At 44.3% G+C, this 123,118-nt stretch overlaps 1 protein-coding gene across 1 annotated transcript; it reads right to left on the bottom strand.

The window, feature by feature from the left end:
* Positions 1-33,537: 33,537 nt before the first annotated feature.
* Positions 33,538-117,317, bottom strand: SUCLG1 (succinate-CoA ligase GDP/ADP-forming subunit alpha). The gene is made up of 9 exons (XM_077478020.1): positions 117,128-117,317; positions 97,320-97,423; positions 93,171-93,287; positions 91,209-91,421; positions 83,864-83,921; positions 65,819-65,902; positions 61,692-61,843; positions 42,196-42,384; positions 33,538-33,780 (listed from the first exon to the last, which is right to left on the bottom strand). Exons 1-9 carry the CDS (start codon positions 117,159-117,161, stop codon positions 33,754-33,756), a joined length of 978 nt encoding a protein of 325 aa, XP_077334146.1. The 5' UTR covers positions 117,162-117,317; the 3' UTR covers positions 33,538-33,753.
* Positions 117,318-123,118: the final 5,801 nt, after the last annotated feature.

Genomic DNA, 123,118 nt, shown 5'->3' on the forward strand with positions numbered 1-123,118 from the left:
AAAGATGGCCTAGACTATAAGAAGATTGCCAAGACCCTGAATCTGAGATGCAGCATGGTGACCAAGACCATACAGCGGTTTAACAGGACAGGTTCCACTCAGAACAGGCCTCGCAATGGTCGACCAAAGGAGATGAGTACACGTGCTCAGCGTCATATCCAGAGGTTGTCTTTAGGAAATTGAACGTAAGAGTGCTGCCAGCATTGCTGCAGAGGTTGAAGGGGTGGGGGTTCAGCCTGTCAGTGCTCAGACCATACTCCACACACTGCATCAAATTTGTCGGCATGGCTGTCATCCCAGAAGGAAGCCTCTTCTAAAGATGATGCACAAGAAATCCCACAAACAGTTTGCTGAAGACAAGCAGACTAAGGACATGGATTACCGGAACCATGTTCTGTGGTCTAATGAGACCAAGATAAACTTATTTGGTTCAGATGGTGTCAAGCGTGTGTGGGGACCACCAGGTGAGGAGTACAAAGACAGGTGTGTCTTGCCTACAGTCAAGCATGGTGGTGGGAGTGTCATGGTCTGGGGCTTCATGAGTGCTGCCGGCACTGGGGAGCTACAGTTCATTGAGGGAACCATGAATGCCAACATGTACTGTGACATACTGAAGCAGAGCATGATCCCCTCTCTTCGGAGACTGGGCCGCGGGGCAGTATTCCAACATGATAACGACCCCAAACACACCTCCAAAATGACCACTGCCTTGCTAAAGAAGCTGAGGGTAAAGATGATGGACTTATTGAGCATCTGTGGGGCATCCTAAAACGAAAGGTGGAGGAGCGCAAGGTCTCTAACATCCACCAGCTCCGTGATGTCATCATGGAGGAGTGGAAGAGGACTCCAGTGGCAAACTGTGAATCTCAGGTGAACTCCATGCCCAAGAGGGTTAAGGCAGTGCTTGAAAATAATGGTGGGCACACAAAATATTGATGCTTTGGCCCCCAACGCGAGGGGTTTACTCACTTTTGTTGCCAGCAGTTTAGGCATTAACCACTTAGGGACTGGGCCTGTTTTTCAGACTCAGTGTTTACAAGTTAAAATCTTTTTTTTTTGCTTTAAATTACTTAGAACCCTCAAACATTATATATTTTTTCCTAACACTCTAGAGAATAAAATGGTGGTTGTTGCAATACTTTATTTCACACCGTATTTGCACAGCGGTCTTACAAGCACACTTTTTTTGTAAACATTTTTTTCTTTATTTTGTAAAAGATAATGTTAAGCTGAGTAAATTGATACCCAACATGTCACGCTTCAAAATTGCGCCCGCTCATGGAATGGCGACAAACTTTTGCCCTTAAAAATCTCCATAGACGACATTTAAAAATTTCTACAGGTTACATGTTTAGAGTTACAGAGGGGGTCTGGGGCTAGAATTATTCCTCTCGCTCTAACCAATACCTCACATGTGTGGTTTGAACACCATTTTTAGATGCGGGCGTGACTCACGTATACGTTCCCTTCTGCATGTGGACTGGGGCGCTTTAATTTTTTTTTTTCTTTTCTTATTTATTTAACTTTTTATTTTTACACAGTCCTTTTAAAAGAAAAATGTTTGGGTCACTTTTATTCCTATTAGAAGAAATGTAAACATCCCTTGTAATAGAAAAAAAGCATGACAGGACCTCCTAAATATGAGATGTGAGGTCAAAAATACCTCAGATCTCATATTTACACAAAAGTGCAATTAAAAAAATAAATAAAAGTAATTTGAAGAAAAAAAAAAATGTCCCCTTTAAGAGCATTGGGCGGAAGTGACGTTTGAGGTTGCTTCCGCCCTCCAATGCTATGGAGACGGGAAGGCTACATTAGGGGAGGGTATATGGTTGCTAGCTGCAGGAGGGGCTATTGATGCTGGCTTCTGGGGGATCTATTGTTGTTAGATGAGATGTATTGTTGATGAGGGTGGGTCTATTGTTGCTGGGGGGTCTGTTGTTGTTGATATTTTTTTGCTAAGGGTGTATATTATTGTTGCAGGGTATATTGTTTCTGGGGAGATCTACTGTTAAGGAAGGTCTATTGTTGCTTGCTGCAGGAAGTGGGGGGGCTATCAATGTTGGCTGCTGGGGGATCTGTTGTCGTTGGTTGGTGTGTATTGTAATGGATGGGTTTGTTTTTGCTGAGGGATCTATTGTTGCTGGATGTCTATTTTTGCTATTGTTAATGGGTTGGTCTATTGTTGCTGAGGGATATATTGTTGCTGGTCGGTCTACTGTTACTGGTGGGGGGTCTATTGTTGCTGGGGATCTAAACTTTCTGATGGGATCTACTGTTTCTAGGGTGTCTATTGTTGCTTGAGAGATCTATTGTTGCTGGGAGGGGTCTATTATTGCGGTTGAGTTTATTGTTTCTAGGGGGATCTGTTGTTACTGAGGTGTTTATTATTTTTGTGAGGATCTATTGTTGCTGGGCGGGGCCATAAATCTGACACTAACTGACACTTTGTGGGAACAGACTAACTGCCACTGACATCTCCAGTGCCACTAATAGTGATCATTGATAATACTAGACTAGACAGGAAAGAGGTTAACGTCTGGGGTGGGGTGCAATGCAGAGGAATTACTTGTAAAGTTGGAGCTGTAGTAGGAAGCGAGAGCCCCATAAGCCGACGACTCCTCTGTAGTGCCGTTTCCGGTCCCATACAGAGTGATACCAACTAGACATGTGTGGTTCATCCCATTCCGAATTTCAGAATTACAATACCCTGTTTTCACGAAAATAAGACCTAGTGTGATGGCTGCAATATAAGCCCTACCTCCCAAATAAGCCCTAGTTAAAGTCTGTGTAGGTCTTATTTTCAGGGTAGGGCTTATATTGCAGCCATCAACAACAATCACGTTAAAGAAGAGGGTGGTCTGAATACTATCTCTTAATATGAAACAACTCCATCCCTATAATACATATAATACAAAACAAGTTAGCCCATGGGACTTTAAATGAGTTGTTCATAGAAGTCGAAACAAATAAGTATAATAAATTAATGAAGATTTCATTTGAGTTTCACAGACATAGTCATGAATAAATATATATAAAAACCATCATGAACCATAACTTGACCATAAACATGTTTGTTATAATACTAAAAGTACATAGTATACATATACAGCTTATATACTCGATGCGTTTCGGCAATCGCGCTTATTTTTGGGGAAACGGTAGTAACGAATTTAAGGAATCCAAAATGACAAATAAAAATTTGGGACAAAACTTGAATTTCAATAGTTATCAAATTCAGTTTGCAAATCAAATTTTAATAGTTTTCTAATCGAATTCGAATTTCTGAAGATAATAAAATAGAATAGAAAATAAAGGAATAGAAAATAGAATAGAATAGGAAAGAAGAGAATAGAAAATAAAAGAATAGAAAGAAATAGAATAGAAAAAAAGGGTAGGATTGAAACTAAAAGAATAAAGTAAAACAGAACAAAATAAAATATAAAATAAAACAGAATAAAATAGAATAGAAAATAAAGGAATAGAATAAAGAATAGAAATAATAAAATAAAAAGAATATAACCATCCTCTGAAATTAAAATTTCAAATAGAATACATTTAAATTTGAATTTGAATAGAAAATAAAAGAATAGAATTAAAAACAATAGAATAGAATAGAAAGAATATAACCATTTCCCAAAATTTGAATAGAAAAGAATAGATTAGAATAGAATAAAAACTAAAAGAATTGAATTAACTAGAATAGAAAAGAAAAAAAAATAGAATAGAAAAAACGATAGAATAGAAAGAATATAATCATCTTCTGAAATTCGAATTTCAAATAGAATAAATTTGAATTTGAATAGATTTCAAAAAGAATAGAGTAGAATAGACAATAGAAAGGAAAAGAATAGAATAGAAAGAATATAACACTATAAGGCCTCATGTACCTTGCTGCTGCTAAACGGATGTTCAGAGGCAGTTAGACACTTTTTTCAGCTGCCCCTGAACTCATCCAATGTTATCCTATGTGCACAGGTTCCTTTACTGACGTTTTTAGGCAGTTGCGTTTATAGGCCTTTTTCTGAAGGCAACAAAAATTAGTTCAGATGCCGAAGTTTCCAACGTTTCAGACGCCAAACGCAGCTAAACGCGGTAACCCGCGTTTAAAATGTTTTGTTTATAGGAGTTTTTCGGTTTTTGCCCATTTAAAAAAAAAAGTATTTAATTTTTATTTTTTTTTTAGAAATGCTTCTAAATGCAAACACGGCAAAACGCCGCTAAATGCGGCATGTGAATGCAGCAAAACTGATGTTGTAAACGTGGGTTACTATCTGTCAAGTTAAATCATTCAGGAGAGGTTGTAAATAGATTGGGGGTTCCGAATTCTTTTTTTTTTCTTTCATAAATTTTTATTAAGTATTTCACAGTATCTCACATCATGACATCAATACAGCATGCATTAACAGACTGCTAATTGAAACACATAAACTTTAGTAGGATTACAAATAGCATATAATAGAGAATATTCGTTTACAAATCAGAGCAGCTCCATGTAATATTATCTTGATAAAAATGACCATAGATGGTATTTGGTTAGTTAGTTCCGATATATAATCATAAAATGTCAATTTTCAGAGATAGCCGTTGGCTGTAGAAAATTGTGTGCTTATTTTATTTTATATTATTATAATTATTATTATAAGGAGATTAGGAAGAAGTAGAAAGGTAAGGGAAAAAAAGGAGAAAAAAGTAGGAGGTGAAGAAGGGGGAAGAGGGATGGTGGAGTGGGGTTCCAGATATCCCTATATCTCCTCGGCTAATTGAGAGCATAATGGAGTTAATCATTTATTACAAGGTGAGATGGAAGGTCTGTTAAAGTCTGGTGTTAGGGACTGGAAGAAGAGACAACATGCAAAGTATTTGTATGTATCAAATTCAGTAGAATGGATGTAACAAGAAGGAATCATCACATATTCATTGAATATGCAGATTTGTTTTAAAGTGTTGCCAACTGTACCAGGTTGATGTGAATTTAGATATCTTTTCATGCGAGATACTGATGAGTTCTTCAATTTTTACTATATTGTTAAGTCTGCAATACCACTCCTCCCTCGTCAGAGCGGCACAGAATTTTTTATTTTGTGTGTAGATGGTAGGTGAAGGCTATTTTGGTATTGAGGCATCTTCCTTTAATACAGAGAGCCATTGCCTTCCCCTCCTTTACGTTGCATTTTCTCATACGAGTCTAATGGATCGGTTATCCCGTCCAAATAAACCGCTGAAGGTTTTTTCCGACGGAATTCCGCTGAAGCTGTCAGTGCTCAGTCTCTATCACGGTGCTGGTGTCAGTGCTCTCTATCACGATGCTGGTGTCAGTGCTCTCTATCTCGGTGCTGGTGTCAGTGCTCTCTATCTCGGTGCTGGTGTCAGTGCTCTCTATCACAGTGCTGGTGTCAGTGCTCAGTCTCTATCACGGTGCTGGTTTCAGACAGTGAGGGAGATAGCAGCAGAGAAGCCAATCAGCAGGCAGTGCCAGCACCATGGCTGAGGATCAGCACTGGACTGGCACCTCCGGACTAGGGATGAGCCGAACACCCCCCGGTTCGGTTCGCACCAGAACTTGCGAACGACCCCCGCGTTCGGTACGAACGTTAGAACCCCATTGAAGTCTATGGGACTCGAACGTTCGAAATGGAAAGTGCTAATTTTAACGGCTAATATGGAAGGTAGTGTCCTAAAAAGGGTTTGGGGACCTGCCTCCTGCCTCAGGGGACATGGGTCACTGCAAAAAAAAGTTTTAAAAACGGCCGTTTTGGCGGGAGCACTGATTTTAATGACGATTAAAGTGAAAAAAAAAAAGTGAAATATTCCTTTAAATATGGTGCCTGGGGGGTGTCTGTAGTATGCCTGTGAAGTGCCACGTGTTTCCCGTGTTTAGAACAGTCCCTGCACAAAATGACATTAAACGGAAATAACACCATTAAAACTGCTTGCGGTTTTAATGTTATATCTGGTTCCTGTAATATGGTTGAAAATCATTCAGAAAAATGGCATGGGTAGCCCTCCCTGCCCATTACCAGCCTATTTGGGTCTTGTACGCATATTAAGGGGAACCCCGTACCCATATTACAAAAAGGAAATGCGTGTGGCCCCCAGGCCCTATATACTCAGAACAGCAGTATACAGGCGGTGCAAACAAGACAGGGACTGTGTAGGTTTGTTGTGTTAAGTTGAATCTGTTTGTAATTTTCAACTGGTACATTTTTAAAGTGTAGCTCCAGTCAAAAAAACTATTTTAAAGCTTTTTGGAAAACATAGGGAAGGGTTATCACCCCTGTATAATTTGTTTTGTCGTCCATCTTTTTTCATCTCACTTGCTGCTGTCTCCTTGCGTTTGAAAGTAGGAGATGTTTGTAAGTTGGATGTTTGAAAGTAGGGGCCTGCCCTATATTATAGCGGTATGTACTGGGTACAGAGCACGCAGACAGCACGCACTATCTCCTAACACTACTGACTGCAAGCTCTATTATTAACCACTTGACCACTGGGCACTTAAACACCCTTAATAACCAGACCAATTTTCAGCTTTCGGTGCCCTCACATTTTGAATGACAATTACTCAGTCATGCAACACTGGACCTATAGGAAATGTTTGTCCTTTTTTTCACACAAATAGAGCTTTCTTTTGGTGGTATTTAATCACCTCTCAGTTTTTTATTTTTTGTGCTATAAAAGAAAAAAGACCGAAAATTCTGCGAAAAAATGAATTTTTCTTTGTTTCTGTTATAAAATTTAGCAGATTAGTCATTTTTTCTTCATAAATTTTGGCCAAAATTCATACTACTACATATCTTTGGTAAAAATAAGTACAAATTGGTGGATATTATTTGGTCTTTGTGAAAGTTATAGAGTCCACAAGCTATGGTGCCAATATCTGAAAATTGATCACACCTGAAGTACTGACGGCCTATTTCCTTTTTTTTTTTTTTTTCACAAAATTGTCATATTATCAGGTTATTTCACACACACAGCATATGCATACCACAAATTACACCCCAAAACACATTCTGCTATTACTCCCGAGTACGGCGATACCACATGTGTGAGACTTTTACACAGCGTGGCCACATACAGAGGCCCAACATGCAGGGAGCGTCATCAGGCGTTCTGGAGCACCCAGGACAATTCTGACATTTCTCTCCTACATGTAAAAATCATCATTTATTTGCTAGAAAATTACAGAGAACCCCAAAACATTATATATATATTTTTTTTTAGCAAAGACCCTGGAGAATACAATGGTGGTCGTTGCAAATTTTTATCTCACACGGTATTTGCACAGCAATTTTTCAAACGCGTTTTTTGGGGGGAAAAAACAGTTTTGTGCTTAAAAAACAAACAAAAAAAACAGTAAAGTTAGCCCAATGTTTGCATAAAGTGAAAGATGAAGTTATGCTGAGTAAATAGATATCAAACATGTCACTCTTCAAAATTGCACATGCCCGTGGAATGGCGCCAAACGTCGCTACTTAAAAAATCCCCATAGGCGACGCTTTAATTTTTTTTTTACTGATTACATGTTTTGAGTTGCAGAGGAGGTCTAGGACTAGAATTATTGCTCTCGCTCTAACGTTCTCGGCGATACCTCACATGTGTGGTTTGAACACCGTTTTCATATGTGGGCGGGGCTTACGCATGCGTTCACTTCTGCATGCGAGCACATGGGGACATGGGCGCTTTAATTTTTTTTTTTTTTTTTTATTGTTCATTTTACTTTATTTATTTTAGTTTGAAATTTTTTTCCCCAAAAATATATTTTTGATCACTTTTATTCCTATTACAAGGAATGTAAACATCCCTTGTAATAGGAATATGGGGTGACAGGTCCTCTTTACAGTGAAATCTGGGGGTCAATATGACCCCACATCTCACCTCTAGGCTGGGAAGCCTGAAATAAAAAATAAAAAAAAGATTCTGGCTTTGATCGTACTGGCGAGTTGGTAGAAGCACCGGAGGGCGGTGAGGGGTGGGGGGCGTCTATGGCTGGGTATTTCAGGGTATCACCGAGTATGGCTGGGTATCTCCGAGTATGGCTGGGTATGGCAATTTATGGCAGGGTATTGCAGAGTATTGGCGGGGTATTGGCGGGGTACTACAGAGTAATAGCAGGGTACTGCAGAGTATTGGGGGGTACTCCAGGGTACTGCAGAGTAATGGGGGTTACTGCAGAGTAATGGGGGGTACTGCAGAGTAATGGCAGGGTACTGCACTGCAGAGTAATGGCGGGGTACTGCAGAGTAATGGCGGGTACTGCAGAGTAATGGCAGGGTACTGCACTGCAGAGTAATGGCGGGGTACTGCAGAGTAATGGCGGGGTACTGCAGAGTAATGGCAGGGTACTGCAGAGTATTGGCAGGGAATTGAGGGGTTAAATTCGGTGAGCAGCGATGTGGGCACTGCAGATGCAGCCCACATCGCTGCTGACACCGATCTCTTTCCCCTCCGCTGTACCGATCGGTACAGAGAGGGGAGGGAGGAACCGGTGTCATAACATGTCGTCGGTTTGTTTACAAGTGATCACTCCGTCATTTGACGGAGCGATCACGTGGTAAACAGCCGCTATGAGCGGCCGTTTACTGTGATCCGTGATGCGCCAGGTCCTGTGGACCCGGCGGTCACGGATGCTCTCGAGTGCGGTCACGGATGCTCTCGAGTGCGCGCCCCAGAGCAGAATTCTGGGAGGCCGTTAATTAACGGCCTCTCAGAGTTAAACAACCGCCCTGAAGCCGTTAATCGGCAATGGGCAGTTGTTAAGTGGTTAAAGCTAGATCACTAGCTATATAGGTGAGGTGAATATAGTGGTGTATACTGCGGTCAGGGCACAGACAACAACCACTACACAGCAGCAAGATAGGAAATCAGCCAAAAACGATTGGTGTGTAACTGTGTTGAAGGTACACAGAACACCCACTGCTTCAGATGCTAACACACTACACGAGGCCGCCTCAAAGGCGGCCTTATATAGTGTGGGGCGTGCACTACACAGCCTGAGCTATGATTGGCCACAGGCAGGATGCCTGTGGCCAATCATGGCTCTCCTCGCTGCTGGCGCTGCGATTGGCCAAGCATGCGGGGTCACAGTGCATGCTTGGCCAATCATGAGGCAGCAATGCACTGCGCCACTGCAGTGCATTGTGGTCCGCGCGCGCGCCACTCGAATTTTGACGCGAACGGCCAAAACTTTCGGAATTCGCCGAACGCCCGAACAGCCAATGTTCGAGTCGAACGTACGTTCAACTCGAACACGAAGCTCATCCCTACTCCGGACCACCGCAGTGGAGCCCTGCATAGGTGGGGGTAAGGGCCGGGCAGAGGGAGGGGCTCAAGCACAGGTTGGCACACTAGGACACTGGCACAGGACTGCGCTGCCCTGATTGTGGCACTGATCATCTCCTGCACCCCCTTCATAGCCTGGCCTGACCTTGCTATCTCTTCTATGGCCTTCATGCGCTCCTGAATTGTCAAAATTTCACAGATAAAAAAAGAATGCTTGTCGTTGTCGATCCCAGATTCACTTAATACTTTTGTTATGTCGGTGTCCATGTGGTGGGACTATGTTTGCACAGCTAGTAAGTATTTTGTGGCTGAAAATATGACCTGGAGGTTTTTAAGATTCGCCTGCCATTAAAGTCAAAGAGGGCTGCCGCAAACTTTGCGGTTTGCGAACTTTTGGCGAAACGTCCCGTCGGAAGTTCGTCCATCACTACTCCAGGGCCTTCAAAAGTGTGATAGGTCGTTAGGAAATTTTAATTTATGCTCCTAGAACGCCTGATGATGCTCTCTACATGTTGGACCTCTCTATGTTGCCAGGCTACGAAAAAGTCCCACACATGGGGTATCGCTATACTCAGGAGGAGTAACTGAATGTATTTTGGGGTGTACTTGAAAGTATGCATATGCTGTGTGTGAGAAATAACTTGTTATTATGAAAATATTGTGTAAAAACAAAAATAATAATTTCTTAATTTTCCCAAGAATTGTGGGAAAAAACTTCAAAAAACTTGCCATGCCTCTTACTAAATACCTTGGAATGTCTACTTTCCAAAAAGGGCTCATTTGGGGGGTATTTGTACTTTCCTGACATGTCAGGGCCGCAAGAGATGAGATAGGCCATCAGTGCATCAGGTGTGATCAGTTTTCAATAATTTGCACCATAGCTTGTAGAGTCTTTAACTTTCACACAGGTCAAATAATATCCACCTTTTTGGGTTATTTTTACCAAAGATATGTAGCAGTATAAATGTTGGTCCAACTTTATGAACAAAAATTACCTATTTGGAAAATTTTATTATAGAAACTAAAAAAAGTGTTTTTTTTTTTTTCAAAATATCTTCACTTATATTTTCACCTATGTCGCAAAAAACAGTGGTGATTAAATACCACCAAAAGAAAGCTCTATTTATATGAAAAAAAATGGTAAAAATGTTGTTTTGGTACAGTGTTGCATGACTGAGTAATTGGCATTCAAAGTGCGAGAGGGGCGCCTATGCATGAAAACGCTGATGGCAATACATATGTTGCATATCGCTGTGCACGTCGGAGTGAGAACAATCATTCTAGCACCAGACCTCCTCTGTAACACTAAACTGATGACTTATAGGGGGCTTTTAAAGTTTTGCCTATGGAAAATATAGGGTACTGAAGTCTGTCACCATTTCAAGGGCAAATGAAAATTTAAGGTTTGACATGTTGGACATCTATTTACTCGATGCGACCTCACCTTTTATATTGTATGAAAAAATCGGGTCAATTATTGTATTTGTGTGCCATAAAATTTACTTTAATGAATGTTTTACCAACATTTTGTGCTTCCTAGACCTTTATAGTAGACATAAAAACAGACAAAAAACAGTTTTCGTTTAATTTGTTTTTTGATTTTTTGGGGTTTTTCTTTTCATTTTTCGGGCCATTCTTTATGATCGCAATATGTAAATTAGAAAGATCATAAATTAGAAAATCCCAAAATAAGAACGAAAATCCGAAAATTTGAAAGAATACCTAAATAACTAACTAATAATAACGAACTATTACATTATGGGTAGTGTAATTTCCTTTCAAATTTGGCTGTTAGTGAATGTAACGAATACAATTTACCTGAAGTTACAAATTATCCGAAATAACAAATGCCGTATCTAAACAAATGGAACTGAACAAATTAATAATAAATAATAATAATAATAAAAAGTTTTTATTATTATTATTGTTATTTATTATTATTAGTAGACATGTGCAGGATGAAAAAATTTGTTTCGTTTCGATTCATTATCTAACTAAATTTGTTTAGTTAAATTCATTGCAATTCGTTTTCGGGATCATCTTCTGAAATTAGAATTTCGTACAGAATTAAATCGAATTCCAATAGAAAAGATTAGAATAGAATAAAAAATAATAGAAAAGAACAGAATTAAAAAAAATAATATATTCTATTCTAATCTTTTATTCTAATTCGATTTCGAATTAATTCTGTACCAAATTCGAATTTCAGAAGATGGTTTTATATATATATATATATATATTCTATCTATCTATCTATCTATCTATCTATCTATCTATCTATCTATCTATCTATCTATCTATCTATCTATCTATATATATATATATATATATATATATATATATATAAATAAATAACCATTTTCCCAAATAAAAATTTTGTATTGAATGAATTAGAATAGAAAATAAAAGAGTTCAAATTTGTTTTTGAATTCAATTCAAATTTGGTTTGCTTTTTTCGCTTTGAATCGTTTAAATTCAAACTTTTGTAAATTGGAAATTCGGATGTATACGAATTTCCGAATAATGAAAAATGTATCCGAATTTTGATTTGTAACGAAAAACAAAATGCACATCTCTAATTATTAGTTAGCTATGTTCCATTCGTTTAGATACGGCATTCGTTATTTCAGATAATTCGTAGCTTCAGATAAATTCATATTTGTATTAACAGCCAAATTTGAAAGGGAATTCCAATACCTATAATTTAATGGCTAGTAATAGTTAAGTTATTACTAGTTAGTTATTTAAGATTTTAGAATTTTTGTGTTTTTTGTATTTTCAAATTTCCGAATTTTAGAATTTTTTAATTTATGAATATTTAGAAAACATTTGTTAAACAGCTTTTCGTTAATTCGCATATTTCTAAATTACCAAATTTATCGAGATTGGTTAAACGAATTTGGAAAGAAACTACAGGGGGTCCCCTACTTACAAACATCCGACTTACAAACGACTCCTACTTACAAACGGAGGGAGATAACAGGAAGTGAGAGGAAATCTACCTCTAGGAAGGGAAATTCTCTCCTGTAAACCCTTGTACACACGGTCAGAGATTCCGACAACCAAATCTGTCGGATTTTGTCCGATGGATTTTGTCCGACGGATTTTGTCCGAAACTGTTGCATACACGCGGTCGGACAAAGTTGTCGGAAAATCCGACGTGATGACGTTATCTCGTTACGATGGGACTACGTTCACGCTAGTAGCCAATAGCTTTGGTGTAGGAATTTGATCTGAGCATGCGTGGCACTTTGTCCGATCGGAATTCTCTACACATGATCGGAGTATGTCCGATCGGAGCATTTTGTCGGAAAATTTTACCAACAAGTTGGAAAACTTGGTCCGTCGGATACTCCGACGGAAACAGTCCGATGTAGACCACACACAGTTGGAATATCCGACATTCTGTCGGACTCTCCGACCGTGTGTACAAGGGCTAAGAGTTAATATGGGAAAAAGGTGTCTCCACTGATGCTTTATCACCAATCCTTCTTTCCCTAACAGCCCAAAATTTTCAAAATCCAATTATCATTGGGACAGAAAGTGAGGTGAAATCTTCTGTACAGGGGCACAGACAGCTAAACAAATGTTACAGGGGTGATAACCCTTCCCTATGTTATCCAAAAAGCTTAAAAATATATTTTTTGGCTGGAGCTACACTTTAAAAATGTACCAGTTCCGACTTACAAACAGATTCAACTTAAGAACAAACCTACTGACTCTACCTTGTTTGTAACCCGGGGACCCCCTGTAATCGCACATGTCCATTTTATGGGAATATTGTGTGGCATAAAAAATTGAAATTGCCACGGTTTCATAATCTCTAGGGCAGGGGTAGGCAACCTGGGGCCCTCCAGCTGTTGTGGAACTACATTTCCCATGAGGCATTGCATGGCTGCCAGTTACAATTACTCCCAGAGGCATGATGGGATTTGTAGTTCTGCAACAGCTAGAGGTCCCCAGGTTGCCTATCCCTGCTCTAGGGTGTCTGCTTTCAGAAAATATATAATGTTTTGGGGGGGTTATGTAATCTTCAGGCCTAAAATGATTTTTTAATCATGTGTTCAAAAAAAAACAAAAAAAAACGGCTTTGCCAGCGAAAGAGTTAAACGTCATCTTTGCCATTCCAGGCTGGAAGAGGTATTGCTGGTGGTTCTGATCCGGGAATGTTCCGCTGCCGAGCTGACATTTTACCTTTTTTTCCTGACAATTCTGACATATTAAGTAACTCGATTTCAGCCACTTAATCAGAATATTCCATACAGCTGCAGTTTTTTGTTTTTTTTTGCGCACTGGCTAATAATTTGGAGTAATTTGCGGTGGCAGACGGTCCCCACGGGCTCGGCAGCTGCATATTGTGCTGACTGCGATGAGCCGGAGAAAACACATTAGCATATCTACTTAGCTGACAGCGGGGTGGGATCTGGTCCTGTAATTCATCGGGGTGATGTGTGTCTTGTATTATATATCAGTCTGATCTCCTCTGATAGTATACTGGAAATCTGCAGCGCTGGGAAGAAATAGGGGAGACTATAAAGAAATGCTCTGCTGCTTTAACCTCTGGCTGCCCACCAAGAAGATGGCCATAAGATCACATCTCAGCCGGTTCAGCAGGGACCAGCTGGGATTCGATCCATCTATGGGCAGGCTGGTTGTACTGAAACGGATCCATCAATCCACTTCAGTACAACCAGCCTGTCATATTTGTTTCATTGGATCACTGCCAGCGGCCATAGCCGACAGCAGTGATCATTGTGTTCATCCGGCAGAGAAGGCTCCCAACCGGCGAAGGAATTCCACCATCCACACTGACCCGTGGTGGAAGGAAAGAAAATTGCTTCATCTATAGGCTGCTTAACGCCCATATATTACAGACTGCAGTTTCTCTTTAACACCCATGCGTCACACATACATTATATTACCAAAAGTATTGGGACACCTGCCTGTACCTGCACATGAACTTTAAAGCAGAATTCCGCTTAAAAAAATAAAATAAAAGTCAGCAGCTACAAATACTGCAGCTGCTGACTTTTAATAATCGGACACTTAACTGTCTCAGGGTCCAGCGAGGTGGGGGATCGAAGCCCCGCTCTTCTCCCCCTCTGGTCAGCAGCGCCGACATTGTAACTGTGAAGCCACAGTCGCGCACCCACTGTGCAGGCGCGAGCCGCGCACCCTGACTGCCCGAGCAATCATCTGGGACCTGTCACGTGTCCCAGATGATTGCCAAGAGGGAGGGGGCAGAGCTGATCTCCCTTCCTGCACCGAGGGAAGTGACGTCAGGAGCCCAGGCGCTGAAGGAGGCAGATTATGAGGGACCCCCTAGCAATGGGCATTAAGAGGTGAGTAAAAAAAATAAAAAATTCTCCAAATGTTTTATTTTTTATTTTTTATGCACATTTTATTTATGCACATTAACAAAAATTTTTTTTTTTTTGGGTGGAACTCCACTTTAATGGCATCCCAGTCTTAGTCCGTAGGGTTCAATATTGAGTTGGCCCACCCTTTGCAGCTATAATCTAGGGTCTAGGAGTGTGTCTATGGGAATGTTTGACCATTCTTCCAGAAGTGCATTTGTAAGGTCAGGCAATGATGTTGGACGAGAAGGCCTGGCTCGCAGTCTCCACTCTAATTCATCCCAAAGGTGTTCTATGGGGTTGAGGTCAGGACTCTGTGCAAGCCAGTCAAGTTCCTCCACCCCAAACTCACTCATCCAAGACATTTTGAGCAATTTCATGCTCCCAACTTTGTGGGAACAGTTTGGGGGTGGCTCCTGCCTGTTCCAACATGACTGCGCACCAGTGCACAAAGCAAGGTCCATAAAGACATGGATGAGCGAGTTTGGGGTGAACTGATGATTTATCGGTTGTTAAGGATGCAGTGGCCGGCTTCCCGGCCCCCTCCTTAGCATCCAGCTATATATAGTATTTGAAGTTCAGTTCAGTCACTTTTGTTTTGTAAAAAATGGATGTAACAATTGACTTCCGTATCCATTTTCTTTTTTTACAAAACTGACTGAACAAAAAAACGGAAAGTCAGCGTGAAACCAGAAGGTGCTACGTCTGAAGGCCTGTAGTAGTTGGACTGAAGGAAACTTGCTGAACGACACTACCTTGTGAGAAATGTTTCATCCCTAGTCATATGTGGTAACCTTATATAGCACACGTGACTAAGGATTATTTGTTCAACTACTGCTGCTGTATCTCCTTCTGGGAATGAAGGGGATAAGTCTATGCAGTAGGCGAAGAAGGTAGGGGGATCTGCTAACTACTGTGCATCCATTGTCATGTCTGAGTCAAAGATGACTCAGAGGCTTTTGGCTTTAATGCTGGGGGTGATGGGTTGTCCGAGGATGGTGAGTGGTGTGGACAACGTGCCAGGGTTTTTGTTTTTGGTTTGCCTTGAGAAAGAGTTCTGTTTTGGATCCGTTGAGTTTGAGGGAGCTCTCCGTCATCCAATGAGAGACAATTTTCCAATGCATGGTATTGGTCTTTTTTTTGTGTCAGAAAATACTGCATTTGGCCACTTCCTTAGGGTGCTTCAGCTTAGGACACAGAGATGGCAATACAATGTACTCATTGAAATGAAAAGCCAAGACCACCTTTGGCAGAAAAGACGGTTGCGGGCGCAACACCACCTTATCCTTGTGGATAACCAGATAGGGCGACTTGCAGGACAAGGCCGCCAGTTCCGAAACCGTCCTGGCGTATGTGATGGCCACTAGAAAGATCACTTTCTGGGAAAGAGTCAACAGGGGAATCTCCCTGATATATTATCAAATGGTGGATTTTGAAGTGCCGACAACACCAGGTTCAAATCACGGTGGACGCACCGGAGGGACTACATGTCGTACCCCCTGAACAAAGGTACTCACTAAGGAGTGCGATGCCAAGGGTTGTTAAAAAATAAATAAAAAAATAACAGCTAAGGCTGAAATTTTCCCTTTGATGGTGCTTAATGCCAATCTCTGGTCAACTCCTTGCTGTAAAAACAGCAGGATCCTGGATATGGGAAAGGAGCTCGGATGCCATCCTTTCTCCTCACACATGGAGATGTAGGCCTTCCAGGTATGATGGCATATCTTCAGAGAAGAAGATTTCCGTGCTCTCAACATAGTTGGAATCACCGAGTCCGACAGACCCTGGTTCCTCAACACCTGGCTTTCAATAGCCATGCTGTTAAAGCCAGCGATGGTAAAGCAGGAAGGAGAATCGGACCTTGAGACAGAAGGTCCTCTCGCAACGGCAGTCGCCAGGGAGCGTCTGCCTCCAGACGCACCAGGTCTGCGTACCAAGGATGCTGAGGCCAATCTGGGGCAACCAATATTACTGGGATCCCCTCGGCTTCCACTCTGCGAAGCAAATGTGGTAAGTTTCAGTGGAGGAAAAGCGTAGATCAGCTGGTACTGATCCCACGGAGCCACCAGCGTATCTGACACGTCGGCCAACGGATCTCTTGTCCTGGATACAAATCTTGGCACCTTCCGATTGATACGGGAGGCCAGAAGATCCACGTCTGGTGTGCCTCAACTTAGGCACAGTAACCTGAATGTCTCTGGATGCAATGCCCATTCTCCTGGGTCCAGCATCTGTCGGCTCAAATAGTCCGCCTGCCAATTCTCAACTCCCGGGATGTAAACGGCCGACAGGGCAGGTACGTGTCGCTCTGCCCACCAATGTATGTGGGCAGAGCGACACACGTACCGGCCCTGTTCCTTTTAAAAAAAAGAAAAGAAAACATGTTATAGTTATCTGCTCTGTGTAAAGGTTTTGCACAGAGCAGCTCTGATCCTCTTCTTCTTCTTGGGCCCCCGCCCGCGCTCCTGGCCCCTTCCCTCTGCTGAGTCCCCCCCCCATAGCAAGGTTCTCGCTCTGGAGGCACGTGTGTGATCTTGCCCCTGAGACACACAGATCGGGGCTCGGCCCATCTCACTCGAGGGCTTTCACACTGGAGCGGTGCACTAGCAGGACGGTAAAAATCTTTGGAGCGCTGTAGGAGCAGTGTATTTACTGCTCCTAAAGCGCCCCTTCCCAAAGAAAACAATGGGACGGTTTTAACCCTTTTTTGGCCGCTAGCGGGGGTTAAAATTGTCCCGCTAGCGGCCGAATAGCACCGCTGAAACATTGATAAAGTGCCGCTAAATATAGTGCCGCTTTACCGCCAGCGCCCGCAACGCCCCAGTGTGAAAGTAACCTTAAGGTAAAAAATCTTCAGCCTTTAGAACCACTTTAAAGCAAATCTTAACCAAATACAGCAACTATTTTCTCCCCCCCCCCTTTTTTTTTGTACACAAATTGGACATTTTTTATTTTCTATTGTCGCAGCACTTTCTACTTTCCAGCCTATGTTGTGCTTAATTGCCTCCTGAGCTGACCACTTCCCACCTAACCCAGGAGGCAGTGTATGTACGTCAAAAGATTCAGTGCATGTGCAGATGTGCTGCAATTTTGCAGAGCCTCTGCACGAGTCGGGGGGGGGGGGGGAGGCGGGGGTTGGGATTTATGTGCTTTTGTGCACATGCTGCGGCTACTAAAGTGCACAGTTATATTAGATACCAGTAACGTTATTCATTTGTGTGCATGCACATAAATCAGCATGTGCACTGATGCTGCATTGGGCTCTGCCGGGTCTGGAATACCTGCCATAGACCAGTGGCACATCTGCACGTGCACAGGGAATTTCTGAAGATGGCTGCATGGAAGAGGAGCAGAGGAAGGAACTGATTGGGTGGTAAAGTACTGCTTTATATGTAATGTAATGTATGTTCACCTTGAGCCTAGGTTCACAGTCTGGCTGCTGTGTTCTGTATGAATTGTAGATGTAAAGATCAGTGGTTCTCAACTCTTGTCCTCAGGACCCTCTAACAGGCCAGGTTTTATGTATTCCCTTGGGGAGATGCAGACTAGAATACTGCAATCACTGAGCAGCAAATGATCTCACCTGTGATGTATTTCTGTTCTTGCAAATCTGGAATGTTAGCGGGTCTTGGGGACAGGCGTTGAGAACCACTGTCCTAGATAGAGGGAATTTGCGCAGTCGAGTCGGGAATTGATGATTGTTCCAACTACTGCTGCTGTATCTCCTTCCGGGAATGAAGGGGATAAGTCTATGCAGTAGGCGAAGAAGGTAGGGGGATCCGCTAACTACTGTGCATCCATTGTCATGTCTGAGTCAAAGATGACTCCGAGGCTTTTGGCTTTAATGCTGAGGGTGATGGGTTGTCCGAGGATGGTGAGTGGTGTGGACATCGTGCCAGGGTTTTGTTTTGGTTTTCCTGGAGAAAGAGGAGTTCTGTTTTGGATCCGCTGAGTTTGAGGGAGCTCTCCGTCATCCAATGGGAGACAATTTTCCAATGCATGGTACTGGTCTTTTTTTTGGTGGTCATGCTTAAAGTGGAAGTAAACCCATGGATTTAAACAGTTAAAAAAAAAAAAGGCATGCCGGGAATGCTAACTGCACATTGGCTGTGCTCTCAGCCAAACTATCAAACCATCCAATGGCTGGTGTCATAACGAATCACATGTGCAGCACCATAGCAGTTGAAGATTAAACAGAGGCAAAGATGGCGGCTTCCTTGTCTGAAAACGATAGGGGAGTTTACTTCCACTTTAAGTAGAGTTTAAAGCGGGAGTAAACCCGCAGATGTTTTTTTTTCTACCTGCAAAGGAAAAGGCATAATGAGCTAGTATGCACCGCATACCTCATTATGAAATACTTACCTTAGAACGAGGCCCCGACATCTGGTCCGATCCACGCCGAGGGAACTGACGTTTCTTCCGGGTATCGCGGCTCCGGCGCTGTGAGTGGCTGGAGCCGCGATATCGTCACTCCCGCGCATGCGCGTGGGAGATTACATCCCGGCCGGGTCCGGCCACTGCCGGGCTTTCAGCCAAGAATCCCCTTGTGCGCATGCGCCGCTGCAGTCAGCGGCGCATACCGAGGGGAATATCTCCTAAACCGTACAGGTTTAGGAGATATTTTTTTTACCTACAGGTAAGCCTTATTATAGGCTTTCCTGTAGGTAAAAGTAAAAAAAAAATGAGTATACAACCGCTTTAAACCAGAAAATACTGCATTTGGCCACTAGACAATAGTGATGGACGAACTTCCGACGGGACGTTTCGCGAACGCGAAACGCGAACGGACACAAACGTTCGCGAAAACGACCGTTCGCCGCGGGCTCCATTGACTTCAATGGGAGGCGAATTTCGCAAACCTTTAGGTCGAATTTGCGGCCACGGGGTAATTATTAGGGGGTAGCACGTAGTCCCACCACCTGGACAATAGCATAATACATGTATGAGGTGAATTTGGGATCGATAACTACAAGCATTTTTTTTTTATTTGGGAAATTGTTCTGACAATTCAGGACTATGGAGCTAATGAAGGCAATGGAGGAGAGGGAAGGTCAGGGACCAGGGTAGGCAAACAAGAGGGTGCAGGAGATACAGAGCACTGACAGCAGCACCGTAATACAGAGCACTGACATCAGCACCGTGACATACAGCGCTGACAGCAGCTCCGTGACATACAGCGCTGACAGCAGCTCCGTGACATACAGCGCTGACAGCAGCTCCGTGACATACAGCGCTGACAGCAGCTCCGTGACATACAGCGCTGACAGCAGCACCGTGACATACAGCGCTGACAGCAGCTCCGTGACATACAGCGCTGACAGCAGCTCCGTGACATACAGCGCTGACAGCAGCTCCGTGACATACAGCGCTGACAGCAGCACCGTGACATACAGCGCTGACAGCAGCTCCGTGACATACAGCGCTGACAGCAGCTCCGTGACATACAGCGCTGACAGCAGCTCCGTGACATACAGCGCTGACAGCAGCACCGTGACATACAGCGCTGACAGCAGCTCCGTGACATACAGCGCTGACAGCAGCTCCGTGACATACAGCGCTGACAGCAGCTCCGTGACATACAGCACTGACAGCAGCTCCGTGACATACAGCGCTGACAGCAGCTCCGTGACATACAGCGCTGACAGCAGCACCGTGACATACAGCGCTGACAGCAGCTCCGTGACATACAGCGCTGACAGCAGCTCCGTGACATACAGCGCTGACAGCAGCTCCGTGACATACAGCACTGACAGCAGCTCCGTGACATACAGCGCTGACAGCAGCTCCGTGACATACAGCGCTGACAGCAGCACCGTGACATACAGCGCTGACAGCAGCTCCGTGACATACAGCGCTGACAGCAGCTCCGTGACATACAGCGCTGACAGCAGCTCCGTGACATACAGCGCTGACAGCAGCTCCGTGACATACAGCGCTGACAGCAGCTCCGTGACATACAGCGCTGACAGCAGCTCCGTGACATACAGCGCTGACAGCAGCTCCGTGACATACAGCGCTGACAGCAGCTCCGTGACATACAGCGCTGACAGCAGCTCCGTGACATACAGCGCTGACAGCAGCTCCGTGACATACAGCGCTGACAGCAGCACCGTAAGCAGCCCCAGGAGGAAGTCAGCACAGCACAGGGATGGTGTGATCCCCTCATAATAAGAACCCCCAGGAGGAAGTCAGCACAGCACAGGGATGGTGGGAGCCCCTCATAATAAGAACCCCCAGGAGGAAGTCAGCACAGCACAGGGATGGTGGGAGCCCCTCATAATAAGAACACCCAGGAGGAAGTCAGCACAGCACAGGGATGGTGGGAACCCCTCATAATAAGCAGCCCCAGTAGAAATATGACACCGCTCAACCTCTTCAAAGAGGAGGGTAGGGGCATATAGTACGGTGTGCTTTTTTGGGTCAGGGAAGTGAGCCAAATGAATTAAGAAGGTCTGTGTGCTTGATTCCAAAAATTGTTTATAGACATATACATGGTCTACTGATCACATGTGTTGAATTCCTCCGAGATCCATGCCTCATTCATTTTTAGAAATGTGAGGTAGTTAACACTGTCGTGAGCTAGGCGAGTACGCTTATCGGTCACAATCCCCCCTGCTGCGCTGAACGTCCTTTCGGACAGGACACTGGATGAGGGGCAAGCCAACAGTTCGATTGCAAATTGGGCAAGCTCTGGCCAGAGGTCAAGCCTGCCCACCCAGTAGTCTAGGGATTCATCACTCCTCAGAGCGTCCACATCGGCCGTTAACCCAATGTAGTCGGACACCTGACGGTCTAGGCGTTCCCTGATGCTGGATCCGGATGACACCTGTCGATGGGTCGGCTGAAAGAATGACCTCATATCCGAAGTCACCAACACATCTTCAAACCGGCCTCTTCTTGCAGGCGCTGTTGGATTGGTACCCGCAAATCCTTCTCTGGGAGTGGGAATTGCTCCTCTGCCAGCGCACGCAAAAGCAGAATGCAGCATTTCTCGAAGCAAGGCCTGGAAGTGCTGCATTCTGACAGCCCTCTGCGACGGCGGTAACATTTCCGCCATTTTGTGTTTGTACCGGGGATCTAAGTACGTTGCCACCCAGTACTGGTCCTTGACCCTCATGCTTTTTATACGGGGGTCCCTATTAAAACACTGGAGCATGAAGGCCCCCATTTGCACTCAAGCGGAAAGTATGTGGTGGTGGTGGTGTTGTTGGTGGTAGTGTCTTTGGGGGTGCACATAGCAGAGAGTGAAGAAGAGGGTGCAGATCGAGAGGATGAGGAGGGTGCAGAAGAATAAGGCTGAGTGAGCCACTCAACCAAGTCTGGTGCGTCCTTTAAAGTAATTGAACGCACCTTCTGCAACTTCCCACTTTGGCTCAAGGCTGTTGCTCCTGCCCTACCCCTACCACCCCTGCGGAAGGGCCTGCCTCTTCCTCTGCCTGTCATTTTTTAAATCACCCTGTGACAAAACTCTTAGTCCCTATACCGCTGAAGGACTGCTGCAGTATAGGGCAGCGGTCAGCAGTAGTGCACGTCAACCCTATGTATTGTGGACCGATAGCGGTCCTTACAGAACAGCAGACTGTACTGCACTCAGGCCTATGTACCGTAGCACCCTATACCAAGTTACCAGTCCTTATAAGAACTTTTGTGGACCAAGCAGGTTGTGTGTTAGTGATTAGCAGACTGTGCGTCAGTCCCTATACCGCTGAAGGACTGCTGCAGTATAGGGCAGCGGTCAGCAGTAGTGCACGGCAACCCTATGTATTGTGGACCGATAGCGGTCCTTACAGAACAGCAGACTGTACTGCACTCAGGCCTATGTACCGTAGCACCCTATACCAAGTTACCAGTCCTTATAAAAACTTTTGTGGACCAAGCAGGTTGTGTGTTAGTGATTAGCAGACTGTACGTCAGTCCCTATACCAATGAAGGACTGCTGCAGTATAGGGCAGCGGTCAGCAGTAGTGCACGGCAACCCTATGTATTGTGGACCGATAGCGGTCCTTACAGAACAGCAGACTGTACTGCACTCAGGCCTATGTACCGTAGCACCCTATACCAAGTTACCAGTCCTTATAAGAACTTTTGTGGACCAAGCAGGTTGTGTGTTAGTGTTTAGCAGACTGTGCGTCAGTCCCTATACCGCTGAAGGACTGCTGCAGTATAGGGCAGCGGTCAGCAGTAGTGCACGGCAACCCTATGTATTGTGGACCGATAGCGGTCCTTACAGAACAGCAGACTGTAACGCACTCAGGCCTATGTACCGTAGCACCCTATACCAAGTTACCAGTCCTTATAAGAACTTTTGTGGACCAAGCAGGTTGTGTGTTAGTGATTAGCAGACTGTACGTCAGTCCCTATACCAATGAAGGACTGCTGCAGTATAGGGCAGCGGTCAGCAGTAGTGCACGGCAACCCTATGTATTGTGGACCGATAGCGGTCCTTACAGAACAGCAGACTGTAACGCACTCAGGCCTATGTACCGTAGCACCCTATACCAAGTTACCAGTCCTTATAAGAACTTTTGTGGACCAAGCAGGTTGTGTGTTAGTGATTAGCAGACTGTACGTCAGTCCCTATACCAATGAAGGACTGCTGCAGTATAGGGCAGCGGTCAGCAGTAGTGCACGGCAACCCTATGTATTGTGGACCGATAGCGGTCCTTACAGAACAGCAGACTGTACTGCACTCAGGCCTATGTACCGTAGCACCCTATACCAAGTTACCAGTCCTTATAAGAACTTTTGTGGACCAAGCAGGTTGTGTATTAGTGTTTAGCAGACTGTGCGTCAGTCCCTATACCGCTGAAGGACTGCTGCAGTATAGGGCAGCGGTCAGCAGTAGTGCACGGCAACCCTATGTATTGTGGACCGATAGCGGTCCTTACAGAACAGCAGACTGTACTGCACTCAGGCCTATGTACCGTAGCACCCTATACCAAGTTACCAGTCCTTATAAGAACTTTTGTGGACCAAGCAGGTTGTGTGTTAGTGATTAGCAGACTGTACGTCAGTCCCTATACCAATGAAGGACTGCTGCAGTATAGGGCAGCGGTCAGCAGTAGTGCACGGCAACCCTATGTATTGTGGACCGATAGCGGTCCTTACAGAACAGCAGACTGTAACGCACTCAGGCCTATGTACCGTAGCACCCTATACCAAGTTACCAGTCCTTATAAGAACTTTTGTGGACCAAGCAGGTTGTGTATTAGTGTTTAGCAGACTGTGCGTCAGTCCCTATACCGCTGAAGGACTGCTGCAGTATAGGGCAGCGGTCAGCAGTAGTGCACGGCAACCCTATCTATTGTGGACCGATAGCGGTCCTTACAGAACAGCAGACTGTACCGCACCCAAGCCTATGTACCGTAGCACCCTAGACAGACCAAGTTACCAGTCCTTATAAGAACTTTTGTGGAACAAGTGAGTTGTGAATGATTAGCAGACTGCAGCAGAAGGGCAGCAGTCAAGTATAATATTCTTTCTATATTTGGAAGAAAGAATATTATACGTGTACAAGCCTATTACCGTACCACTGATACCAGTCCTGAAAAGAACCTTTGTGGAACTAATAGTAACAGCAAGTCTTTAAAATTATCCTCACTGCCTGACACACTGCTTCCTGCCTGTCCCTATACAAATTGGCAAAAAAGAGTAGGCTGGAACGATTAGCTGGAACAGCTCTTTTGTGGACCTGATAGTAACAGCTAATGATGATGATGATGATGATGATGAAGAAAGACTAATCTGGCTGAGCTGTCCCTAAAATAGCAGCATACAGCGCTCTGTCCCTTTATCTAAACTGACAAAAGAAACTCAGGCTGCTGACCTAACACCTATACCAGTCCTGAAAAGAACTTTTGTGTACCAAATAGCTAGCGTTTTCTCTGTCCCTACTCCACACAGGATCCTTTCCCTACAGTGACAGAAGAAAGAATGTAAAATGGCCACCGGATCGGGTGTATTTATAGGTTAGGGGGAATGTCCAAGTGTCCATGAGCTGTCATGTCTCAATTGGTTGTCCTGTAACACATGATAAACGTGTCACGAAAGGTTAAAGTTCTTGTATACATTAAACACGTAAGTCCGCCGGGGCGAACGACGGAAAAAGGCGTTCGAACCCGCGGACGGCGAAAGTCGGAAATTCGCCGCGAAACGACCGCCGGGCGAACCGTTCGGCCATCACTACTAGACAACACTAACTATGATAATTAGCACCATCTCAGGGACAGATAAGGTACAGGTGCATCTCCAAAAATGTGAATATCATCAAAAAGTTATTCTTTATTTATTTTTATTTTTTAAAGTAACTCAATTTAAAAAGTGAAACTCATATTATATAGAGTCATTACACACAGAATGATATATTTCAAGCATTACTTTATTTTAATGATTATGGCTTACAGCTAGTGAAAACTAGCTGAAAAATTCTAAATTAAAAGAAAGAAATTCTTAAAATATATCACTCTGTGTGTAATGAATCTGTATGAGTTTCACTTTTTGAATTGAATTACTGAAATCAATTAACTTTGATGATATTCATTTTTTTTTTTCAGGTGCACCTGTATTTTCATTTAACTTAAAGAGAAACATTCAACCAGCACAGGGAATAGCCTAATAGCATTTGGGGTATTTTGTGTGTGTGTGTGTCCCATTCACACAGAACAAATGTACATTTGCTTTTAATGGATGAATTGCCTTGAAGGATTTTTTTAATAAATACATCCTAATCCCTGTTCAGTATAACCTATTGTCTTTTTTAATTATTATTATATACAATGATTGTATACACAAAAGTGTACACCAATGTTTTGTAAACTAATTGAAATGTATCCTAAGTAAAGAAATGGAAGAAAAATATTTATTGTATAGTGTGTGTGTATAATATATAAATAAATATATATATATATATATATATATATATATATATATGGATATCGATAGATCTCTCTCTCTCTGTATATATATATATATATATATATATATATATATATATATATATATTGCTCCTAGTAATCAAGTCGTGTATATTTCTGTCTACATTTTATAAAACTTGCTTGTTCTATAAAGCTCAGAGAGTGTAAGGTGCAGGAGGCATTTATAAATGAATATTCATAAGGCTGTGATGTGGGGGTTACATGCGTTGGCACACACTGCATGTTGTACTCAGTTTATTTACAGATGTTCAGAACCCTTAAAAGGTGACAGAGGTGACCGCTGAGCGCCCAGACGTGTCATACAAGCGTGTTCAAGTCTATGTTGTTTTTTTTTCTGCTTATTTATATACAGTAATCACGTTTTTGTTAATATTTTATTCTATCTTTTCATGTGACAACACTGAAGAAATGACACTTTGCTCCAATGTAAAGTAGTGAGTGTACAGCTTGTATAACAGTGTAAATTTGCTGTCCCAAAATAAAATCAAAATAACTCAACACACAGCCATTAATGTCTAAACCGCTGGCACCAAAAGTCAGTACTGAGTCACTGGCACACCAGCCACAGTGTCCCTGATCCCCCCACCTAGGGTTGCCACCTTTCCTTCAAGTCAAACCCAATCACTTTAGCGGCACACAGCGATTTTGTTTTATAGTATAAACTATACATGTATTTTGCTATTAAATAACATTTCTAATCATATGAAGTTAATAACAAGAGTCCCCCTTTACATCAGAGTCCACAGAGTTCCCTTACACTGTAAGGGAGAACTCTGCAGACTCTGATGTAAGGGAGAACGCGGGGGACTAACATAAGGAATACTCTGGGAACCCTGATTTAAGAGGGAACACTGAGAACTCTGGTGTATGGAGAAGACTCTGATGTAAGGGGAAACATGTGGCTTCTGGTGTAAAAGGGAGCTGTGATATAAGGGGTGCTCTGAGAACCCTGATTTGCCTTAATGTAGTTGCTCAGAGGCAGGAGAAAGAAGGGGGAGATTTCAGTCACAGAGAGGGATGGATGATGCACTCACTGACCCCTTGGCAGTCAGGTCCTCTCATCCAGATGTATCTGAGGCTGCTGGACTTGAAATTTACGGCCCCAACTTTCCTTTCTGAGGCGCGGAGCTGGGGATTGGAGTGTGGGTAGACATAGAGGGGTAGGTGGGTTTGAGGGGGGTTGTTAGTGCTGGCTTTGGGCCGTGTGAAAGAGTACAAGACACACTCTCAGCTCAGATAACTGCAGCCAGCCTGTCTAAATAATGTGTCTAGGTTTCAGGCAGTCTGAAACCCGGATGCATGATTCCAAACCTGAACTGTCCGGGTGAATCCTGGACAGGAGGCAACCCTATCCCCACCACAGCAGTCAGTGTCCCTGATCAACGCCACAGCAGTCACAGTGTCCCTGATCCCCACCACAGAAGTCAGTGTCCTTGATCACCGCCACACCCGTCACAGTGTCCCTGATCCTCGCCACAGCAGTTAGTGTCCCTGATCACTGCCACACCCATCACAGTGTTCCTGATCATCGCCACACCAGTCAGTGTCCCTGATCCCCGCCACACCAGCCACAGTGTCCCTGATCCCTGCCACACCAGCCACAGTGTCCCTGATCCCTGCCACAGTGTCCCTGATCCCTGCCACACCAGTCACCGTGTCACTGATCACCGCCACACCAGTCACAGTGTCCCTGATCCCCACCACAGAAGTCAGTGTCCTTGATCACCGCCACACCCGTCACAGTGTCCCTGATCCTCGCCACAGCAGTTAGTGTCCCTGATCACCGCCACACCAGTCACAGTGTCCCTGATCCCCGCCACACCAGCCACAGTGTCCCTGATCCCTGCCACACCAGCCACAGTGTCCCTGATCCCTGCCACACCAGTCACAGTGTCCCTGATCACTGCCACACCAGTCACAGTGTCCTTGATCACCGCCACACCAGTCACAGTGTCCCTGATCCCCACCACAGAAGTCAGTGTCCCTGATCACCGCCACACCAGTCACAGTGTCCCTGTTCCTTGCCACACCAGTCACAGTGTCCCTGTTCCTTGCCACAGCAGTTAGTGTCCCTGATCACCGCCACACCAATCACAGTGTCCCTGATCACCGCTACACCAGTCACAGTGTCCCTGATCCCCGCCACAGTAGTCAGTGTCCCTGATTCCCGCCACACCAGTCACAGTGTCATCATAAGGACTTGTTTGGATCGCTTTTCAGAGTGCACTTGACAGCCAGTGATGCATTATCACCTCCTTTACCCCTTGGACCCCACACAAGCAAACCCATTTGCTTGAATCAGCAGGCGTAGAGAGGGTATAGTCCCCCCCCCCCCCCCCCCCCCCCCCACAGCTGCAAAACAAAACATCCCAGGCGCAGCATGTGTACACTCACAGTTGCTCCTTCTGCACCTTAAAGGATGTAGCATTTGGAGGGGTGGTAAAACTGCAACTCAACCGTGAAGTTTTTACTTACTTCAACCCCCACTCACCAACTTGCTTACTGATCAACAGGTTGCCAACCATTTCAAAAGCAAAATCGACAATTCGCAAGGAGATATCCAGCATTCAACTTCCTTTTCTTCCCAACACATCAGGTCCAACACCACACACACAATACTCTCCTCCTTTTGCCCAGTTACCATCGATGAAGTTGATAAACTCTTCTCCATGGCCTACCTCACCACCTATGTCTGGGCCCTGTCCCCTCACAATTACTGCGACCACCTTCCCACTCTTAAACTCCCTAACCCACATATTCAACCTCTCCCTCTCCTCTGCCAGCTTTCCTTCCCCGCTCAAAATGCACTGGTTACCCCCATACTTCTAAAACCCTCACTAGACCCTACCCGGTGGACTTTAAAATAAGACTTGACTCAAAATTGTCCACCGGACTCCGCTTTCCGGCGGACAATCCGCTCGTTTGTGTGCTAGTCCGCTGGACTTTCCAAATGAACGGACTTGCCCACACACAGAGTAAAGTCCGTTCATTTTGAACATGACTTCAGGTACAACAGGACTACAGCAGGAAGTCAATGTCGCCGCCTCCATTGGCGAGATTGACGCCTTGCGAGCTGCCTCGCCTGGTATGGGTTTTAAGGGTAACCCCTACGCCAAAAAATAGTGTGGGGGTCCCCTCAAAATCCATACCAGACCCTTATCCGAGCACGCAGGCTGCCAGTCAGGAAAGGGGGTGGGGATAAGTGAGCACCCCCTCCTGAACCATACCAGGCCACATGCCCTCAACATGGCGGGTGGGTGCTTTGGGTCTTCTGGGAGAGAGCGTCAGGTTAACATCGGAAGAAGAAGGCGACGATGGCTAACGAAAATGCTAGTAAAAGAGCTGGAAGAAGATAGCGGAGGAGCCCGGCAGAAGACCTGGAGAGCGGGAAAAGAGGCCGAAAAGCGCGGAGAAGTCAGAAGACCCCCGTATTCACATAGGGTGGGGGGGCCAGGATCTGGGGCCCCCTTATTAAAGGGGGATTCCGATAAGCCCCCACACGCAGACCCTGACAACCAAAGGCCAGGGTTGCCTGGAAGAGACCCTTGTCCTCATAAACATGAGGACAAGGTGCTTTGGGGTGGGGGCATGCAGGGCGCCCCCTTCCCCAAAGCACCCACCCCCCCATGTTGAGGGCATGTGGCCTGGTACGGTTCAGGATGTCTCTCGTCCCCACTCCCTTTCCTGACTGGGCTGCGTGCTTAGATAAGGGTCTGGTATAGACTTTGAGGGGACCCCCACGCTGTTTTTTGGCGTAGGGGGCTTCCCCTTAAAATCCATACCAGGCGACGGGGCTCGCAAGGTGTCAATCTCGCAGACGGAGGCGGCGACATTGACTTCCTTCAGAAGTCACGTTCAAAATGAACGGACTTTAGTCCATGTGTGGGCAAGTCCGTTCATTTGGAAAGTCTGGCGGACCACCGCCAAAAGTCCGGCAGATTGTCCGCCGGACCTAGTCCATTCGTGTGTGGGCAAGTCCACTCGTTCGGAAAGTCCGGCGGACATCCACTGCAAAGTCCAGCAGATTGTCCACCGGATAGTCCGATAAAGTTTACGGGGCATTAGACCTCTCTGCTGCCTTCGACACAGTTGACCACCTGCTCCTCCTCAGCAAACTACACTCCCTTGGCCTCCATGATTCTGCTTTTTGCCGGTTCTCCTCCTACCCATCTCAGCACACTTTCAGTGCCACCTATAACTCCATCTCCTCCACTCCTCTTCCTTTTGGTGTACCCCAAGGCTTTGTCCTTGGGCCCCTCCTATTCTGGCTCTGCACTTCTTCCCTGGGCCAGTTGATAACCTCCCATGGCTTCCAATACCACCTCTACGCGGATGACACCCAGATCTACCTCTCCACTCCTCAACTCACTCTCTCGATCTCCTCACAGAAACGTACTCAATGACATATCAGTGTGGATGTCACACCACTTTCTCAAACTCAATCTTTCTAAAACTGAGCTTGTTATATTTGCGGCTTTCCGCCCCCCCCCCCCCCCCATGACTTTACCATCAAGATCAACAGCACAACCATTGGTCCCTCCACACATGCCAGGGTGCTAGGTGTAATCCTGGACTCTAAACTCTACTTTACCCCCACTTTCAATCACTGGCTAAATCCTTCCGCCTTAACCTCCGCAGCATCTCCAGAATTCAATCTTTTCCGACTGACACCACAAAGCAACTTATTCACCCCTTATTTCCCGCCTTGACTAATGCATCTCTCCCTCCTTAATGGCCTACCCTTACGCATGCTATCCCCCTTCAGTCTAATATGAATGCTGCTGCTAGACTAATACATGTCACTAACCGATCAGTGACTGCTGCCCCTCTCTGCCAATCCCTTCACTGGCTTCCCCTACCCCACCATATAAAATTCAAAATGCTAACCACACCATACAAAGCCATTCACAACATGGCCCCAGCAACATCACCAACCTCATCTGCAGATATCACGCAAATTGTCCCCTACGCTCCTCCGAGGACCTCCTGCTCTCTAGTTCCCTTGTTACCTCTCATGCTCGCCTTCAGGGTCTTCTACAGAGCCTCTTCCCACCCCCTGGAACTCCCTGCCCCATTATGTCCAACCAGCCCCTAACCTGTCCACCTTTAGAAGATCCCTGAAAACTCACTTATTCAGGGAAGCCTATCCCACACCCACCTAACAACTGTCTCCGAGTCACCCCCATCTATCACCTTTTGTACCACCACCCCCTCTCTTTAGAATGTAAGTGCTACGAGCAGGGCCCTCCTGTCCCGTCTGTATTGCACTGGACTGTAATTGTGCTGTCCCTCCTCTACATTGTAAAACACTGCATAAAGTGTTGGCGTTATATAAAATTGTGTATAATATAGCTCATGACGACACAGATCAGCTTCACAGGTCAGGTTATAAAGCACAGCCCTACAGATGGGCACTGACAGCGACACCATGAAAGGGGCCAGGCGCATGGATAGGGTGGCGGCGCCCATAATGCACGGACCTCCACTTTATAATCAGTCTAAACCTTGAGAAAGTCTTGCACATGGTAATCGCCATAATCAGGAGTAGCAGAATGTGTTTTGGGCATGTTCTCACTGTCCTGATTCTCCAGGGCCTCCAAAAATTGAATAGGTAGCCAGGAAATTGGATGCTTAATCTATGCTTCTTAAAAGCCCAAAAGGTGCTCTTTGGATTTTGAGCCCCTCCATGCATCTAGATTGTGAAAGAAAAAAGTCTCACATGTGGTATCCCCATACTCACAAGACATAGGAGAAAGTATTTTGGGGTGTAATTAGAAGTATACCTATGTTGTGTGTAATATAACTTGTTAAAATGAAAACTGTGCGAAAAAAATAAACATTTATTTTTTCTTCATTTTTTAAAAATTGTGACAATTTTTTTTTTTTTTAAAAACTCACCATGCCTCTTACTAAATACCTTGGATTGTCTACTCTCCAAAAAGGCAATTTAGGGGATATCTGTACTGTCCTGGAGTTTTTGGGCCTCAAGAAATGATAGGCCGTCAGTACATCAGGATTGATCAAATTCTCAAATATATAGTTTGTAGGCTAACTGGACACAGGCTAAATAATAAAATAATGATTTGGGTTATTTTTTTATACCAAAGAGATGTAGCAGAATCCATTTTGGCCTAAATCTATGAAGAAAGATTTGTAAAATAGTATAATGAATGAAGAAAAAAAACTTGTTTTTTTTAAATGTTTTTTTTTTTTGTTTTGTTTTTTGATTCTATAGCAAAAAACAAACAAACCCAGTGGTCATTAAATATCACTAAAAGAAAGCTCTATCGGTCTCAGAACATTTATAAAAATATCATGGGTACAGTGTTGCATAACTGAGCAATTGTCATTCAAAGTGTGACACTGCAAAAAACGTAAAAATGGCCTGGGCAGGAAGGGGGTGGAAGTGTCCGGTACCGAAGTGGTTAAAGTGATATTAAGCCCACCCCCCCCCCCAGTCACATCTGTGTGGCTTGTCATGTGATTTGACAGGTCCACATTGCACCCTATTGTCGGCAATGGAACCGTCCAATTTGGTGCAACACCAACCTCGAGGTGCTGCACCAATTTATAAAAGAAGTTCCTGCACTATTTTTGCCAAATTCAGTCGCAATTTGCATATATATATATATATATATATATATATATATATATATATATATATATATATATATATATATATATATATATATATATATATATATATATATATATATATATATATATATATATATATATATATATATATGTGCATGAAATTGCACAGATGTCAGCCAAGTTGCACCTGAAGTTGCAGTGACATGTGGCCTGTAAAATTGTGTGATTTCAAGTAAAGTAGGATTTGGTGTGCTCAGTGTCTAAAGGAGGTTATACTCACCTGCTCTGTGCAATGGTTGTGCAGAGCAGCCTTGAGCCTCCTCTTGTGGGGTCCCCTACTGGCGCTCCTGGCTCCTCCGGTCTTCGAGTACTAGGGGGAGACTCGTGTGGTACAAAAAGATGCCACTTGCTCCCATCTATAGCTGGCTATCTCAGTAAGAAGCATTGGAAGGCTAACAGGTACAAACAAGGCCAAGGCGAAGTCCAATGAAAAAAAAAAAAAAAAACAAGCTCAACTTACCACCAGCCCACAGACAACCAAATAACCTGTCTAACGGTATGCGTTAAAAGCAGGGGGATTAGTCTGCACACATATGCAAATGCATGCGTAAGCCACGGAGCCTCGTCGGGGCACCCTGGTATCTGTGGAGACTCATGTGGACTTGCTGGAGAGCTGAATTCTGCGCATCTATTGACACGCACAGTGCGGCTTGGCTCAGTCACTAGATTTGATTGAGGAACTAATGGCACCAGCTGCTCTTATTGAATCCAGTAGGAAGGGAGAGAGCAGTGCTGGATCAAGATTGGTTTTAGGCGAGTATTTGGGGGGGTAGGCTGGAAAAGTTTACCTTAATGCAGAGATACCTTTGAGTCTTTACAGCTACTTTAACCCCTTAATCTAATATTGATGGTTTGCATAAGGTTTATAAAGCCGCTTGTGACCATTATGAGCTTGTAAGTCCCCAATCTAACCAGACCTTCTGTTATCTATGGCTGGAGTAGGTAACATTCAGCAGTCCGGGCATTGATGAACTACAAGTCCCAAGAGGCATTGCAAGACTCTGCCTCTGGGAGTCATTCCTGTGAATGCCAGAGGCATGATGGGATTTGTAGTTTCACTATAGCTGGAGTGCTGAATGTTGGCTACCCCTGATTTATGGTCTGCAGAAGTTTTGTAAAGCCTCTTATGACCATTATAAGCTCATAAGTTCCTAATCTAAGCAGCTGCTGTAATACTTTTGGTCTGCATGAGGTTTGGTAGCCACTTCTACAGCAGTAGACTAGAAATTGTGAGTGTCTCTCTCTAAGTCTTCTTCAGAGTGCAGCAAATCATAATGCAATGGTCACAACTGTAATAAGAACACTCAATATAGGATCCAAAATAAATGGAAATTTTATTCATCTTAGAAGGCTCATACAAGTCTAACATTTCCATCCATCTTAACCTCCAGGTCTGGGTTACAGAAAATAACAGTTATGGCTTTACATTGGCTGTGCAAGACGGTGGTGTTGAAAGACGATATCTGGACGAAACAAAAAAAGGTGGACGTGCTCTTTGCCACTATTAGCGTTCTCCTTTCCTTCACTTACAGCATTTTCCTCTTTTCGAATTCCTAAGGGGAGATAAATATTATATGTTACCGACATGAAACAGGATTTGACGAAACAGAACCTTCACATTAACACCTGGTAATTCTTTATGCAGCGTGGGGAGAGGGATGAAACAAATGCATCAAAAGCTTTTCTTGGACACGTATAATATATCGAGAGGTGAAGGACGTGTGCACTACTCTGAACAAGTGCTTGGCTATTTGCGTGGAGTTGCAGATTTGGTGCCCATAACCTCAGTAAATCACACCTTGCTTAAATTAGCGCATGAGACATCCACAGCGTACTATACAAAACCATACAAATTGGCCCTCAATCTGCCTGTCATAGGCAGACTTTTGGAATAACAGTGCTCTGCTGCCATCAAGTGCACGGAAAATGGAATTACACTCCGAATTTATCATTATGCAGCACTGCAGCAACATGATGCAAGAATTCCTCTTTTTAAAAAGATATAACGTAAAGAAAGTTGTACTAAGCCAAATATCACCCTGCCCTCTGTGAGAAACAATGACCTTCCCCCTCCAAATAAGTGGTCCTCTTGTCTGGTATATGTAGAGCAACATAGGGCTCTTCTTGATATCTTAGGCATATCACTTACTTTGCTTATTTATCATTACATTGCACTGAAATTAGAACACAGTAAGAGGAAGACAAAAAGTTGAGCACCCTCTAGCTCTGTGGTCTCCAAACTTTCTAAACACAGGGCCAGTTTACTAGCCTTCGGACTTTAGGGGGAGCCAGACTGTAGCCAATGGGAGAAGAAAAGGTCCAGAAAAATAATATCCCGTCGTTTGGGCCACTGGGAAGGGAGGGAGTTGTGCCCCATTGTTGGGGCCACTGGTCCTCTGGTTGTGCCCCATATCTGGGGTCACCGGAGAGTGTGCCCCAACCTTGGGGCCACTGGTCCTCTGGTTGTGCCCCATATCTGGGGTCACCGGAGAGTTGTGCCCCAACGTTGGGGCCACCGGGTTGGGGGTTGTTCCCCATAGCTGGGGCCACCGGGAGGGGGTTGTGCCCCATAGCTGGGGCCACCGGGAGGGGGTTGTGCCCCATAGCTGGGGCCACCGGGAGGGGGTTGTGCCCCAATGCTGGAATCAGTGAATGAAATAGAGCCCAAGGGCTGAATAAAAGCAAGCAAAGGTCAGCAGTTTGGAGACCACTGCTCTAGCCATCTCATTACAGGCTTGTCGGTATTTAATTTCCTTTAATTTTATAGCACCATATTTTTTACAGAGTATATAAAGCTATACACATTAGCTTGCAATGTAATGATCACCACCACACTTAACAAGCACACATACACCGATCAGTCATAACTTTAGGACCACTGACAGGTTGAGTGAATAAGACTGGATTACAGGGAAGGAAAAAAAAAAAAAAAAGTATTTGATCCCCTGCTGATTTTGTACATTTGCCAATGGACAAAAATGATCAGTCTATAATTAGTAGGATTATTTTAACAATGAGAGACAGAGCAAAAATAGCCAGAAAAACTAAATAAGTATTTGATCTCCTATCAATCAGAAAGAATTCTGGCTCCCAGGTGTCTTCTATACAAGTAACAAGCTGAGATTAGGAGCACTCTTAAAGGGAGTGCTCCTAATCACTTCTTGTTACCTGTATAAAAGACCTGTCCACAGAAGCAATCAGAACTACACAGGAGAATCTTGTCAATCTCAAGGCAGTTGGGACCATAGTCACCAAGAAAACAATTGGTAACACACTACGCTGTGAAGGACTGACATTCTGCAGCACCCGCAAGGTCCCCCTGCTTAAGAAAGCACATATACAGGACGTCTGAAGTTTGGTAAAGAACATCTGAAATGATTCAGAGGAGAACAGAGTGAAAGTGTTGTTGTCAGATGAGACCAAAATCAAGCTCTTTGGCATCAACCCAACTCGCCGTGTTTGGAGGAGGGGGAATGCTGCCTATGACCCCAAGAACACCATCTCCATCATCAAACTTGGAGGTGGAAACATTATGCACTGGGGGTGTTTTTCTGCTAAGGGGAGAGGACAACTTTATTGCATCAAAGGGATGATGGGTGGGGCCATGTACCATCAAATCTTGGGCGAGAACCTCCTACCCTCAGCCAGGGCACTGAACATGGGTCGTGGATGGGTATTCCAGCATGACAATGACCCAAAACACACGGTCAAGGCAACAAATGAGTGGCTCAAGAAGAAGCACATTAAGGTCCTGGAGTGGCCTAGCCAGTCTCCAGACCTTAATCCCATAGAAAATATGTGGAGGGGCCGGAAGGTTCGAGTTACCAAACGTCAGCCTCAAACCCTTAAAGCGGTAGTAAACCCGCCTTTTTTTTTTTTTTTTTTTTTTAACACCTGCAAAGCAAAAGGCATAATGAGCTAGTATGCACCGCATACTAGCTCATTATGAAATACTTACCTTAGAACGAGGCCCCGACATCTGGCACGATCCACGCCGAGGGAGCTGACATGCTCCCTCTGCGTTTCTTCCGGGTATCGTGGCTCCGGCGCTGTGAGTGGCCGGAGCCGCGATATCGTCACTCCCGCGCATGCGCGCAGATTTCTTTCCGGCCGCCGGCCACTGCCGGATTTTCAGGCCGAGAATCCCCTCGTGCGCATGCGCCGCTTTAGTCAGCGGCGCATACCGAGGGGAATATCTCCTAAACCGTACAGGTTTAGGAGATATTTTTTACCTACAGGCAAGCCTTATTATAGGCTTTCCTGTAGGTAGTTACAAAAAAGGGTATACAAACACTTTAATGACTTGGAGAGGATCTACAAAGAGGAGCGGGAAAAAATCTCTCCTGAGATGTGTGCAAACCTGGTGGTCAACTACAAGAAACATCTGACCTCCGATTGTCAACAAGGGTTTTGCCACCAAGTACTGAGTCATGTTTTGCGAAGGGGTCAAATAATTATTTCACTCATTAAAATGCAATCAATTTATAACTGAATGTGTTTTTCTGGATATTTTGTTCTTCTGTCTCTCACTGTTAAAATAAACCTACCATTAAAATTATAGACTGATCATTTCTTTGTCAGTGGGCAAATGTACAAAATCAGCAGGGGTTCAAATACTCCCCCCCCCCGTATCTGGGTGCAATGGCAACTGAAAGTGGGATATTTTAGTACGGAAGTAAACAAGTTGTCCCTGAAGTTGATGTATTGAAAGCAGGAAAAAAAATGTATGTGTATGGGGTGTGTAGCTGCAGAGCAGTCAGGGTGCCCATGCTGACCCGAGTCCACAACCAAAAGCGCTTACAATGGGCATCAAAACTGGACGACAATGGAAGTGCAATGGAAGAAGGTGGCCTGGTCTGATGAATTACATTTTCTTTTACATCATGTGGATATTACCTAGGGAAGAGAGAGGTCACGAGGATGCAGTATGGGAGGAAGGCAAGCCAGTGGAGGCAGCGTGATGCTTTGGGCAATGTTCTGCTGGAAAATCTTCCATCCTGCCATTTATGACATGTACCACCTACCTAAAAACATTGTTTGTGACCAAATACACCCCCCTTCCTGAAAACTGTATTCCCTGATGGCAGTAGGCTCTTTCATTTCAGTAGGATAATGTGCCCCGCCACACTGCAAAAATGATTCAAGAATGGTTTGAGGAACAAAACAAAATTTAGGATGTTGACTTGGCCTACAAAATCTCCACATCTTACTCCCATCTGTGGGATGTGCTGGAAAAACAAGCCCAATTATAGAGACCCCCACCTGACAACTTACAAGACTTAGGCTGGATTCACACTTACGCATTTTTAGTGTTTTTTGCATTTTGCAGATTTGCACTACAGAACGTGTTCCACAGGAAAACCATGTTAGTGCAAATCTGAAAAATGCAAAAAGCACTAAAAAAATGCATAGGCGTGAATCCAGCCATTGGCTGGGTTAATACTAGTGCGAATTGGAGGTGGGGGTTTCTCCAAATCCAATTCGCATGACAGGGGATTGTGACTGGTTCCTCATTGGAGCCGGTTCACATATTTTTGGGGCGGCAGCGGAGTGAATTGCACAGGAGTTCTGCGCGTCTTTAGCTACGTTTAGGGTCCAAATTCAGGCAAACATTTGGGCTTGATTCGTCCCTGAAAAAACGGAGAAAAGGGACGCAACGGACCACTCCTGTGAGCCTCATTGGTATTAGGTGTGAACCCCGCCTTAAAAGGATCTGCTACTGACAGAGCTTGGTGCCAGATGCCACAGCATATCTTCCGAGGTCTAGTGGAGTCCATGCTTCACCAGGTCAGGAATTTTTTGATAGCAAAACAGGGACCTACTTTATATTAGGTGGGTGGTCATACAGTTATGGCTGATCAGTGTATATCTCCCTACAGACCAGCTGAAGCAAAAAGGTCTAGCCCACACTTTTTTATTTTTTTTTCTTAGGATGCAAGTAGAGTGGGAAAAAAAAAAATGTTTTTTTTTTCTATAGTTCCATTTTAAGTTGGGTGGCGGGGGGATAAAAGGGACTTCTGTGCGGTAAAAAATAACTAACTATACTAAGGATCACCTAGAAAATACATTCCAAACGCATCAGACAATCAGACTTTATTAAAACAGAACTACAGGCAATATTTAGAAATAAAGGTTTTTCAGAATACAAAAGTTAACAAATTTTCTTTCTCTGCTGTAAGTTCCTGTTAGAGGGTGACACGGATGCTTCCTGACACGTGGCAGCACTGTCACCTTCATGCCGGATGTGTCTGCAAGCAGGGCCGCCATCGCGGGGGTACAGGCATTACACATGTAAGGGGCCCGGCGGTCGGCCCCCCTGCTTAAGGAGGAGAAAACATGAGAAGATCGCACATTTTCACCGGCACCCATCCACCCCGTCCCCGGCCCCCCGGGCATAATAGCTAAAGAGAGGAGAAGGAAACATGAGGAGATCACACATTTTCGGAGAATGTTGGGGGTCGGGCCCAAAATTTCTGATGGCTGCCCTGTCTGCAAGCAACACCGCACAGCATGCTGGCAATGGGGAGGAGGCCTGAATATTACGGTTTCCTCTGATTGAAATGCGGTTTGGCATGCTGAACAGGTCCCCCACCCACTATTGTTTTGCGCAAGCTGGTTCTGCACACAGCGTTCTAAACTCCCAGGTTGCCACGGCTAGTAACCACCAATTGCATGCACCCAGTTTGCATATGATGCAAGGGAGTTTGAAAGTTGGAAGAATTTGGAAAATTGGAGAGTCCACGAGTAATGTTATTAACCACTTCAATACCGGGCACTTTCGCATCTTCCTGCCCAGGCCAATTTTCAGCTGTCAGCGATTTCACGTTTTAAATGACAATTGCTACACTGTACCCAAACTAAATTTTTATAATTTTGTTCCCACAAATAGAGCTTTTGTCTGGTGGTATTGGATCACCTCTGCGGTTTTTATTTTTTGCTAAACGACTGGTTCTGTTATAAAATTTTGTAAATAAGTTTTCTCCTTCACTGATGGGCACTGATAAGGCAGCACCAATGAGGTGGCACCAATAGGGCACGGACGATGGGCAGCACCGATATGCGGCACTGATGGGCCCTCATAGGTGGCACTGGTGGACACTGAAAGGCTGCACTATTGGGTACTTATGGGTGGCACTGATAGATTTCACTGATAGGCACCACTGGTGGCACTGGCAGGCATTTTTCATTAGCACTGATTGACAGCTGCCTGGGCACCGATTGGCCTTTCCCTGGTGGTCTGGGGCAGGCATCCAAGGGGAGGCTGTGCTGATAAACAATCAGCACAGATCCCCCTGTCAGCAGCCGATCGGCTCTCCTCTACTCGCATCTGTCAGGCACCAGTGAGAAAAGACAGATCAACGGCTCTTCCTGTTTACATCATGATCAGCCGTGAATTAACACAGCTGATCATGTGGTAAAGAGTCCATCACAGACTCTTTACATAAATTGGAGTTGCGGTGTGTCAGAATTACACGCCGCAACAAGGATCGCTGCAAAGCGCCCCCGGGGGCGCGCAGCGGCTTGATATCCTAACGTCATATGACGTCCAGTCAGGATATCGCAACCACTTTGCCGACGTAATTTTGCTATATGTTGGGCGGCAAGTGGTTAAATATTAAGGCAATCTGGCAATAGAATGGGAAGAGAGTTTATTGGATCTTGATTAATGGGTTAACGCATGCTGAAGGCATAAAAGAGGCGGGTTGCGCCATCATGGCGCCACTCCTGATGAAACGCATTGGGTAGGGCTGGTGTCCTTTCCACTTTCAATTTATAATAAAATGTATTTTATATAGTGCCTTTAAAAAGGTAGCTTCTCAAAGCACTTTACAAAGAAATACATAGGATAAAACAAAAGAAAAAAAAAGGGACAATTATGTAAAAGCTTGTCTAAGGAAAAAAGCCATTAGACTTGATTTGAATGAGTTTACAGAAGGACTCTGGAAGTGAATTCCAGAGTTTGAGTATAGCAGGAGAAAGCTCGGTCTCCCATTAAGTGTAGGTGAGTAGAGGGGGGACACACAGAAGACAAGAATTTGAGGAGCGGAGGTTAGAAGGTGAGGGGGGGGGGGGGGGGGTAAGTTGATAAATGATCAGACAGATAATGGGGTTACAAGCCATGAAGAGCCTTATAATAGAGCAAGAGTCTAAAGTCTATGCAAAACTTGACAGGTAGCCGGGGCAAGGACTCCAGGATAGGAGTAATATGATCACTTGTACCAGGCCTAGTCAGGATTCTGGTTGCGTAATTTTACAGATATTGTAGTCGATTAATAGTGGATTTAGGTACACCAGTGAGTACAGCACTGCAGTAGCTGGAAGAACACAAAAGAGCAATAACTTTATCACCAGATCTCCTGTGTAATGCAGGTGCAAATGTCTTTCCTGCAATTTTCACACTTGTTCCATCAACACAGACAGTGCTGACAGGGCAATTCCCCCTGCGAGTGAAGCCGCCCCGGCCAGAAGATGGCAATTATAGCTAGCAGCCGCTAGCGATAATCCCAAGTGAATCCGGCAGGCTGGCTATACCCAAGTTGATTGATCGATTACATTCAGCCTGCCCACACACACACACACAGAGCTCGAATTAGGAACCGGCTGAGATTTGAACTGTCTTTGGCCAGCCTATAGCTAAACTGGTAACCTGTAAAGGCTTTTAAAGCATTGCTTGGGGTGATTTTTAGGGTACCGTAGTTTGTCGCCATTCCACATATGTGAGCAAGGTGCAACATCTTTTATATTTTATCCAAAAATTGGGTGTAATATTGTGTTGGTGTGTACTAGCATTCATTATAGTGTATTTATTTCCTGAAAATTTGCATGAAAATGGCTGTGCAAATATTACGTGGCATCGCAACACCCACCAATTTATTCTCCATGGACTTTCAGAAAATCTAAATCATTTGGGGGTTCCAAGTAAAAAAAAAAAAAAAAAAAAAAAATAATGCTGATTTTTAACATGCATGTGAGAAATATCAGAATGGTCTCAGTTTTGAATTTGTTAAACACCATCAAAAATACACTAGATTGTCAAAAAAGTATTGGGACACCTGCCTTTACACATACATGAACTTTTATGGCATCTCAGTCTTAGTCCATAGGTTTCAATATTGAGTTGGTCCACCCTTTGCCGCTATAACAGCTTCAACTCCTCTGGGAAGGCTGTGCACAATGTTTAGGAGTGTGTCTATGGGGATGTTTGACCATTCTTCCAGAAGAGCATTTGTGAGGTCTCGTCCACATCAGTGCCTGACCTCACAAATGCCCTTCTGGAAGAATGGTCAAACATTCCCATAGACACACTCCTAAACCTTGTGCACAGCCTTCCCAGAAGAGTTCAAGCTGTTATAGCGGCAAAAGGATGGACCAACTCAATATTGAACACTATGAACCAAGATAAAAAACTTAATTTGGGTACAGTGTTGCATGATGGAGCAATTCTCAGTCAAACTATCACAACACTTAATAATGGTAATGAAGGCATATGACAGACTGGTACTCAAGTGGTTAAAGAAAAAAAAAGTGAGTCGGCTTTTAGCTCTGAAATACCTCCAGCTTTCCTGAATGAAGGTTTGCGAAGCAGCGTGACCGTACACCATTTCCTGACAGCTGTGGTGCAATACAGATATTTTTTTGCCATTTGCTTGCCACTGTGCCAAAAGCCATTTTAATTCCTCACAATTACGCTTGGCTCACATCGCTTTTTTGAGAAGGGCTTAAAGAGGGGCTGTGCAGTATATGCCTGAGTGTTCTTATGGCTTTTAAAGAGTCTGCAGGTGAAGGGGAAGTAACAGGGAAAAATATTTCCGTGCGCCAGCCACGATCGTTTGCGACAATTAAGAGCAGCTGAGGTGCAGGAAACAGCCCGCAATTCAACAATCAAAGACACTCGACAGCTGCTTAGCATTTCTGCTCTGCGGTTGGCGGTGTAATTTTAGCAAAGTTTTCACATCTGTGTTTCTTACCTTGTGCATGGTGCTACCAAGCTGGGCAGGAGACATACTGACAACCACTCCGGCTCTCTGCAAAGCTGCGATTTTCTCCTTGGCGCCACCTTTGCCACCTGCGATAATGGCTCCCGCGTGTCCCATTCTCCTACCTGGTGGGGCTGTGAGACCGGCAATGAAAGACACCACCGGCTTGGCATTCGAACCCTGTTGATAAAGAGTAAAAAAAAAAAAAAAAAAAAAAAAATAGGTTTTAGATATACTTGTACATGTGATCTCTAAAGCTCAACTCCAGACAAAAAAAAAAAAAAAAAAAAAAAAAGGATCCCTTGCAGGGGTTAATAACTCATTTATGTCTAGGGGAACAATAAAAGGAGATATACTTACCTACTTCCTGCTGCTGAACCAATCCCCACAGTGTCTGCACCCCCGTGCTCCACCGGTGTACAGTCCTGACGTCATCAAAACCAAAAGCAAAGTCTATTGCCCTGCACTGAATGAGAGGACGAGGGACAGTCTACTGCTCGATTGTGGGGTGGCGCTGCCTGCTGGGGGAGCGAATGATCAGGTAAATAAAACGGTTTCTACTCTCCCCTGGACATATTGAGCAACGAAACCCCTGCAGTGCGGGTTCAGTCCCATTGTAAGGGATCATTATTATTTGCCTGGAGTTGGGATTTAAAACGTTAAGTAATGCAGTGCACAAGCAAAGAAAATACAATGGGGGACATTCATCAAGCATATTAGCAACATTGTAAAGCCCCTTGCACATGGAGTTTCTACCTCATTCGGTGCGATTCCAGCATTTTAATGAGCCTGGGAAACATGTATGTACGTGTGTGCATGGGCTTGAAAATAAAAAAAAATGTGGTGCAAATTTTTTTTTTTTTTTTTTTTTTTTTAAACTTAACTTTTTCATCCCCCCCCCCCCCATCACCTAGGAGGACAAAAAGTCCCCTATGAGGATTTTTTGGTGACCGTTCGATGGGAAATCTAAAAGACCCTGCATGTCTCCCTTGAGCTCCAATAGCCTAATGCAGTCCAGAACGCATTTTATTAGATGGTCTCTCGCTCATGCTGGCCGGGAGAACCAAAAGTGATTACATACATGTCAATTCCGGGTCAGCACGTCTACTCACCTCCCTCTCCTATACCCAACAGAACCCACCATGCTAAGCAAGAGAAGCCTGGGATACATGGTGAGGATGCACAGGTGGGGGCGCTATAAAAGGTGAAGTGGCAACAATGCAGTGGAGCCCCCTAACACCACGCTGTTAGGTTCGTCCAACATACTGTAGGGTTGGCTTTTGGCCAAAACCCCCCCCCCAGATTTTAACATGTGCGAACAATGGAGAAAAATAAAATAAATAATTAATAACTGCTCCGGATCACCAACTTAAAAATTTCACGTAAACGCACAGATTTTACCCACTTGACCTCTGGAAGATTTAACCCCCTTTATGACCAGGACTTGCGAGCTGTGTCTCTCAATGAACTCAGAGAAATGGATTTTACGGTAAGTAGAAAAATCCTTATTTCTCTTTCAATCACAGATGGACACAGCGCTCCATATTCAGTATCATAGTGACGTCCCCAAGCAGTGCCAAACATGTGAGGGTGGGACAACAAAAAATCCCAAGGCTAAAACACAAGAGCCAACCAGGTAACAGGAGCTCAACAAAGACAACTGGAGCCCATCTGAACAATACACCCCAAAGAGGAAACAGACAATCTAAACAGCAGCCTGCAAAACCTTACAATCAAAAGCAGCATCTGCAGATGACAGCACATCCACTTCATAGAATTTAGTGAACATGGGGACGATGACCGAGTGGCCGACTTGCAAACCTGCACCCTTGACGCCTGAGGACAGAAGGCCCAAGAAGCACTAAGCGCCTTATTAGAGTGCGCTGTAACAGGGGAAAGGAGGAACCTTACCCTTGATAGAATAGGCCTGGGTCACTGTCTGTCTGATCCAACTGGAAATGGTCGCAGAAGAAGCGGACAGCCATTTTCCTGGCCCCTCCGTGATCGAGTCTGACCTTTGAAAAGACTCTCTGGCTGCCAGATACACCTGAATTGCTTTAACCACATAACCAAGAAATTCATCGCAAATTCCCTGGGATGAGTGGGCCTGGGACACAGGGGAAGGCAACACGATGTCTTAATTCAAAAGGAAGTCAAAGGCCACCTTAGGTAGGAATGATGGGCATGGACAAAGAACCACCTTATTGTGAACCACCAGGTAGGGGGTACAACAAGAGAACACCACCAGTTCTGACACCCTGCAAGCAGAATTGATGGCCTCCAAAAAACTACCTTCTGAGACAGTGCAAGCAGGGGAATCTCCCGAATACTTTCAAAAGGGAGGCTTCTGGAGAACAGAGCACCAAGTTCAAATCTCACTGTGGTAGAAGAGACCGCACCAGTGGGGTAAGGTGTCAAACCCCTTGAATAAAAGTACGCACCAGGGAATGTGTGGTTAGGGGGGGGGGGGGGGGGGGGTCGCTGAAAGATGACACTTGGCCCTTGATGGTACTCAAGGCCAACTTCTGCTCAACACCTTGTTGAAGGAAGGTCAAAATCCGAGCCGAGACAGAACAAGGGTGAACACCGATCGACTCACACCACCAAATGTACGCTTTCCATGTACGATGGTAAATCTTCCTAGGAGGTAGACTTCCTAACCTTTAGCATTGTCAGATCACCGACCTAGGTAAATCTCTATCTTTAAGCCCCTGGCTTTCAACAGCCAGGCCGTCAAAGCCAGCAACTGTCGCAGGATGGGAGATCGGCCCTTGGGACAGCAGGTCCTTCCTGAGAGGCAAGGTATGTCGGTGACCAAATCGTACCAGGTCTGTGTACGAAGGCCTCGATCCTGCACAGAAGCTGCGGAAGAAGCTTGAGAGGGGGGAGGAAGGCGTAGATCAGATGATACTGGCCCCATGGGGCCACCAGAGCATCTGTGGCATCCGCAAGAGGATCCCGTGACCTTCCCACAAACTTGGTACCTTTCTGTTGAACCGAGATGCCAAAAAGGTCCACCTTGGGGGTGCCCCACCACACACATTAGATGAAAACGGGTCCAGATGAAGGGACCATTCCCCTTGGTCCAACGCCTGCTGACTGAGATAGTCTGCCTGCCAGTTTTCCACTCCTGCAATGTATACAGCGGGGAGGGGGCCAAAACGAAGAGTTCTGCCCACTGGAGAATGATGGCTACTTCCAGAGCTGCCAACACACTTTTTGTTCTGCCCATAAGTCACCGCCATGGCATTGTCTGACTGGATCCATACCGGGAGCCCTCTGAGCCAATCGGTCCAGTGATCCAGGCACAGCCTCATCACCCCAAGTTCCAATACACTGATCGGTAGTCTGGACTCCTCCAGCGTTTAACAGCCCTGAGCGGAGCTCAAAGTGAAGAAATGTCATCAGCACACCAAGGATTCCTTGAAAGGGTTCAAGGCTTTATTCCATGGTCACATGATAAATATACAGCAACATTGTATACAGTAGAGCTCAGTCCCAGGACCCCTCCCCACCCAGATCGGCCAGCACTGTCCAATACACGGGGAGAAAATATTTGCCAAGTCAGCAAGCCAATCAGGGGAGAGAGGAGGCGGGCCAGGTCGGGGCTCCGAGTCTGAATGGACACTAGGAGCTGTTACTCGACTCGGGTGCCCCCATAGCAAGCTGCTTGCTGTGGTGGCACTGAACAGGAGGGAGGGACCAGGATCACACAAGAGGGGCCCAAGAAGGAGGAGGATCCAGGCTGCTCTGTGCAATCCACTGCAACAGAGTAGGCAAGTATAACATATTTGTTAAATTTTATAGGGGAAAAAAAAAAAAAAAAAAAATACAAACAAACAAACAAACAAACAAACAAACAATCAGTGCGTATTGAAATTGTATACCACTGACCCTATTAGTAGGGCCAGATAAAACCTTGGATGTGGCCCTCAGAAAGTAGGTTGGAGACCCCTGGTATAGTATCAGGCTCTCTTAGGACTCCTAGCTCTAACAAAAGTTAGCCAACAGACTGGACAATCAGGTGGAATGAAAAGACGTAACTATAGTACAATGCTTGCTCGGGGCTCTCTGTAGCATTTTCTTGCACATAATTAGCCAGCACAGGTACTGGCAGAGATGAACACCTGTAGCTGACCAGGCCGCATGCAAGGTATGAGCACAGCTTGCCAACCGATGAATTGACCACCTTAAGACTTCTATTCAAATGCCGCGTCTGTTATTTCCCATAAACCTCGAACACGAGACCCCCCCACCATGCTGAAGTATGCAGACCAGCTGAACATGTCAATTTACAGAGTTCCTGACTTAACAGAAAATCACTTGCAAAACATAAATAAATAATATACGCCATTGGTTTTCCCTGCTGAAGTCGAATGGCTAATTTCAGCACCTCCAGCATTTAACAAAATAAATTTGTCTGGAATTGGAGAAGGAGAAAAAAAATGAAAGCGACTCACTTATAAATTATTGTGATAAATCACAAAGCAGGTATAATCGATGAGCATGAGCACGACCGTTTAGCCAGGCGGAGAACAAAACAACAAATTAGGAAACATTTCAATTGTTTATTCATTAGTTATAATAAGATAGTGGATGCCGGGCCACTAAACACTTTTAGCCTATTATATGGAGCAATCGATGGCTTGCAACTTCTGACCCCTCCCCCACCACACCGTGATGGAAATAACCTGAAATACAGAATCTACCTCTAACCCAAAAAAGCGGAATACTGTACAGATTTAATTTGAAAGAGATTGAAAGCGAACCCGCAGTTAAAACGCTAACCAAACAGTTGAGGACAGGTTCCACTAGCCAAAGAATTTGCCTTACTGTCAAACCAGTCCCGAGATTTGCACAGCACAGCTAGCCTTGTGACCCGACCTGAGTACTGCTGCAGTCAGGGCTTGGTTACACCATGAGTATTTTTCAGCACAGGCTCAATGCAAGGTGCCCTGTTCACATCATACTGCTGCATGGAGGTGTAAAGTGCAGCACTGTCTGCATTTTTATGCAGCGCAACACGCGTCGCTGCTTCCAGTCACTGTGATTGCACAGCATCATTTTAAAGTTTGAAAAAATAAAAAAGTAAAAACCGTGAGAAGAGTGAAATGCATTGTAACGACGCACTGCTCCACCCCTTCACAACATGCTATATGGAGAACAACCACCTTTGTGGGCTGGTGCGAAAGAACTCCTTTAACCGCTTCCCGACCGCCTCGCGCAGATATACTGTGGGAGAAGGGCACGTACATGCAGATTAAACGTACCTGTATGTTGCCCTTTAAGAGGCAGCTTGGGGGGTGCTCGCGCATGCCAGGAGCTCCGTGAGCACGATTGCGGGTCCCGCGGACTCAATGCCCGCAGGAATACCCGCAATCGTCTCACGGGGAGGAAGAATGGGGAAATGCTTGTTTACATTAGACTGCCTAATGACACTGATCACAGCGTCATGTAATCGGGAGCGGTGATCAGTGATGTGTCACACACAGCCCCTCCCCCTCCACAGGTAGAATCACTCCCTAGGACACACTTAACCTCTACACCGCCACCTAGTGGTTAACCCCTTCACTGTCAGTCACATTTACACAGGAATCAATGCATTTTTAATTGCACTGATCACTGTATAAATGTGAATGGTCCCAAAATCGTGCTAAAAAAAGTGTCCGATTTGTCCACCATAATGTCGCAGTCCCGATAAAAAATATTAAATTGCTGATTGCCGCCATTACTAGTAAAAAATAAATAAATAAAAACAAACAAACCATTCAATAAAATGCTTATTGCGATTTTTTTTACCAAAAATATGTTGAAGAATAGGTATTGGCCTAAACTGAGGGGAAAAAAAATGTTTTATATATTTTTTGGGTATTATATAGCAAAAAGTGAAAAATTTATTTTTTCTTCAACATTGACGCTTTTTTTGTTTATAGCGCAAAAAATAAAAACTGCAGAGGTGATCAAATACCACCAAAAGAAAGCTCTATTTGTGGGGGGAAAAGGACATCAATTTTGTTTGTGAGCCACATCACATGACCGCGCAATTGTCAGTTAAATCGATGCAGAGCCGAAACGCTAAATAAACGCTCTAGTCTTTGGCCAGGCAAATGGTCGGGGGCTTAAGTGGTTAAGCATTACTGGGACAGGGTTCTCCAGCTCCCAGGGCAAGGATCCAGGACTGTGCCCCCCTCCCCCACTGATAATACATGCTGTAAAATGGGATTACCTCCCTGTTTCTATAGTTTGCTCCCTTGCACCATGGGCGGTTGCCTCTCCTGCCCACCCCTTGCCCTGCCTTGAAATAGTAGTAGAAGCCTCTCGCCTCCCCATAAAAAATAAATAAATAAATATATATATTATATATATATATATATATATAATTTTATTTTTTTTAAGGTATTTAAGGTGCTCCAGCACAAGAAAAAAAAAATGCGACAATAAATGAAAAAAAAAAAAAACAATATAATTTGTGAAATTGATGAGTATACACAAAAAGGTATTCAAAATAAACTTCAATAGTCCAAATGCATATAGAAGTGAAAGAAGGGTAGATGCGTCCAAGCCAGTGCACAAAATTGATCAATATTGTTCAAATCATTGTGCCACCACCACTGAGTAAACTGCAAACTCACCGGGACAAACGGTTGCCGCCCGGGCGTCGGCGGTATAGCTCTGCTATTTCTAGTAGCGCTTTATTACTTTATTATTGTTTTTCGGCCGCTAGCGGGGCACTTTTAACCCCCACTAGATTTTGAAAAAAGGGGTTAAAACTGTCTGCAACGTGCCGCTGCAGCAGGGCTTCGGCGGTGTTGCCCATTGATTTCAATGGGAAAGGGCGCTTTAGGAGAGGCGTATTCACCGCTCCTACACCGCTTCAAAGAAGCTGCTTGCAGGACTTTTTTTTTTACATCCTGCCAGCGCAGCGCCCCATTGTGAAAGCACTCTGGCTTTCACACTGGGATTGCAAATGAGGCTTTTTTCAGGTGCTTTACAGGCGCTATTTTTAGCGCTAAAGCGCCTGAAAAACGCCTCCAGTGTGAAACGGGTTTTACAGCAAACATGGAAATCTCTCTGGATGCAACACAGCACTGTCCTTGTGCTGACCGCACTACGCAAAGTCCAACTGGCCTCTTGTAAGGTGGAGATCATCAACCCGCTGCACCAAAAAAATAAAAAATTAAGCATGCTGTGACTCCTGCACTGGGTGCCCCTTTATGGCCAATTAACACTTCCACACTCCTATCTCACCTCTCCTGTCTACAGACACTCCCACCTGACTGCTAATCATACAATAGAAAAAACAAGAGACCCTTGCAGTGGGGAGGCAAATGCTCATGAGGTATAAAGCTTCTTATCCTTTGTCCCTCCAAACTTCAGTTTCAATCTGCAGTGCTGTAATTGTCTGTAAAATGCAATCCAATATGGCTACCTGAAGGTATTCTGTACACAGATGGTGTACAGAATGTCCCCCAGATAGGTCATTTCCTCCTTGTGTGATTGGCTCAGTGATTTTTTACTAGAAGCCCGCGCTAAGGTGCAAACTCGGTAGGGAGCATCCCCTGCAACACAAATGGCATTTTTGGAGAGATGCTCCCAAACTTATTCTGTCTAACCTGTGTAAGAAATCTCTGTATACTTACCCATCTTCAGCCTGCTCCGGTCATGTGATCCATCTCCCCTGTGTCAGCCAGTGGCTGCTGCAGGGGAAAGCAGGGAGTGCTGACATGGATGGGCAAATGAAGAATACAGGTGGGGTCTCCACTCCCTGTCATTACCAATCACTGCCAAAGCGTTCTCTCCTCTCCCCTGCAGCCAGCGCTGGCTGACACAGGGGAGATCAGGTGACCGGAGTAGCCTGAAGATGGGCAAGTACACAGATCTTTCTTACACAGGTTAGCCAGAACAAGTGTTTGGGGGGGGAGGGGAGTATTTTTTAAAACCAGTTAGGTTTTTCCTGAAAAAAAAAACCCACAAAAAATAAATAAATAATAATTTAGAAAACATTAACATCAAGAATATGTTTAGTTTGTTGTTGTCAAGCCAAGCCTTCCAAAAGATATCCTAGAACAACCACTACGCTGCATTATTTAGCAATATTTTTAGTATCGGTATATTAAAAACGAGAAAAAAACAAAAAAAAAAAAAAAAAAAAAAATTCTATTTTATAAACTAGTCACTGTAACTTTGTCATGATGAATCTTAGCTATAATAAAAGCCGATAATAGAGCGGCTTTTACAGGTCACGCTACATTAATATTACATGGTCAATGAAGACTTTTCACTCTTTATGGAGCCCATACTAATAGTAGCATAGTGATCCAGCTAATTATTTTTTCACCTCCATTTAAACATGGCTAAAATAAAAAAATAAAAATAAAAAAAAAAAAAAGAGAAGAAGTGTATCTAAAAGTAGCAAATTAAGCTAGAAAAAGAATGAATGAAAAGATTAGGCGCTTTTGGTTTATTTTTTTTAAATGGTGCTAATTGGAAAAAACCCAAGAGGGGGGAAAAAAAAAAAAACTGACCATTTTACACCTTTAAGTTGTTAATTAGGATACAAGAAACTGATATCAAAAAGGAAGCTAATAGGGAGCTGAAGTAAATGTGCAAACAGGGATTTGTGAAAGAAGCTTTCCCTTCCTCTTCTCAAGGGAAGACAGAAAGAAAGCCCAGACCAATTATTGCAACATTCTTGAGATCCCTCAGTACAATGAAGACTTTGATAGCAGAAAATGCTGCTGTACAATAGGAAGGAAAAACAACAGGTAAAGTATGCCACATGCACATATTTCAGTGTGTAAAATCCCTTTTTTTTAATGCAATAAAAAACAAATTGATCCTGCCAGAAAATCCAGCAAGCTCCTAACTTCCTATGATGAGCTGACCACACTGCCTCTGCAGCAATGAAATCCAAAGCATTGTCATCAGCCCCGCTCAAGTTCTGGTAGGAGCTTACTGGATTTCTCGCAGAATCGTCTGGTATTTTTCTGCGATTGCATATTTTTCAAATTAATACGTGTATGTATTGAGATATTAAAAGTAATTTTTTTTTTAAACATCATACTTACCTGCTCTATGCAGTGTTTTTGCACAGAGCAGCCCCGATCCTCTTCTCAGGTCCCCCACTAGCACTCCTGGCCCCTCCCTCCTGCCTAGTGCCCCCAGAGCATGCAGCTTGCAATGGGGGCACCCAGGCAGGCTCACTCCCGAGCTGCCCATCCATTCAAACACAGAGCTGTGGCTCGGCCCCACCCCCTCTCTCCTCATTGGCCAATGGCTTCCGCTGCTGTATTAGGCAACAGGGAGAGAGAGTCCCTGGAGAGCCGAGGCTCTCATACACATTGGTGGAGGAAGATTGGGCTCAATTGAGTATTAGCTGGGCTGGGGGGGCTGCTACAGAGAAGGGTTTTTTTACCCTCTTGCATTCTAACACTTTGTATCCTTCTACAGAAGCACATTACAGGCATACCCCACACTTTTAAGTACACAATGGAGTTTATTTACTAAAGCTGGAAAGTGCAAAATCAGGCTCACTTCTGCATAGAAACCAATGAGCTTCCAGGTTTTATTACCAAAGTTTAATTGAACAAGCTGGGGTTGGAAGCTCATTGCTTTCTATGCAGAAGTGAGCCTGATTTTGCACTTTCCAGCTTTAGTAAATAAACCCCATTGTGTACTTAAAGGTGGGGTATTCCTGTACTTAAAGCGGGGTTCCACCCTAAAGTGGAACTTCCGCTGATCGGAACCCTCCCCCCCATCCGGTGTCACAATTGGCACCTTTCAGGGGGGTGGAGATACCTGTCAAAGACAGGTATTTACACCCACTTCCGGGCATAGACTCCCGTGGGAGTCTATGCCTCTTCCTGTCCTGCCGCGCTGTCTGCTGGGACACACACGGGTCCCAGAGACAGCGTGGACAATTCCTATTACGCTGCGCGACTCGCGCATGCGTAGTAGGGAACCGGGAAGTGAAGCCGAATCGCTTCACTTCCTGATTCCCTCACCTAGAATGGTGGCGGCAGCAGCCGAGAGCCGAGCGATCGACCTCGGCTGCCGGCATCACTGGACCCCGGGACAGGTGAGTGTCCATTTATTAAGTCAGCAGCTGCAGTATTTATAGCTGCTGGCTTTTAATATTTTTTTCCCCCAGTACAGTCCCGCTTTAAAGAGGAAGTAAACCCTAATGGGTTTACTTCCTCTTTGATTCCCTGCAAAGGTAAAGCATAATGGACTACTATGCATCGCATAGTAGTCCATTATGTGTCACTTACCTGACACAGGAGCCAGCGAAGTCACCGCTGTCCCATGTAGTCTGGAGCATCCATCTTCTCGGTGGGTCTCGTCGCTCCGCCGCTGTCACTTGACAAAGCCGCAATGACGTCACTCCCTCGCATGCGTACGGGAGCCGCCACTCGCGGCATATCGCCGTTGACAGCGGCACGCTCAGTGCGCCTGCGGCATGCGCCGTAGACATCGGTGCCTGTGTTTCGGCAAATATCTCCTAAACTGTGTAGGTTTAGGAGATATTTCTTGGACCTACAGGGAAGCCTTAATCTAGGCTTACCTGTAGGTTAACGTGGTTTGTAAGGGTTTACAACTTTAAAATAATTAAATCTATATTCTACTTTTTAATAATTGAAGGCACACTATGGGGTTTTTTACTAAAGGAAAATCCACTTTGCACTGCAAGTGCTCTTGGAAGTAAAGTCGCTGTAGATCCGAGGGGGACATGCAAGAAAAAAATAAAAAAAATAAAAAAAAAAAACAGGATTTTAGCTTGCACATAATTGGACGATAAAATCAGCAGAGCTTCCACTCATTTCCGAGCTACCCCTTAGATTTAGAGCGACTGCACTTCCAAGTGTGCTTGCAGTGTAAAGTGGATTTGCCTTTTGTAAATAACCCCCAATGTGTTAAAGGAGCAGCATAACATCTCCTAGACTTCTCTATTATTTACATTAGACAGGTTTATTGCTCTGCAGGAGAGACACTCAGGGATCTGAGAGAACCGAAGCACAAAGAGCAGCCACACTCGCCCCTCCTCTCTGCTATCCATTCATAGAAGCCTTTGTATTTTGTGACGGTGCTCACATAATACCAAGGCTTCTGTGAATGGGCAGAAAGGGAGGGGTGGGCATAGCAGCTGCAGCGACTCGCCTGTTCAAGATGCAGAGCTCAGGAGATTCAGCATCCGGCTCCCAGAAATACATCGATAGCCATCTTCCGGGAGTACTATAAAGCTGTCAGATATAAATAATAGAGCTAATCCCAGGTGGTGTTAAGCACCTCGCTGGACTTAAAGCTGAACAGCTTTTGCTATACTATACATAGTTTGTTTGGGGCAGCTTGGCCCAAACAAACCAACCATGTCCCCCATTAACATGTGAGGCTGGTGGATGTGCAGTATAAATTGCATAGAGATGAGGCTACATACAGTACTACATTTTTGGGTGAAATCCGAGACTTCCTTTCTTGTACCCAGAACACAGAGATCGGCACTCAGCCATTAAAAAAAAAAAAGCAATGTATTCTACCAATGAATACAGAGGTTGTAACATCAGCCTGACTCTGCCAAACAAATAGACTCTGCCGTGTTCTGGGCATGAGACAGAAAGTCTCGGCTCCAACCCGGAACGCAGTGCTCTATGTTCTCAGCTACATACAGTTGCTACGGCACATCCAGCAGCCTTATGTTAGTGAGGAGCAGTTTGTTAGGGCCAAGCTGGCCCAAACTAATTTGTATCAAAAAGCTGTAGTTCAGCTTTAAAACATACATTTTACATGAAATGTATACACGCCTAAAAAAATATTAGCAACGGCTTCAATTAAGTGAACCCAAGGGACAAAAATTTATCTTTTCTACCATGCAATTTACTAGTTATCCTTTTTAACGCTTGGGGAGTATTCATAAATTAGTGAATGTGACGTTTGCTAAACATTCACTGGTGGTAGATCAATCACTATCATTTAGAACATGGACTAGGAAGATTAACCTGCAGCAATTGTTTGGTAAATGTGAGATTAAGTGCTTTATTAATTATATTGCTAAAGCATGCTTGGATCTGGTGCTATGACTATTTCAGTATTTTGATTGGCTGCATAATATCCTAATCCTGGAGTGCTGCAAAGCTCCGATTAGCTTCAAACTGGTATTGCTCTAAAGCTCTGACCAGTTGAGCATGTGTCCGAATCTGCAAGTCTCATACATTTGCTAAGATAAAACAGAAACTTACTGTTCTATTGGAGAATGTGGTTATCCTTTCACGAACTAAAAAGCATTAGTGGCTTAGTTTTTTTTTCCCCAAGCAATGAGACAACTGCAGTAGCTGCAAACATCAAACCATGTAGAAGCTCTCTACAGTTGGTTCTGTATTGTAAAACTACAATACGCATTGGTCAGGTCCAGGGACGATTTCACTTTCTGAAAGGCCACAAATTGGTCAAGTCCACTGACTGTTCGGTTCTAAAATAGACACAAGCTGGTCAAGTCACAAGACCATTATAAAAGTTACTGAACACTTTGATTGGCCACAAGCCATGTTGGCCAAGTCCAGTGATGATTTCATGCTTTCACTTTCACTGGTCACAAGTTGGTCAGGTCCAGTGATTATTTTTTATGTTCTGATTGGCCACAAGCTGGTCAAGTTCGATGATGGATTTATTTTTCTGAAAGGCCACAAATTGGTCAAGATCCAAAACCCTTATTGAGAAGGTACTGAAGACTTTGAATGGCCATAAGCCAAGTTGTTCAAGTCTAATGAGGATTTCATGCTTTGATTGGCCACAGGTTGGTCGTGTCTCGTGATGATTTTATTTTCTGAATGGTCAAAAGCCAAGTTGGTCATGTCCACTGATTATGTCACGTTTTGAATGGCCACAAGCCACGTTGTTAAAGTCCCAGTGATGATTTCATGCTTTGAATGGGCACAAGTTGGTCTGGTCCACTAATTAGATTACTTTCTGAATGGCCACAAGCAAAGTTTGTCAAGTCCAGTGATGATGTTTATGCTTTGATTGGCTACAAGTTGGTCAAGTCCCAATTCCCTTATTGAGATGTACTGAAGACTTTGAATGGCCATAAGCCAAGGTGGTCAAGTTCAGTGAGAATTCCCTGCTTTGACTGGTCACAAGTTGGTCAGGTCCACTGATTTTATAATGTTCTGAAGGGCCACAAGCCAAGTTGGTCAAGTCCATTAATGATTTCAACCTTTGATTGGCCACAAGTTGGTCATGCCAAGCGATTTCATGTTCTGAATGGCCACAAGCCAAAATTGGTCATGTCCACAGATTAGATCAGGGGTGGGCAACGTTGGCCCTCCAGCTGTTTTGAAACTACAAGTCCCATTAGATATTGCAAGACCCTAACAATCACAGGCATGACTCCTAGAGGCAGAGGCATGAATGGGATTTTTAGATTCACCACAGCTGGAGGTCCGAGGTCGCCTACCCCTGGATTAGATCATGCTTTGATTGGCCACAAGTTGGTCAGGTCCACTGATTAGATCACATTCTGAATGGCCACAAGCCAAGTTGGTTAGGTCCAGTGATGGATTCATGCTCTGATTAGCAACAAGTTGGTCAAGGCCACTGATTATTTTGTGTTCCGATTGGCCACAAGTTGGTCAAGTCCCATGACCATTATTAGAGGTACAGAACACTTTGAAATCAGGCAGAATCATGCGACTGTTCAATGCAAAGGAGACTAAAAGCAATGTAATTTAGTGCACTATGAGCACCTAGACTGCTTCCCAGTAAAACAGTTTAGCACAAGTACTGCATTTCTAACGATTTTCATTCTCTAGTCAAGATAGGAATCGCAAACACAGGTTGCAGTTTAGATGTGAATACTTTAAAAGGCACCTTGTTAAAAGCTTAACTGGATTTATGCCTTGGTCTTAGCAAAAAATATACTACCGTGCTCTGGGATCTCTGCTGTAATGGAGTATTTAAACAACCACAGAATAGGGCCAGGCCATCACACCGCCGTATTTTTTCCAGAGACAAAAAGGTATACTTCTACAGCAAAGAAACAGCATTGCACTCAGCAGTTTTAAGTCGTGTAAGTCATGGTTTAATGTTGTGCAATAGAAAGGTAAAGCTACACTGTAAAAGAGAAGAACAAGGTTTAAAAGTTACCATCGTTAAAGTTGAATACAAGCGGCATAAAAAGCCCAGGACCAAGCAGAGAAGTGCTCTGTATATAAAACTACAGACACCATCTGCATTACTTGTTTATTCTGTGAAATACCTATTCTAATAAAGATAAGCTGCGGTCCAAGTAGCTGTTCTCTGCCATTAAGAGGAAAAACTCTTGTAAAGGAGACACATTATCGGTATACTTCCATAAATGCGTGCTTGCTGTTTTTTGTTTTTTGATTTTTGATTTTCAGCTATCAGAATGCGCATGATGAATGCTGAACAGCCATCTCCGTGAAAGGAGCCGAAGGGAATAGATTTAGCTGTAAATCTAAAAACGCATTGACTGTAATAGCTACTACGTTGCCCGGACATGGCAGGATATTTTAGTATATTTAGATATTTTTGCCTGCTACAGGCAACAATTCTTATGGGAAGTTTGTTCGTTATAGCCAGTGTTAATTTGGTCGACTAAAATATTTTGGTCGACTAATTCAATACTATTTTAGTCAACTAAAATACTAAAACCAAAACAATTCAGATTACTAAAATACGACAAACTAAAATTGGCATTTTAGTCAAAAGACTATGAATAAAACTAAATTGAAAATTGACGTCAAAATTAACACAGCACTACCACATAGGAAAGGAATATGTAGCGAGCATCTACTAAGCTGCTGGAAAATAAATAAAAAGATTATTATAGAAATGATATTTTTTCTTAATATTGGCAATATGTAATAGGTAATATGTGCAATGGCATTACAGCCAATAGAGTTTACAGTTTTTGGGTAGTTTATATTTTCAAGTTGTACTTCTGCTCGTCAAAAAGCAATATTTTGTTAATTTATGAAACTTGGATTTATTTATAAAGACGTTCTATATCACAACAGCTAAACCTGTGTCTGTAGTGCATGCTCAAACCCTAATACCACAAATAACAGATTTTTACTCCAGGGAGTATAGAATGTTTGGCAATTCTAAAGAAATCAGGCCTTAAAGAGGAAGTAAACCCTGATGAGTTTACTTCCCCTTTCATTCCCTGCAAAGGTAAAGCATAATGGACTACTATGCATCGCATAGTAGTCCATTATGTGTCACTTACCTGACACAGGAGGCAGCGAAGTCACCGCTGTCCCCTGTAGTTCCAAACGTCCATCTTCTTGGTGGGTCTCGCTGCTCCGGCGCATGCGCACGGGAGCCGATACTCGCGGCATATCGCCGCGATCTGTGGCTTACCCAGTGCGCCTGCGCGCCGCTGTCTATGGCGCATGCGCCGTAGACAGCGGTGTCGGTCTTCAGGTAAATATCTCCTAAACCGTATAGGTTTAGGAGATATTTCTTGGACCTACAGGTAAGCCTAAATCTAGGCTTACCTGTAGGTCAAAGTGGTTTGTAAGGGTTTACAACCACTTTAAAATTTTACAGCTTCCTGCCTGACCAACATCGTTGACTGAGCGGTGATATCTGAATGATGTCTGCAGTTCCAGGCATCATTCAGATATCTCCTTTTAGAGCCAGTGATTCCCTTCTCCATAAAAACAATCATAGCGGCTGTTCAACTGCTTGATCGTTCTTATAGTCCCCTCCTGTGCTTCTCCCAGCTCGCCCCTGCCATCGGGGAACAAGAGAAGGAACCATCTGGTGGCCAATGTTGACCATAGAGATTTCCAGTGGGCCAGATGATCTCCGGAGTCTCTATGATTGTTCAGAGGCCGGGCACGATGTTATGACGTCATGCCCAGCCTCTGCATTTGAAAAAAAAAAAAAAAAAAAAAACTGCCGCCGCCTCGGTTGGGAAGCTTTTTTAATTGTATTTTTTATTTCAGGCTTCCCAGCCTAGAGGTGAGATCTTGGGGGGTTATTGACCCCTATTACAAGCGATGTTTATCAAAAGTGAAAAAAAAACAATATATATATATATATATATATATATATAAAGAATTAAAAACTAGAAAAATAAAAAATAAATAAAAATGTCCCCGTCCTTGCTCGCAGAAGTAAACACATACGTAAGTCGTTCCCACATATGTAAGTCGTTCCCACATATGTAAACTATGCAATAAAATTCTAGCACTAGACCAGTGATGGCGAACCTTGGCACCCCAGATGTTTTGGAACTACATTTCCCATGATGCTCATGCACTCTGCAGTTCAGGTGAGCATCATGGGAAATGTAGTTCCAAAACATCTGGGGTGCCAAGGTTCGCCATCACTGCACTAGACCTTCTCTGTAATGCAAAACAAAAAATTTAAATCATCACCTATGGAGATTTTTTAGTACCGAACTTTTGTGCCATTCCACGAGCATGTGCAATTTTGAAGCATAACATGTTAGGTATCCATTTACTCAGTGTAATCTCACCTTTCACATTATGCAAAAAATAAATAAAAAATAGGCTAACTTTATGGTTTTATTTTAATTAAAAAAACAAAATTTTAATGCATGAAATTTTTTCCCCCCAAAAAAACGCATTTGAAAAATTGCTGCACAAATACCGTGTGACATAAAAAGTTGCAACGACCGCCATTATATAGTATGAGCCACTTGGGCGCACAGCGCGGCGATTGGTAGTGCGGTATGTCCCTCTGACACACCGCATCACCATTCCTGGTAAAGAGCCTATGACGTAGGCTCTTTACCATGTGATCAGCTGTGTCCAATGACAGCTGGTCACATCATAAAACAGAATGGCTGATAATCAAAAGATAAAAAAAAAACAGTGGTGAGCAAATACCACCAAAAGAAAGCTCTATTTGTGGGCATTCATTTTCATTTGGATACAGTGTTACATGACTGCGCAATTGTCATTCAAAGTGTGACTGAAGGCTGAAAATTGGCCTGGAGAGAGAGAGGGAGGGAGAGAGGGAGAGAGAGAGGGAAAGAGGGAGGGAGGGAAAGAGGGAGGGAGGGAAAGAGGGAGGGAGGGAAAGAGGGAGGGAGGGAGAGAGGGAGGGAGAGAGAGAGGGAGGGAGAGAGGGAGGGAGAGAGGGAGGGAGAGAGGGAGGGAGGGAGAGAGGGAGGGAGGGAGAGAGGGAGGGAGAGAGGGAGAGAGAGAGGGAGAGAGGGAGGGAGAGAGGGAGAGAGAGAGGGAGAGAGGGAGAGAGGGAGAGAGGGAGGGAAAGAGGGAAAGAGGGAAAGAGGGAGGGAAAGAGGGAAAGAGGGAGGGAGAGAGGGAAAGAGGGAGGGAGAGAGGGAGGGAGGGAGAGAGGGAGGGAGGGAGAGAGGGAGGGAGGGAGGGAGGGAGAGAGGGAGGGAGAGAGGGAGGGAGAGAGGGAGAGAGGGGAAGAGAGAGATCAGAACATGTCAGTTTCATTGCAGTCTGTGTCCCCCTTCCCATTATCAATGAAACTGGCAGGGGTTTTAACCCTTTTTTGCCTTTAGTTCCATTTTAGCCGCTGTTATACTGCAGGTCGGCTCATTCCTGCGAATCACTGTAGCTGTACGTCTGTTCCTTTAATAGCTATAGCAGGCGCGCGCGTGCCCGATGTACGGCGGGGAAGCTGATGCGTGTTGCCACCTGCCGCCATGTCCGCCAGCCACCCGCGACTGCTCCACGGAGAGCCAGAATGGGGATCCATCAATGTAAACAAACAGATCCCAGTTCTGACAGGGGAGGAGAGAAAGATAGTCTGTTCCTAGTGATCAGGAACAGCGATCTCTCTCCTCCCCCAGTCAGTCCCATCCCCCCACAGTTAGAAACACCTCCCATGGAACACATTTAATCCCTTGATTGCCACTAGTGTTAACCCTTTCCCTGCCAGTGTCATATATAAAGTAATCAGTGCATTTTTATAGCACTGATCACAGAATACATGTCACTGGTGTCAAGAGTCCGATCTATCCGCCGCAATGCTGCAGTCCTGCTAAAAAACAAGACGAAAAAAAAAAAAAAAAAAAAATAATAAAAATGCCATAAATATATCCCATTAGTTTGTAGACGTCATAACTTTTGCCAAACCAATTGAAATCCCCTTATTGTGATTTTTTTTTTTTTTTTTTTTTTTACCAAACATATGTAGAAGAATACATATTGGGCTAAACGGATGAAGAAATGTGTTTAATTTTTTGGGGGGGGATATTTATTGTAGCAAAAAGAAAAAAATATTGTTTTTTCAAAATTGTCGGTCTTTGTTTATAGCGCAAACAATAAAAAAAATGCAGAGGTGATCAAATACCACCAAAAGAAAGAACTATTTATGGGGGGAAAAAAATGTTGTTTGTGTACAACGTAGCACAATTGTCAGTTAAAGTGATGCAGTGCCGTATCGCAAAAAAATGACCTGGTCATTAAGGGGGTAAATCTTCCTGGGGCTGAATTGGTTAAACTGAACAGTCATGGCTCGAATTTCATCAGATTGTTGCTGAATTAGCTAAAGTTCTATCCATAAGAGGCCCTTGTCCACACCACCCGACTAGACGATGGTAGAGTTTACATTCCACGTTTTGTCGATGGAGCCGTGCCTTCAACCAAGTCAGATGCATTCACTCTGCCGGGAATTCAGACACTCGCAGGTGATGGCTGTCAGAATACAATAACCAGCACTGTAGCTTTGTCCATTCATGCGGTTTAGCATGGATAGGAAAATTTAGGGATTCATTTCTTTCAGCTTGTGGGACTATAAGGAGAGAAATCCTAACAAGTTTGGCCAACCATTGAGCAGTTCTGCGTGCCGCATTTGCACCAGCCATCGGTGATTACAAGTGGTGTGAAGACAACGACACAGAAATTCATATTTGAACAATCCACTCATCACCATACATGGGAAGAAGACCAATACAGTGGAACCTTCGATTACGAGCATTATCCGTTCCAGGAGAACAGTAATCTAAAGTACTCACTTATCAAAGAAAGTTTCCCTATGGACGTCAATGGAAAAAAAGAAAATTTCTTTCTGCATTGACTTCTATTACATGTAATACCGCATGTGGCCAGAAGTGTGGGGGGGGGCGCCAGAGAACAAAGTTGCTCGTCTTTCAAAACTTTCATTAAAGAGGAGGTCCACCCTAAAGTGGAGCTTCTGCTCATTGGAACCCTCCCCCCCTCCTGCGCCACAATTGGCACCTTTCAGGGGGGAGGGGGGTGCAGGTACCTGTACAGTACAGGTAGCTGCACCCACTTCCGGTGTAGATTCTGCAGAAGCCATTTCCTGATTCCCATACCCAAGATGGCGGCGGCAGCACCCGAGAGACGATCGAGAGATCGGCTTCGGGTGCTACAGTATTTGTAGCTGCTGGCTTTTTAAAAAAAAAAAAAAAAAAAAAAGAACGGCGGACTCCCGCTTTAACTGCGTTACTCGTAAACCAAAGTTCCACTGTAAATGATTTAGAACAGAACACTCAGACTTACACAATTGTGCTCCTTCAAGTAGTTAGCAGCATTTTCCTCAGCGCTGCCTCCGATCTCCCCAATCAGAATGATACCTTCCGTCTTTGGATCATTCAAGAAGACTTCCAGACAGTCAATGAAGTTTGTACCGTTGAACGGATCTCCTCCAATTCCTTCAGAAGCAAAAAGTAAAATCATCAGGAAATGATTCCTCCCTTCTTATCAAAACAAAGTGGAGCAAAAAAAAGATTAGGGAAAACCATTGTATTCTGGTAACTGAATGGGGTTTAATACCTGTAATGATATTATAGGGATGCACCGATATAGCACTGATATAGCGGCCGAAAAATAGGGTTCTCTGTGTTTTGCCAAAAAATAAAAGATGCGAAAAAACTTGCACAATTTCGCTACAATTTTACAGTGTTATGGTGTATTTTTCGTGGGTCACGTGATTCAAAAGCCGCATCAAAAACAGCAACATGGTGCATTTTTTGAGTGTTCAATGCATTTCAAATCGGAAGGTGCGTTTTTTTTGCTTACCAAATATGCACCAAAAATGCAGCAAGCAGGATTTTTAAAACTGCAACAAAATCGCAACTGACTAGTGTGATGACATACAAAAAAAAATAAAAAAAATAAAAAAAATAAAGCAAGAAAAATGCATCCATTTAAATTTAACCACTTCAAGATCAAAAAACGTATGCATACAGTGCCTTGTGAAAGTATTCGGCCCCCTTGAACTTTTCAACCTTTTGCCACATTTCAGGCTTCAAACAAAGATATAAAATTTTAATTTTTTGTGAAGAATCACCAACAAGTGGGACACAATTGTGAAATGGAACAAAATCTATTGGATATTTTAAACTTTTTTAGCAAATAAAAAAACTGAAAAGTGGTGCGTGCAAAATTATTCGGCCCCTTTACTTTCAGTGCAGCAAACTCACTCCAGAAGTTCAGCGAGGATCTCTGAATGATCCAATGTTGTCCTAAATGACTGATGGTGATAAATAGAATCCACCTGTGTGTAATCAAGTCTCTGTATAAATGCACCTGCTCTGTGATAGTCTCAGGGTTCTGTTGAAAGCGCAGAGAGCATCATGAAGACCAAGGAACACACCAGGCAGGTCCGTAATACTGTTGTGGAGAAGTTTAAAGCTGGATTTGGATACAAAAACATTTCCCAAGCTTTAAACACCCCAAGGAGCACTGTGCAAGCGATCATTTTGAAATGGAAGGAGTATCAGACCACTGCAAATCTACCAAGACCTGGCCGTTCCTCTAAACTTTCAACTCAGACAAGGAGAAGACTGATCAGAGATGCAGCCAAGAGGCCCATGATCACTCTGGATGAACTGCAGAGAACTACAGCTGAGGTGGGAGAGTCTGTCCATAGGACAACAATCAGTCATACACTGCACAAATCTGGCCTTTATGGAAGAGTGGCAAGAAGAAAGCCATTTCTCAAAGATATCCATAAAAAGTCTCGTCTAAAGTTTGCCACAAGCCACCTGGGAGACACACCAAACATGTGGAAGAAGGTGCTCTGGTCCGATGAAACCAAAATCAAACTTTTTGCCCACAATGCAAAACGATATGTTTGGCGTAAAAGCAACACAGCTCATCACCCTCAACACACCATCCCCACTGTCAAACATGGTGGTGGCAGCATCATGGTTTGGGCCTGCTTTTCTTCAGCAGGGACAGGGAAGATGGTTAAAATTGAGGGGGAAGATGGATGCAGCCAAATACAGGACCATTCTGGATGAAAACCTGTTGGAGTCTGCAAAAGACCTGAAACTGGGACGGAGATTTATCTTCCAACAAGACAATGATCCCAAACATAGAGCAAAATCTACAAAGGAATGGTTCACAAATAAACGTATTCCAGGTGTTAGAATGGCCAAGTCAAAGTCCAGACCTGAATCCAATCGAGAATCTGTGGAAAGAGCTGAAAACTGCTGTTCACAAACGCTCTCCATCCCACCTCACTGAGCTCGAGCTGTTTTGCAAGGAAGAATGGGCAAGAATTTCAGTCTCTCAATGTGCAAAACTGATAGAGACATACCCCAAGCGACTTGCAGCTGTAACCGCAGCAAAAAGTGGCTCTACAAAGTATTAACGCAAGGGGGCCGAATAATTTTGCATGCCCCACTTTTCATTTTTTTTTATTAGTTAAAAAAGTTTCAAAAATCCAATAGATTTCGTTCCACTTCACAATTGTGTCCCACTTGTTGGTGATTCTTCACAAAAAATAAAAATTTTATATCTTTATGTTTGAAGTCTGAAATGTGGCAAAAGGTTGAAAAGTTCAAGGGGGCTGAATACTTTCGCAAGGCACTGTACATTATGGCTTTGAAGTGGTTTACCGGGGTTATGGCAGGAACCATCAGCCATAATCCCAGTATCTTTTTCTTCAGCCAGCGGCTGGCCGTCTCATGCGATCCGGTGTCATTTTACACTTGGGCGTTTTGAAATCGCGGAGGAATCGCAGCAAATGCCCAGGTGTGAATGCAGCCTCAAGGTTATGCGAAGCCTTGATCATATATGTAATTTGTTACACTTGGGCTCGATTCACATTAGTGCGCTGCAGGAAATCCTGCAAATTCACGTGCATTGCCCCTGAATCGCTGGCGGCTCACACGGCCCTCTGCAAACCGCTGCGGGTGTCAATACAAAATTAAAGTAAAGGGTTTTTCCCCTCAATGCATTTTATGCATTGAGGTGAAAAACCTCCTGTGATAGAGCCCCCCGCCCCCTTTTACTTACCTGAACCCGGTCTTCCCAGTGACAGGGACGAGCACACCAGCTCCAGCCAGTGTCTCGGGTTCTGATAGAGTGATATAGAGTGGATAGAGTGGATAGAATGACTGGATAGAGTGATAGCAGCGCAGCCATTGGCACCCACTGCTGTCAATCAAATCCAATGACGCAAGGGCTGGCGGTGGTGTGTTAATAGACACAGCAGCAGGACACAGGAGAGCATCCGCACTAATGCCCCCGTGGGAGAGCACTTCAACGGGGCACTCAGGAAGAGGAAGAGCCAGGAGCGCTACTGAGGGACCCCAAAAGAGGAGGATTGGGGCCACTCTGTGCAAAACCAACTACAGAGGAAGAGCCAGTATGTTTGTTTTTTGTTTTTTTTGTAAAGGAACCTTTAGATATCCTTTAACGAGGAAGTAATCTTCCCTTGATTGTATGTACCTATTAGGTAAGCTTATAAGAAGGCTTACCTATAGGTACATGCACTGTTTAGGAGACATTTACTGTATATGCCACTGATTACATCATCGGCGCATGTGCTCTGAGGGAACAGCCGCCCGTGCCGTTTCTTAGGAACCCTGTGCCATGACTGGCGGCTCACATAGCCGGAGCCTGTGGACCCACAAGAAAGATGGAAGCGGCCTCCAGCAGTGACAAGGGCTTTGTTTGCAGGCAAATTTAATATAATGTGCTAGCATGCAATGCATACTAGCACATTAATCCTTAACTTTTGCAGGTCAGATAAAAAAAAAATGAAAAAAAAAAATAAAACACGTACTTTACTTTCTGTAAGACACCCCCAGGGTCCTGCACGAGTTTGGCCCGAATGAAATGCAAATTCAGCCAGTTTGTTCACATCGCACAGACATTGCATGTGATCTGCCCAGCAATGCGATGTCTGGCATCGCACCAGTGTCAACCGGCCCTAAAACACATCCTGGTAAAAATCTGTGTTTGTTACTAAGGCCCCTTTCACACTGGGGCGGTCGCTGGCGGTAAAAAAACTGTGCTACTTTTAGCGTCGCTTTACCGTTGTTTTAGCGGTATTCGGCCACTAGTGGGCGGTCGTCCCACCCCGCTAGCAGCCAAGAAAGGGTTAAAACCACCGTAAAGTGCTGCAGAAGCAATGAGTAAATACACCGCTCCAAAGATGCGGCTAGCAGGACTTTTTTTTATCCGGGGCTTCCACACTGGAGTGAATGGAGCGGCTCTTTCAGGGAGCTTTGCAGGCGCTATTTTTAGCGCTGTATCGCCTGCAAAGTGCCCTCAGTGTGAAAGGAGTCTTACTGAAAAAGGCGGATGATAAACGGTCATGAATTATCTGGTGTTGAGGCTTTCTTGCTCCTTGTAAACGATGAAACAAAAAAAGAACAAAAACAAAGCCGTACCGATACACAGCGACTGCCCCAATCCAACCTGCGTCGTCTGATGCACAGCTTCATACGTCAGAGTTCCTGATCGTGACACGATACCTGCAGAAAAAAACACAGACCGGCTTCTTTTATCATGATGGAACAGGAGTGCCATGTTTATTTCAGCTGCATGGCAATGAAAGAAAACTGAACTGCACCAAAACATTAACATTTAAAGACAATCAACAAGGCAAATGCTTACAGGGAATGGTTTGTCAACACTATGGGAGAGCGATCGGCTTTACTCCAGGGCTGTGATTAGAAGCAATCTCCGCGGTGTTCCCGGATCTCACAATACTGTGACCTCCACCAGCCAGCTAGGCAGAAGCTTCAATTGTGTGGGAAGGAACTTTTATTTATTTTTTCTCCCCTACCATTACATAATTAGCGATATAATTTGCTGTGCATGTCTATTTTGTGCACAAAGCATTACAGCTAATTAAGGAACTGAAGGGGGGGGGGGAAGAGAAAAAAAAAAAAAGGCTGGAGTCCAATAGCACATCTGACTTAAGTGCAGACTAGTTCTCTATGCAGAGCTTTTCTTCTTATAGAATAGTTATGAGCCATTTGAGGAGGAGGTAATGATGTGCAGCTCATAGTCAAAGTACTTTACTCCCATCTAGTGGTAGGAAAGAGGAACTGAAAATAATGCAGGGACCTAGTCACACCTTTGCACTTACATGCAGCAAACCTGAAATGTGGAATGCATTTCTTCAATTGTGTATTTTTATAGTTCTGTTTAAACTTCCCCTGTCATATACTGAACTTAAAAAAAAAAAAAAGTTCAGGCTTTATATACTGTACAATAAAATAGAATAGTTTAAAGCAGTTGTAAAGGCTGGATTTTTTTGATTTTTTTCCCCCCAAATACAAAACATGTTATACTTACCTGCTCTGTGCAACAGTATTACACAGTGGCCCCGAACCTCCTCTTCTAGGTCCCTCCACCAGCACTCTTGGTGCGAGCTCAAAGGAAAGGAAGCTTCCCCTAGGCAGGCTCACTCCTGAGCTGGGCTATGTGCATATATTGACACACACATCCCAAGTGCTGTTGCAGACGGGCAAAGCACTGATATCGATACAGGACGACCTAAGTATGTATGAGGCTGGGGAACGAGGGGAAAGTTTTTATTTTGCCTTAACCACTTGACCTCTGAAAGATTTACCATGCCCCCCCCCCCCTCCCCAATATTCATGACCAGGCCATTTTTAGCGAAACGGCGTTACTTTGGCTGACAATTGCGCGATCATGCAACACTGTACCCAGATAAAATTACTACCATGTTTTCCCACACAAATAGGAGCTTTCTTTTGGTGGTATTTGAGCACCTTTGCGTTTGGGAGGAGTTACAGTTGTGCTCATAAGTTTACATACCCTGGCAGAATGTATTATTTCTTGGGCATTTTTTAGAGAATATGAATGAGAACAAAAAAAACTTTTCTGTCACTCATGGTTAGCGTTTGGCTGAAGCCATTTATTATCAATCAACTGTGTTTACTCTTTTTAAATCATGATAACAGAAACTACCCAAATGACCCTGATCACTAGTTTACATACCCTGGTGATTTTGGCCTGATAACATGCAAGGTGACACAAAGGGGTTTGAATGGCTATTAAAAAGGTAACCATCCTCACCTGTGATCTGTTTGCTTGCAGCGTGTGTGTGTGTGTAAGGTCAAAAATGCGACTTGACCTTAAACTATGGGGCACACCTGCCTATCAAGAGACTGAAGTAGAAGAACCCCATCAAAGTAGGGTGTAGCCATGCCTTCATACAGCCTATTGCGGTTGACCGACTTCCTAGTATGGATGACATGCTGCCTTTTCTTAACCAGTCAGGCTGTTAGAAACAGGCTCCTTAAAATTCAGGGGGTGCTGGCATCATGTAGACGTCACTTGTGGGCCTTACATCACCTTATCACCTGCTCCATATGATATAGTTTGTTCTTATAGTGGCTTACAATTACTAAAAAAAAAAAAAAAAAAAATATAGAGTCACTCTGGGAACTGTAGACTCCTGTAATTAAGAGCTTTTAAACTGCATTGCCCAGACAGATTGCCAGGAGGAGGGGAAAAAGCAACATTTTTCCAGGCTGTAGAGGAAACGACTTGCCATGAGGGAGACTGGAGAGTTCACATTGCTGTCCAGCGTGGACCACCATTGCTGCATAATGGCAGCCTGAGCAGAATCTGGAGCATGGAGTCCGGGGTTCAGACAGCCAGAGTCACCCGAGTGCAGAGCGTACTAATCGCTGTGTGTGACCGGATGGGGAGCTAAAATATTGCTGGGACTGATGAGCTGCTGCTGTGGGGATTTAGGCTTCATGTACATGGGACGTTTCTCAACCTCTCCTAAAACGCTGGAACATCACAGTTAGTAATCCATACTTTAAAAAAAAAATGTGTGTTTAGCAGCATTTACAAGCCAGTTTAGCCACGTTTGCGTTCAGGAGCTTTTACTAAAGATAACCTCAGGAGACCCTCCAAAATGATTATAAAGCACTAAAAACAAGTATTTATTAACTATTTCAGCCATTCTGTGAGAGAACAGTGTGAGTAGCAGCTGAAAAAGCAGTATGCTTGTAGCTGGCTGTTATTTTTTGGTTGGTTTGTTAATATGGATCCCATGATGAGAATGTGAGGAAATGTGTGAGGAAATGTGTGAGGAAATGTGTGAGGAAATGTGTGAGGAAATGTCCCTGATGTTGCTTCTGCTGAGGCTCCAAAGATGTAGAAAATTGCGTGAGAGGACCAGAGTTCATCGCTACTGGACACATCCATTGATGGCTCAACGCATGTCCACGGGATACTTTTCTAATATGTCTGTTCAGCTGCGTAATTACCCAGAGAAATTTTTTAATTTTACACGCATGTCAATTGCCACCTTTGACGTTCTCTTGGAAAAGGTTAGACCCCCCCATCTAGAAATGCAAACAGCCAGACATTAGGGTCTCAAGCTCAATGTGGGGGGTCATCAGGTAAAATTCTGAATGCCTGAAGGGTGAGTGAAATTCCTATTCAACTTCAGCGTCAAGTAATGAAAGTTGTGTATTGTACAGCAGAATTGGCTGATGAGGGGAATATCACATGGTACATCAAGCTTGAATACAGTGATAGAGTTTTTGGTGCGTTTTTAGCATTTTCAAGGCTCAAAAGAAATAAAATGTTTCCCTTTAAAAAAAACGCTACTAGACGAAAACGTGCCTAAACACTGGTAGCCGCGTTTGAAAAATGCACCTCTAAGACACAGCTTCTGAATGCATTTTTTTGGGTTCCAAAAAAAGCCTCTATACGCAACTGCCTAGAAACGACCCCGTGTGCATGTACTGATAAGATAACTGAAGAGAGTTCAGGAGTAGTTGAAAAAAAAAATGCCCAACTGTTCCTAAACGGCCATTTACCAGCAGCAGTGTACATGAGGCCTTACTATCTGCTGCTACAGAGACATGGCCTTTTAGGAACTGACCATACAGCCATCTAATAATCCTATTGCTGCCAGCAGGCTTGATTGGGACTATTCTCATGTGCACCAACACTACAACTGAGCACCACTGCTAGCCAGCTGAAAAGTTAGGACTAAAGACTGTCCTATCACAGCTCCTACACAAAGACCATCACCTATTGCTTATGCTAAAAAAGGTACCTCTCAGGGGACATTGCATTATATCCTACCTGTATGTTTTTAAACAAAGGAAGGAAAAAAAGGATTTGCCAATCAAAAAGGTGGTGGTGCCTTAAGGGCGCATTCATAATTGAGGTGGGGGTGGGTGGTAAAACCCCTATGGTTCTGCCATGCTATCACTGCCATGTAACCGCTACCCCTTTAGCAAATACCAGACTATGTTTTTTGTTTTTGATTGATAGATGACTTTTTTTAATGGGGGGGTTTGGTTAAAGTGATTGTGGGCTCATTTTTAAGGGTAAACAAATGAAGGTAAATGTGACCAAAATTCTAATGTATGGTCTTTTTAAAGAAAAAAAAAGAAAAATAAAGGAAAAAAAAAGTAAAGTGGCTTGGTAATGGAGTATAGAAGCTGGTATACGTGGTTACGAAGCAAAAAGTAGCATTGTTTGGTTGAAAAGAAAAAGTAAATAAAAATACAAGATTCGCCAAAAAATAAAGTTTTTTCCCCCTTTTATGATTTTGTATCCCATTACTCTGAGCTAAACATATTCTGCTAGGACATTTTACAAAACCTTTTCATTTACTCGGTTCCAAATTTAAGGAAAGGTATAGACTGCCATTAAACTTGGGCTTTATGAGTGCACAAAAAAATATATCTACAAAATGTAATTGAATTCCTATTTGATTTTTCAATTTTCAGTTTATGGGTACTATTCTGAGCACAGGGATGTGTTGAATACTAATAATCCCCTCGGCCACACTCGCACTTTACTTTTCATGCAGGTATAAAAGCCGTGAGAAAAAGACAAAGCGGCACTAGAACAAAACCTCATTATCATGTCCCTGAACTAAAATGCTTTTGTCAAGGGCTCTTCTCAGTCACTTCCATTATTATATTGATATCTGGAATTATTTTCAATGAAAAAAAAGTACACAAGATAAAGATCATTGCAAAAAAAAAAAAAAAAAAAAAAAGGCTCACCAGCGCTGCAGGTTTAAACAAAAAAAAAATGAAAAAAATAAATAAATAATAAGTTAACCACTTCCGGACGCACCATGTATATACAAAATGGCAAATTTATCGTTAAATAGTTGCCATAACCCCAGGTTTTTTTGGGGGTTTTTTTTTTACACATTGGGTGATCCCCTTTCACATAAAAGTGGTCCCAGTGGCGGATTTGCCACAGGATCACTTTTATAGGCAGCATGAGAGGTGCCCCCCTCCCTCCCGCCGCTTGCGGGTCGTTTCTGCCAATTACCAGAGAGATAAGCTGTGGTGGAAATGATCCAATCCAGTGGTGTGATGGGCAGGAAGTCAAGTGAGGGCAAGATGGGCCCCCCACCCCCCCCACACACTTGACTATGACCTTGGAGGAGATCTGAGGTCTTTTTGACACCAGATCTCTCAATAAAAAGAGGACCTGTCCTGCTTATTTCTATTACAAGAAATGTTTATTTGGTGCACCATTTTTCACATTATATGAAAAAAAAATTGGGCTAACTTTATGGTTTTCTTCATATTTTTTATGAAAAAAAAAATTGCGTTTAGAAGACCTCTGCGCAAATACGGTGTGACAAAGTATTGCAACAATCTCCATTTTATGCTCTAGGGCAGTGATGGCGAACCTTGGCACTCCAGATGTTTTGGAACTACATTTCCCATGATGCTTAACCACACTGCAGAGTCCTTGAGCATCATGGGAAATGTAGTTCCAAAACATCAGGGGTGCCAAGGTTCGCCATCACTGCTCTAGGGTCTCTGCTAATTATATACACACACACACACGCAGACATATATTTTACATTTTGGTTAAATTAAAGGGGAGTTATAAGCCCCGACATTTATTTTTATTTTTTTTTGCCATCTGTGTAGCATTAGGAATAATCCCCTTCCTGTCCCAGAGCCAAAACAGGAAGTGAGACATTTCTTGTCACTAGGGTTATCTGAGCTAGTGTCCCCATTTTAGATTTTCTCACACTTTCACTCTTGGTGATGATGGTCACCAGAAACAGAGGGAGTGAATCTCCCTAACGGACACGTAACACCTGAAAGGTGTTCTAATCCCTCTCCACTTCAAAATTGCCCAATCACATCAATGGCTGTCACAGTAGTCACATGATCAAGGAGCGCACAGCGAGCGCACTCTCAGCACAGAAACCTCAACTGTCCATAGATGAACATTTGCGGTATGTAGGTAGGTATTAAATTGCCGACTAGCTGAAGGCATCATCCTGGTACAATTTTCTCGAACCGACTGATCATAGAACCAACCGGATTGGCTTTGTTTGGCTCTATGATATATTAACCCAGAAGTGATGTCCTTAAATCACTTTGTTTAGCTGGAAGTAAACGCCATTTTTAAAATGAGAAGCATTTGATCACACCAGCCTTGGTGCGATAGAGATATATTTTTATTTTTTTGCAAAGACCCTAGAGCAGTGATGGCGAACCTTTGCACCCCAGATGTTTTGGAACTACATTTTCCATGATGCTCAACTACACTGCAGAGTGCATGAGCATCATGGGAAATGTAGTTCCAAAACATCTGGGGTGTCAAAGTTCGCCATCACTGCCCCAGAGAATAATAGGACGATCGTTGCAATTTGTTAAGTCACACAATATTTGTGAAGAAATTTTGAAAAAAAAATTTTTGGGGAAAAATTATCCCTTATACTTGAATTTAGTGCACTAAAACACAATATTTAACCCAATTTTTTTGTAAAGTATAAAAAGATGAAGTTATACCGACTTAATAGATACCCAACGTGTCATACTTTAAAAAAAATTGCGCACACTCGTGGAATGGCGGCAAACTTTGGTTCTTAAAAATATGCATAGGCAGCACTTTAACCACTTCAACCTGGAACTGACAATTGCGGTCATGCGACGTTGTACCGACGCAAAATTGACATCTTTTTTTTCCCCACGGAGATTTCTTTTGGTTGTATTTGATCACCTCTGCGGTTTTTATTTTTTGCACTATAAACCAAAAAGAAGGAGCAACAATTTTACTTTTGCTATAATAAAATATCCCCCAAAAATATATTATATAATGTAGGCCAATATGTATTCTTCTACATATTTTTGGTAAAAATCGCAATAAGCGTATATTCATTGGTTTGTGCAAAAGTTATAGTGTCTACAAAATGGGGGATAGATTTAAGGCATTTTTATCGGGACTGCAACATTATAGTGGACACATTGGAGACTTTTGACACCATTTTGGGACCATTGTTATTTATACAGCGATCAGTGCTATAAAAATGCAATACTTGCTGTGTAAATGACACAGGCAGTGAAGGGGTTAACCACTAGGGGCCGATGAAGGGGTTAAGTGTGTCCTAGGGAGTAATTCCAACTGTGTGTGTGGGGTGTGGGGGGGGGGGGGGTCTTCAAGTAAAATGACAGCGATCACCGCTCCCGATGAGCGGTGATCTCGGTCATGACATAAGCAGAAAGGGCAAAAGCCTTGTTTACATAGGCACTACCCCGTTCTGAGGCTCCGGGATACCGGCGAACATAGCGTTAGTCAGTCCCATGGGCACGGTCGCGCTGTATGTACGCGCACCTGCCATCCCCAGCTTTTAAGGGGGATGTACAGGTATGCCCATTTGCCCCCCGCTGCCATTGTGCTGACGTATATCGGTGTGCAGTGGTCGGTAAGTGGTTAATCAGCATGCAGGTGAACATCCCAGATCTAAATCAAAAAAGTCTCACCCCCCTAGAATAAGGAGGTGTGAACAGAGTGATACTGTGTTTGAAAATCTCGCCATCCCAATTGGGATATGGAGATATAAGTGAAGTGCGTCTCCTGCAGGCAGAGCAGCCCAACCCCGTACATTTTTGCCATTGAGAGAACTGTGGCTTTTTTCACTGGGCCTCCCAAACCCGGGATGTTCCAGGAGCATAAAATGAACTTCATCTGTGTACCAGTAACCATTGATATTCAAATTTCTATACACGTCGTGCAATTTCTTTGATGTCCAATACCTATTCTTTTTAGTATACTTTTTCTGTGACATTTTTGTAACCAAATTTTTTTTTTTTCTTTTAGGCAATAAAGGAAGAAGTTTATTCTTCATGCACCCCTTCAAGAGCCTTTTATACCAGTCATACCAAACATACCATCCAATACTCGCTCGTGTCTCTCACCTCCTCTCTACGTTTATATTGGGGCTTTCAAACATATGTTCACCGTGTTAGAAATTATTTTCATATTCAATTCTCCCCCCCCCCCCCCCCCCAAAAGAACCATGTAAACCAATATAAAACACAAAGAAAAAAAAAAAAAAACAAACATACTCCTTGAAAAGGTGTAGTATTGCACATTGTTCCCTCTATACTAAATACGAAACCCCCAACTTCCCAATATTCAAAATTGGTGATGTGCCATGTCTTGAAATCAATCATGCTGCCGGTGAGACTTCCAATTCCTATCCTCAGGGTAAAGCATTCCAGTTCTTCTATAGTCTCCCCTTATGGGTTGCCAACCACCCCGCGACGCCCTCAGGAGTATTAAACAAAGTCTCCCCTAAGGTGGTTACCCACAAAAGCCGAAAAGGGGTTAAATCCTTCTGCAAAACGCAGCTGCACTTTGACGACGGTATCACGGCACTGCCCCATTGTTTTCAATGCGCAGGAGCATTGGAGGAGCGGTGTATTCACCACTCCTACACCGCTGCAAAGAAGCTGCTGGCAGGACTTTTGTGATGCCCTGCCAGTGCAGCGCCCCAGTGTGAAAGCACTCGGGCTTTCACACTGGGTTTGCAGCTCAGCCTTTTTTTCAGGCTCTATTTCTAGCACTGTAGCGCCTGAAAAACGCCTCAGTGTGAAAAGGGTCTTAAGCTGGTCAGACGATTCATTCAAAGAGAGTCTTACAGGGGTTAATTGCTTGCGAAACTTCCTTTAGTGACAGTTCTGCTTCTATTAGTCCACCCACCCCCAGATGGTGATTTTGGAGTATCCTTAAAGCGGGTTTCCAACCTAAAGTGGAACTTCCGCTCATTGGAACCCTCCCCCCCCCTCCGGTGTCACAGTTGGCAACTTTCAGGGGGGAGGGGAGTGCAGATACCTGTCCAAGATGGTATTTGCACCCACTTCCGGGCATAGACTCCCACGGGAGTCTATGCCTCTTCCTGTCCCACCGCGCTGTCTGATGGGACACACACGGGTCCCAGAGAGCGCGGACCATTCCTAGTGTGCTGCGTGACTCATGCATGCGCAGTAGGGAACCGGGAAGTGAAGCCGCAGCACTTCACTTCCCGATCCCCTCACCTAGAACGGCAGCGGCCGCCGACATCGCTGGACCCTGGGACAGGTGAGTGTCAATTTATTAAAAAAAGTCAGCAGCTGCAGTATTTGTAGCTGCTGGCTTTTAATAATTTTTTTTCCAGGAAATCCCTCTTTAAACTTCTCCCCCTGCGGATTTCCCTCCTGGATTATTCACTTCCATTGCTGCTGCTATTTGGCTATGCCCTTGGCTTTTTCTCACAGCAGAAGCCCCAGACTGCAGTTTAGAATGTGCTTGCAGATTCTGCTGGCCTCCTTTTGGGAGGTCTGGCCCGGGGTATGTGCAAAACTCTCCAGTGTAGCAACTGCCCGACTACCCTTTGTAATTTGCTGTGACTGTGTAGCAGAGCTAGCACTGTCCTGCTATGTTTAGTCTCCCCCCCCCTTTCTAGTTATGGCGGGGTACTTATAGACCAATGCTTCTCCTTAAGATGGAAAAAAAAAAAAAAAAAAAAAAGAGAAAGAATGGAGCTGGCACCCAGAGAAATACCTGTTTTTTTTTTTTTGCCCCACCACTATAAGTGTCCACTAGATGTCACTGCTGGAAAAGCTAAATCTCCTCTGTTTAAATCTTGGGTTCAGAGGGGAAAAAAAAAGAAAAAAGATCCACTCACATTTAAAAAATATAAAGTGTCACTGTAAAGTCCTGGCCCTTAACTATTTGCCAGTCTCTCACACTGGCAGCGAAGCGGTTTCTATTTTAATTGTTGATACATTAAAGTGGAGGGCCACCCTGAAAAACAAAACTACATTAAAATATTTCTAAAAAAAATCTGAAAAAATAAAAAATAAAATAAAATGGCTGTTGCTAGGCAGATCGTCCTAATCTGCCTCCTCCTACTCTCTGGTGTTCTTCCGTCTTCTCTCCTCCTCGCGTTGTCTTCTGGGTAATGGGGCGCTGTGTGTTCTGGGAAATGTGTGTGTCCCAGAACACAGCACGCCCCATTCACAAAGCGCTGCGTGACTCACGCATGTGCAGAAATAAATGGGCAGCAAAGCCGCAAGGCTCCACTGCCTGTTTCCCTTAGATAGAATGGCGGCGCCAGGACCCGAGAGCCGATGGACGGGTCGGCCTCGGGCGGCCGACATCGCGGGCGCCCTGGACAGGCAAGTGTCCTTATTAAAAGTCAGCAGCTACAGCGTTTGTAGCTGCTGACTTTTAAAAATGTTTTTTTCAGCTGGCCCTCCCCTTTAAGTATCTTTCACCCATCCACAGTTTGTCAAGCTGGTTCAAAACCCAGAGTGGTCGTCCCTTGCCATACAGTGCTTCAGGGGGGGATTAAAACTTCTGGATCTTGGCGTTCAGCAATTGTCCCTTGTCAGCATGCACTGCTGCTGGAGTTGTTCCTCCATCGAGGGGGGGCGGCTTCTCACACCACCGAAACGCAGCCAAATGTTCCTCCATCCGGGGGGGGGGGCGGCACAGCGGAAGCCTCTCACTCCATCACCACTCAGCCAAGCACTATCAAGCCGAGAGCCCCAGAATCACATGGCGGCCAGCCGGCAATCCTCACAGGTCATCGGCCGGCCTCCACGCTCTCATCAGCATCACAGGACGGCTAGGTAGGAGAGGGGGAGGTGTCGTGCATGTTCACTCACATCCTCATCCGGTCACGCCCCTAGTGCTCCTATTTAAATGTAGATGTAAACCCGATTCATGAAATTTGAGCTGGGCACATATATTTGCAGTGTTTTCTTATCCCTCGTCAAAGCACTGTGTCCCGTAGCTGTCTCCTGCTCCGTTCTTCTGTTATCAGCCTGATAACTCCTGACAAGGTCTCCGTCAACTGAGATAAAAGCAGCCAGAGTTTTGTGCTGGGGAGAACGCTATAAATAGATTAGCAAAGTGCTGAACTATTCGAAGGAACAGTTCTGAAAGATTCCACCTATGAGGAGAGGGGGTGTGTGCACCTTTCCTCCAATCAGCCGTCTTGTCATATGCCCAGGCTTCACTGCAGTGCTGAACAGTTAGATTTTCTCTAACAATTTGAACTTTCTAAAGAATATATAAAGCTGAAGATAGCAAATATACATGTAAAACTTATATAGGGAGATCGGTTTCATCCCTGTGCATCATCTGAGGCTGTTCACTTCACATCCACTTTAAGTAGACATGTTCAATCCACTGGGACCTCCTAAAGCCATTATGTATTTAGCACAAGAAGGGCTCCTATGTTAAAATTGCATTGTCATCATTTTGTGAGTTCAACAGTGCTTAGAGTTCTTCTTTAAACCTAGCTACTAAACGACTAAAATTCTTCTGCTACAACTGGAAAAATGTTCAATTTGGCTAGAAGAGATGAACTATTCCCAGAATGCATCTGTTCCATCTCCAGCCACCCAAAAGAGAACATATGTCAGGAACCTGCTATGTTCTTGCTGTCCCTTTAGGGCAAATGATGGCTTGGCTTTGTGAAACCGAGCGCTCACCCGAAAAATGTATCACGGCTGTAATACTATTTTATAAGATGACCCGGACTGTTTGGAGGGGTAAATAGCGCGTGGCTGTACAGTAAATACCGCACTTCCTAAATGACAACCATTGCTCTTTTGTACTGCACAAGGGAAAAAAAATAAAAATTGGGAGGAGAAGGAGCGATGGTTCCTGCAAAGAGATAATATAATCTCATAAAAGAACCTTTCTGGCTGATGAAAGACCCGGGTGCATTCACAGCTACACTACAGACAATAAATACACCGCGCCTCTCTCTCCAGAATATTTCATCCAGCAGGGAAAGAATACGTTTAATTTATTTATTTTCCACAAGTACGTTGATGTGATTTGCTTCAAGCACAATCTACCTCGCCACCTTTGCGTTTAAAGTATAACTAAAGGCAATATGTTTCGAATTGAGGGGAGATGGATTAGAACCCCTCTCAGTTTTTATTGCCATCTTTTTCCCCATTAGACAGAGCCACCCTTGCCATTGAAAGTCAAGAGAATCCCATATTTTGGGCTGTGGCTAGAAAAGTAATAGAGGGAAAAATATTTTATTGGGGACACTAGTTCTAGTGACCTGGGGGTCTCCAAGAGGTTCCCTTAAAGCGGAGTTCCACCCAAAAATGGAACTTCTGCTTTTTGGAAACCCCCCCCCCCCTCCGGTGTCACATTTAGCACATTTCAGGGGGAATGGGGTGCAGATAACTGTATAATATACAGGTATTTGCATCCATTTCCGGGCATAGACTCCCGTGGGGGGGGGGGGGGGGGTCTACACCACTCTTCCCCCCCCCCCCGTGGTCCCAGAGACAGCAGGGATCATTCGGATTGCGCTATTTTTAGTGCCGCTTTACCATCATTTTAGCGGTGCAGCTTTAACCCCCCACAAAATGCCGCCGGAGCGGCATTTTGCCGGCAGTATCGCAGCGCTGCCCCATTGATTTCAATGGGGAGCAGCAGTGAGTTCACTGATCCAAAGAAGCTGCAGGCAGGACTTTTTGTGACACCCTGCCAGCACACCGCTCCAGTGTGAAAGCCCTCAGGCTTTCACACTGGAGTGAATGGAGCCGGTTTCAGGCGCCATTTTTAGCACTGTAGCGGCTGAAAAACTTTTGCAGTGTGAAAGGGGTCTTACTGTTTTATGCTCGTAAAGCCACCACAATGAATTGGAAGCATCCATCTCCTCCTCCTGTCCAATTCTGGAAGGGTCTGATAAATGCCAGTCTACCCTTGTATAAGGCCACCTAAACGAACAGGGGTTGCCCCAATAAACGTAGTAAGATTTGGACATGTTGGCTTGATGACTCCATTAGAACAAGCGGTGATCAAGCCTATTCTAGTTAAAGTATAGTCTCTGACCACGCACCCGGTCCCGATGTAATCACCTTAATTTGTATTCTGGTATCCCAGGTTTGAGCATAGTTAATCCTGAGCCGAACCTTCTCCCCACATTGGGGCAGTAGTTTAGTAGATTGTTTTGTTTAAGTTCTTATGTTACTGTATGAGAAATTGAGAATTAAACCTGTTGGTTGAAAAAAATAAATACCATCTTCTAGGTCATAATTTCACTGGGCCATTCATGGGCGGTGGCTGGGCATCATTGAAGACTGCTGAAATCTTCTTACTTTACATCTCCATTCTTAGGTTTAAAGCCCAACTCCGGGCATTGCACGGGTTAACTGCTCATTTTGTCCAGGGGTGAACAGCGCCTATACTCACCCGATCCTCTGGGAAACTGTCACTTCCTCACGTCCAGTGGTGGACTGATCCTTATCACGTCCAGTGGTGGACTGATCCTTACGTCTTTATGTCCACAGCCAGTCTATGGACATCAGGAACAGTCCACCACACAAGTCCGCTGGAAAATGCAGGGGGGGGGGGGTATAGCAAACTCAAAATCTCCAATTACATCACTTCCGGTCACTCTCCAGCAGCAGTATCTGCAGATTTTGACGTCTTCGCTGTTTTTACAGAAAACAGGCAGCATATACACTACTGTACACTAAATAATATACATTGTTAGTCTGCCCGCTAGTAACCAACACGGCCGCCTCCAAGGTGGCGCAACTTTTTTTTACTCCTTAGCCGATGTTCTGTCAAGGCAGCCAACTTGTCATGTACCGTAGTGTATAGGCTATCGGTGTTCTGTGAAAAAGAGCCAAGTTGTCTAAATCTGCAATTACTGCTGCTGGAGCGTCACCGGGAGGGACGCCGTTGGAAATTTTGATGAGTTGGCAGAACACTGGTCTGTGCTGGGAGGATTGACGGATTTGGCAAGTATATCTCGGCTCCCTGAACCCAGAGACCATAACAAGCAGTTAACCCATGCACAGCCTAACTGCAGAATAAAATAAAAATAATACCCAGAGTTCTACTTAAATTTCTTCAAAGCTGAATTCTAGGACTAAAAACAAATAATGCTCTTGAAGTGGCGCTTTTTCCGCTTGGACGGCAAACACTGCAAGGGTTAAACGCTTGGTAAGCCTGGGGGGGGGGGGGTACAGAAATAAGAGGAAGTACTTAAAGTTATGTTACACCCTGTATGCAGCTTCTTTATCTTTTCCTTACCTATGTTCTGCTTTCAGGCAGACCGTCCATTGTGCAATCTTATTTCCTTCAACCATGGGAAACTCACTGCGCTATTGCATTCTGACCACAGAAGGCTAGAGCGGGCTGCAGTAATCCAAAAAAAAAAAAAAAAAAAAAAAGACAGGCTGGTTGTACTGAAGTCAATCAATAAACTGACTTCAGTACAACCAGCCTGCCCATAGATTAATTTAAAAAATCAGCAAAAATTGAATTCCGTTTATGAGTGGCTTAATCTGCTGCCAAGACCGCTGCCTCAGGATTGCGGTTTCAGTGTGGTCATCTTAGATAGGTATCTGAAGCCAAAAGTCTAACCTTAAGGGGGAAACGCTTGTTTAAACACTTCACACATGTGACCTCTTCGCATATGGGCCTTTACTCTGTGCGGCCACATACACGTGGCCCTGTGTAAGCCACTTATCGTGCTGACAGAATGCTCCCAGGATGGTAGCCGGTGGTTACTGGAAAGCTCCCGGTGCATACTAGGGATCAGGAGATTTTCGATCATGTCACAGCCAATCACAGCGGCCACGTGATCCGAATGACCGCCTCTTGGACTTTAGAACTCTTAAAGGGCTGGAGGCGGCCAGCGGGAAGAGGTTAGAGGCAATTATGTGCACTGGATGAAGTGCACTCATTTTTGAGTGATATTTTAACAATTTCCTTTCATAAACTATACTCAGTGAGCTGATATATTGTGCGATTCTGTCTGTTCCTTTGAGCCACTTAAAGGAAGTGGCTCAAAGGAACCATGCATGGAGACAGAGCCCTTTTAAAAGGGCAAGGCGCAGATTGACCAATTTTTCAGTAGGTCAAAATCTGAAGCAAGCAGCCTGCTTGGAAGAGGCACAATTTTGTGATGGTGATCTGCTATGCTGCATATACACGACCGGACTTTCCGGCAGAATAGGTCAGACAGAATCATTCCGTCGCATAGTTTGATCGTGTGTGGGATAGTCCGATCGTTTTTCTTTAAAAAATTCCAACGATCTAGAAACAGAACAGGCTTAAAATCTGTGCAACGGATTCAACTCCTATTGGGAAAACCGTTCGTCTGTATGCTGGTCCGATGGACCAAATACGATGCAAGGGCAGCTACTGGCTATTGAACTTCCTTTTCTAGTCCCATCGTACGTCATCACATTCAAAACGAACGGACTTTCGAACAGACTTTAGTCCGTTCGTGTGTGGGTAAGTCCGTTCGTTCGGAAGTCAGGACCTTTTCTGCCGGAAAGTCCGGTCATGTGTACGGGGCATCTTTTCATGGACTACTGGAGGTGGAATACAATATATACAGTTAGGTCCATATATATTTGGACACAGGCACAATTTTCACACTTTTGGTTCTGTATGCCACCAGAACAAAATGAAAACAAAACAATCCAAATTTGAAGTGCAGGCTTTCAGCTTTAAATTTAAGTGGTTGAACATAAATATCAAGTACGAATTTTAGGAACTGCAACCATTATCTCCCCCATTTTTAGGGGCTCAAATGTAATTGGACAAATGAATGTAATCATAAATAAAATGTAAATCCTTTACTGGCAAATCACTGCCTGAAATCTGAAACACATGGACATTACAAAGACTGGATTTCCTTCTTTCTGATGCTTTGCCAGGCTCTAACTGCAGCTGTCTTCAGTTCGTTTGTGGGTCTGCCTTTCGTTTTGCCTTCAGTAAGTGAAATGCATGCTCAATTGGGTTGAGATCAGGCGATTGTCTTGGCCATTGCAGAATATTCCACTTTTCCTTCAAAAGCTCCTGGGTTGCTTTGGCACTGCATTTTGGATCATTGTCCATCTGTACTGTGAAGCACCATCCAATCAACTTTGCTGCATTTGGCTGAATCTGGGCTGACAGTATATCTCTAAACACTGCAGAATTCATCCAGAAGCTTCTGTCACATCAATAAACACCAATGACCCAGTGCCACTGGAAGACATACATGCCCATGCCATCACACTGCCTCCGCCATGTTTTAGAGAGGACGTTGTGTGCTTTGGCTCATGAGCTGTTTCCAAGCCTTCTCCACACATTTTTATTCCCGTCATTCTGCTACAGATTAATCTTCGTTTCATCCATCCAAAGAATGCTTTTCCAGAACTGATCTGGCTTTTTCAGATTTTTTTTGGCAAAGTCTAATGCAGCTTTTCTATTCTTCAGGTTAATCAATGGTTTGCACCTTGTGGTGAACCCTCTGTATTTGCTCTTGTGAAGTCTTCTCTTGGTAGTAGACTTTGACAATGATACGCCCACCTCCTGGAGAGTGTCCTTCACTTGTCTGGATGTTGTGAATGGGTTTTTCTTTCCCATAGAGAGGATCCTGCGATCATCCACTACTGTTGTCTTACTGTTGTCTTCTGTGGACATCCAGGCCTTTTTATGTTGCTGAGCTCCCCAATGCGTTGTTGTTTCCTCAGAATGCACCAAACTGTTTATTTGGCCACTCCCAACGTTGTTGCCATCTCTCTGATTAATTGGTTTCGTTTTTGAAGCCTTACAATGGCCTGTTTCACTTGCATGGACAGCTCCTTTGAACGCATGATGTAAGTTCACAGCAATAGATGCCAAATACCACACTAAGGCCTCGTACACACGGTACGAAAATCAGAAGGGAAAAGTCTGAAGACAAGCTGTCTGCAGATTTTCGGAGCATTAGAACGGTGCATGCGACAGACGATTTGACTTTTACATCAGACAAAAGCTGAATGTGCAGGCTATAAAATTTTTGTCAGATGTCAACTCAACATCTGATTTTCGGGTGGTCAGTACAGAAATCCATCACACAAAAGTCGAAAGTACAAACACGCATGCTCAGAATCAAGGAATGACTGGGAAGAGTACGGTCTTGTAAACTACTGTTCGTAACCTAGAATTAACATTTGACCGCGGGTGGGCAGCAACTGGTTAATGGGATAATAATGAAGCTGCTTTGCATGTAGTTATGCCAAATGTATTTTAAAAGGCATTTGTTTAGCAAGATCTGAAAATAAATCGTGAATCAACGCTCACCAAACGTCTACTAACATGAAATTAGCAGAAGAGGCCCAAAGGGTGGCGCTTGAGAAATTAACTCTCTTTATACTCCCATAGTACGTCACTACGTTCGTATTTGTCAAACAACAATTTATGGATAGGTAGTATGCTAGACAAAACCCTGGCACACACCCTTTTGACAAAAAGCGGTCGTCCAACAATCAGACAATGTGTATGAGGGCTTTAGAATATACTCCAGTCTTTTTACCTGCCTAATTGATGAAGAAATAATGAAGGAGAAGCCCACACCTGGCCAAGAAACAGCTTTCGATTTGATTGTCCAATTATTTTTGGAGTTTGGGGGGGGTTTTTTCTTGTTTTTTTTTTTTTTTTTTTTTTTTTAACAGCCCATAAACTCCATTCCGTTATCCTACGTGTCCATGCACACATGGAAGTTTTTGAACTTTATCAGCAGAGGAGTTTATGGGCTGTTTTCGGAATGCCATGAAAATCGGATTCAGGAGTCATTTTTCTGACCACAAAAAACGGCAAATGCACATAAACGTGGCTCACCAGCAGTTTAAGTTTTTGATCCACTGAAAAACAAACAAACAAACAAACAAACACACACACACACACACACACACACGCGCGCTAAAAAACGCTATTGCAAAAACGTTAAATATTGACTCACTGCAAAGCTACTGGCATTTTTATAATGTTATTTTAATGTCCAGTGTGGATGGAGCCTTAAAATGATTATAAAGACGACTGGAGCCCCGCTTTAATGATTAAAAAAGACGTGAAGTTTACTTTTTCATTCCATTATATACTAATGGAGTCAGTCTTGCTTGCAGTGACTAGAATTGTGTCTCCCTACTCTGTGTGCATTAATAGAAAGACACGGCCCCATAGTTATCACTGAATAAACATACCTATAATAGAAATGTAAAAATTGCTCTTGGTCCATAAGAGATATACAGGGGCAAGAGCTGAAATGGTTAAGAACCCTGTAAAATCCCCAGCAGTGCCTTTGTTTATCACCAGCCATTTATCAAATACATCAATTGTGATCTATTCAAATGCATCTAGAGTGATCTTACCGATTCTTCCTTTCTTGTGGATGTGTCCAGGCATGATGCCAATCTTACATTCACCAGGCTAGAGAGATAATTGAAGATGTAATTAAGGAAAAATGCCATAACATCTATTTATCTGTAGACAACGTTAAAATTGTCCTGTAATTCCAAAATAATGTTATATTAGAATGATATGCCTTAGATAAAGAGGCGTACAGGGCAGACTTCATTTTCATTACAAATCAAAATGTCTTGTCTGGTATTAACCATTGGGAGTCTGTCCTGGGCATGCATCCTAGAACACAACTTCAACAAATTAGTTGTGCTCAAAAGTTTGCATTCCTCAGCAGAAAATGTTAACATTCATATTGAAAATATGGCTGATCTTGCCAAAAAAAATAAAAGTAATTTTTTAAGCCATTGTTTTTAAGGGGCACAAAAAACGATTAAACTTGAAAAAAATGACCTGCATGGTCAAGTTGCCAAAAAGAAGCCTTTACTCTGCCAATGCCACAAAAAACCCTGGTTACAATCCACCACTTCGCATCCAGGCCAATCCTGACACTTCGCTCCTACATGTAGAAAGCATAATTTCTATATAATATTACATAGAACCCCCCCAAACATTATATATATTTTTATTTTATTTTTAGCAGACACCCTAGAGCATGGGTGCTCAACCTGTGGCCCTCCAGCTGTTGTGGAACTAAAAGTCCCATGAGGCAATGCAATGCCCTCAGTTACAAGCATGACACCCAAAGTCTGGGGCATGATGGGACTTGTAGTTCCGCAACAGCTAGAGGGCCGCAGGTTGAGCACCCATGCCCTAGAGAATAGAACGGCGGTCATTGCTAATTTTTTTATCCCGCACGGTATTTGCGCAGCAATTTTTCAAACACTTTTTTTTCAGACCCCCCCCCCACAAAACCGTAAAGTTAGCCCAATTTGTTTGCATAATGTGAAAGATGAAGTTACGCGGAGTAAATAGATACCCAACATGTCACGCTTCAAAATTGCACACGCTCGTGGAATGGCGCCAAACTTCGGTACTTAAAAATTCCCATAGGCAACGCTTTAAAATTACTGGTTACATGTTTTGAGTTACAGAGGAGGTCTAGGGTTAGAATTATTCCTCTTGCTCTAATGTTTGCGGCGACACCTCACATGTGTGGTGTGAACATGCGGGTGGGACTTAAGTATGCATTCACTTCTAGTGTGTGTGTGTGTGTGTGTGTGTGTGTGTGTTTTACTTAAAAAATTTTGACACTTAAAAATAAAAATTTTAATCACTTTTATTCCTATTACAAGGAATGTAAACATCCCTTGTAATAGGAATATAGCATTATCGGATTGGACCTCTTTACAGCGATATGTGGGGTCAATAAGACCCCGCATCTCACCTCTAGGCTGGGAAGCCAAAAAAAATAAAAAATAAATAAAAAAGGATCCTGGCTTCCCAGCTGAGGCAACGCCTTTTTTTTTTAATGCAGAGGCCGGGCGCGACGTCATAACATCACGCCTGGCCGCCGGCGTTCAGAGACTTTTCTCTATGGTCAACATCCAGGGCGGATCCTGTTTCCGACTCACCGATCGCTGCGGTGAGTCAGTAGAAGCACCAGAGGGTGGCGGGAGGGAGAGAAGGGGCAGTCCCCTTTTGCCACCCGTAAGAACGATCATAGCAGCTTGTTCTTATGGTGTAGGGAATCGCTGGCTGAAAATGCCGATATCTGAATGATGCCTGTAGCCTCAGGCATCATTCAGATATACCACCGCAAAGTAGAGGCCGTCATGACAGCCTGCTGATGGCAAGTGGTTAAATAAAAGCCTAGAATAAAAAATATAAAAAAGTGTTTTGCCATGATCAATTATGTTTTTAATATCAATGCCAAGAGTTCACAATTTCTGCCAGGGGATGCAAACTTTTGAGAGCAACTGTATTCCAGATGCCAAAACAAGTGCAATGATGGGACATAACCGCTCCTGGTCTTGTGATAAGAAAACAGGATTCCATCAGGGATATGAAAAAATAAATAAATGATAACATGCATTATCCGCACCCTACAATTAGCTCCTCTTGCTGTATTAATAGACCACACAGTGTCTGCACACAACAGTGTCTGCACACAACAGTGTCTGCACACGAAAACCAACTTTCCTTGACGCGTTTCACCACGCCTGGCTTGCTCATAAGACTTCCTATCCTTGTGAGCAAGCCAAGAGGGGGGGGGGGGCAAAATGAGTCAACCAGAGGCAAGTTTTCACACATAAGTATCTGTATTGATGAAATTATAGTGAGGCTTGTCATGTTTTTGTTATAAAATCAAATGATACAATCTTTTCTAAGTCCTATCCACAAATTCTCCAAATGGATATTTTACTATTTGAAAATGCATTAAGCTATACTGTGGCATGAACCCTAAATATTCATGTGTGCGTTTTACCTTTTCTATAATAAAACTTGATATATGTTCTTGGCTTTTTTAGATGGTGTCACACCCACAACACACACACCAAAAGTATTGGGACACCTGCCTTCACATGAACTTTAATGGCATCCCAGTCTAAAGCCCCATACACACCATCAGTTTTTCTGCTGAGTTTTTCCTTCAGATTTACCAAAACCATATAATATGAGGTCAAACCTTAGGAGTTTCCATTTGTATGCAATGAGGCAGACCCTTGTACTACATGGTTTTGGTAAAGCTGATGGAAAAACTCAGGAGAAAAACTGATAGTGTGTATGGGGCATTAGTCTGTAGGGTTCAATATTGTGTTGGCCCACCCTTTGCAGCTTTAACAGCTTCAACTCTTCTGGGAAGGCCGTCCACAAGGTTTAGGAGTGTCTATGGCAGGGGTAAGCAACCTCTGCCCTCCAGCTGTGTTGAAACTACAAATCTCATCAGTCCTCTGCCTCCAAGAGTCATGCCAGTGATTGTCAGGGTCTTGCAATGTCTCATGGGACTTCAAAACAGCTGGAGGGCCGAGGTTGCCTACCACTTGTCTATGGGAATGTTTGGCCATTCGTCCAGAAGTGCACAGTCTCCACTCCATTTCATACAAAAGGTGTTCTATTCGGTTGGGGTCAGGACTCTGTGCAGAACAGTCAAGGCCTTCTTATCCTGCAAAGGGTGGGCCAGCGCAATATTAAACCCCCACAGATGAAGACTGGGATGCCATTAAAGTTCATGTGTGTGTAAAGGCAGGTGTCCCAGTACTTTTGGTAATATAGCGCGCACACACACACACACACACTATACAGTGCATCCGAAGGGTATTCACAGCGCTTCACTTTTTCCACATTTTGTTATGTTACAGCCTTATTCCAAAATGGAATACATTTTTTTCCTCAAAATTCTACAAACAATACCCCATAACAACAACGTGAAAGAAGCTTGCAATCTTTGCAAACTGATTTAAAAAAAAAAAAAAAAAAAAAAAGCACACACAACAACGAGAAAAATCAAATGCACATAAGTATTCACAGCCTCAGCCTCAAAATTGAGCTCAGGTACATCCTTTTTCCACTGATCATCCTTGAGATGTATCTACAACTTGAAAACAACCTGTGGTAAATTCAGGTTGACTGGACATGATTTGGAAAGGCACACATCCGTCTATATAAGGTCCCACAGTTAACAGTGCATGTCAGAGCACAAAACAAGCCATGAAGTCCAAGGAATTGTCTGTAGATCTCCGAGACAGGATTGTATGGAGGCACAGATCTGGGAAAGGTACAGAAAAATTTCCTGCAGCATTGAAGGTCCAAATGAGCACAGTGGCCTCCATCTGTAAATGGAAGAAGTTTGGAACCATCAGGACATCTAGAGTGGGCCACCCCCCGACCAAACTGAGTGCTTGGGGGAGAAGGGCCTTAGTCAGGTAGGTGACCAAGAACCCGATGGTCACTCTGCCAGAGCTCCAGCGTTTCTCTGTGGAGAGAGAACCTTCCAGAAGAACCATCTCTGCAGTACTCCACTAATCAGGCCTGTATGGTAGAGTGGCCAGATGGAATCCACTCTTCAGTACAGGACAGATGTCAGCCCACCTGGAGTTATCCTAAAGGACTCTCAGACCATGAGAAATAAAATTCTCTGGTCTGATGAAACAAAGATTGAACCCTTTGGCCTGAATGGCAAGCGACATGTCTGGAGGAAACCAGGCACCGCTCATTACGTAACCAATACCATCCCTACAGTGAAGCATGGTGGTGGCAGCATCATTATGTGGGGATGTTTTAGAGCAGTAGGAACAGAGACTAGTCAGGATCGAGGGAAAGATGAATGCAGCAATGTACAGAGCCATCCTTGATGAAAACCTGCTCCAGAGTGCTCTGGATTCCAGACTGGGACAAAGGTTCATCTTCCAACAGGACAACGACCCTAAGCACTCAGCCAAGATAAGAAAGAAATGAGAATAGAGGACAACTCTGAACGTCCTTGAGTGGCCCAACCAGAGCCCAGAATTGAACCCGATGGAGCATCTTTGGAGAGATCTGAAATGGCTGTGCACCGACACTCCTCTTCCAACCTGATGGAGCTTGAGAGTTCCTGAATAAAAGAATGGCAGAAAGTGCCCAATAATAGGTGTGCCAAGCTTGTAGCATCATACTCAAAAAGACCCGAGGCTGTAATTGGTGCCAAAGGGGCTTCAACAAAGTATTGAGCAAAGGCTGGGATACTTATGTACATGGGATTTTTGTTTTGTTCTTTATTTTTAATAAATATTTGCAAAGACTTCAAATAAACCTCAAGTCATGTTGTCATTATGGAGGTATTGTTTGTAGAAATTTGGAGGAAAATTATTAAATTTAAACCATTCTGGAATAAGGCTGCAACATAAAATGTGGAAAAGGTAAAGCGCTGTGAATACTTTCCAGATGCATTGTATATCCTTTAAAGTCCAACAACAAATTAATAAAATTGTGGATAGGTTATAATGGGAGGTGGGCAGATTTTGACATAAAACCCAATATCAATACGCAGTTAGATGCAGGGTGGATATAAAATCAATGATAAATTGGGCTCGATTTAAATTTTTTATTTTTTTCTTATCAGATTTTTTTTTTAATAAAATGCTTTTGGAGTAAAAGAAAATCTAAAGATTTTTTTCTATTTAAGAAAAAATATTGTTTTATTCAGCCTGAAACAGAGCTTAGTTATGTAGCATGAGGCTGTATTTTCTACAGTATTTAAATTTTTTGGTAAACTCATTCAATGAACCCAAGATCTGCAAGCTGAGATAACATGCACTGCATTGACGCATTCACCGTGAGAGAAATAAAAATTCCCGGGATTATTCCTCTATCCCATTGTTTTGCAAATATATGTACACTACAAACTGTATGACTGAATCGGTTCTGATATCGCTGTTTTAATAACCTGACAGCTTACTACCCCGTTTCCCCGAAAATAAGACCTAGCGTGACTGGCTGCAATATAAGCCTTACCCCCAAATAAGCCCTAGTTAAAGTTCTTGTAGGTCTTATTTTCAGGGTAGGGCTTATTTTTGGGGAAACAGGATAGGGCTTATATTGCAGCCGTCACCGACAGTCACGCTAGGTCTTATTTTCGGGGAAACAGGGTATTCTAAATAGGAAACCTTCATTTTGTTTTCAAATATTAAAGATTCTAACTACCTGCAAGAATAAAGTCTTTACATTTAAAGAGCCCCTGTCATTTCAGACCCATCATGGCAGAGCCTGTTAGCGGGCATCCACTCACCTGCTGACATCACGCCCCTCTCCTTGTTGTGTCACTGCCACATCACCAGACGTCCCATTAAAGTGAATGGAACGGTCGGTGAGTCAACAGCGGGTCAGAGGAGGAGCCTCTGTGGGACAGAAATGACAGTTGCACGTTAAAGCAAGCCTTTTTACTAGTGATTTAAATGCACTCAATTTAAATTAAATCCACCCTGGTTAGATGTAAGGAGGTGGAGAGGAGTGCCACTGAAACCCCTGAAGGTACCAAAGTTAATTTTGCCCTTTATGATTTACAGGTCATAACCTGAAGAGGGAAGCACATCTTGGGTGAGGAGTGGTCACATGGGGAAAAAATTAGTGCTCTGTAGTTCATCACTGTGGGAGCAGTGATCTGTCATGTGATTTTTAGCCCATTTCCCCCACCCCCACAATTGGAATCACTCCCTATGATGCACTTAACCCCTTCATCGCCCCCTAGTGTTTAACCCCTTCCCTGCCAGTGCCATTTACACAGTAATCGATGCATTTTTATAGCACTGATCGCTGTATAAATGACCATGGTCCCAAAATAATGTCAAAAGTATCCGATGTGTCCACCATAATGCCGCAGTCATGATAAAAGCCGCAGATCGCCACCATTACCAATAAAAAAAAATAAAAAAAGTAAAAAAAATAAAAACTTATAATAAAAATGCCATAAATCTATCTCCTATTTTGTAGACGCTACAACTTTTGCGCAAACCAAAAAAAATCAATATACGCTTGAGATTTTTTTTTAACCAAAAATATGTAGAAGAATACGTATCGGCCTAAACTGAGTAAAAAAAAATATTTTTTTTAATATATTTTTGGGGGATAGTATAGCAAAAAAATAAATAAATAATGCGTTTTTTGTTTTTAAAATTTTTTACTCTTCGTTTATAGTGCAAAAAATGAAAACCGCAGAGGTGATCAAATACCGCCAAAAGAAAGCTCTATTTGTGGGGGGGGGGGAGGATGTCAATTTGTTTGGGCGCCACGCCGCACGACTGCGCAATTGTCAGTAAAAGCGACGCAGTTGCCAGATCACAAAAAGTGCTCTGGTCAGGAATGAGGATAAAATCTTCCGGGGCTGAAGCGGTTAATGGAACAAAACACTTGATGAAGAAGCAGCATATGTTGGTATGAAATCGTTGCAATACAGGCATATGGTTTGAAAAAGTGTTCATATACAACTAGAAGCTTATCTGTGATACTGGAAGATTTACTTACAGCACGGAGGAGATGATTTTTATATTTTTTTTATTTGTAAGCACATTAATATTTGAATAGTAGGGCAAGTTTTTCATTTATAGTAAACAAGATCGTTGTGCTCCTTCCCTGGTTTATTACTACAGTTGTGCACTTCCTCTACCATTCGGATCAGCAAGACCTTGTACTCTGACTTTATGAACATTCACTTCCATCCCAGTATAATTTCCTGTAAAATGTTTGTCCATTAGGGATTGCTTGGGCTACTAATATTTTGTGTCACGCTGTGCCCCCCCTCCCCATATTATGTCAGACCCCCATAACATGCCCATATCAGGTCTCTGAATCATCATGAACCAAGCTACCCAAGAATCCCCCCCAAAAAATCAATACTGTGTTTGTAAAGTAATAAAACCGATAACCAAACTGGTGACTCACATTGATGACTCCGGGACAGTTGGGTCCGATGAGACGAGTGGTGGACTGACGCATTAGTCGGTGTTTGACCCTCACCATGTCCTGCTGGGGGATCCCTTCTGTAATACATACCACCAGCGGCACCTCGGCATCGATAGATTCATGGATTGCAGCAGCAGCAAATGGTGGTGGCACATATATAACAGAGGCTGTGGCTCCAGTGCCGGCCTTCGCCTGGGATGACAAAACAAAGAAAAACGGTCACATAACTGGGAGCATGTGCAAGACACAGTTATAACCGGAGGAAAGATTAACACGGAACTATACCCATGACAAAAAATGTTTAGCAAGGAACATACATTAATAATTATGCTACCATTATTAGTGTATGCTAATTACCTCCAGCATTGCTCCCGTTTCTTCTTGCTGGAGGCCGCTGTTTTGCTGAAGCCCAGAGCCCCCGAACAGCAGTAAATCATAAAGCGTAATTAAACTAGGGCTGAAACAACTAATCAATTATGAAATTAATCAATTCTTACTTTCATAAATCGATCAGCCAGTAACAATGTGGTTTAAAAAAAAAAAAAAAAAAAAAAAGAAATAAGAAATGAGCCCTTTAGAATACAAAAAGAGCAAATAATCGCTACTGTAAATACTACTTTCACAGTTCTACAGAAAAAACGAAATGAATCCCTTACAGTAGTGATTATTTGTTTGTTTTTTTTACTATAAAAAGGGGCTAATTTTAGTTTTTTTAACCGGATTATGTTACTAAACATCTTAAACCTGGATCACATCTGTGTTTTTTTGGTGCTTTTTGCAGAAACGCACTACAGTTCATTTACATGGTTTCCTATGGGACACGTTCACATCTGTGCTTTTTTTTCAGCCGTTGCGTATTTGGAAAGGGTCAGGGACTAGGGGTTAAGGGTTGGGGTAGGGGTAGGGTTTCCCTTGAAGAACAAGGATAGGATTCAGGGATTGGAATAGGGACTTCCTCCAAAAAGGTCAGCAGGTGTGCCCCCCAGAGCTCAACACACTGTGATACAAGGGAGGGTGGAGGACTGCTGATGGCAAGGGGGCTCTTGACATCTGACATAAGTTGGGGGGGGGGGGGGGTTGCTCTATTCTTACAGATACAAACCGCCCTTTGAGAACAAACCTAATGCTGTTGCGGCCCGTGATTAAATAGATTCCGACACCCCTGTTCAACAGGGTGAGGGGAACTCACCAATTAGACTGCTGACTCCTAAACTGGTGTACCCACTGGAGGATTTCCCTTTACCTCCTGTGCTGGTGGCAACTCAGAAATGTTGCATCACTTTCCATCTCGGTAATAATTGCCACCAGGACAAAGAGGATGAATTTCTCCAGTTAGGATATATTCGGATGATTACAGCCTATCATTGCTCAAAGCAACCCTTAACCTCCTCAAACCCAGGAGGGCGTTCAGAAGTCCAGGAGCCGCTCACACATTGGATAAGACGGGCCACACACCGATGACATCTTGCTCAAGCTAGGTTTATTAAATTGACAGAACACACTGCAGTCTCCTGCCTGAAGTGACCGCTCTAACATGGTTCACCCATGGCAGGTTTAATCATACTAGGATGAAGCCCGGTCATGTAGGAGACTGACGTCAGTTAATAATCATAGCTGGAGCAAGAAGTCATAGGTGTGCAGCCCGTTTTATCCAATTTGTTGCAAATACTTGGCAACAGGGCTGTAAAGACAGAATGACTTTTACCTTCATGCATTCTTCTAAGTGCAGCAGCACCAACACCCAGCCCCCCCCCCCCTTATATTCCCTGAACCCCAATCTCGATCCAGTGATGTGCATGACAGCAGAGGCTCCCGCGGCTCTCCAGTGGCGTTACTGGGGTCGGTGTCACCCGGTGCAGTAAAACACGGTGTGTGACACACACCCCCCCCACGCTAGAATACCCCATTTAAAATGATTCATATCTTTGATGGGAATCTTACCTCTGCCACAGAGTTGAAAACTGGAAGACCGAGATGAGTCTTCCCACCCTTGCCAGGTGAGACACCCCCAACTAACTTTGTGCCGTATTCCAAAGCCTGCTGGCTATGAAAAGTGCCCTACAGAAAAGACATTTTTAAAAAACAAAAACGTTAAAAACACATTTCTAATGTTAAATTACATAAAACCAAATTTAAGAGTATTAACATGATGTATGTATACAACATGAACAGTATTCTCAGCAAAGTCACTGTGAATCTTGTGCAGATGAACCAAGTTACCATGGCTTAAATGTTCTTCAGAGTGCAGCCAATCTTCTCATTTGGATTTGTGTTGTCTGTGAAGTATAGGGTGGGCCCCTGCTGGCATTTAGCACCTGATCTTCCATGAGACCCCAATTCAGGGCTTGGAAGTAGTGCACCCTGTACTTTTTCTAAAGAACTTCTGCAATTTGCCCCCTTAAAGCGGAGTTCCACCCTGAAAATCTTTTTTCCATAAATCAGACTCCTTTAACCACTTGCTTACTGGGCACTTAAACCCCCCTCAGTCCCAGACCAATTTTCAGCTTTCAGCGCTGATGCACTTTGAGTGACAATTACGCGGTCATACAACACTGTACCCAAATGAAATTTTTATCATTTTTTTCCCACAAATAGAGCTTTCTTTTGGTGGTATTTAGTTACAGCTCGGAGTTTTATTTTTTGCTAAACAAACAAAAAAAGATGCAAAAAAAAAAAAATCATGTTTTAATAGTTTGTTATAAAATTTTGCAAACGGGTCATTTTTCTCCTTCATTGAAGTGCGCTGATTAGGCGGCACTGATAGGCTGCATTGGTGGGCACTGATGGGCTGCACTGGTGGGCACTGATGGGCTGCACTGGTGGGCACTGATGGGCTGCACTGGTGGGCACTAATAGGCACAGATAAGGCGGCACCGATGGGCACAGATAAGGCGGCACTGATGGGCAAAGATGGGCACAGATAAGATGGCACGGATGGGTGGCACGGATGGGTGGCACGGATGGGTGGCACGGATGGGCACTGATAGGTACCACAGATAGATGGGCACTGATAGGTGGCACTGATAGGTGGCTCTGATAGGTGGCTCTGATAGGTGGCACTGCTGGGCACTGATGGGCGGCACTGCTGGGCGGCACTGCTGGGCACTGATGGGCGGCACTGCTGGGCACTGATGGGCGGCACTGCTGGGCGGCACTGCTGGGCACTGATGGGCGGCACTGCTGGGCACTGATGGGCGGCACTGCTGGGCACTGATGGGCGGCACCTTTGAGGCAGATTTTGGGTGGCACTGTGGGTGGCACTGCTGGGTGGCACTGTGGGCACTGCTGGGTGGCACTGTGGGCACTGCTGGGTGGCACTGACAGGGGGGCACTTACTTTATTTCAGGATGGCACTGCGGGTGGCAGGTGGGCACTGGCAGGGGGCAGGTGTCCGCTTGAATTGTTGGCCGTGATCGGGACTGATGTCCCGAACACGGCCGCCGGCGATCGGCTTTTTTTTTTTCTCCTCGCGCTGTCAGCGCGAGGAGGAATACTAGCCGATTACCGGCTCCGTTTTATCACATGATCAGCTGTCATTGGCTGACAGCTGATCACGTGATAAGGGGTCGGGATCGACCCCTTACACGGATCGGTGATCAGGCGAGTCTCACGGACTCGCCGATCACAGAGCGCGCCGCGCGCGCCCCTCAGGGGGCGCGCAGGCCGCTCGTAACCGGGACGACGTCAATAGACGTAGTCCCGGCAATCTAGGTCCGCGCTAATGCCGTCATTCGGCAATAGCGCGGATCCCAAGTGGTTAAACCTATAAAAAAAAACATTGAGGAAATTTTTTTTATTTTTTTTTAATACTTACCAGAAATCGCCCTGTTGCTATGTAGTCCTCCTAATCTGCCACTTCCTGGTCCGTGGTGCTCCTCGTCACATCCTTCCTCACCTCTGCTCCTGGGAAATGCGAGTCATCATTTCCCAGGTGTCTGTGGGCAATACTGTGAGCAAAACGCGTTATTTCCCCAACAGGAAATTACACGATTTAAGGCGGTTGCCATAACAGGGCAGGACCTTCCTCCATTGGCGCCTGTTATGGCAACTTTAGAAACAAATCAGCACCATGGTCGCCAGTGAATCGCACATGCGCGAGTTTGAGAGTTGCATGCTGGTTACCCATCATGCACCTCTCCAACACTTATCCCAGAAGAGTTATCGATTGGGCTTCACAAGCCCACAATCATAATGGCAACGGCCAAAACAGGAGGTACAAACGTGCGTATAATATATTTATATTTTAGCAACATCCACTATTACATTTTTTTTTTCATAAAAAGGGCCAGAACTCCGCTTTAAACCATATGCCGACCAGGCCATAGCCGAAAGATGGCAACATCACGGTCGGCTTAATCTGGGTGGACTTCCTCACAGAATCCTGCTCCAGTACGCCCCATGGGGCGCGCACCCGGGAACGTCCGTGACAGTGTCATGACGCCGGTTTGTCCCCTCTCTGTACCTGACGGTACAGTGGGAGAGATCGTTTGCAGTACTGTGAGCACTACAGATCCAGCCCACAGTGCTGCTCAGTGCCCATATTCTGCCAGTACTGCCATACTAGGCAATACTCTGCCCATAAAGCTTCAATATAAACAAAGCTTGCATTTTCCTACAAGGTTTGCTTCAACTGCTTTTTGACCTCTGCGGATTGCAGAATGCAGACAATGAGAGGACTGTGAAAAAGTGGTTGATTTAGTCAGTTTGGTAAAGAGATTTAAAATGCCCATGTAGCCCCAGCTTAAAGCAATATTAAAACTTTTTTTTTTTTTTTTTAAATACCAAACATGTCATACTTGCCCTGCATAATGGTTTTGCACAGAGCAGCCCCAAGCCTTTTTGGATCCCCCCCCCCCCCCCCCCCGCTGGCTCTCCTGGCTCCTTCCCCTTAACCAGTGCCTCCATAGCAAGCCAATTGCTATGGGGGCACTGGTGAGTGCTTACTCTCAAGCCCCGTCAATAAGACACAGAGCTGTGGCTTGGCTCTCGCTCCCCCTGCTCTGTCTTTATTGGCTTACCGGCTGTGATTAACAGAAGTGGGAGCCAATGGCCTCCACTGCTGTGTTTCAGTCAATAGTGAGGAAAAGACCCGGGACAGCCGAGGCACCCCTGCACGTCACTGGACTGAAATGGGGCTCAGGTGAGTATTAAGGGGGCTGTGCAGGGAGCAGCACACAGAAGGATTTTATGTCTTCATGCATAGACTGCATGAAGGTAAAAAAAGACCTTCATCCTTTAAAGCTAGCCATATACACCATTTATTATATTCGGGCAGCAACACACTGCAGCTTCCCAATCCCCTGAACAGTGGCTGTTCAGACAAAATTATTCCACAGGGAGATTTTCAAATCATCTTTATTGGAGCCAAAACGGTGCCGACAGCCATCCAGGGCTGGAATGTGAGCTAAATTGTAGTTTGTGGCCAGCTTTCAGCCTTGCGAGGGCTGGGTGTGCCTGCATGAGGATGCACAGGTGTGCTATGCATCCCCTTGAAGACAGTCCCATTAATGTCAATTGGTCTGAAGTGACTGCACAGACAATGCTCCCAGTTTGACATTAGTGTAGGTGCGGGTTCCCAAATTCACACTGCGTTCAGGGGAGACGTCAAATTGGAAGCAGCAACTGCATCTTAGAGCTACACGATTATTAAAATAAAAAAATTTAAACTATATAATATTAATAAGTGTATACTTAGATATTTTCAGCCCGGTCTGGTCACGTGACCCCCGTGTCAGTCAGTGACAGGAGAGAGCGATGGACAATGGCTGGCAGTGCCCTGGAGAGGTGACATCACCCATATCCCACCATTGTCAGAGCTCTCGCCTCTACCCTGCAGCTGGCTGATACAGGGGGCCAAGATCATGTGACCGGCCCCAAGCTGTGCATTTTTAAAAAAGGTAGTCAGTGTTGGACAGGAATTCTACATTAAGAATAACATTTATAGACCAGAATAAGGTTTTATTCTGAGCAAAACCCAACATAATGCACCAATGCATGCATTTCCGAGGTCACCCTGGTTCTTAGAACTAGGACATGACCTTTGGCGATGATCACACTGAAAAGGGTTGGAGTGGCTATAATTATACAAACCTGTTTTCCAGTGAAGCCCTGGCATATTACTTTAGTGTCCTTATCAATGTACAAGTGTTTCCGGGAGGCTGTATAGGAGTTATGCCTTACTCCATTCTGTTGCACTACAAGACATAAAAAGCAAAAAAATAAAAATAATGAATGGACAAGTTTTACAAAATTCTCACCATGCACTTCATAGTCTGTTTAAAAAGGACATAGGTTGGTTGAGAAGTGATCTAAAGTGAAATGACCAGTTACTGAAAATTGCAGAAAAACTAAAAAATGGTCAACAGTAGGGTTGCACCAATACCAATATCGGTGCAGATACTAAGCACTTGCACAAGTTCTCGTGCAAATACTTAATATCGGCACAGATATCTGTATCAGTGCAACCCTACCCTGATACCTTTGTAGTGCCCTTTGAGCCCATACAAAAATGAACGGGCTCAAATCGCGCTTAAAAAGAATCGCATATGATTTGAACAAGATTGCAGTGCGATTCCTGTCCAAATAGCATGCAGCTTCCCCCACCTCTCCTGTGCAAACTCAGGCTTGTCATCGTGACTTCAGGCTGGGTTCACACATGAGTGGTGGGAGAAACTACAAGCAATTATCTGCAGTGCGATTTGAGCCAATTCATTAGGTATGGGCTCAAATTGCACCTCAAAAAGGATTCGGTACTAGCGAGCACTTGACCAAAAAGTAAATCGGTACTCACTGGTTAAAAAAAAAAAAAAAAACCCCCACACACAGTATTGGTGAAATTCTAGTCAACGACGTAAATGAGGCATAAAACGTAGGAAAACAGGAAGAAAAGTTAACATATATATGAAGGCTCACCTTCTAAAAACAACCCATTCAGTTTAAGAGAAATGAAAGGCAAAAACATTTGTGTGTATAAATACACAAGTGAAAGAGAAATTGTCACTGTGAAAACCTTCTGCCACCAAATGGAATATAAAAGGAGTCTTACCGGAACAATTGGATCCTATTTAGCAAATACCAAATGGGTCAAGCAGGCAATGGTGTCACAACTATAAACAGAAAAGTCAGTGCTACTACCCATACATAGCCAGCGACTGGATCGAGTACCCGGGAGCTTTGCTGAGTAAAACAAATGTAGAAAAAAAAAAAAAAAAAAAAAAAAAGTGATCCGCACTCTGGTTGTCGCACTTAAAAATGTCTTCATTTTATTGAATAGCCACAGTGAACAAATGCAGATTAATGTCAGTTGACGCGTTTCAGCCGATAAGGCCTTAGTCATAATCACATTACTGACAAAAAAAAAAAAAAAAAAAACTTTGAAATAAATAGTAGCTCTAAAGATCACAGGCTCCACCCATTGATTGTCTAAATTTACCGCAGGCTATTTAGACTGATATTTGCCTTGATTTCTGGACAATGCTTTACCTGTGTGTTATTGCCAGTTGCATTATCTTGTCCCTCCACATGGGGGCTAGAGTGATGTATAATGGGCCATTTTTGTCGCTACGAGGGTCGTTCTATAACTTGGTTTTTAAGCGAGGCTTGATGCACATCTGTGATGTCGTCATGTCTGGTTTCTTGCCTCACTTTCACATTGAGGCTGGATGTGCACGTTTTGGCGCCATTTTGCTGATGACCCCAGAAATGTTTGGACGATCAGACCATGCGTTGGGCAGCGTGGTTACATAGTTTATAAATTTAGGGTGGCAGACATTAGGACACCCCAGATGATACCTGACTGAGATGAAACGCGTCAGTGCCACTGTCCTGTCTATGCCACTACCATTTCACCTTCCATGCTTTTGATGTTTTATTGAAATGTGAGCGATTTACCTTTTTTTTAAATAATTTATTAATAGTTTTACAATGTCAAGTCTTGTATTCTTTTTCCTTAGATTCACATCCTAACGGAGTATTGATGAGAAGACTCCAGACTTGGAAAGGCCCTACAAGTTTGCATAATATTTACATTGGCTTCGGTGGTTGTGGTTACATGGATCACAAGGTCCATGTATGAAGATTCCAGTGAAGTCTCCACATTCAGGTGTTGTGGCACCAATGACTGCTTGACCCATTTGGTATTTGCTAAATAGGGTCCAATTGTTCCGGTAAGACTCCTTATAATCCATTTGGTGGCAGAAGGTTTTTGCACTGACAATTTCTTTTTCACTTGTGTATTTAATGGCGTCACAACACCAGAATGACCATCACCTGGATTCCCTTTTTTATTTTTTTATTTTATTTTTTAAATATGAACTTTACACACACACACTTATTTTTTACTTCAATGATTCATACTTCATACTATGTTGAGCGCTGCACTGTTTACACCCATTTGTTTGCGCAAATTGTCTCTTGTAGTGCTGGCTGCTTTGCATTTGTCAAAGTATCTCTCTTAGATACCAAGTTCGGTTTAACACTATACCACTTATAAATAGACACATATTAGATATTAATGGCTGTGTGTTGAGTTCTTTCGAGGGGACAGCAAATTTACACGGTTATACAAGCTGTACACTCACTACTTTACATTGTAGCAAAGTGTCATTTCTTCAGTGTTGTCACATGAAAAGATAGAAGAAAATATTTACAAAAATGTGAGGGGTGTACTCACTTTTGTGATGTACTGTATCACACACACACACACACAGGCTGGCACATAATTGTTAAGTGGAAGGAAAATGATAAATTTACAAATAAATATGTGAAAAGTGTGGGGTGCATTTGTATAGCCCCCCCCCCCCCCCGCCTTTTTGTTGCCATCCTGTCTCTCACTGTTAAAATAAACCGATCATTAAAACTATAGGACTGATCATTTCTTTGTCAGTGGGCAAACATACAAAATCAGCAGGGGATGAGAGCGAGATAGACACACACCCATTGCCTTGAGAAGTCACCTAATTAGTAAATAGAGTCCACCTGTGTGTAATTTAATCTCAGTATAAATACAGCTGTTCTGTGAAGCCCTCAGAGGTTTGTTAGAGATCCTTAGTGAACAAACAGCATCATGAAGGATAAGGAACACACCAGACAGGTCAGGGATACAGTTGTGAAGAAGTTCAAAGCAGGGCTAGGTTATTAAAAAAAAAAAAAGTAATGATATGCATATGTGTGCGTGTCAAGTTTTGCACATCTCATGGAGCACTGTTCAATCCATCATCTGAAAATGGAAAGAGTATGGCACAACTGCAAACCTACCAAGACATGGCTGTCCACCTAAACTGACAGGCCGGGCAAGAAGAGCATTAATCAAAGAAGCCAAGAGGTCCATGGCAACTCTGGAGGAGCTGCAGAGATCCACAGCTCAGGTGGGATAATCTGTCCACAGGATAACTATTAGTCATTCACTCCACAAATCTGGCCTTTATGGAAGGAGTGGCAAGAAGAAAGCCATAAGAAGTCCAGTTCTCAGTTTGTGAGAAGCCACGTGGGGGACACAGCAAACATGTGGAAGAAGGTGCTCTGGTCAGATGAGACCAAAATTGTCCCTAAAGACATGGAGGAGTGAGTTTGGGTTGGAGGAACTTGACTGGCCTGCACAGAGTCCTGACCTCAACCCGATAGAACACCTTTGGGGTGAATTAGAGGGGAGACTGGGAGCCAAGCCTTCTTGTCCAACATCATTGCCTGAACTCACAGATGCCCTTCTGGAAGAATGATCAAACATTCCCATAGACACACTCCTAAACCTTGTGGACGGCCTTCCCAGAAGAGTTGAAGTTGTTATAGCTGCAATGGGTGGGCCAACTCAATATTGAACCCTACAGACTAAGAATGGGGTGCCATTAAAGTTCATGTGCGTTTAAAAGCAGGTGTCCCAATACTTTTGGTAATATAGTATATAATACACACACACACACACACACACACACACACACACACACACACACACACACACACACAGTATGGCACCAGGTGTCAGAAATGCTTTTGTATGTTCAATACTACAATTCCACTGTTGCCTTTAGGCTCTGTTCACACCATGCAGATGTGACGGTGCATATGCACGCCTTTCAATGCATTTTCTGCAAGTTGTATGTAGAGCAGCCCATTCATTTCGGTGGGCTGCCCTACGTATAAGAAAAGTGCAAAAGAAGTCCCTGAGTCTTGAAAAAAATCTATGTACCAAGGTAAATGTGATGCAGACATCTCCAAGTCACTTCACTCTAAAAAGAAATTGCAGGGAATTGGAAAAAGAGTCCAAAAATTCAATTTTGCTGCAGTTTGCACAGACTCAGAAGTGCACAACTACATCCCTCCCAGCTTTCTGAGATGGGAATGAGGGACACCCATCAGCAAAAGTATTCCAGTATAGGACACGCCCCTGGCCACACCCCCTTAACCACATACCAACCAGCCGCTGCAGTATACTGAGGCAACATGGCTCGGCTGCGCGAATTGCTGTCATGGTATGTTGGTACCATAGATGGACACTAGGGCAGGGCTCGACAAACACCGGGCGCCAGGTCGCATTTGTGGCTAGAATTAGCGACCTGGCGCAACACAGCTGGGGGTATACTGTCTCCGTTCACCCCCCCCCCCCCGGGCATGATCGCGTCGGGCCGCGCCGCCGCCGGACGGTAATTGAGGCCTTCTGCAGTCCTATGCTTCCTTCTGGAATCTGGCGCCCTCTTGTGGTATGACAACCAGCAATGCTAATGGAGCTTCCCCTGCCCTTTACTTAGTACCCCTAAACTTATATATATATATATTTTTTTTATTCTAACACCCTAGAGAATAAAATGGCGGTCGTTGCAATACTGTCTGTCACGCCGTATTTGTGCAGCGAACTTAGAAGCGCACTTTTTTGGGGGGAAATTATTATTTTTTTTTTTACAATAAGACAACAGTAAAGTTAGCCCAATTTTTTTTTTATATTGTGAAAGATAATGTTACGTTGAGTAAATTGATACCCAACATGTCACGCTTCAAAATTGCGCCCGCTCACGGAATGGCGACAAACTTTTACCCTTTAAAATCTCCATAGGCGATGTTTAAAAAAAAAAAAAAAAATTCTACAGGTGGCATGTTTTGAGTTACTGAGGTCTGAGGTCTAGGGCTAGAACAGGGATATGCAATTAGCGGACCTCCAGCTGTTGCAAAACTACAAGTCCCATCATGCACTGCCTGGGTGTCATGCTTGTAGCTGTCAGAGTCTTGCTATGCCTCATGGGACTTGTAGTTCTGCAACAGCTGGAGGTCCCTTAATTGCATATCCCTGGGCTAGAATTATTGCACTTGCTCTACTGATCACGGCGATATCTCACATGTGTGGTTTAAACACCGCTTTCATATGCGGGCACTACTCACATATGCGTTCGCTTCTGCACGCAAGCTTGGCGGGACAGGGCGCGTTTAAAACTATTTATTTTTTTCTTATTTTAAATTTTTGTTTATTTTTTCACTATTCTTTTAAAAAAAAAAAAAATTGTGTCACTTTCATTCCTATTACAAGAAATGTAAAAATCCCTTGTAATAAAAAAAAAGCATGACAGGACCTCCTAAATATGAGATCTGGGGTCAGAGAGACCTCCCATCTCATATTTACACTAAAATGCAATAAAAAAAAAAAAATAAAAAAAAAATCAATCTTCCCCTCACTCGTCTCCATGTCAGGACAGGGACAGGTCCGGATCACCGTTACTGACCTGGCTCCTAACTTTTTTAGCTGGCTCCTAGATTCCAAGCAAATTTGTCAAGCCCTGCACTAGGGCAGTGATGGCGAACCTTGGCACCCCAGATGTTTTGGAACTACATTTCCCATGATGCTCCGCTACACCGCAGAGTGCATGAGCATCATGGGAAATGTAGTTCCAAAACATCTGGAGTGCCAAGGTTCGCCATCACTGCACTAGGGGGTACATGTGCACGCCCCCTGCTCTCCCCGGAGCCGATGTGAGTGCCCGGCGGTGATCGCTCGGGGCACACCGAGAACTGTGTATGTAGAAAATACACACAGTTTCCGGTTCTCTGAGGGAGAAGTGACAGATCATCTGTTCATGCAGAGTATGAACAGACATTCTATCAACTTCCCTACACAGTTTCCTCCCCCCTTCAGTTAGAAAACACACTAGGACACACTTAACCCCTTTCACTGCCCCCTAGTGGTTAACCCCTTCACTGCCAGTGAAATTTTCACATTGATCAATGCAATTTTATAGCACTGATCGCTGTAAAAATGCCAATGGTCCCAAAAATGTGTCAAAATTGACCGATGTATCCCCCATAATGTCGCAGTACTAATAAAAAAAGAAAAAAAAAAATTATATATATATATATATATATATATATATATATATATATATATATATATATATATACATATATATACATACATACATATACATATACATATATATATATATATATATATATATATATATATATATATATATATATATATATATTTATATTTAAAAAAAAGCCAGCCATAAATCTATCCCCCCCATTATGTAGACGCTATAAATTTTGCGCAAACCAATCAACATATGTTATTGCGATTTTATTTTTTTTTCTAAAAAAAAAAAAAAAAAGAGAGAGAGAGAGAGAGAGAACACGTATCGGCCTAAACTGAGGGAAAAAACTATTTTTTTCATATTTTTTGGGGGGATATTTATTATAGCAAAAAGAAAAAAGACCAAGTTAGACTTACCGGTAACTTGTTTTCCAGAAGTCTTTCAGGACAGCACCTGAGAGATAGCGACTCCACCCTCCTCGTTAGGAAACACCTTCTTCCTCCAGACTTTAAAGGGAGGCGCCTCCCTACCACACATCAGTTGTAGAAGAGAACCTCCGGCCCCGGCTGGAACACATAAACACATACGTTAGTCACAGCGTAGCATAATATAATACCATAGGGCGGGATGCTTGCTGTCCTGAAAGACTTCTGGAAAACAAGTTACCGGTAAGTCTAACTTGGTCTTTCCCAAGGCGTCTTTCAGGACAGCACCTGAGAGGATAACAGAGACTTACCCCTTAGGGCGGGACAACAGCTTGCAGGACCTTTCTGCCAAACGCCTGATCGCTGGCAGAAGTGAGATCCAGTCTATAATGTTTCACAAATGTGTGAAAACTCGACCACGTCGCCGCCTTGCAGATCTGCTCAGGGGTGGCACCAGCTCTCTCTGCCCACGTAGACGCCAGAGCTCTGGTTGAGTGTGCACAAATTCCTGCTGGAGGAGATAACCCTGCCTGGGAATATGCCTCTGAGATAGCTAATTTCAGCCATCTAGCTAAAGTAACTTTAGAAGCCTGAAAACCCTTTTTTCTTCCTGAGAAGAGTACAAACAGTGAATCTGAACGCCTGAAGGACTCCGTCCTTTCTAAATAACTCAGCAGAGTCCTTCTGACGTCCAAAGTATGGAAAGAAGTCTCCTTATTTCCTTTGGGGTTAACACAAAACGTTGGCAGTACTATGTCCTGTATACGGTTCTGAACTGAAGCTACCTTCGGTAAGAATTTTGCATCTGTTCTAAGAATAACTCTGTCAGGAAAAATGGAAAGATATGGTTCTTTAATTGACAGAGCATTTAGCTCACTGATCCTGCGTGCAGAGACAATGGCAATCAGAAACACGGTTTTTAATGTGAGAAACCTAAGGGAAGCCTCCACAAGAGGCTCAAAAGGCCCTTTTGTTAGAGACTGTAGGACTACCGACAAATCCCATCTAGGAAAAACCTTAAAAGGAGCTGGCCTAGATCTTTTAAGAGCTCTAAAGAACCTGATCACCAGCGGATCTGAGGCCACAGATTTTTCTAAGAACACCGTCAGGGCTGCTACCTGCACCTTCAGGGTACTAACTGCCAGTCCCTTGTCTGCACCATCTTGTAAAAACTCCAAGATGGAGACAAGGCTCCCTGGCACCTGGGCGGCTGACAAACACCAAGTTTTATAACGCTTCCAGACCTTAGAATAAATGGCCCTCGTAACCCTTTTCCTACTTGCTAAAAGGGTCGAGATCAAACGGTTGGAAAACCCCTTGCTCCTAAGGAGCTGCCTTTCAGAAACCAGGCCGTGAGAGCCAGGCTGGCCACTCCTGGATGGTTCACTGGGCCCTGCAACAACAGATCGTGTCTGAGGGGCAGACGCCAACAAGGCTTGATTGCCAGGCCTAGAACTGTCGAAAGCCAAGCCCTTTTTGGCCAAAAGGGCGTGATTAGAATGACTGGTACCTTCTCCCTCTGAATTTTTCTTAAAATTAACGGGATTAACTGAAATGGGGGGAAAGCATAGCAAAGACGAAATTCCCATGGATAAGCTAGCGCATCTGTGCCCAGCGAGCCATCGCGACTGTCCAGGGAAAAGAACTGGGGAACCTGGGCGTTCACCCTTGAGGCGAACAGGTCTACTTCTGGTAAACCCCATTTTCCGGCAATCATTGTGAATACCTCCGGGTTTAGAGACCATTCTGCTTCCCGAATAGCGTTTCTGCTTAGGAAGTCCGCTACCCTGTTTAGATCCCCTTTTAGGTGGACTGCTGATAGGGATAACAAATGTTTTTCCGCCCACCGAAGAATCTCCATGGCCAGTACCCCCCTGTCTGTTTAAATAAGCCACTGCCGTGGCATTGTCTGTTAGGACCTGGACGTGATGGGACTGAAGTTCCTGAACAAACAACTCCAGAGCTAAGGCAATCGCCTTGAGTTCCCTCCAGTTTGAGGACCTTATTGTCTCCTCTTTGGCCCAGGACCCCTGAGTGAAACGTGTTCCTAGATGGGCTCCCCACCCCCAGGAACTGGCGTCGGTTGTTAGTCTTTTCCCGACTGGAAAAGCCCAGACTAACCCTTCCGATAAGACCTCCTGTCTTTTCCACCACCATAGGGACCTTTTTACCTGGGTTGACATTCTCACCTCTGCCTCTAGGGATGCCACTGTGTGATCCCAAGATTTTAGAAGGAAAGCCTGCAGACACCTGAAATGCATTCTTGCCCACTGGACTGCTGGCATTGCTGAAGTCAGAACTCCCAAAGCTGACATAACCTGTCTTACTGTCAGATTTTGGCTGGTCTGTAATAAAGACACTGCACCGGAAATCCTGTCCTTTTTGTCTAAGGGAAGGAAGATTTTTTGCTCCACCGAATTTATTAGAAACCCTAAAAACCGAATCTCCTGAGATGGGTTTAGGGACGACTTTTGGAGGTTCAAAATCCAACCCAACGCCTCCAGATGGCTGCGAGCTTTGCCTAGATTGGTCTGCAATTCCTCGCTGGATGGGGCGAAAAACAGCAGATCGTCTAAATAAGGAATAACTGCGATTCCCTGAAGACGCAGTGGCGCTAAAGCTTCTGCCATTATTTTGGTAAAAATTCGGGGAGATGATGACAGGCCGAAGGGTAGGGCCCTGAACTGGAGATGATGAACCATACCCCCCAACCTCACCGCCAGCCTGAGAAACTTCTGAGACTGGGGAGAGATCGGAACATGTAGGTATGCGTCTTTTAAATCTACTGACGCCATAAAACATCCTGGCGTCAACAGGTTTCTGACCGAAAAAATTTAGTCCATTTTGAACTTCCTGTACCTTATGGACTCGTTTAAAGGTTTTAGGTTGAGAATCAACCGAAACTTCCCTGTCGGTTTCTTTACTAGGAAAACATGGGAATAAAACCCCTCCTGCTGTTCTTGCAGGGGCACCTGTACTACTACGCCCTGTTGCATCAGTTCCTCTAGAGAGGACTTCATGGCCAGGGCCCTTACTGGATCCCGCGGGGTGTTGGTAATCAGGAACCTTTTTGGGGGGTCGTTGACAAACTCGAGTGAGTAACCCTGCGCGAGAGTGGTCAGGATAAACTGATTTGAAGTTATCCCTGACCACTGCGGAAGAAATTCTTGTAGTCTTCCGCCCACCCGCAGAGACGAGTCATTGCGATTTTTCGGCCTGTGTAGGAGGACGGAAGAGAATTCCGCCTCTACCCTTCGGCTTCGGGGCGGACCAACTTTTCCTTCTCCCTTGCAACTTGCTGTCCTGATCCTGAGTTTTTTGAGGTCGAAAAAGACGCTTTGGTACCTGCTTTTTCTTTTTGACCGGAAAGGATCTCTTTTTATCGGCTGTCCTGTCAAGAATATTATCGAGGTCAGAGCCGAAGAGCAAGTCTCCTGAAAAGGGTAACCCACACAGCTTATTCTTTGAAGCCGAGTCACCCGGCCAGGTTTTAAGCCATAAGGCTCTTCTTGCAGCATTAGTTAGAGCTGCTGACCTGGCCGATATCTTAATTGCCTCAGCTGAGGCATCTGCAACATAGGCCACTGCCGTAATCAGGGTAGGAAAAGAATCTAAGATTTCCTGTTTAGGGGAATCTGCAGCTATATGTGACTTTAACTGGTTAATCCAGTATTCTAAATTTCTGGCTACACACGTTGTGGCCATTGCTGGTTTTAAATTGCTCATAACTGATTGCCATGATCTCTTGAGCAAAAGATCCATGCGTTTGTCCATCGGATCTTTCAAAACTCCCATATCCTCAAAGGACAGATCTGTGGACCTTGAAACCTGGGAAAAGGCGGCATCCAGTCTGGGCACCTTGTTCCATACTGCTGCAGGGTCCTCCTCGAAAGGAAAACGCCTTTTGTGGGCTTTGGAGAAAAAGGGCTTTTTCTCTGGATCCTGCCATTCTTTCCTAATGGCCTCAGAGATGACCGGATGAACTGGGAATGTTCGGCCCTTAGGCTCATCCAACCCAGCATACATGCGGTCATGGAGTGATAATTCCTTTTTCTCCTCACTTAAACCAAGCGTAGCATGAATGGCTTTAAGGAGCCCATCGACCTCTTCAAGGGACAGTTTGAATTTAGAGGGGGCTACCTCAGAATCCTCCAACTCCTCTTCCGAATCTTTAACGGAAAGAGCAGTGGACTGCTTTTCCCTATCTGAAGGGTCTTCAGGCAGAGATTCTAACACCGGGATTGAGAGAGACCCCTGGGAAGACTCTGAAGTGGAAGGCTGACTAGCAGCCGGGTTTGCTAGTGAGTCACGAAAATTCTGGATCGTGGCGTACAGCTCCTTCTTTACAGAGGCCACCAGATCCTCACATACAGAGGCAGATTCCTCTTTAACTAAAGAAGTAATGCAGGGACTGCATAAGGTTTTCTTCCAATTTTCTCCCAGCTTGGCCCTGCAAGAAGGACATCTTTTCTTTGGGTCAGAGCTCTTAGCCTATGAAGAAAAAGACAAAAAAGGGAAAAAAACCAGGGAACCCTTAGTGAGACCCAGTCTCAGCTTTGATAGGGATCACCACACAGGTGCACTGAGAAGAAACCAGTCAGCTTCTAGTGCCCAGACAGGCCCCTTGCCACCAGGGGGGAAAAAAGAAAGGAGAGAGCGAGACCAAACGCCAGGAAATAGAAAAAGAAAGGCAGACTTTAACTGCTGCCTCTTACCTGGGCTTTGTTGGTGCCTGTGCCTGTCCCCATCGCTGCAGACGCTGAATCTTCCATAATCAGCTGTGCAGAGATCCACTTGTGGCTAAACGCCGCCTCCGGAGTCACGCCGTGCAGCTGCACCGGACCGGAAGCGGAAATAGGCACCAGCACCTGTCCTCCCTCCTCCCCCCTGCGTCCACGCCGGAAACGACGTTTCAGCTGACCCGATGACCCGCTCTGTCACTTCCGGCGCGACCGCCGAAAACAAACATGGCGGCGGCACACGCGCGCCGCCGCGCCTATGAACGTGCGGGCCACCGAGTCTTCGGCTCTCTCCGAGCACAAGAGGGGAAGAGGAGCCCGCTTGCTACCGCTGACGAGGCGTGGGTAGGTCGGGAGGACAGCGGGTCTCTAAAGGAGGAAAAAAAAAGGGAAAGAAGCCTAGTCCCTCAGGAACACCTAAGAGAAACAGACTCCTTCCCAAAAGGTGTTCCCTCCGGGCCGGAGGAAACACAAAAACTGATGTGTGGTAGGGAGGCGCCTCCCTTTAAAGTCTGGAGGAAGAAGGTGTTTCCTAACGAGGAGGGTGGAGTCGCTATCTCTCAGGTGCTGTCCTGAAAGACGCCTTGGGAAAAATGCGTTTTTTCAAAATTGTTGCTTTTTTTTGTTTATAGTGCAAAAAATAAAAACCACAGGAGGTGATCAAATACCAATTTGTGGGAAAAATAAACAAATAAAGCGGACGTCAATTTTGTTTGAGAGCCACGTCGCACGACCGTGCAATTGTCAGTTAAAGCGACGCAGTGCCGAATAACAAAAAGTGCTCTGCTCAGCAAGGGGGTAGAATCTTCCAGGGCTGAAGCGGTTAAAAGGAGAAACACAAGATTGGTTAACCACTTAATAACCGCCCTATAGCCGAATGACGGCTACAGGGCGGTTTCTTAACTCTGGGAGGCCATCATATGATGTACTCCCAGAATTCCGCTCTCGCGTGCCCCCTGGGGCGCGCACTCGAGAGCATCCGTGACCGCCGGGTCCACAGGACCCGGCGCATCACGGTAAACGGCCGCTCATAGCAGCCGTTTACCACGTGATCGCTCCGTCAAATGACGGAGTGATCACTTGTAAACAAACCGGCGTCATATTATGACGCCGGTTCCTCCCTCCCCCTCTCTGTACCGATCGGAACAGCGGAGGGGGAAAGAGAGAGAGATCGGTGTCAGCAGCGATGTGGGCTGCATCTGCAGTGCCCACATCGCTGCTCACCGAAAATTAACCCCTCAATTCCCTGCCATTACTCTGCAATACCCTGCAACACCCTGCAACACCCGCCAATAACCTGCAATGCTCTGCAACACCCGCCAATACCCTGCAACACCCGCCAATACCGTGCAACACCCGCCAATACCGTGCAACACCCGCCAATACCGTGCAACACCCGCCAATACCGTGCAACACCCGCCAATACCGTGCAACACCCGCCAATACCGTGCAACACCCGCCAATACCGTGCAACACTCTGCAACACCCACCAATATCCTGCAATGCTCTGCAACGCCATACTCTGAGATACCCAGCCATAGTCAGTGATACCCTGCAATACCCAGCCATAGACACCCCCCCCCCCCCCTCCCGCCGCCCTCCGGTGCTTCTACCGACTCGCCAATACGATCAAATCCAGAATCTTTTTTTTTTTTTTTTTTTCAGGCTTCCCAGCTTAGAGGTGAGATGTGGGGTCTTATTGACCCCATATCTCACTGTAAAGAGGACCTGTCATGCCATATTCCTATTACAAGGGATGTTTACATTCCTTGTAATAGGAATAAAAGTGATCAAAAAAATTTTTTGGGGGGAAAAAAAAAATGTCAAACTAAAATAAATAAAGTAAAATGAACATTTTTTTTTTTTTAAAGCGCCCCTTTCCCCATGTGCTCGCATGCAGAAGCGAACGCATACGTAAGTCCCGCTCACATATGAAAACAGTGTTCAAACCACACATGTGAGGTATCGCTGCGTACGTTGGTGCGAGAGCAATAATTCTAGCCCTAGACCTCCTCTGTAACTCAAAACATATAACCAGTAAAAAAAAATTAAATCGTCGCCTATGGGGATTTTTAAGTAGCGACGTTTGGCGCCATTCCACGAGCCTGTGCAATTTTGAAGAGTGACATGTTAGGTATCTATTTACTCAGCGTAACTTCATCTTTCACATTATGCAAAAATTGGGCTAACTCTACTGTGTTTTTTTTTTTTTTTTTTTTTTTTAAGCACAAAACAGTTTTTTTTCCAAAAAAAAGCATTCAAAAAATTGCTGCGCAAATACCGTGCGAGATAAAAATTTGCAACGACCACCATTGTATTCTCCAGGGTGTTTGCTAAAAAAACATATATAATGTTTTTGGATTCGATGTAATTTTCAAGCAAATAAATTATGATTTTTACATGTAGGAGAGAAATGTCAGAATTGTCCTGGGTGCTCCAGAACGCCTGATGGTGCTCCCTGCATTTTGGGCCTCTGTATGTGGCCACGCTGTGTAAAAGTCTCACACATGTGGTATCGCCGTACACGGGAGTAATAGCAGAATGTGTTTTGGGGTGTAATTTGTGGTATGCATATGCTGTGTGAGAAATAACCTGATAATATGACAATTTTGTGAAAAAAAAAATAAAAAGAAGTAAAAAAAAAATCTTGATTTTGCAAAGAATTGTGGGAAAAAATGACAATTTCAAAAAACTCATCATGCCTCTTACTAAATACCTTGGAATGTCTTCTTTCCAAAAAGGGGTCATTTTGGGGGTATTTGTACTTTTCTGGCATGTTAGGGTCTCAAGAATTGAAATAGGCCGTCAGTACTTCAGGTGTGATGAATTTTCAGATATTGGCACCATAGCTTGTGGACTCTATAACTTTCACAAAGACCAAATAATATCCACCAATTTGTACTTATTTTTTACCAAAGATATGTAGTAGTATATATTTTGGCCAAAATTTATGAAGAAAAAATTACTAATCTGCTAAATTTTATAACAGAAATGAAGAAAAATTCTTTTTTTTTTTTTTTACAGAATTTTCAGTATTTTTTCTTTTATAGCACAAAAAATAAAAAACCGAGCAGTGATTAAATACCACCAAAAGAAAGCTCCATTTGTGTGAAAAAAAGGACAAAAAAATGTCATATAGGTCCAGTGTTGCATGACTGAGTAATTGTCATTCAAAATGTGAGAGCACCGAAAGCTGAAAATGGGTCTGGTTATTAAGGGTGTTTAAGTGCCCAGTGGTCAAGTGGTTAAAAATGCAAATGTGGGTTTAACCACTAATATTCCTTTATATTGGCTCTTAAAATTTACAAATGCAGCAATTTAGAAATCAGATGAAAGGTTTATCTCTGGGAAACACTTTTTGATAGATAAAAAGTGCATTTTATATACATCTATATAGATCAGACCAAAATGAGGGACAAATGAGGGGGAATGAGGGACAGGGGGACATTGCTCGGAATCAGGGACAGTTGGAAGCTATGGAACTAGTCAGAACCTGAAAAGTTTGTTGGAGGCCTTTGGGAAGGTTAATGAATGCTCAGCAATGGATTCCTGCTAACAGCGCCTTCACCCGTCGGCATCGGAGCAAAGTTCACTGGGGCAGCTGTGACGGCTCTGTCAACAGGTAAATGATGTATGGAGATTACAGCCGTGCACTTTGCTCACAGCCCAGCCGGGATCCCTTTTCTTCCATTCAGCAAAGCAAAATTTGAACACTGAACGCCTCAAGGACTAGTGAGGTAGAGTTGGAGTAACTACATAGAAAAGCAAAAAGGGGACAATTATTGAAATCTCTACTCTCCAGCCAAATTAAGGTTTTTTTATTGCAGTCCAGGATCTGCTGGGGAACTTTCCCTTCAGTCCTCGTTCAGGTGAACTCCCACAGGGCAGCACAGCGGATGAGTGGTTAGCACTTCTGCCTTGCAGGACAGACAGTTCTTAATTGAGTCTCTTGGTGCCGATTGGCCAGGTTTGTATCCTGGTTAGGACACTGTCTGCATGGAGTTTGCATGTTCTCCCTGTGCTTGCCTGGTATTCTTCCCCGGCTCCAAAGACATGCTGGTAAAAACGTATTGGTGATGGCAAACCTCGGCACTCAGATGTTTTGGAATTATATTCCCCATGATGCTCAACTACACTGCAGAGTGCAAGAGCATCATGGGAAATTTAGTTTTAAAACAACTGGGGTGCCAAGGTTCACCATCACTGATCTAAATTGATCCTAGTATGTGTGTGCGCATGTGAGAGGGACCTAAAAACGATTGCAAATGATCACCTTGTAAAACAATCCATTCAGCTTAAAATAGAAATTAAATGAAAGGCAAAACATGTACTTTTTTTTTTTTTTTTTATTAAGTGATCGCATTCCCTCTGTTCTCAGCTGCATAAGAGCTGAGGGAGGAGAAGTAGCAGCACACTGAGCTTTCAAGTGAATAGCTGTGCAGCAGCGGAGGGGGGGGTCAGGACAAGTGTGAACATTGGAGAAGAGAAGAAGCAGGATTAAAAAAATAAAATCATAAAAAAATCCCACACTTCTTTAACATGCAAGAACCTTGCAGGCCAGGAGTGATGTGTATGTACAATAAAGCACTCTATAAATGGCTGGTGGTATATGTAATAAATAAGAATTGTATTCTTGCTGTATTGCCTACCTTTAGATTATAAAGTGCTGCACAAATTGTTTGCACTATATAAATCCTGAATAATAATAATAATAATAATAAATACATGGACAGAGAAAATACAAGAATTATTTTGTGCTCACAGAGCCCAGAGTGTGCCACCTGCTCTGCCTTCTATTAGATGAAGACCCCTTTCACAGTGGGGCGCTCCGCAGGCACTACAGCGCTAAAAATAGGGCCTGCAAAGTGCCCTGAAAGAGCAGCTGCTGTGTCTCCGGTGTGAAAGCCCCGAGGGCTCTCACACTGGAGTGGTGTGCACCAGGATGGTAAAAAAAGAAAAAAAAAAAAAAAAAAAGGTCCTGCTAGCAGCATGTTTGGAGTGGTGAAGGAGGGGTGTATACACCGCTCCTGCCCATTGAAATCAATGGGGCAGCGTGGCCATACCACCGACAGAGTGCTGCTGTGCTGCAAAATTTACAGTAAAGCGCCGCTAAAAATAGTGGCGCCGTCGCTCCCGTGTGAAAGGGGTCTTACGAAAGGAGTGATTTTTTTAAATACAGGAACGACCTAGAGCCAGCGGTCTGCTCAGCGCTTGGTAGAGGGCTGCGCGGAGTTTGGACTTGATAAAACACAGTAGACCAGCAGATGACGGCTCCCTAAATCAGCACTGACTGTGGAAGAGGTTACATTTTATCATTTGGAGTATGGAGAAGAGTGGAGAGTCACAGAACCCAAGTTGGATGAGGTCCGGTGTGAAGTTTTTCACAGCCGGGTCCCTACTGTGCAGGAGCAAAGCTCGCTGCTCTCTCTTAGGCCCGATTCACACCTATGCATTTTTAGTGCTTTTTGCAGATTTGCACTACAGAATGTGTTCCATAGTAAACCATGATAAGTGGACTGTAGTGCAAATCTGCAAAAAGCACTAAAAAATGCATAGGTGTGAATCAGCCCTTAGTGGCCCGGCAGCAGGGGAAAGGGCCGCACACAGGAACAAAGTAATTGCTTGTAGAAATTCTTTAGTGTCACTTGCCAGACAAGTAAAACAGGACTAAGGTTAACGCGTTTCACACAGACACACCAGGCTTGTTCACAAATTCTGCAGCACTTGATGCTTCCCTCTGCTGACCACATTTAAGAGATGCTGATTTAATTTTCCAGCAGGACTTGGCACCCGCCCACACTGCCAAAAGTACCAATACCTGGTTTGAGGATTATAGTATCACTGTGCTTGATTGGCCAGCAAACTCACCTGACCTAAACCCCATAGAGAATCTGTGGGGTATTGTCAAGAGGAAGCTGAGAGACACCAGACCCAACAATGCAGATGAGCTGAAGGCCGCTATCAAAGCCACCTGGGCTTCCATAACACCTCAGCCGTGCCAAAGGCTGATCTCCTCCATGCCACGCCGCATCGATAGTCGGGGTTCTTTTTGCATGAATTGCTCTAAGTATAGAGTGCGTACTATACTGTACATCAGGGGTAGGCAACCTGGGGCCCTCCAGCTGTTGTGAAACTACATTTCCCATGTGGCATTGCAAGGCTGGCAGTTACAATTACTCCCAGAGCCATGATGGGACTTGCAGTTCTGCAACAGCTGGAGGGCCCCAGGCTGCCTACCCCTGATGTACATGCACATCAGTAAGACAACATTTCTGTATAACAAAATAAATAAAAAGATTTTTAAATTAGTCTTATGTAATATTCTCATTTTCTGACATACTGGGTTTCCACTAACTAAGCCATAATCATCAAAATTAAAAGAAAGAAATGCTTGAAATATATCACTCTGTGTGTAACACATCTATATAAAATATATGACTTTTTGAATTGAATTACTAAAAATTACATTAACTTTTTGATGATATTCTAAGAGAGAGATCTCTCTCTCTCGCACGCTCTCTAGCAATCTAGCATGCTCTATCTCTCTCGCTGGCGCTCTGGTGCTCTAGCTCGATCTCTCTCGTTAGTGCTCTCTCGCTCGATCTCTCTCTCTGGTGCTCTAGCTCGATCTCTCTCTCTGGTGCTCTAGCTCGATCTCTCTCTCTGGTGCTCTAGCTCGATCTCTCTCTCTGGTGCTCTAGCTCGATCTCTCTCTCTGGTGCTCTAGCTCGATCTCTCTCTCTGGTGCTCTAGCTCGATCTCTCTCTCTGGTGCTCTAGCTCGATCTCTCTCTCTGGTGCTCTAGCTCGATCTCTCTCTCTGGTGCTCTAGCTCGATCTCTCTCTCTCTGGCGCTCTAGCTCGCTGGTGCTCTCTCTGGCGCTCTAGCTCGCTGGTGCTCTCTCTGGCGCTCTAGCTCGCGCTCTCTGGCGCTCTCTCTCTAGCTCGATCTCTCCCTCTGGCTCTCTCTCTAGCTCGATCTCTCCCTCTGGCTCTAGAGCTCTCCCTCTGGCTCTCTCTCTAGCTCGATCTCTCCCTCTGGCTCTAGAGCTCTCCCTCTGGCTCTCTCTCTAGCTCGATCTCTCCCTCTGGCTCTAGAGCTCTCCCTCTGGCTCTCTCTCTAGCTCGATCTCTCCCTCTGGCTCTAGAGCGCTCCCTCTGGCTCTCTCTCTAGCTCGATCTCTCCCTCTGGCTCTAGAGCTCTCCCTCTGGCTCTCTCTCTAGCTCGATCTCTCCCTCTGGCTCTCTCTCTAGCTCGATCTCTCCCTCTGGCTCTAGAGCTCTCCCTCTGGCTCTCTCTCTAGCTCGATCTCTCCCTCTGGCTCTAGAGCTCTCCCTCTGGCTCTCTCTCTAGCTCGATCTCTCCCTCTGGCTCTAGAGCTCTCCCTCTGGCTCTCTCTCTAGCTCGATCTCTCCCTCTGGCTCTAGAGCTCTCCCTCTGGCTCTCTCTCTAGCTCGATCTCTCCCTCTGGCTCTAGAGCTCTCCCTCTGGCTCTCTCTCTAGCTCGATCTCTCCCTCTGGCTCTAGAGCTCTCCCTCTGGCTCTCTCTCTAGCTCGATCTCTCCCTCTGGCTCTAGAGCTCTCCCTCTGGCTCTCTCTCTAGCTCGATCTCTCCCTCTGGCTCTAGAGCTCTCCCTCTGGCTCTCTCTCTAGCTCGATCTCTCCCTCTGGCTCTAGAGCTCTCCCTCTGGCTCTCTCTCTAGCTCGATCTCTCCCTCTGGCTCTAGAGCTCTCCCTCTGGCTCTCTCTCTAGCTCGATCTCTCCCTCTGGCTCTAGAGCTCTCCCTCTGGCTCTCTCTCTAGCTCGATCTCTCCCTCTGGCTCTAGAGCGCTCCCTCTGGCTCTCTCTCTAGCTCGATCTCTCCCTCTGGCTCTAGAGCTCTCCCTCTGGCTCTCTCTCTAGCTCGATCTCTCCCTCTGGCTCTCTCTCTAGCTCGATCTCTCCCTCTGGCTCTAGAGCGCTCCCTCTGGCTCTAGAGCTCTCTTGAAGAAATGTGGAGGGTGGAGTGCACACGATCCAGATGTAGCAGTGCAAGCAATGAGACCCGTCCACAGGTTATATATATATATATATATATATATATATATATATATATATAAACAATCAGGTGGGATTGCTGCACTTAAAATTTATTTAGAAAAATTCTAAATCAAAATTCCATTCAGTGTCAAATGCATGCTATATATATCTCTCATACACAGAGTCCAGTGTTTGCATGGAGCCCCCATGCAGCCACCCAATGTCCTCCCCAGCTAGCAGATGACCCCTGTGCAGGCCTTTCAGCCCCCCAGTAGCTCTGAGGTCCCCCCATGTCTGGCCAGTCAGGGTCATACACTGGCAGGGCACGCTGGGCCCTTTAGTTCCACCCAGCACCACCATGGTGCATGCACAGGCCGCTCCTCCATAAAGGCGGCTCACACACAGCCCCACTGACACTCACATAGCAGCCGGGTGATGAGCCGTCCCTGGAACATGTTGTGGGTCCTTCACCAATGACAGCCCGGGCCTTGCAGCAGAGGAAGGAAGTCAATGGGGTCCTCAAAGAGACTGCGGGGCTGCCTTCTGTACTGCCTGACTGGGGAGGAATCCTTCACAGCCGCGTCACTTCACAATGACCGCAGTCTACGCCTTCATAGCCCGCAGCGCCGATATTACAAGTGGCGGTGAAGGGATTCCGATATTCTAGTTGAGCTTTGTCAGAATTTACACATTACTTTTTATTAGGGCAGCTACACGACGTCAGCGGGGATGACATTTCCAATGTTCTGTTTGCTGGCCGTAAAGATCCCCTTTGAGAAGTGTCTCCATAAATATGGTACAAGAGTGAGGGGGCGGCCATGTTTCGGGAGCCTGCAGTTCCGTTATATGTAAGGGTAAGGCTGCAGCAAAATGGAGGCTTCTCTGGAGACAAGTTAGAGTTCATGAACTTGCCAAAGTGCTTCACATTTGACATACCTTCAGGAGAGATAGTAAAGTGTGCCCTCTGGGACAGGAAAAAACGTGGAGAATAATCCTCAGCTCTGCAATCTTATTGCACAATTTCCTTGTATGAAATTGTACAAATTGTATGTATTATCTGGGCAGGCCCTCACATTATTACCCACTTCAGCCCCAGAAGGATTTGCCCCCTTAATGATCAGGTCATTTTTTGCAATACGGCACTGCGTAGATTTAACTGACAATTGTGCGGTCGTGCAACATTGTACCCAAAAAAAATTGATGTCCTTTTTCCCCACAAATAGAGTTTTTTTGGTGGTATTTGATCACCTCTATTTATTTATTTTTTTGCACTATAAACAAAAAAGACTAACAATTTTGCAAAAACAATATTTTTTACTTTGTGCTGTGATAAATATATAACAAAAAAAAACAAATGCATTCATCAGTTTAGGCTGATATGTATTTCCGGTAAAAAAAAAAAAACGCAATAAGCGATTGATTTTCGCAAAAGTTATAGCGTATACACAATATATAGATTTATAGCATTTTTATTATTATTTTTTACTAGTAATGGCAGTGATCGGCGATTTTTAGTGGGACTGCGAAATTGCGGCGGACACTTTGCTGTTGACACTTTTTTGGGACCATTGACATTTATACAGCGTTTAGAGCTATAAAAATGCACTGATTACTGTGTAAATGACACTGGCAGGGAAGGGGTTAACACGGGGGGGGGGATCAAAGGGTTTAAGCTTCGTACACACTTTTTTTTTTTCCCGGCAGGGAATTGTGTGATGACAGACTACTTGTATTGTGTGTACACAAGTGCATAGCTCCCAACTTTCCCTCATTTGGAGCAATGTCCCTCCATCCCTCATTGCTCCTCATTTTGGTCTGATCTATATAGTTGTATATAAAATGCACTTTTTATCTATCAAAAAGTGTTTTCCAGCGCTAAAAATTTGTAAATTCCAACAGCCAATATAAAAGAATAGTAATGGTAAAAAAAAAGCACTCGTGGGTTTAACCAATCTTGATTTTTTTTTATATAATTCTCCTTTAAGGGGGTGTGGCAAGGGGTGTGTCCTATGCCTGCGTACTTTTGCTGATAGGTGTCCCTCATTCCCATCTCAAAAAGTTGGGAGGTATGCAAGTCTGTCACACAAAAGTCCAAAGTACAAACACGCATGCTCGGAATCAATGCTCACCAAACACAACATTAGCAGAAGGAGCTCAAAGAGTGGCACTCAAGAAATTCATGTAATACGTCACTACATTCGTGTTTGTTGGCCGACAATTGTGTGCCGTTTGTATGCAAGACAAGTTCCCGGCACACGCCCTTAGGAAAAAAGTCTGACTCTTTGTTGGCCAACAATCTGATCGTGTGTACAAATGTTCTAACTGTGGGAGGATGGGACCGACTGAAGGAGGAAACAGATCGCTGTTCCTGATCACTAGGAACAGACAATCTCTCTCTAATCCCCTGTCAGAACTGGGATCTGTTTGTTTACATTGACAGATTCCTGTTCTGACTCTCTGTGGAGCAACCGCAGGTGGCCAGCGGACATCGCCGACCACATGCACCAGCCCCCCCCCGCCATCCTGCTATAGTTATTAAAGGGGCCGACGTACAGCTACGGTGATTCGCGGAATCAAACCGACCTGCTGTAGTATAATGACAGAGGCTGGTCGGCAATCGGTTAATAAAAGGAGATTGTACAATCAGCTTGTATAGTGTATGGTCACCCTTATGAGGCAGTATGTGTAGGAGAGGAGTGTGGAGGGTATGACAATTTTATTTTTTCACAAACTGTCACCAGTGCAGCACACCATCATCATATGATGACCAATGTGGCATTGATCAGGAATACTGACTGGTGATAGTACATAATATAAATAATAAAAAAACATAAAAAAAATTATATATATATATATATATATTGATCAGAGATTTTTTTTTCTTTGGCGCTGTTACTTCTTACCCGCTTGCCGACCGCCTTACGTAGGAGTACGGAGGCAGACCGGCTCTCCTGTGCACATATCCAGTACGTAACGCAGCACTTCCGGGTAGGGAGCGCCCCCATGCGTGCCGGCTGTGCTGTGATTGGTCACAGCATAAGATGATCAGCGAGTGCCGGCCAATAATTGCACCCACTGATCGGCGAGGAGGAAAACAGCACAGGGCTCTTTCAATTTAACCAATACAGGGCCCAGTCCTGTCAGCGGGGATGTTCCCGTTTTTGTTTCCCTGCAAAGCACCACACAGTACACACATAAACACTGGCTAGGCACACAATTAACCCTTTGATCTCCCCTAGAGGTTTAACCCCTTTCCCAGCCAGTGTCATTAGTACAGCGACAGTGCATGTTTTTAGCACTGATCACTGTATTGGTGTCACTAGTCCCAAAAAAGTGTCAGTTAGGGGCTGATTTACTAAGACGAAGGCGCTGCACCAGTTCATACATTAATTGGTGCGCTGGAAAAGTCATTAACCGAACGTGCGAACCGGCGCACATTGAAGCGCAAATAACGATAATAAATGCCCGCATATGTTAACTGCAACTGTCGCTAGGGTAACTGCAGTTTTCTCATTGATAATAGTGCACAATACAACTGGTTACTTTCATCTTATTGGATGTGTCTTGGTAGGCAATTAGTAGGTGTTCTCAGTTAATTAACCCTTTGATGCTAATCTCATTCCTATTACTTCTAATATATCTTTGACATTTTTTTACCCAAATATTTCAATACATTGCAAAGAACAGAGAAGTCTTTCTAAACCCAATAAATTAATATTTTCAGATCTTGATCTTTAAAGGTGACCATACACTGCAATCAGTTCGATCTTAAATAAATTATATTTAGTGCAAGAGCCTGTTTGATTTCCTATAATTTGAATTAATTGTTCAAGTGCGTCTTCCTATTACCTATTTTGCCGAAATATCGCGTTGGACAGAGATTGGCCAGTCAGTTTGCATAGTGCATGACCATCTTAAGTACCAAATTTGGAATGTAGATATGCCATGACCCAATTGTATTTTCCTATTGATATTTATTGGGCATTATACAAGGCACGTGAGAACCCACCTTTTTTCAAGACATGATAGAGTGATCAGCATGGGTGTAGCCTAAGGGGTTGCAGGGGTCACAATCGTAACCCTAGCTCCAGGGGGCCCCTGCAGCCTCCTTGTCATATTATCATATCCTCCGCAAAATCCAGCTCCGATCTGCCCTAGGGCCCCACAGCCATGCTCCAGTACAGGGCTTCTACTCTGCCTTCCACAGTCCACAACCCTCTGTTCTCCTTGGCTGGGGAGAAGCTGTGAGACATTTCCTGAATGGAGAGGAGCACAAGGTGAGAACAGCCCAGGATGGGGAAGTGTCTGTGCTGTGTGCTGACAACATGGAATGGTAACCGAGCTCAGCGAGGCAAGAGGGGGAGTGCCATCCTGTAGCCACGATGGGACCGATGTCACTGGTGAGGTATGTGTCAGAAACCATGAATCAGGCATTAAATCACACTTGTTTATTAAATCAAAATCAAAAGGTAAATAGAAAAAGCATAGTCAAAGCATAGCCAGAGTCCAGTAACCGGATCGAGTAGTCAGCCAGGCCAGAGTTCAATAACCTGATCAGGTAATCAGCCAGGCCAGAAGTCAGGGATCCAAGTAGAGCAACAGCAAGCAGGATAAGCAGCCAGAATGGATGTCAGCAAGCCAGTCTTTAAACAGAACCACAGTAGATGGTTTCTTGTGATGTGACCAAGGCGAAGGCAGAGGTGAAGTGAGCTGGACAGCTTTAAGTAGGCAGGTCAGATGAGCATGATCAGGAACAGCTGGTAACTGTGGAGAGAGATGAGAGCTGGCAATTAGCCGACAGCTGAGCGGCCAGCCCAGAGAAGGAAGGGCTAAGCCAGCCCTGACAGTACCCCCTCCTCAATGCCCCCTTTCCCTCGGAGGGCCATCGGGCTTGAGGGGAAACGGTCTATGGAAGTCGCGGAGGAGGACAGGGGCATGTAGATCCGACACCTCCTACCCACTTCCAAGCACCATTCCTTGTCTCCACCTCCTATCCACCTCTGAGCACAGTTCCTTGTCCCCCCCCCCCTTACCCACCTCCGCGCACCATTCCTTGTCTCCACCCCCTACCCACCTCCAAGCACCATTCCTTGTCTCCACCCCCTACCCACCTCCAAGCACCATTCCTTGTCTCCACCCCTTACCCACCTCCGAGCACCATTCCTTGTCTCCACCCCCTACCCATCTCTGAGCACCATTCCTTGTTTCCACCCCCTACTCACCTCCAAACACCATTCCTTATATCCACCCCTTACCCACCTCCAAGCACCATTCCTTGTCTCCACCCCCTACCCACCTCCAAGCAGCATTCCTTGTCTCCACCCCTTACCCACCTCCGAGCACCATTCCTTGTCTCCACCCCCTACCCATCTCTGAGCACCATTCCTTGTTTCCACCCCCTATTCACCTCCAAACATCATTCCTTATATCCACCCCTTACCCACCTCCAAGCACCATTCCTTGTCTCCACCCCCTAGCCACCTCCGAGCACCATTCCTTGTTTCCACCACCTTAAGAGCACCATTCCTTGTCTCCACCCCTACCCCCATGGGGAGAACCATTTCTTGTCCCCACCCCTTACCCACCTCCAAGCACCATTCCTTGTCTCCACCCCCTTCCCACCTCCGAGCACCGTTCCTTGTCTCCACTAGGGATGAGCTTTGAGTTCGAGTCAAACTCATGTTCGACTCGAACATTGCCTGTTCGCCTGTTCGCTGAATAGTGAACAATTTGGGGTGTTCGCTGCAAATTCGAAAAGCCGTGGAACACCCTGTAAAAGTCTATGGGAGAAATCTAAAGTGCTAATTTTAAAGGCTTATATGCAAGTTATTGTTAAAAAAGTGTTTGGGGACCCGGGTCCTGCCCCAGGGGACATGGATCAATGCAAAAAAAAAGTTTTAAAAACAGCAGTTTTTTCGGGAGCAGTGATTTTAATAATGCTTAAAGTGAAACAATAAAAGTGTAATATTCCTTTAAATTTCGTAGGGGGGGGGGGGGGGTGTCTATAGTATGCCTGTGAAGGGATGCATGTTTCCCGTGCTTAGAACTGTCCCTGCACAAAGTGTCATTTCTGCAGGAAAAAAAGTAAGTCCTTCGCTCATCATAACAGCTTTCTGGTCATCATCACAGCCCTCTGCTCCTCATCATCATAGCCTTCTGATCATCAGCACAGTCCTAATCTCCTAAATACAGTCCTCATCTCCTCATCACAGTCCTCATCCCAGAGCTGCTGAAGCTCCAATCAAGTCATTACAGTCCTCACCTATTGATATGGCCAGTTTCTGGTCATAATAGGACAATTTGTTCATGACAGATGTTGGATCTCCCATCATTGCTCCTGGTTTAGGTAGATCTGTGACTAGGAGAGAACAGTCAGTGTGTGGTCTTGATTTTGAAGGTTGGTCCCCATGGA

This window comes from Lithobates pipiens, unplaced genomic scaffold (assembly GCF_037356315.1).
Source record: "Lithobates pipiens isolate NorthernLeopardFrog02 unplaced genomic scaffold, aLitPip1_a1.2 Scaffold_13, whole genome shotgun sequence".
Lineage (NCBI taxonomy): Eukaryota > Metazoa > Chordata > Amphibia > Anura > Ranidae > Lithobates > Lithobates pipiens.

Bases quoted from the DNA above. Each gene is read 5' to 3' on its own strand.
- SUCLG1 (XM_077478020.1), bottom strand. From the start codon at position 117,161: ATGTTCCAGGGACGGCTCATCACCCGGCTGCTAT. The intron at 61,844-65,818 runs GTACGGCTTTGT...TTGCTTCTGAAG, and splicing joins GGGGCAGTCGCTGTGTATCG to GAATTGGAGGAGATCCGTTC. The intron at 33,781-42,195 runs GTAAGAAACACA...ATCTCCCCTTAG, and splicing joins TTGGTAGCACCATGCACAAG to GAATTCGAAAAGAGGAAAAT.